General features: G+C 41.1%; 3 protein-coding genes across 10 annotated transcripts; 2 read left to right on the top strand and 1 right to left on the bottom strand.

The window, feature by feature from the left end:
- The first annotated feature begins 31,784 nt into the window (after nt 1-31,784).
- Nucleotides 31,785-34,834, top strand: ccdc28a (coiled-coil domain containing 28A). 3 transcript variants are annotated; one of them, XM_031292094.2, is made up of 6 exons: nt 31,785-31,874; nt 32,445-32,620; nt 32,758-32,939; nt 33,144-33,298; nt 33,683-33,705; nt 33,855-34,834. In XM_031292094.2, exons 2-6 carry the CDS (start codon nt 32,466-32,468, stop codon nt 33,907-33,909), a joined length of 570 nt encoding a protein of 189 aa, XP_031147954.1. In that variant the 5' UTR covers nt 31,785-31,874; nt 32,445-32,465; the 3' UTR covers nt 33,910-34,834. The 3 variants fall into 3 exon arrangements, with proteins under 3 accessions (XP_031147954.1, XP_031147952.1, XP_031147953.1); XM_031292092.2 differs by lacking the exon at nt 31,785-31,874 and adding an exon at nt 31,910-32,186 and having other exon boundaries at nt 32,437-32,620; XM_031292093.2 differs by lacking the exon at nt 31,785-31,874 and adding an exon at nt 31,911-32,186.
- Nucleotides 34,835-36,382: 1,548 nt separating this feature from the next.
- LOC116044682 (epithelial cell-transforming sequence 2 oncogene-like) lies at nt 36,383-46,484 on the top strand. Of its 2 annotated transcripts, none has more exons than XM_031292090.2 (21): nt 36,383-36,713; nt 37,659-37,771; nt 37,930-38,092; nt 38,186-38,441; nt 38,696-38,930; nt 39,063-39,198; nt 39,361-39,526; nt 40,368-40,496; nt 40,623-40,715; nt 41,728-41,934; nt 42,127-42,230; nt 42,388-42,549; nt 42,646-42,732; nt 43,226-43,335; nt 43,424-43,571; nt 43,776-43,849; nt 43,986-44,142; nt 44,254-44,319; nt 44,971-45,059; nt 45,495-45,667; nt 46,228-46,484. In XM_031292090.2, the coding sequence occupies exons 1-21, from the start codon at nt 36,564-36,566 to the stop codon at nt 46,359-46,361; spliced, it is 2,952 nt and encodes a 983-aa protein (XP_031147950.1). In that variant the 5' UTR covers nt 36,383-36,563; the 3' UTR covers nt 46,362-46,484. The 2 variants fall into 2 exon arrangements, with proteins under 2 accessions (XP_031147950.1, XP_035854619.1); XM_035998726.1 differs by having other exon boundaries at nt 42,127-42,242.
- A 995-nt stretch (nt 46,485-47,479) lies between these two features.
- On the bottom strand, nt 47,480-137,239 carry filip1l (filamin A interacting protein 1-like). 5 transcript variants are annotated; one of them, XM_031291827.2, is made up of 6 exons: nt 136,978-137,239; nt 99,597-99,924; nt 98,832-99,005; nt 98,537-98,715; nt 57,194-60,026; nt 47,480-48,529 (listed from the first exon to the last, which is right to left on the bottom strand). In XM_031291827.2, exons 2-6 carry the CDS (start codon nt 99,912-99,914, stop codon nt 48,305-48,307), a joined length of 3,729 nt encoding a protein of 1,242 aa, XP_031147687.1. In that variant the 5' UTR covers nt 99,915-99,924; nt 136,978-137,239; the 3' UTR covers nt 47,480-48,304. The 5 variants fall into 5 exon arrangements, with proteins under 5 accessions (XP_031147687.1, XP_031147689.1, XP_031147690.1 ...); XM_031291829.2 differs by lacking the exon at nt 136,978-137,239 and adding an exon at nt 105,752-105,771; XM_031291830.2 differs by having other exon boundaries at nt 47,483-48,529; nt 98,838-99,005; nt 136,978-137,237.
- Nucleotides 137,240-144,179: the final 6,940 nt, after the last annotated feature.

The following is a 144,179-nucleotide window of genomic DNA, read 5'->3' as shown; positions in this document are numbered from 1 at the left end:
GACATCAGCAAGGAGGTGGCGGAGTCATCTTTTGGTCCAGAATCACGGGGAGAGAGCTGGTAGGCCCCTTTAGGGTCCCTGAAGGTGTGAAAATGACCTCGGAAAAGTATGTAGAGTTTCTGACGACCACTTTCTTCCATGGTACAAAAAGAAGAACCGTGCCTTCTGTAGCAAAATCATGTGGCCCCCATCCTCCCCTGACCTCAACCCTAGTGAGAACCTTTGGAGCATCAAAGCTCTGGGAGGCTATACTGATGTCCTGCAAAGACATTCAAGCAGAAACTCTCCATAAACACACAAGTTCAATGGATGTAAGAACTGTGAAGGTGATATCAAAGAAGGGTCCTATGTTAAGATGTAACCTGCCCTGTTAAGATGGGTTTGATTGAAATAGAAAAAGACCATTTTCAGTTCTTTACAACCTATAAAATGCGTTGAAACTCTGTTGTGCATAATCATTTGGAACAGTGCATTTTCAGTTTTTTTATTTTTAAATATTTTTTTAAAAAAAATCCTATTTTCATTGGGTGGTTTGTTCAATGAAATTCGACTTATACCCTAACGGTTGGTGACTTGAAAATTATGACTGTCATTTGTATTGACTATTTAGGAAAATCAGTGAAAAATATCATTAGCATAATAATTTGGAACACAGTGTACAGTATCTCTGTTCAACTTTGTATTCACGGAATGCAGGATTCAATTCACATTAATACAGAGAAATCACAATATGAAAATAAAATAGTAAATAGAAAGACCCGGGCCGTTTAGTTTTTAGTATTTTTGTTTTACCTGAGTGCACTCTTTGTTTTAGTTCGTTCTTTTAGCAAGCTTGCATTAAGTTTCGTTGGCGCGCTTAAAGTTGGAGCTCAGGAAGAAAAGAAAAGCGAGGCCACCAGTAGGCCTACCTCTGTAGACTGAGAACAGTTCCTACCACGTCCTCTCTCCAGACCCGTTTCAGTCCGCACAGAAGCGATGAGCAGCAGAACCTCCGTAGTAACACCTCCACGTCGACCTCCGAAACCTCTCCCAACCACAGTCTCCGCTCCGGTCCGTGCGGGCGTGCAGACGAAGGATGCGGCCGTCGTCTCTCCGGCGATGGCGGCGTGTTAGCTAAGCTAGCTAGCTGCTTCAATCCGACGAAACCACACTTGGCCAGCAGCAAACACTCGTAGAGCAATAAGGAAAACAGTTCACAGTCCTATGTATTTAAAATACACATTAAAACGCTAGGCTATACGTTTTGTCTCTCACTATGTGCTCAACTCTGCTCTACTTTACACCCTCGTGTTTCTCCTTTTTGTTTCTCTTCCTCTCCTTCTTCTTCTTCGCGTGATTACACCGAGGTCAACAGGAAATCAAACTCTCAGGTCATCTCTAAAGTAAATAATTAAGTTCTTTTTCTCTTTTACTAAACAAGCATTGACACATCATGAAAATATTATTACCTGCAAATAACTGTACCAACAGAATGTTAATACTTATTGATTTCAATAAATGTAATGCACATTGACATAAACCAAAGAAAAGTTATGCATCTTATCAATAACCCACATATTTAAGAACAGAGAAAAATACAAAATAACTGATGTGAATCAGGTTATTACAATTATAATTATTATTATTATTATTATCCGCCAAGAAACACCACACATTTAGGAAAGACAAAGTAAGGGGACTTGATGTCGAGGATTATCTTTTGTTAAACTGCTGTTTTCAATGTCAGCTCAGTTTGTAGAAAAATATCACAATATTATACCCTTACAATGTGTTTCCACTGAAAGCCAAAAAACAATTTTATTGAATTATCGCCAAGCTGCAGATCAGACTACAAATAATGTTAGTAGTTTCAGCAGTTCAGTTGTCGTCAAGTTTTCAGGGACACATATTAGTGATTCTTTTTGGCATTACCAGCAGCTATTGTGCTATCTTAAACTCAGCCCAGGATGAGGACTGGGATGGTGTCGTTTAGCATTGATGCTAATCGCTACACACTACAGACTGCTGGTGTGACTGCTGCGACTAGCCTCGAGCCACTGAGTAGTGCTGCTGGCTGCAAGGCACCAACCTCCTCTGGAAAGGCCTGGGAGGCATCTTAAAGTGCAGTCATTAGGCAGGCACTTGTGTAGGTGTTCTTGCAAGAAATCTTGTCAGGCAGACACCTGCTGTCTAATTAGGCAGCCGGCACACACACTTGCTCAAGGGGAAGAGACGACAAGCACAGTCAGTGGATGTGTAATGTAGTGGGTAGGTCCACTGCTCAGTGTGTGTGTGTGTGTGTGTGTGTGTGTGTGTGTGTGTGTGTGTGTGTGTGTGTGTGTGTGTGCGCGCATGCGTGTGTGCTAATCATGACCTGAGGCTCAACCTGCTGTTGAGAACAGTAACTTGTGAGTCAATGCCTTTGTTCACCCCGTAACATCTGGCTCTGACCGAAGGCTGTGGCTGTGTGTGTGTGCGCGCGTGTTTGAAATGCATTCAAGCCGAATGGGCCATTGCTCAAAGAGAGAGTGTGTGTGTGTGTACTGAGGCAAGCACAGCAAGGACTAAGGCGTGAGGAGTTGAGCATCGTCGTGGAAACCTCTGAGGGAAAAAGGCCTAGAAGCCCCTTCTGTCAGCTGGGCTCTGCAGCGCTTCCCCTCGACTGCCTTTACACACACACACTCTTTCTCTCTCTCACACACACACACACACACACACACACACACACGGTCCCACTGGAGCACCAGATTAAGGTCTGAGTGAGTGTGAGCAGAACAATACCCCAGTGTGTGTTTGTGGAGCCGTGGTTAATTGTGTTCATTTGCTGCTCAAGTTGAGACAGCTAGGACACTGGAGGTATATGTGTGTGTGTGTGTGTGTGTGTGTGTGTGTGTGGCAGAGAGAGAATGGATGAGAACAAGAAAGAGTGATAGGGGGAGGATGGAACAAGGACACATGAGCAACTGCACAAGTGTATGTGTGTTTGCAATGGGACAAGAAGTGCAATGTGAGGCCATGCAGGTAATCCTCATTACGATGTGGAAGTGTTCACTTGCAAGGTTTGTGTGTTGATATGTGTGAGGTGAGTATTTAAGAGAGCTCTAATTTCTCTCCGTACATCTGCCTGGCCTTGCACGCATTACACACTAAGTTGCACTCGCTTAGGAAACACACACACACACACACACACACACACACACACACACACACACACACGTACAAACACATGCTCGCTGGCATTTCGCATGACTTCACAGCTCATGCTTGCATACCACTTAGAGAAATTAAACCCCTATTTGCCTTAATCTTTGAACAACACATACTCGTAATAACAAACAGAAAAGTAACTTTCTGTTGAAACTTATTAAGAGGCCTGTGTCTGTGAAGCCAGTCAGGCAAATTTACATTTTTTTACAACTCACTCACGATTTTTGAAACCTCTCACTCAAAGAGCAAAACTACACACCAAATCGTTTTTTTCAGGCTTTCACTCAGTTTTCAATTGCATAAAACACTTTTCAAAACACTACACACAATTCTCTACCTAGGACACAAAAATCTAACTGTGACTTGCCTTCCTTTTCCAAACACAACCAATCAAAATGCTACACGTATTCACCATGTCACACACCCACTCCTTCCACATGCAAACACTAACTGCCTAACTAATCACTAACCAATCACTGCTATAGTATAGTCCTATAAAAAGGTCAAATATCCGATTTCCTGTTTTGAACAATGGATGCCAACAATAGACAGAGAGCAAGGGGAGTAGGAGGGAGAGGCAGGGGACGACAACGAGGATAAGTTCTAAGAGTTAGGGTTGGAAGAAGAGGACGAGAAGGAAGAGGACGAGGGCAAAGAAGTGAAGGAAGTAGAGCCATCTCTGATGAGAACAGGGCTACACTTAGTGATCATGTTGACCAACTTGAGTCGCTTTACAGCAATAACCATATACACCAAACCTGGTTTTATGGTTTTGTTTTCTTGTATGCTACTGTATATACAACACTGTGCTACTGCTACAACAGTAATGTTTTGCCAATAAATATGTTCTGTTTCAACATTGCATTAGTGTTTACAGGGTACTTTTCAACCCCTCTCAGCAGATTACTTTCACTCTAGAACATTGTATGGACATGTAGATATACGCCTATGAAAGACAAAAGAGCTTTAGATTTGGAACAACAGTGTGTACATGGTATATGCAAAAATGTACTATTATTAAAAAAGTGTTTGATGCAAATGCTTGATTTTAGGATGTGTTCATGGCATTTTGAATGCAGTGTTTTATTTTGAAGGAGATGTGAGGCATTTGCATTTTGCGTGTGCAGTTTGGGGAGTGGTGTGTAGAGTTTTGAAAAAAGGAGACATTGTTTTGAAAATGTGTGTAAGCAGTTGTCAAAAACTGTAAAAATTGGTATGTACATGGATGATGGAAAGGAGATTTGTAATCATTTGATCAAATATAATTGTTATTTACTGTGTATGTTGTTTTGCAGAAAGTCAATTATTCTTCTATTGATGCTGGTTAAAGTTCTGTAGAGGAAGTTTTGATGTTGTGAAACGAGACTGTGGGAGAGAGAATCAGCACCACAGACAGATCCAGGGGAGGCATAGGCAGGGTGTTATATGGGAAGGCTATATTGACTTATTTAACACTTAAATAAGTTAAGGATACGTTTTTAAAGTTTTAAATAACTTATCAATGTTGTATATGAACAATGAAAGAAATGAATGTGAAAAGAAGTTACTCACAGTGATGAACTCTGATAATTATCCCCCGTCTCTGGAGTTCCCCTCAGCTCTACAAAAGCGTTTTTTCTCACTGCCCTCCTCAAACTTATTTCCTCAAAGGATTTATCTCCAAGTTACCATGCCAGTACACAATCCTAGAGAAAGTACAGTGATTACAGCTCATTGACTTATGATTGATAAATTATAATCCAGCTGGGCCATACGTTCACTGAACAAACAATAACCCTGTGCAATAATGGCCATTTCCCACCCCCAACCCATCCCCCATCCCCTATCCCCCATCCCCTGTCATGACCAACCACACTACCTCTGGACATTATTTCATTTGTGAACTTTCTGCTATCTTACACATATGTATGCGGGAGGGTGTGTGTTGTCTGGAAGGGACGGGAGGGTGTCAGTCAACTGTTTGTATCCCATAATACATGTGCTGTATATGTGGGTGGGTGGGTGAGTGTGTGTGGGAGAGAGAAAAGAGAGAGTGAAATGTATGTAGGGGATGGGGGGTGTTTGTTTGTTTGTTACATTTTTCTTTTTTTTCTTCTTTTTTTTAAAGCACTGATCTGGAGTGGCACCTTGACTTTTGTTGTGTTAATACACTGTATTTATGCAATGACAAATAAAGCTTGATTTGATTAAACTACACTCAATAGAAATGTTTGTCCAAAAAAAAAGATAATAGTGTCAACCTGTATTTTTCCAAATAATATATTGTCTTAATATTGTCTTAGCCGAACAGCAGGACTCAAACACAGAACGGTATGCCTGGATCATATGTCAATTTCATGATGTGATTGAGTTGCCATTCCAGTTTCCGACTTCTAAGACTTCCGACTTTGAAGTCCAAGTCATAATTACGACAGGGAAAGTGCAGATATTTTCAAAAGAAATGTATCCAACTTTGCACAAAATAATACAAAAGTTGTCGTTCAAGATATTAAAACGGTAATTTAATGGATATAGAGCTATATTTATCATGCACAGTGTTTTTAAATGGTCACACAACCTAATCATACAACTGTCTTGACGTCATACTCATCTGCCATCCCAGTATGACATGAACCTGACGTTATTCTCATCTAAAGGAATAGTTCTTCCTAATGTCATTGGTGGCTACCCATACATTATTAACATTTTGGGGCCTAAGTATTGTATTGTATTAAGCCCATAAAATACATTGTTCTCATTTTAGGGTTGAGTTTGAAAAAAACACTTGGCCTTTGGCATGGGTCAGCTTTAAATTTGCAGGCCTGATTTGAGGCATTGACCAAAAACACAGCTGTTTCACCTTTTTCATGAGGGCACGTAGAGTTTGTCTTTAAAAACAGAACAATAGAGGGCAATTGTTGGCACAGTAGTCCCAGTGAGACAAAATACGAAACAGAGGCAAATCAATGGCAAATAATGTCATCTTAGAAGGTCATACCTGGACCTTTCGGCTTTGTCGATACAAACACACACGTGCACACACACTATAATTACGACAACATAGTAAAATGCACGCAAGCCCTCTGACATCTTTATAACATTTCTAATGATAAAATAACACACACACACACACACACACACACACCCCGACACACAAAAGCTGCAATAATAAACTTACACACACTTGAACTTTGTGTCTCTGTGCCTCCCTCACATGTAAACTCTGCAGGCTACTAAGCGGCATTAAACCTCCCTGCCTGGCCGCGCTGTGGTTTCTCTGACACTAAGTGTCCCTCTTTCCTCCCAGCCCGGGGCGAGCGAAGGAGAAAATAAACAACTAAAGAGACAAACAGCGAGAGCCACTTAGAGCCACTTAAAGCCAAGGCTCCTTCCCACAGTGAAGCACTTCCCTAGGGCTACTGATGTCTGCCTGCCACGCTGGGAGACAGAGGGGTGGAGAGACAGAGAGAGAGAGCAGGAGTCAGAGAAAGAATCGAAAGAGAGAGGAACATGGAGAAAGGTAGTAAAAAAGTTTCAGTGCCAGATGATACACAAGGGAGAGAGAAAAGACGGGAATAGAGAACTCAAAGAGATAATCTGTCACTTTTGTTCTTCTCTGAACATTAGCACACAGAGCCTCCAGTAAGGCGAGGAGAGTCAGCCTGATGAGCAGTGGCAGTTACCTGTGGAGAGGAGACAGCGATCTGAATATAGCCTTACTGATGAGTTAAGACACATACCTTCCCATGCTGTGGGCAGATGGCACAAATGATGCACCTAACTTCATCTTGAAGAATTTGATTTTTAAAACATACATACAAGTAAATCCTTCAGCTTTTGTTTTTAAGATAAAATATCCAAGCCTTTCGTGTACCAGATAATGGGGTGGAGTTGCTGACTTTTCTTTTCACACTTTCCATTTATTTTTATTTTTTTTTTAAGATTATTTCTTGGCCATTTTTAGGCCTTTATTGAGAGGACAGCTGAAGAAATGAAAGGGGAGAGAGAGAGGGGGAATGACATGCAGCAAAGGCCGCAGGTCAGAGTAGAACCCAGGCCCGCTGCGTCGAAGAGTAAACCTCTATATATGGGCGCCCGCTCTACCAACTGAGCTATCCGGGCGCCCCACACTTTTCATTTTAAAAGTAAAATTGTATCTCTTCTGTCAATGTGGTGTCAAATTTCATTTATTAATGCCAACAAGCCTCTTTGGTTGTTTGTATCGAAAAGATACAAGCCAGAGCTTAACAATATATAAAAAAATAAATTTAAAAAAAGTTATGTTTACCTTGTGTATCCCTTAGGTTGAACAAAAGCACATTTTCTTCCCCATAAAACATTTGCAATGCCATTTTTTTAAGATTATTTTAAATAGTTTATTCTTTGTGAATCCAAGGATTTAAATCGTGTCTCATGCATGCTCACACGTGTACATGCAAAGCATTTTCATGGGTTCATATGAAATCGTATGAAAACTTATGCACAGCAATATGTATGATAGCCTACAAAATGACGGTGTCCGCCGGCCGGGTACAGGGCAGTGTAAGGCTATGGTCCTTTCAGCGGCTGTTTGTTTAGCCAACAGAAGGTGACTGTCCTGTGGCGACAACAGTTACGTTTAAGCACCAAAAGACGAAAGTTAAGATTAGACGGTCTTCTTAAGTAGTACTGCCGGGACACGAAAACCAGTTCCTGGGTGAAAGTCTTGTGTTTTCCCCTTAACTTCTTCCGGGACACAAACGCTGCTCCTCCACTTGAAAGCCCTGTGTTTAATGACCCACCTATCCACCACGACCTTCTCCCTACGCGGATCTTCGCAGTCTTATACAGCAGCAGTTAATGTGCTGCATATAGTAATAAATACATGCAATACTTACAAATTACAGTGCATTTCTTTTCGTAGCTATAGGTACAAATGGTTCATGGGAACAGCCTGGTGCATGTTCCTCTTCCTCTCTTCTTGTTTTATGCTTTTTCATTCCTCTACTTTCCTTGCACTCCACCTTGTTCTCTCCACTCGGCCTCCAGCCGCCCTCTCCCTCCCCTTCTTGTCCCCCTGACTGCGAACCCAAAGGTCACCTCTCCCCTGAGAGCCCTGTTTACCTGAACCGCTCCCCCTTCTTTTTGACATTCACCTACTTGGAGATGGAAGGAGAAAAAGGAAGAACAAATTGAGCTACTCTTGGCTCGACAAAACGTTAACAGGAACAGAAAACCAAATGTCAGTTTTCTGCAGAAAGATTTAATCTAAACCCATGACAAATGCACAATGGATCTTAAAAACATTTCCTACATGGCCACATGTGTTCGTCTTCTAGACATTTTACCAATGTTTAATTGTTATACAAGGAGAAATTCATCACTTTACATCCTGCCACATGTTTGGAGTTGGAGATGCCAAAAAGCCAAACACCAATGAGTAGCCAGTAAGTATGTCCTCTAACCAATATACTATATATGGCTAAAACTGATATATGACTAGAAATGTGAAACACGCCAAGGCAACAAAAACATCTTAATGACTTGAAAAAATAAGTTTGATGTTGTTGATTCTATATTTATACATAAAGAAGTCTATAAGACAATGTGTACACTAAGCTGTTTGTTCTGTTCACTTCCAAAGGGCTTCTGGGTTTAAAGAGAGATGCCATGAAAAAAATAAGTGGCCTCTTGAAAAAAGGAAGTACCAGATATACCTCCTACACTGTTATTTCGATTTTAGATGGTTTGGAAGTGTTTTTATCCTTTTCCTTTAAATATACAGCAGATTTGAACGTTCATACATAGTGTAAAAAAAAACATCTCTATGAAGTACTGCGACGTACATATTTTCAGACAATCCTTATCATATTCCTGTTCCTCTCTGATCACCTCAGAAGCTTTTGTAAGCATGCAGCGTGTGAGATATAAGCCTCTGTGCCTTCACTCTCACTTACACTGCTAACAATGTGTGTTTATGTTGCGTGTTATGCATGCTGATGGTGACCCAGACCCCCACAGGGCCTCCCACCCCTTAGGCCCCCCCCTCCCAGGGTGTGGGCAGCAGGATGGGGTCAAACAGACAAATCTACCCCCCTGCTCCATGGAGGCCTGCCCAGGGCCATTAGTATCCATTACCAGGAGGCATGGAAAACCACAGCCTGTGGCGCTTAATTTCCACACACACACACACACACACACACACACACACACACACACACACACTCCTGCATGAGCAGACTTGCAGAAAAGACAGAAATCCACATGTGAGTAGACGTAGTGAAATTCCCACTTTTACACACATGTGGCTTTATAAGAAATGCATGCAATTAACCACCCAAATATTCATAAATATTGCAAAACAAACACACACACATATGCTTAGGTATGACAAAGACACTTGACAGTGAATCAGGCCTCCAGCAGCTCACATCAGAGGTCCTTACTTCAAACAGACATTCTCAGAGGGGATGACCTTCTGGGAGTCTGTGGGGGTGTGTCTGCATGTGCGTTTGGACAATGTGGGTGATGAAGGTGTGAGTAAAGTACAGTACAGTCAGCTCCTTCTGACATGTCTCTCAGTCACACACAAACACACACAAACGATGTACACACACCTTTCTAGCAAACAGGTGTGGGCCAAATGGTTATGAATGGGCTGCTGGACGATTCAACGCAAGTTTTTACGGTCGGTAATGTCATTTTAATAGAAACATCAGGAGCAGCGGGCCGACCCATCTGTCTGAGAGAGACATGGAAGTGATAAAGATGGAACAAATGTGAAATAGGGACGAGAAGATTCAGAGAAACGGATCAAATGCCGGAAAAGGACAAAAGAAATATAGAAAGAAAGAGCCTGAGGAAAAAAGATTAAGTCATCACTGCATCCTTGGTTGCTCTTCGTTCAGTTCTTGGCTCTTGCAACTGTGTGTGTGTGTGTGTGTGTGTGTGTGTGTGTGTGTGTGTGTGTGTGTGTCTGTCTGGCATGTCAGCTGTGGCTGGCTAACAAGCTGGACCCTCAACAGCCTATTATCTAGAGCATGGCAACTGGCCCATACCTGCAAGGTGTGTATATGTATGTGTGTGTGTGATTCAGAGCGTGGCAGCTGTGTCATACCTGCGAGCGTCTTTGGGACACTCTCCTCGTCCATAATGGAGCAGAAGAGAAGGATTGTGGGACAGGTGAAGGACAAAAATGATATCTTCCGCCTCCTTGCTGCCTTCTTCTCTCTCTGTCTCGTTCCCACATGAGGAAGGGCGCCGTGGACATTTTCCTCGCCTCCTTGGAGGGCAGAGAGGAGACAGGGTGCCAGAGGCCATATGCACACACACACATTCAACACACACTCACACAGCTGCATACAGACATGTTTGCATGAATTAAATCAAATAAGTCAAGAAAAACAAAACGCTAGTCAATAATTGATGAATTAGATGTGTACAGTAATGATAATTAATAAAGTCCTCTTATTTCAGAGATGTTACAATCATTACTGTTGTCCTTGTACCAAAACACTCAAGTAGTTTTTATTCTCCAAAATGTGATGAAGTAAAAAAAAATTCTGATGTGCCCCTGTGGTTAAGGTATTGCTACATTTATGCAACTAAAACCCCTTGGTTAAAGTTACAATTTTCATTATATCAAACTCCACTTGGCAAAAGCCAATAAATGTATTTGCACATTAAAATTGCCTTTCTATATATTTTTACAGTTGCCGCAGCCGACCTGTCGCTCGCCAATGTGACGTAGATCTCGCTGGCGCGCCAGGATTTTGAGTGCGCGACCAGATGTCGTGCACCACTCTATTTTTTTCAGCAGCGCAAGACAAAGCGGAAACAGGAAGCATGGACAAGTTCAAGGGGAACCAGATGCCAGGACTCTTAGAGTGACTGCAAGTCTCTCTTGTAAACTTACTGGGTCAAGATGAGTTCTTTTATGGCGAATGAAAGGCTTGATCCGACGAAGTAAAGAAATTGCACAGACATTTAAGAGTGATTGAACCAGATACAGTACAGCATCTAAAAAGGTTGTGTGTGTGTGTGTGTGTGTGTGTGTGTGTGTGTGTGTGTGTGTGTGTGTTTGAAGAATGAGGGTGATGGTTTTCAGAATAAAAAAACACCCAGGTAGCACTTCTTGTTGTTGAGCTGTGTTGGTTTTATTTCCATCCTTTCCTTCTTTCTCTTTCCACTTCCCCTTTTCTCTCACCGTGACCAGAAGAAGTTCTTCTGCACTGGTGCCCCTCCATCCATCCTTCCAAGCAGAAAACCTGCACAGACACACACACACACACACACACACACACACGCACGCACGCACGCACACACGCACGCACACACACACACACACACACACACACACACACACACACACACACACACGCGCACACACACACACACACACACGCACACACACACACACATATGGACACTCCTCCCACCTGCCCACACACACCTCTTATGCACATACATACACACCTACGTCCCACCCCGACCACATGCACACACACTCACCACCGGCCACGCCAGCGGAGGCCTTAGGGCTCAGCCATCTGCTGCCCACTCAGTCCATCTCCCCCCCCTCTGTAGTACCCACCTTACCAACATATGCAGCCCTTGCCCTGGGTAAGGTGGCAGGGGCACTGGCCCCGGCCCCGGCCAAGAGATAGGGGTGAAGGAGCACATATGTAGCCCAGACGGTGTGCGTGTGTGAGAGAGAGAGAGAGAGAGAAGGTAGGGGGGGTGAGGGGGGGGCACACAGAGACAAATCAAGGATTAGATAGCTCTCTCCTTGAATCTCTACATCTATTTCTCGCTCTGTCTCATCCATATGGCCTGTTTCTTGCATGTTCACACCAGCTCAGTGGCCACCAAGGTTGCACCCTGTAAAGGGCTAGTGAGGCCTCGAGCAAGGCAACTGAGAACGGAGCAGAGAGAGGGAGACATGGAGGGGATGAGAGGGGGGATGTGATGGCGGTGGGGTTGGCATTGTCACTGTGACACCTGCTGTTTTTGCGTCCCTTTTATTTATCCTTCACTTCCTCTCTCTATCTCTTCCCTCTCTTTAATCTTGCCTCAGGGCATTCTCCGCCACAGAAGGCAGAAAAAAACGAGCGTGGCACTTTCATCCTCCTATCATCCTTTCCATCCATCTACCCGACCCTCTGCCTCTTCTGGATAAGATGTGTGTGTATGTGTGTGTGCGAAACAAGCGATATGACAGCAGGGGTGGACGTTTTGTTTTAGCGCTAACATTAATTACATTGACTATTCCAAAGCCTTCCATATTTCATGAGTGTTCTTTTGCATGCACAGGCGATGCACCACTCTACCATTCTCTTTAGTCTTCCTGTACCTCTTTACACGTTCCAGGAAACCCAGCGCTCATGTCAGTATCAGGTTGGGTTAGAAATCCAACAGGGAATTCGGCCAAAAATACCTTTTTTAGAAAGTTTACAAAATGCAGTTGTGGTAACTGCAGTAGTTTCTGGCAGTTTCTAAAGTTGTCCAACTAAGTTTGGGTTTGGTAAAGCGTCAAGATGTCTGAAAAAACAAATGCAACATTGTAAATGCAACTACAGTGCAAAAAAAGCTGGTAAAATTTGGTATCAATAGTATTAGAAAAAACTGACTTATTTTTAGAGAAACAATGTGTCTGATGGAATTTCCCAAATGTCCTCAACATGTTAGTTCTTTGGACAACAAAATCAATTAAAGCAGATTGTTGGCTGCAAAGGGAACAATTACAACCTTCTCATTATACCTTGGCCAAAAAACAAGATTGTTCAAAGACAAAATTCAAATGTGCTGATAATTCCCATAAATCACAGTGAATAACATCCATAATAATGATAACATATAAAGTGTCTGGGGGCTTACAACACAGTTTAGTTATTGTAAGATCCTATTGTATTTGAGTGTTACCTTTACTGTAGATAATACAGTTTTTTTTCGATTGCTAAACGACAGTGGGCACAACTGGAGTAACGTGCAAAACTCTAACTACAGTCTGCACAGCAGCCGTTCATGTGGACCAAACTCTCAAAACTCGTTTTTCATTGCTTGAACACAGTTTTCAAAACTCTACACACTTATCCCATGGCTTTAACCACAACGTGCATAACACTGTGGATCTACAGCACTTTGTTCAAATGCTAACACACTGCTGTCAAAACTGTTAACCACGCATTCAAAACAGAATGGATTTCAGTCTGGTGCCTATCAAACACTTCAGGTGTCTTCTTTTAGACTAGTTAGTGAACATATACGGTATTTATATAGAGGAAGCTCAGAAAGCCTTTTTTTGTATACAAACACCAAATAAGAAGGAAACAGTTATACATTGTACCGTTTGAGAGAAACAGGTAAAAGAGCAAAGATACCAACATGTCCAGGTAAGATGTCTGAGGTTATATACGCAGCTATGAAAAGAAAATGTGAAAAACACTATCTTTACCATAGTAAAACTGCATTCTTACTGTATTTCAGAAAGTAATGGAGGTGAAAGCAATGGGAACACCTCAGTCATTTGTATTTAGAGATAATGCAGACATCCAATGTGATGAAGAAAACTTCAACTTCAAAAACCAGCATGATGCTGGAGAGAGGCAGGATTAGTCAAAATACTATATTGAAGCGAACTGCTGATTTTCATTCCTTCTTGTTTACCTTACGTAAAAATTGGTATATTATAAAATTTATATCTTTTCTGTAATGAAACTATTGAGTAGTGTGAAGTCACAAACTGTAAAGATGAAAAATGTATGTATTGGTGTTTGACGCTAGTGTTTTTACTCTCAGTGTGTTCTGAGTGACAGTGTGTGTTATCTCAGTGAGGATTGTTCACAGTGTTTGGCTGCACTGAGCCTGTTTTGAGATGTGTGTTGCTTGGAATGAGTTCTGCAGGAGATGTGAACTGTTTAGTTCAGGTGACTGTTGGTAATGCAGACTATAGTTAGAGTTTTGCACATGTGGTTTCAGTTGTGACCAGTGTCGTTTAGCAATCAAAAAAAAGAATAAAAAATAATAGTAATAAGAGCTCGATCCAAACTCCTGCATGCATTTAAAAAAGAAAAAGATATGAATGCTAGTAAAAAGATTTTTATAGCTGACTTTACTCAAAAAGACTCTTAGCCTAACCATAAAAAGATGCAGACTTTGATTGAGTCTTCTCTGGCAGTAAAGATGCATAGACACAGTGGTGCTTTTAGCCAGATGCTAACATCAGTCATTGCAAACACAAAGCTGAAGTTGATAGGGATGTCATTAGTTTTGCAGGCATTTGGTTATGAACCAAAGTATTGGACAAATATAAATGTGGCTTTAGATTAAAAAGACAGGATATCAACAAAGTTATAACAATTCATCCTGAGGGGAACAGGAATATGTGTACCAAATGTCATGGCAATCCATCCAATACATGTCGAGACATTTAAAAAATGATTGAACTGTAGATACAATCTTTCTCCTCTACTTCTGTATGAAAAGCTCTATTGTCTCCTTTATCTTCTGCATTGTTTTACTGTAATCTGACGCAAGATTTAGGCTGTTACACACGTGTCTGTGTGTGTGTGTGTGTGTGTGTGTGTGTGTGTGTGTGTGTGTGTGTGTGTGTGTAAGAGGAAATGTGCGTTTGTGTGTGCGTGCTGCGTCTGATGGATCAGTGATTAAATAAATAATGGTAACCTTTCCTGTAACCTTTCCCCCCCCCCCCTCCCCAGCCCCCGTCTGACCTTACAAGACCCACGCACATTAAAGACTCCTCTTTTCTTTAATCTCTCCCTTCTTCCTCACTCCTCCCTCCTCTTTCTTCATCTCTTTTACATAACTCTAACTACATAACATAGCTCAGGCATAGGTCAAATGTATTTCTTCTCCCAAATTCAGAAACAAATCTCAACTCAGTGTCCACTTACTTGCTTTTTTTATTTCCTGTCAGACCAGGGCCACCATCTATTTTTGGTTTCCCTTGTCTGAGGAAATGTAATGACATTAAACCAGTTTTTATAGGTAAGAAGACATTATTGCCAATTTTTCAGATTGACAGAGAAGGAAAACAACATAGCCTACACACCATCTCACATCTAAAGACAGTCTGTCATAATGTCACTCTGTTTTTAGTCACAGACTATAGGATTTTGCAATGATGCACAATTTACAAGACTACAACTAGATTCGTTTTGACTTGAGGGAAAGTCTGCCGGTTTTCCGTTCTGCCGTACATGCAGATCAGTGGTGTAGTGGACGTGATACGCAGGTATACGCAGTATACCCACTAAGAAAGCTCCAAGATTTCCATATACCCACTTAAAAATGCACAATGACACGTAACAACGTACTTTCCATTATATTTTTGATATATTTTGAATTGTCATCAAAAAGTGTATCAGAATGCAGGAAATTAAGTCTGTGAAGCTCAAAATTTCCTTGGGGGAGGTCACCCAGACCCCCTACTTTGATATGTCCATTCTGGTCCATATATTTATATAATACAGTATACCCACTAAGGTCTATACCCCCTAAAGGTCTACATTTACATGCCTTAAAACTGGATGACTCGCTCAGAAGGGTTGTAAATCGGCAACTTCCCCTCTTTAGCAGTGCCATTGCAACCATAGACAACACTGGCTCTAGCCAACATAATGTTCATGTGATTTATGGCCTTTTCACACCTAAAAGTCTGAACCACGGTCCGGACCAAGGTTCATGTTTTTGTTACATTGTATACATTTGATCCGGATAGTTTTGGTTTCACACTGTAGTTATGCAAGCGCGCTGATGAACTATACGTGACAAACTACGTCATGTCATCACCACACACATGAGCCACGTCTCCCGATACTTGTAGTTGATTGGTTTGTAGACAGGCTTCCCTGGCCTCTCGTATCTCTGTCAGAGTTTTTTCAGTCTTTTTGTTTTGTTGCATTGTTGAGAAGCAAGACACAGGAACTTTACTTGGGTTTTGAGGAGCTGAAGCATTTATTCAGAGACAAACTGAAACCTACACTGTACCTTTAGACTACTAAACTGCCAATTTATTCGCTGCTACGATAGCCGACAGCTGTCTGCTCTGAGCGCATTCACCATCACTTTCTCTCATGTATACACTAGCACTGAGCTTCCCCAGTCTTATAACACGATGATAGTCTGCCAGAGCTTCCTGTATTTGGTCGGAAAGTCCGAACCATCCAAAAAATGCTTTCACGCTAGAAACGAACCGGACCATGGTTCAGTTTGATCCGGACCGAGACTACCTCTTTTGGTCGGACCAAATTTCGGCTGTTTGGTCCGGACCGTGGTCCAGGGGAGGTTTCACACCTGTAATTTTGGTTCGGATCAAACTAAAAAGTCCAAAAGTACGGACCAAAAGAGGTAGGTGTGCGATTACGGAAGGCTTGTGTTATGTGGATGCAACAACAGTAGTGTTGTCATTACTTAGAATTCCTCATGGTGGCAACAGAAACTACGCACTATAGCTTTAACTTCACTACGAAGACTTAAAACTTATGATAATATCAAACACGTTTGACGGGAAACAGACTGACTCGGACTGAGTTTTATGACCACCTTACACCAAACGATTGATGGGAGGGCACCCCTCCTCTAGAAAGACTCATGATTTAATTCCAATATTGGAAATTTGTCTGTGACAGTGGAATCGCTAGAAAAGTCGTTTGGTGTAAGATCGACATACTGTATTTGTGTCTGACCTACCAGCCTACCGAACCAATCAGCATCCGATGAGGAGCTACTGGCAGCTACGGGCGTGGTTTAGGTGTGAGTGACAGTTGTTTCGTTCAAAACAACAATTGTGGGCGCGATACACAGATGATTCATCCAATCACCTGCCAGGTATTTTTTTTTTTAAAGTGCCTGCCTTTTTCCAATCTGTTTCCAATGACGGCTTTTCATATGGTTCTGTGTCACAAATCATCTGGTGTGTCAGGTTACTAGCACTGGTAATTTTTCTCTTTACTAGTTTTCTCTCTCTCTCTGCTAATTTCTCCATTCATCACTGTGATTTTTCTCTCTCAAACTAACCTACTTCCTTCAGGTCTCTGTTTCTGCTTCCCCCGCTTCCCTTTCAGCAGTCCAACCCCTGAACCCCCATGAGCAAAAAAAGCTTCAACTGTTTCCTTCTTTTAGCATTAATCTGTGTGTGGTTGTCGGTGTGTGTGTGTGTGTGTGTGTGTGTGTGTGTGTGATCTTTAAGATCTGCAGGTTCAAACGACTACTCTCACCACGCCTTGCCACTGAACTCACCAAGAGGTCGCTGAGACACCCGAATGTGTTTGAGTGTGTTTATGTGTGTGTGGGTGTGAGCTGACTCCCTGCTCTCCTGCTCTAATACCCTGAGGACCTTTGGTTCCTTAACTATAGGAGGTCCTAAGCAACCCACCCACATACAAACACACACCACACACACATGCACGCACACACATCTTCAGAGGATATCAAAGATTAGACATCAATCATTCTCACCTCTTGAAGTCTTGAAGAACGAGCACCTCATGTGAAAGGTCAGTGTACGCCTGGAGAGCCACGACAAAATCAATATGCAATGACGAAGGCGATGATGAGGATGAATAGCAGAAAGAAAAAGATGGTGATGACAAAAACAAAGAGGGAGAGGATGTTGGTGGTAAATAAAAGGAGAAGAAGAAAAGAACAGGTGAAAGACAGAGCAACACTTATTGACAGTAACTTTCAATAAATACTTTTTTTAATAGGTATCAAGGAGAAATGACATCTACTGGCCAACAGAAAAGTATTATCATGACTCACCTTACCATTTCAGTCCCTCAATATGTGATGGCCTGTAACTGGCAAAAAAAACAGTTACAATAGTTACAATATAAATGAGCAAAGTACTAAACTATTGTATAACGTAGACCCAAATAAATGTTGATTAAGATGTAATATATGACACTACAAAATACCATCAACATTTGTTCTGTGGGTGGTTGACAAAGTAATTGCTAAATAATTGTTAAAAACCCCTGTCAGTCATTTTTGATGTGTAATTAAAGGTCCCATGACATGGTGCTCTTTGGATGCTTTTATATAGGCCTTAGTGGTCCCCTAATACTGTATCTGAAGTCTCTTTTATATAGGCCTTAGTGGTCCCCTAATACTGTATCTGAAGTCTCTTTTATATAGACCTTAGTGGTCCCCTAATACTGTATCTGAAGTCTCTTTCCCGAAATTCAGCCTTGGTGCAGAATTACAGCCACTAGAGCCAGTCCCACAATGAGCTTTCCTTAGGATGTGCCATTTCTGTGTCTGTAGCTATTGAGGAGGAGAAAGGGGGGGGGCAAGGTGGAGGGTGGGGGTGTGGCCTTGACCAACTGCCACTTTGCTGGTTTGAAAGCCATGATGCCTCTCTCTCTCATGGGTGGGCCAAATTCTCCGGGTGGGCAAAGCAGAGAAAGGGGAGGTAACCTTGCTCCTTATGAGCTCATAAGGAGCAAGACTCCAGATCGGCTCATCTGAGCTTTCATTTTCTCAAAGGCAGAGCAGGATACCCAGGGCTAGGTTTACACCCATCGCCATTTCTAGCCAATGGGGGACCATAGGCAGGCTGGGGGAACGCATATTAATGTTAAAAAACCTCAAAAAGTGAAAATTTCATGCCATTGGACCTTTAAAGCATCTTTTTAAATTGTTCCGATAGCTTAAGTTTTGTTTGTACGAAAAAAGAAAAAGAGTTTAGCCAATCTTTTAGCCTGACAAGCTAACGCCAGGAGAGCATGAAATAAATCAAAAAGTACCATAAAACGGGAGGATCCATATGTATATTTTTTAATTACTGTTATCTAGAGTGATCATTCGTTGAGTGATTGCCGTTTTAATCCGGGCTGTGCAAATACCGTGATTGTTTGACCCTGAGGGTGGCTTGTGTGCCATCAGTGTATGTCTTTAATCGCATAGCCATGATAAATAAATGTTTTAACGTTTGTATTCTGAGTTAGTTTAGCAGAGGATCCATTTCCCTTTCTTGTGTACAAAGCAAAACAAAAAAAGCTTTGTAGCTCTCACATTTGGCAGTTCCAGTTCAATACAGATGGGTCAGGTCTTAAAAATGCTCAGCTGAGGTTTGCATCTCAGCTTTAGGCCCGTACAAAACTTACACACACACACACACACACACACACACACACACACACACACATTACAAATCTTGCATATTATATTCTTCGCTGTTTCATGTTACTAGCTTTAACAATGGAATATTAACCGTTTATTTGAATAACAACACGTGTTCACAGCAGCATGGCTAACACAACAATGGAAGCTAAAGTTACCCACAATCCATCCGGGGTATCTCAATTACGGATCTACAACTACAGCCTCTGTTATTCTCAAGGCCTCAATAACTTTTATAATATTCAGATGCAAGAATAATAGAGCGGTTATCTTCTGCTGGTTTGAACTTCAGTGCAGTTCTGTTGTGCTGAACTTTGTTTGGCCTCAAGTGCTGAATAACTGATTGAGATAGGAGCGGGGAAGCTTATCTCGAAACGCTTGGTGTTTGGATACGTATGATGTCCGACCAGTTCTCATAATGCTGTCTAGGCTGCGTGCACAGATAAGCTTTGGGATCTGGAGAAGGTAGAGACATATGCAGGTAGCAAACAAGACACAATTGAAATTGGAGCAAGAGAAAGAGCCTGTTTCGGTTTGTTTGTTGAAGTGTGTGTTTGCGAGTGTGTCTGATGTTCTTCTACGCCGAGCCTACTTTAGTTCAACGTACTCCCTGAGCAGTGACCGGAGCAGTAAGCCCCCATCGAAGCACTTGGAAACTGGAACTAGGCGTGGAGAAAGAGAGGATGGATGGGAAAGAAAGAGAATGATGCGATGGGGGAGAAAAAGGATGGAGCGCAAAGAAAGGGAGGACAGGAGAAGACAGGAGGCAGAGACAGGCAGACAGAGCAGCAGCACATGGAACGGAACAAAACGGAAAGAACTGACAAACGAATGGAACCAAACGAAAGGAGGAGAAGTGTTGGATTGAGGGATGAGAGGGAAGGCGAGGCCACCTCTTCTTCTCCCTCTCCTCCTCTCGTCCCTCCTCTTCCCCCCGTGAGAATGCCGCCTGCTTGTGTGTATTTTCCTCCTCGTCAGATCTGCCATGCTTTCATTCGTACACAAAGACAGGACGTAGACATACCTGGCACAGGGGGATGTGAAGGAGCTGGCAGAGGTGTGTGAGTGTCTCCGTGTGTGTGTGTGTGTGTGTGTGTGTGTGTGTGTGTGTGTGTGAGAGAGAGAGATTACCCGATCAAGAGACACTGGCTCACCTGCCTGGCACACGCGGGTGCCTGTGAGAGGATGGCCTGTCTGTCTGAGATGTCCCACTTAACACTGATACACACTTAACCCTCTCAACACCAGCACTGTCTTCTTCCTTGCTCTTTGTTTCCTAGCGCCAGTGGTGGAAGAAGTATTTAGATCCTTTACTGAAGTAAAAGTACTATTACCACCGTGAAAATACTCCGTTACGAGTGAAAGTCCTTCATTGAAAATGTTACTTGAGTAAAAGTATGTAAGTATCATCAGGAAAATGTACTTAAAGTATTAAAAGTAAAAGTACTCAATGCAGAAAAATCCTCACATTTTAGAAACTGGTAACGATCCAAACAGTTCTGTCAATCATCTAAGTTAATCAGCTAATCATTTCAGCTGGACTTGTAGGACTATATAAGTTTAATTTTAATAAAACATTGTATTTTATAAACTACATGTGTTGTTTTGAGTGCAAAAATCTTGATTTGTAAAGTAACTAGTAACTAAAGCTGTCAGATTAATGTAGTTGAGTAAAAAGTATAATATTTATCTCTGAAATGTAGGGGAGTAGGAGCAGAAAGTGGCAAGAAAAGAAAAGACACAAGTAAAATACAAGTACCTCAAATTTGTACTTAAGTACAGTACTTGAGTAAATGTACTAGCTACATTCCACCATTGCCCAGTGCTCCCATTCATATACACACTGCATCTGTTAGGTATGTAACAATGCTTGTATTTCTGAGATGAGGTGTAACTTCTGGTTTGATGATCGGCTATAATAGCATAGTACTTTAGTACTCACTGGAGTTGTCTGCATTTTCAGAATGCCGATATTGAGTATCGATCCAATACCAGTGGCCTCTTTTCTTTCTTAATTTAAAAAAAAGTTCCCTTTCCCTGTGTTAAACTGATTGGAATCATTTTAATGTAAGGAAAATGAGGCCAGCGATTGTTGTGGCACTAAACACGTCATTTTATAATGACATTGACGAAGAACTGTAGAACTGAAAAACTGTGTTTAATGTGAATTCCTCACATTATGTAGCCTGGCTCCGCCCTCCTACGTACTTCCACTCAATTTTCATTTTCCTTCATTACTACGTCTGGGTTTGCGGCATATTCTTCGGTTTTCTCTGGCCAAATATTTGGCGGTCCGATCAGCAAACAGAGGGAGTGGCTGAGAACGATGACGTTGAGGTTGTGACGTACGCTAGTTTGAGTTGTAGTTCCATAATGGCGGTGGAGAAAGATGCGGTCCATTGTGGCAATGCTGCCCAATATCCAGAAGTTAAAGCCCGAGCAAGAACAATTTTTGCTGAGTTGTGTTGGTGGCCATGATGTTGTGGCCCTCCTCCCCACGGGGTTCGGGAACAGATTGATTTTCCAGCTCACCCTGTTAGTATTGAAGGAGTTGGCTGAGGCGAACGCTAGCGATGCTAAGCCGATAGTTGTTGACAGTGTCTCCCCTCTTGTTAGCCTGGTCCTACCAGACAGTACGTAGGAGGGCGGAGCCAGGCTTCCAGAGTGGCTCTGGGCAGATCCAATAGTTTTAAACTTCAACAGAGTACCCGCCTTCAAGGAAGTTAACACTTGTCAATGGAGACTGGCCAGACTCTCTGTACAAATGAAATGTACCAGAGTCTGGTAGGACCAGGCTACACATTATGGCCAACGCCTGATCTTCTTGAGTAACTTTGGGGACCCTTTAGTTTGTCCAATACTTTGGTTTATGATCAAATACCTGCAAAACTAATGACATTCCCATCAGCCTTAGCTATACTTGGTGTTTAGTCCTAATAATAATAATAATAATAATAATAATAACAACTTTTATTTATATAGCACCTTTCAAGAAACCCAAGGACACTTTACAGAATTACTGTGGCTAAGCTAAAGGAGGTTGTGAGCTGTGGTAAACAGGTGGTGTTTCAGGTGTTAACGTGTTTTTTTAAATGTCCAGGGATGTAGCATTTCGGATATCTGCAGGGAAGGTGTTCCAGAGGGATGGGGCTGCAACACTAAAGGCTCTGTCTCTGAAGGTACAGAGTCTTGTGTGGGGAATGGAGAGCATGGAGGGATTTGTAGGTGAGAAGGAGGATTTTATATGTGATGCAGGACTTAACCCTCCTGTTGTCTTCCCGTCGACCATTAACTTGTTGTCCTTCCGGGTCTAAATTGAAAATGATTTTTATTTTGTGCTTTTTCCAACATTTTAGTATGCTTTTTCTGTCACTTTTTTCAACACTTTTTTTATTCATGGTCAACAAACCTAATTTAAATGAAAGAAAAAAAGCAGAAATTACAAATTCAAGTCAGGATGTTGAATGGATAGTCACAGACTGGTATATGTTAAAGTTTAGTCAGGATACTGTTTTAAAATCCCTTACACATTTTTTTTGAAATGCTATAAAATTGAATAAAACACCCAAATTTCGATGGAAGTAATTATTAATTTTACCTGCGAAGAACGTTGCATGGCTTCTATACAACGCACATACTGTACTGTAGGCATCCAAGTTATGTTTGGGCAATTTGGATGAAAGAAACCCATATTTCTGATATAAAAAACTTTGAAAACGGGTCAAATTGGGCCTGAGGACAACACAAGGGTTAATTGGGAGCCGGTGAAGGTGGATGAGCGTTGGGGTGATGTGCTGCCACGTCTTGAGGACTCTGGCGGCAGAGTTTTGGACAAACTGGAACCTGTCTAGGGTTTTGCTGGGGACCGCAGACAGGACTCCATTGCAGTATAGTCCAAACGGGAGGTTATGAAAGCATGAATGAGGGTTTCTGCCACGGAGTCAGAGAGTGATGGGCGGAGTCTGGAGATGTTTTTGGGATGAAAAAAGGCTGATGTAAGTATGGAAAGAGAGGGTGGAGTCCAGGATTACACCAAGGTTACGGACCTCAGAGGATGGGCAGATGGCGCACCCATCAACATCCAGGATGAGATCTCCAACCTTCATAGTAGTCTGCTAACAGCCTAAACTAAAGATGGTGAGCATGGTAAACATTACACCTGCGAAACACCAGCGTGCTAACAGCATGACAGAGCCTTGAGCGTGGCTGAAGACTTCTCAGTCTTGTTTTTCAATGCTGAGAGCACCACACTGTAATGAGCTGAAGGCGGAAATCTTAGAGATGGATATTTACAAATATAGACTAATGAAACCCAAACTATCTTCCCTTTAAATGTTGGGTACATTAACTGATGCATGTTGAGTATAGTTGCTGTAGTATTTTTAATAAGAGTTCATTTGTGAGAAAAAGACAAACATCACTGTGGAGCGAGTGACTGCAGCACTGACAAGAACTGTACTTGTTCAATAAGAGTTTTGTATGAAAATACCAAAAGAGTTAATGAATCCTTTTCACTGGCTGAGATGTATTGTTTGTAATTTATGTGCAGATAATTTCCTTTCCTTTTTCATTGAGCTGTGGAGTTTAGCTTAGACAAAAAAGAAAAATTGGCTAAAAAGTCAAATTACTGCCCAACAGCTGCAGCACAATGAGTTTTGACGCGGGAGTGAAAATGTGTCCATGCTAAAGAAATTGGATGGGGTCTGCAATGCGACACAAACAAACAATAAACAAGGAAGCAAACACATTGACGCTCACATGAATACACATACAAACACACACACACACACATACACACATACACACTTAGCAATCCGCTATCCTGCAATTAGCTTGTTTTAAAGGAAACAAATAACAGTAATTTCAACAGAACAGCGTCCATAACAATTCACCCCTGGAGGGGATCAGCTATTTGAGCACACACACACACACACACACACACACACACACACACACACACACACACTGGAGAACAGGATACAGTCACACATAGGGATACACACACACACACACACACACACACACACACACACACACACACACACACACACACACACACACACACACACACACACACAAACACACACGGGTATGTGCAAGCAGTCCTATTCAAATACAACAGACAGACAGGCACACACAAGCATGCTAACACACACTTACAGAGCAGCAGAGAGGGTCAGCTCAGTGTCTGAGTTATTACGCTACTTTGTTCTGCCTCAGTGGGAAGGCTGCACCCCGCACACACACATACAAAGAATTATTATCACCTATCAACACTCAAGGTGCAAATATAAAAGGTTTGGTTTGATAATGGATTGAAAGAGATGAATAAAAGATTGGGTAAAAAAAAAAAAAAGGTGGATGGATGGATAAATGGAGAGAGAAAGCGCCTGGTCGCTGTTTCTTTGCTTGTGTGCAGAAGTTTGGCTGGGAGAACCCGCCTCTGTCTCTCCCTCTTTATATGTCCCCCACCTCTCCGTCCATCTATCCATCCCTTCCTCTCTGTCTGTGTGTACAACAATGGCTCGGAACATCTGCGGCTACCAGGTAATTATGGCCGAGCCAAAAACAGCGGGCAGTGGCTCGCAGACGAGCTCCAACACCCCGCAATTAGCCCTGCATCTCCATCTCCCCTCGCTCAGTCGCTCCCCCCACCCTGATGACCAGCGTATTATCTCTCTGAAGAGACAGATGAGAGTGGAGAGAGAGAAAAAGACTCAGATCTCAGAGGCACACCACCATAACTGTCCAATCTGAAGTTGTGCCTTGTTTTCAAGTCATCATTGTGGCTTACTTTAGCAATAATTTACTGCAAATTCAGTAAATTATTTTGTGGCAGCAGCAACAGCAGTCATATCTGGACAGTCATGGAGAAGGAACTCCTTATTCACTATCAATAAACTGTTACATTTTTATACTCAGTTCCATCTTTTTTACTAAATACTAGCACGTCTGTAACTGATGAAAGTGTAATTTGGGGCTTTGGGTCATTGGGACATTTTTGACAAGTCAGACACAAATGTCTGTCTCGTTTTATTTGATTGCATTATCTGAATTTGTTCTTGTGTCAGTCTCATATCTGATTTGACTCTCAGCATAAAAAAGCTGTAATGAATCAAGTTGTGATAGCAAGGAGGACCGGGAGTGAAGCCAGCCAGTCATATTGAAGCTCAATAGTTTAGAAATTCAAATCCCAGTTTATTCACAAACTTTTCCATGGGGGCAGCTTCCCTCGCCTTCTCACATTTACCGTCCACTGTGTCTTCATTACGTGTGTTTGATTGGTAGGTGCATGGAGTGTTTGTGCGCGTACACATTTACATGTGTCAGTGTGTGTCAGTGTTAGCTCTTCTCTGTTTGTGCAATTGTTTGCTTATGCATGTGCACCCCCGAGAGCGTATGTGTGTTTCTGACTGCGGGTGCATTTTATGATGTGTACTTTTTTTCTCTTCCTAGTCCAGGAGTCCCCGTCAGGACCCCTAGGCGTCCCTGTGCCTGCCTGCCAAAAACGTCTGCATCTCCTGGACCCCCTCGAGGCAGGGGATAGCCAAATGTCACTTGGACCCTCTACAGAGTGGTGAGTGGAGGACAGGAAGAGGCGAATGGGAGAGAGTGGGAGGGAAAGGAGGAAAGAGGAGATTTGTAGGAGTTAACTCCATGCATCCTCCGGTGTTGGAGCTTCCTTGCACTGGCAAAGGACATTTTGTCACTATCACAAACAAATTAAAGTGATTAAATGTGGTGTTATTAACTGTCACAAGCAAGTTTTAAATCTCTAAAATGAATTGAATCGAGTGGCTGCCTGGCAGGTAGGAAGTCTGCTGGTTTCAGAGACGTGCACAGGCATTTTGCGGGACAGGGGCTTAAGTGAAAAAAGGCACTTTTACATAAGTATTTTTTTAAACAAAACGTTAAATGTATTAAGGGAGCAGTCGGTATTTATGGAATGGACCACCGGAGGAAAATCCAATCCAAAGGGTCATCCAATTTTTTTTAGTCTAAGGGGGAGGGTCACCCAACTTTTGTATTCGTGAGAACAGCAACATTTCAAAGTGGCTTGTTTGGTGCATATTTATCCATGTAGCTCCCAGTCTCGGCCCCTATCGCTAGCAGATGGGTCCCTCCGCTTTAGTCAGCCAGACAATTTGAACTGTAGCTTTAGAGACCGTGGGATTTCCCAAACTGAATAAATCCCGCTCGCACATATAAACACAAAACTGCTTTGCTAGCCCCATCGTGTTGTAACTAAGACATCTGATGAAAAAAATATTTTATTCATTAGCATGATTGCCGTACTGTTTAGTTGAAAAACACCCAAAACACCGTACGAAAACATAACGGACCAGACGCAAGCTTTTATTTTGAAAAGTCAAAGCTTGCGGACTGCACCAAGCTGGGAGAGCATGAGACGGGAGGTCTCCAGGCTGCACCCATACCCGACTAAAATATCCTTTCAGGTCCCGGTGATATTATACACATATATATATATATATATATATATATATATATATATATAAACGACAGCCTTTTCAAGGCATTTGAGAGGGAAGGAGTGGTAGCATGCAAGCTCCCAAATTGACGCTCGTCTGAGAAATGGAGTTTTGGATAATGTTCAGCTTTGGCAACTTTACCTATATGCTAAAATATACAATGACTGAGGAAGCCTAGTGACAAGTCCATAGCAACCAGTGTTGAATTTGTGTGTGTGTGTGTGTGTGTGTGTGTGTGTGTGTGAGACGGCCGGCCAGCCGCAGGACACGCTTGTGGAGTTTAACTCTGAAAAGACAGTTAACCACAGGTTCCCGTTAATCTTATGATGGACATGTGTTGTGATATTTAAACAAACTAACCGTCAACGGCGAAATAAAAGCCTCTTATTTAGGAGAGCGGTCTGAGAGACCTCCAGCTTACAGCGAGGTGTCTGAGCATGACTGGCCAAGCAACGAGCTAGCAGCCAGGGCAGGCGCCTGCTGGCTGTCGCCTCACTTCATGGAGCTTCTCAACTCCGAAAACTTTTAAGCAAATTGTCAATTTGGCATCAATTTTTGCCTATATTCGAAATCTAAACAGTTAATTTCTCGCCTAAAACTAAAAGCGAAAATTGTTAAAATTGTCCCGTTGTTGGTCTGTCTGTACCGGAAACCCGACCCTCGTTGACCTAGGTTCATATGCTGAAAAGGGAAAAGAGAAAAGACCCTGCCCTAAAGTAGGAGCTGAAAGAGTTACAGGAACTGCGACCAGAGGAACTTAAAAATCCCCAAATTGGTCCAGTCGGAACACAAGAAAAAAAGGGTTCTAGGAATTTTATGTTCTAGGAACTGCAAAAATCATAATAATTGTTAATGCTAGTTAAACTTACCCGTCGTTTCGTTTGCCTGTTGCGCTCTGCTCTTCTATCTTCTTCCATCATATTAATTAGGATCATATTACGCTGGAGCCTTCGTCTTCTGTGTTTCTCTGTTAAGTACCCCATGCCGCCGTTCAAACTGTTTATTCTTTATTGTAGCGCTAAAGTCAAGTGACGACGCTATAAAGACCGTTGCCGTGCTTGCGTCACTCCCTTACCCCTCCTAACAGTTCCTATGGCCACTTGGCCAGTGCGAATGCAAATGGAAAAAACGGTTTTGGGGGAGAGTAGTTAGTAGATCTGTTTAGAAGTGGACTGTTCCTATAACTACGTTCCTGTAACTACTTGGTCGGAAAGCGGCTTGTGTGTGCACGTCCCTGGCTGGTTTACTCCTTTACTTGGTAATGTGAAGAGTACAACTGATAAAACTGCAGAGCAAAATGTTACTGTTTTGCTTAATCAACTGTAGCATAGATTGTGCCCGCTCTCATATGGCAATACAATGTTAAAAAAAATGACATCCATAATGCAAGTAAGATTTGTTTTACAGATTGTTTTGTGGTAACACTTAGAGCAGTGTTTCTCAAATGGGGGTACGTGTACCCCTAGGGGTACTTTGGAGGACTGCAGGGTGAGCTATTTAACAAAATGTTTAATAGTTACAAGGCTGTTGTCCAGAACATTGTTCCTCTTTATCTAGACTTTTTTATTCCTACCAAAAATGTGACATTTGTCACCTTCTTTGGACCTATTCTTGCCTTCCTTCCTTCTACTGTCCTTCTACTGTTTTTGATACTATTTTCAACCTATTTTTGCCTTACTTTAGCGCTGGTCAGGGGGTACTTGGATTAAAGAAACAATTCAAAAGGAGTACATTATTGAAAAAAGTTTGAGAACCACTGACTTAGAGGATGTTTACCCCATTCGTTCTAAATTGTTTGGTGTGTAAGTAATTATATGTTAAATGCAGTGCAACACTACATGCAGTGAAACAATTCTAAATCGAAATTGCATCTAAATCAGACATCTAAATTACTTTCAGTAATGTGTCTATAGAAGTCAGTGAGGCTGAGGCATTCAAAACCAATGTAGCTTTTTTTGTTTTACTCAGCCCCACCTCCCCTATCTCTGGCGGTCCCACTCTGTGCATGTGAATGTGTGTGTCCCTTGCTCCCTGTCCTTGCATGGGGGGCAAATTGAGGACAAGGACAAGACACATAGAGAATGTATTTATACAGTAGACTGAGAATGATTTACTGCGGCCATTCTTAATACCAAACACTCTCTTCAACTGTGCTTGTGTGTGCATTTGTTTCTGTGCGAGAGGTATATCGGGAAGATGAAGAAACATGAAGTGATAAAAACATGTCTTATTTTGGGTCACAGCTGCTGAGATGAAAACACACGCGTGCGCGCGCGCACGCACACACACACACACACACACACACACACACACACACACACACACACACACACACACACACACACGTAACCTTCTCCTTAACCCTGATTCCCAGTAGACCTGCACACACACACATTGTCTATTTTACAAGTCCCCTGAGTGTCCTGTCACATTGGGGGATATAGAGTATCGAACAGGGATGCACGTGGAACACGTACATGATAACAATAGAGCGGCCTTCAAGCTTTTATTCTCCCAATTAATACCAAATGAACATTTCTGCTCTGATTTATGGGTCAAGTCCACAGAGAGAAAGACTCAAAAAATGACAAACAGATGTGATTTTAGTATTAAAAAAATGATGATTCAATGCAGACACAAAAGAAAAAAACAGAAGCTCTTATTTATCTTAATAAAATCATGAGGACTCAGCACATGCTTTTTGATTCATTTATTTAAATCTGTTGGTCGTCTACAGCGACCAAAGGAAGTCTGTTAAAATGCTGGAATAATGCTGCGTTAGAAAGGCAGGTAACTTAGAATTAGCAGTAAGACGGGGTGTGTAATTAAACAAGTTGTCGTCCATTTTACAATCCAATACATAATTCAAGCAGCTGTGCACATGAGAAAAGAACGAACTGGCTGTAACTAGTAGCTGGCTCTCCAAACAGCACCTACACGGCAATTACGGATGAGAGATAGGTGTGTGTGTGTGTGTGTTTCTCTGTGTTTATGTGTGCACATCCACTAAGTTAATGGCTGTGTGGACGCGGCAGTCTAAATGTGTTCATCTGTAACATTTTATCCTGGTTCACCTCACTCAGCCACTGCCACGCTGCAAATACACACTGAAACACACACACATATGAGCTCACAAAGCAGGAATGGGTAGGAGGGAGAGACACAGCAACACAGAGAGGAGGGAGAGAGAAAATGATCTGCCAGCATGAGTCCATTTTTCAACTGCAGGTATAGTTTTCCAAAAACTCTGGAACTTTTTCAAGAATTCAGGGAACTTTTCCATTTCATTGGTCATCCTACCGTTTATTAAAAAAAAAAAAAAAAAAAAAAAGGTTATGGCCTACAAATATTTCAGCTGAGACGGAAGGACTGAACAATGCTGTTTGATAAAAAAAAAAAACTAGATGTGAGTGAATCTTATACACTGGTCTTTTTTTTTAAGATTATTTTTTGGGGGCTTTTTCCCTTTAGTTCAGAGTGACAGTGGATAAACAGGAAAGGGGAAGGAAAATTGGGGGAAAGGGGAATTGCTGCATGTCATCCCCCATCGACATGCAGCAAAGGGCCACAGGTCGGATCCGAACCTGCAAAGGCCTCAGCCTACATGGGGCGCATGCCTACTGGGTGAGCTAGAGGTCGTCCCCACACTGGTCATTTTTTAGTATTTTTAGTATTTAAGTATTGGCAACCAGCTGTAGACCAAGTGATGGATTGCTGACAAAAACATTTAAAAGTCTATCAAAACTCAACTCAATTAGGCCGTGCCAGGTTTAACTCAAGAAATGTGAATAGAAATATATTTTTTTAAAACTCAATAATAGTAAAAATTGTACTTCATTCACAAGATTCCCGTTTTTACCCCACCCAATTAAACTCATCCTCTAGGTTTTTGAGGTGTGCTCAACGAACTTTTGTTGTCCATGAACTTTTAGAGCCTCTGAAAACTCAAACTGATCTTATGTATGACTAAATAATCAGCAATCGAAATTGATAGAAAAGGTCCGGGTGCTTGGAATTTCAAAAAGGTGTAATGAAGGTAGGGAACACAAAAGATCAAAAGAATTAGAAAGGTCCAATTAAAATTTGAGTTTTAAAAAAACCCATTTCTATTATTTGTTGATACTTCATTTGGACTGCATGGGTGTAGTGTGATCATATTTAATTGACAGGGGCCTGAAATCACACACAAAAACCAAGCCCGCAACTGTCATCAGATTTTGTTTCAAATACAGATAAATCCTGATTGGTGCCCACTAAAAAACATGTGAAACAACCAAAACTGGTAAATCTAAACAAAAAGTGGGTTCAAGGAAGTTCCTATTTCCTTCATTTTTGTGGTGGAACTGGGTCCAACTGATAGCATGAACTGAAATATATGGAAAACCTACTACAACTTCACAGGAAACAGGAACTTGTGTTAATGAGACATTGGTAATAATGAGGCTGCACCCTTGTTACATCCAAACTTTTACTGTTGCATTATTTCCTGAGCTATGAATCCAAGAATCCTAGCCTCAATTGGTCTCCAGCATATGATAGCACCACTGGTATGTGGTCCCAGAAATTGGCCCTGAGTTTTAAAACTCATGTTTCTATCACTTGTCTCCCCCATGTGGTCATTTACTGCAACTACACCTCCGTCACAGTTAGTTCACTTTCTAAGGAAAAATCTTCTTGAGATGTGCTATTCCAAAGATCTTGGACAACATATCTACAAACAGAGGCAAAAAGAACATTACATTATAATTACATTAAATTCATAAATAACATAAATAAATAAAATGATATGGACACAAAAACAAAGTGTCTTGTAAAACTGTGAGAAATGGGATTACTTAGAATGCATTTCTCAGTAATCAAGTAGTTTTAATGATTTTTTTTTTTTTTTTATTACTAATGTGTTGTTTGAGAAAGTCATTTTGAAATGCTTCAAATACATAAGTAGATTTATAAATTCTCAACTTGTGTTAATATTTAGCCAGCAAAGTCGAGTTGTATACAAGATATTCAACAACACTGTAATGGAATACGGCCGACGTTGTACCCAGTTCCAATTCGTTGTTAAGGGACCTAGAGTTACACTAGTAAGCAGAGTAGGTAAGAGACTTTTATATCAAGTTACGGTATTATTTTAGTAGAAAATAAATACTCGTGTGCTATTCCGAAATATTGTAATTTCCTCACCGTGTTAAGTGAGATGACATATTGTATTTAGTCCATAATGTAGTGGTGAATTTGGCCATGATTGGGTCCGTTGCGTCCCACCAAAACAGGAAGTTTTCAGAGAGTTACAGGCTAGCTCACTAGCCTGCGGGGTACATACGCATTTTTTTATGTTTCAACAAGTGTTTAAATCGTGTGGACTATCAGCCGTGCCACAGACGACAAACGATAAGCCCAGCAGTAACTGTAAGTAAATGTGTCCATCGGCTTCTGTTTGCGGTATTTAACTTAAACGGGCACTCTAGTCAGCCTCAGTCTGAAGATTACCCGACCAGCTATCTGATAAGCTAACGTTAGCTTGGTCCCGAACCACATTACTATCTGAAGGGTTAGCTAGCTAGGTTTCTGCTTGGTTAGGTATAGGTTTCGGTATTGAATTAGCTACAGTGCGCTGCAGTTTCTGGTGTCAGTGTTTCGTGTTTTACCCTCTATCCAGCCAACCAGACAGCACCGTAACATGAAGTTATGGAGGAGCGAAAGCTAAAGAGAAAGAGTCCCAGGATCTCCACCAACACCGCGGCTCCGACCGGTGGCTCTGGCCGGAAAACCACCGCTTCCTCCGGGGGACGGCACGTCGGCTCAAGCCATAACGCGGGGAGCCAAAAGAGCAAAAATAGGAGGTAGCAACTGTGCAGCTACGATTATTTTACTAATAATAATTTGATAAAATCTTCCTCAGAAATAAAATAATGAAAGTAATGTTATGTTGCTAGTCAGACCTGATTATAACTCCTGATTGTTTCTGTCTTTTCCCCAGGGGAGTTAGAGACAAACCCAGGCAGCAACTGGGTTTAGGTGGTAGGTCTAATCAGAAGCAGGGCCAGGCAGCACCTACCATCCAGCACTCCTTTCTGACTGATGTATCAGATGTACAGGAGATGGAGAACGGCCTGCTCAGTCTCCTCAACGACTTCCACTCAGGGAAACTACAAGCATTTGGTAATTTGGACTTAAAAGAGACTCTTCTCCAGAACACAAATTGTCCCACATGAGTCTTGAAATGAAAACAACCCTGTGCAACTTCAGAGAGTCATACAGAGCCAGACAGTATACATGTCACGTTAACTGAACGTTTAACATCTGATATAAATGCCTAAGCATTTCTGGTGTTTAAACTGAATATGTCTCCCCTCTTTGTGTCAGGCAACGAGTGCTCCATTGACCAGATGGAGCATGTGAGAGAGATGCAGGAGAAGCTGGCTCGTTTGCACTTTGACCTTTACAGTGAGGTGGATGAAATGCCAGAGGACCAGAAGAAAGTGGCCTGCGACACCAACATGGACAAATTACTTCTTAATGTAAGACCGTAATGGCATAATTTGTAAAATGTTGACTGTGTGACTTTATTCCTTACTATGTTTACTTATATTTATGAGTAATATCATTCTTTAAAATACCCAGATGTTAAAATGTGGGTGATACATCACATTGAGCTCATTGTGCAGTTGCATGTACCTCTTTATTCTGGATAAAGCTGTTCATTGATGTGGTGTAACTACTCAACATCCCAGCAAGGATTTAGCTGCTTTTTCCCCTCCTAAGTGTTAAACTCTTTGAGTATAGTTAGCTGCTTGTTGTATGTGACACAGGATCAACTCTAGAAGGCCCTTTACTGTGAGCAAAGATTGCCAAACAAACTGCTGACATGCATAACAAGATCAAAATGTTCTTTTTCTCCACAGCTTGAGGAGCTGAGTTCTTCGATGTATCCTTTTGATATTTAAGTCACCATTCTTCATGCATCATATTAGTCCTTAACCTCTGCCTTTAGGTTTCCTATCCATTTAGCACTGATCTTTGATAAAAAAAACTTGCGATTTGTGGCTGTGTTTTTCCTTTACCCTGCTTCTCCAGTCAGAAACTGAATCTAGCCGACTCCCAAGAGATTCCGAGGACTGCCAGTATTTGATTTTCTCTTTTCTTCTCAACTCCATCTGACTCACCCCCATGTCACCTGGAGGGGCTGCAATGGTTATGTTGGAGTTGAAGCAAGCTTGAGGCACTATTGCTCTTAAGTTATTGTGGCAGAAATGGCAAGAAAGCTGTTCACCAGTGTTCCCGGTCTGTACAGCGGGCTGGATGTATTGTAAGATGTCACAACAGGGATGCACTAACAGCCTTTTTCCCCCCACAGCTAACAGTGAGTGCTAAATACGGTGGCTAATATTGAGTATAAAATAGTTCTAATCTTACCTTACTAAACAGCAAGACAACAATAAATAGCTTCCCGAGATATGATTGAGTTTCACCACCATCCTAATAAATCTGATACAGTCTATTCTCTTTGCTGTTCTAATCAGTTATAATAGATGGAGAAATGAGAACTTAAGCTACTGTCTGACCTACAGTGCAGTATACTTTACATATTGGCATTGCTGCATCCCTGTCATGGCCTGTTTAAAGTCAAGTTGTTGTCCGTTCACTAATTTCGAAACAATTTATATTTGCATTATTTTGCTAACCAAAGTTATATTGAGATAAAGCACCTTTTTTGTCGAACAGTTGATTAATTCACAAGTCCTTAAAAGGACATCTTCAGTGATTGTTTATTAGCTTTGTTTAAAGTGAACTGACTTCAATGTTCATACATATATATATATATATATATATATATATATATATATATACTCTTGCACTTTGTCTTATCTGTCGTCACAGGTGAATTGGTGTCTCTAATGTCATAAACTATAAGCTGAGACAGTGAAAAAATATCCTGATTAGAATGAATTATAGTTCAATTCATTAGATAACACTTAAAGTGCTCAAATTATGCTAATTTTCAGCTTCATAATTGTATTTAGAGGTTGTACCAGAAGAGGTTTATGTGGTTTAATTTTCAGCAAACACCATATTTTTGTTGTACTGCACATTGCTGCAGCTCCTCTTTTCACCCTATGTGTTGAGCTCTCTGTTTTAGCTACAGAGTGAGACATCTCACTTCTGTTCCATCTTTGTTGGGAGTCGCACATGCGGAGTAAGTACTGCTAGCTAGTCAGTTGCAGAGCATGAGGGCGTGCCATGGTAGCAGCTAGGCGAGCATTATAACGTGTGTTACAAAGTGACGTATGTTCGTCATAGAAGTACAATAGAGCTGTTTGGAGCAGTTTGTGAACAGTATTTTCTCTGGAAGATGGTAAGTCCCTTTGGGTGGACTTTGGGCTTTGTCACTTTGTAAACCTATAACGTGCACAAAAAGATATATAACGGAAAGGAAAGGGGAAAAGCCAAAAAGCATAATATGAACACTTTAAACGTACAGTAGATTTTGACCATAGAAACTGCGCTGGATGAGTAAGAAAATGAGCAGTGACCCCAATTTGTGATTTTGCATATGATTTCGTGCTACATGTGCGTGGCCTGATATCACCTCCAACACCTTTGTCAGTATTGAATACAGTATATTTGCACATATCCATGCGACATGCGAAACACACTGCACATTATCACTGGTGTGTTTGATGCTGGAAAATACTTAATAATCCAAATGTTGACATCACAACCATGCCTTAATGTTTCTAATTTAATCATTTTTTGCCTTATTGGTTCTAACCTTTGTAATTGACTTCCATAGAACATGTGATTCTATGTTTTAAGATATAATCATTTGATGCTGCTTTAATTTGATGTGATTTGATCCACTTTTTGTCGCTTCTTATTTTACCAGCGTTGTTGGGGGATGTGGGATTATTTTGAAGTGTTTTACTGTTTTTAAATGTTTGGTGATTTTATTTTTATTGACTTAATAAATGTGTTGTCTGAAACTCTTGGACACAAGTTTTTAAACCATTTTAAAGGGAAGAGTGCTGACAAATGACTAAATTTAGAGGGGAGAGAGGGAGGAAATAATGTGTGTGTGTGTGGGGGGGGGGAATGCATGTCCTCCGTTTCGTATTAACTTTGTACTTTTGTGTCATAAATTAACCCATAGCCAGAAACTTAATTTAGGAGCATCTTTTTTTGTGCATTTATTTGTGTATGGTGGGTGCATTTTCTTGAAGCTACTGCAGTTATTAACATTGTAATAGAGCTTGTGCTTTTCAGGTTTTGTGTCCATTCAATATTCACATGTTCCTGTGGTTTGAGCGTGAGGTATGAAAACTATTGGAATGAATGCATTAACTGCATCATAATATGAATAGTTTTGGCATATCATCACGGATTATTGATGGACATTTGGCAGCTCAAGTGTCTCATATATGATTATATATCTAATATGATTTCATGCTTGTATACATACTATTAGTCCATAAATGAATTCACATATCAAAGAAGTTGGCAAAAGGGTGGCCAACATAAATTGACTATGATTGACTTGGTGATGCTGAAAACCTGCTGCTTGCTTCATGGTCATCTTGTTACTTATTAATGTGCAGGAGGAGGGATGTGCTGTGTGAAGGAATGTGTACATCCTTTTGTTGATGCGTCTCTAAGGTTACTGGGAGCAGAGCAGCACAATGGCCGCCTGTTAGAGTTTATAAAGCGAAATCTGACAGTAAACGGGAGCTCACGCATTTAAACAGAAGTCGAGGCGTTTATTCTCAAAGTGTGTAATGCCGTGAGAACATGGAGACTAACGTGAAATCAAGCCCTCACTCGGTGAAGCAGTGGCAGCTCAGCGGCACCGACTACGACCCGCAGCAAGTCCGGAGCCTGCGGTCCGGAACCCGCTTCAGCACCTGGACTCCTCTGAACAACAAGACGAGCAACCTGCAGGTCAGACCAAAACTCGAGGCTCAGTAGTACTTTTAGCAACATTACATTTATTTGTATTAATAGCCACAAGATGGCAGGACTGGCCAAATTATTATCCAGCATATGCCTGTTTAGATTTAACACGTTTTCCGTGCAATTATGCTAACATGAAATAACAGTTTAGTTAATTGGCCAATTTACCTGATTTGTAAAAGATGCACAAACTGGCGCAAAGTCCTCTCTTTATGCTTCCAGTCGCACACAAGTTGACAAAAGATAAATGATGCTAAGATCCATTAATTATTTTATCATTTAGCCAGCATTGCATAATGGGAATTGTGTGCAGATGTGGTTTTTTGGCATCCAGGTTTAAGTCCGCTAGTGGACTGAAAAAAGTTCCACATACAGTGAGGGCTTTTGTTTTTCTGGAAAGTAAGAGTTTTTTAGTTTGAGCATCAATAAAAACGATTGGCAGCAGAAACTTGCACACACATAATGGGAGGACAGAGCTCTCAGTCCTCCCTAGGCCTTTAACATTTATTTCATATAAGGTAATCTAGCCTATATATCCGTATTTAAGTATTTTGCTTCTCCTATCTCTAAATCCTCAATAAATTCCACTGCATATAGTAAGAAAAGCATGGTGGTTTTCCTGAAAGGTTGAATGAGATTTCCACCAGACAGAGCAATGATAGCAGTACAGTATGTCCTGCATAAAGGATCATTTTTTTAAAGAATACATTTAATAATAATGGCCCAATTAGACCACTGTTTTCAGCCGTTATCACACCATCTATCTTACTTTTGTATTTTTTCATTCCTACAGTCTTCATCAATGTTTTGGAAGTCAGCTTTGTAGCTTTTGGCAGAGCAGCCAGACACTGATGCAATGAGTGTGCACCTTCCATACGTTCTTCACCGACTGCATCGAATTTGTTGCTGTCCTTTCCCCCCCCCATTTCCCAGTTATTTGAGGAGAGGATGAACCTTGTTCTCCACTGGTTTGACCTGTGGACTGACAGACAGAGGAAACACCTGTTGCACTCTCTGCTCACAAACTGCAACAAATCACAGCTTAAGTAAGGTCTTTCTCTAGCCTTTTGTGTATTTGTGTCAAAACAATAAAGTGTTGGTGTACTACTTTTGGGGGCGAAAGAAATTACTTTTTTTTTTCTCAGCTTGAAACCTAGGTTATACACTTTTGTTTTTTAATGAAAACCTCTGACGATGTGGGCAGGTATTGCAGGGATTTGCTAATCGAGACGCTTCCTGTGACTCAAGTGGACTTCACGGCAGTGCTGCCACGGTTTCTGTCCCTGTATGTGATGTCATTTTTGTCCCCTCGTGACCTCTGCTCTGCTGCCCAAGTCAGCTGGCACTGGAGGGTCCTTGCTGACCAGGTGAAAAGCCCAGAAGAGAGATATTTGATTTGACTGCCGTTTCCACATAATTCCATTAAGACTCATTTTCTTGCGTTGCCTCTTTCTGCCCAGGACTGTCTCTGGGCCGACCGGTGCATCACAAGAGGCTGGTTCCTTCCCTACACTCCAGGAGAGAAAGAATTTGGAGCGTGGAAGAACCACTATGTCTCCTGTGTCTCCACGCTGGACTGGCTCACTCCACGGGAGGCGGCCGAGCAGTACGGGACCCTCAACCAACAAAGCACAGGGATGACGGAGGAGGAGGAAGAGAGGTGGAAGGAGAAGAGGATCAGGCAGATGATCAGAGACAAACTACAGGAGGAGAAAAGTCAGTGGAAAAGAAAGAAGTCAAAATAGACGACAAGGTGTCAAAAGATAGGAACACTTTTTTAGGTGTCAAAGTTGCGAGTTAACCTTATGAAATATTATCTGGACGCTCATGTTTTTCCTCTTTACTGTATACAGTGTCAAATGAAGTTTGAGAAATATGCAAAACTCTGTCCTAAACTGCTAAGCAGAAATGGCTTTCAGTTATCTTAGAAAAGCTGTTGTACTTAGAGACCATATCTGTTATATTTGCAGGACAATCTATGAGAACCAGGAGACCCTGGGGCAGCTACACAAAGCCAGAAGGAGCCAGAGGTGGAAGTACCGAGACAGGGAGGCCCAGCTCTGGAAGAACATTCAGCTCTTGGCCCTCTCTCTCCTGGCCTCCAAGGACTGTTGGGTCTCCCAGCCTCTGGTCTAGCCTGGACAGGGGACAGCCCATGACTGCAGCTCAGAGCATGGAGAGAGTCCAAGCCTCCAGTCGTAGCAGGTGATTGTCTACACACTGACAGTGACATGCAGTATTCATTTACCCTCAATGATTTCGGTTTGAGATACAATACATTGAGTTACCTGTTTATTAAGGCTTTTTTTATGTACTAATGTACTTCTTCTCTTTCAGTGAAAGACTGAGCAAAGCCAGTGCAGCGCTGTCCTCCTTCACCAGCAGACCTGCACTGCCCCACACAGTTTCACCCATCCATCTGACCACTCCTGCCCTCTTACTGCTGATCTCCAACAGAATCCCTGCCTACGAGGTAAAAGACAAACAAAGAAAGAGTCAGTCCTAAATCACCATATATTTTGTATGAGAAGAGAGCAGCGGCGAAGAGTGTAAAAAGAAAAAGGCCCAGTTGGAAGATGAACATATAATATTTCTCCCTGTGTGCTCTTTTTCTTTCTCTCTATGCTACATCTAGCTTGTGCTGAGTGGTGTGAAAGCAGGAGTGGTTGTGGTTCTGTACGACCACAGAGGGACACTCTCAGCTCTGTTAACCCAGGTGGAGAGGGCTATTTCTGGGCAGAGAGCTCAGAGACTGGGCCTACTAGCTCCAGGAGGAACGGAGGAAATCCATCTGCTTCACAGTGAGAATTAATAATCCTGTGTATCTTAATGTGTGGAAACGCCGGCCATGATTAATTCCAGTCCAACTGGAGCGTACAGGGCTCTAAGTTTATCTCTCAGGATACTGTGAAGCACATCTGCTGAAACCATTTCATGGCTTATTTTATTATGATAGTACCTCTTTAAAGTCAGTCCCTTGGTTGAGTGTTGGCCACAAGACTAATCATCATGAATCTTGCATTGATTTATGTTACGTATGGACCCACCACACACCAAATCAGTGAGCCCTGGTTTTAATTGTTCTTAAAGCTATAGTGCGTAGTTTCTGTCGCCCCCATGAGGAATTATAAGCAATGACAACAAAACTGTTGGCGCGTCCACATGATACAAACCCACCCCTCCTCCACGCAGTTGCTAGTAGCCAAGGAGGATTTAAAAAAAAAAAACTGTTTCTGCGTGCGAAAGTTGCCGGACGACACAATCTTCTGAACATAGCCATACTGATAAATACAGAGAGAGTGGCTTGAATGTAACGGACATTCATTAATATCAAGTTATGCACTAAAGCTTTCAAAGACACCTTTCTATATAACAAATTTAAAACACTTCCTAATTTTTAGATACATGCTACGACTCCACAACATAATTCTGTGGCTCAGTGAATAATGTGCTTAGTCACAGTTATCCGTTTTGCCTGTGAAGTCGCCATTCAGGAGTGTATTTTACTACTTTATTTTTATCAAACCAAATGAGTTAAAGTTGAAAATGCATGTTGCTCAGTTTCAAACTGTTTAAAACCGTCTAAGGAACCTTGTTTTCTCTCGTCTACTAATCCACCTTGTTTTACCTTTGACTCTTCAGGTAGTAGCCTGTCAGAGAGGACTCTACTGACCTCTAAACATAGAGAATTCTGGGAAAAGCTGGGTGGCTGGGTGGCACCAACTGAGGAAGGAGGAGGGATTGACATCTTCACCCCATTGGCTGCATCTGGTAGGTAGACACAGATGTTAGGACACACACACACACACACACACACACACACACACACACACACACACTTTCTGCGTCTGTCTCAATAACTTCCACTCTGTCTCTTGCTTTCTCTCTCTTCCTCAGCATCAGGAGTGAGTCTCATCCAGACTCTCTCTACTCTGACTGGTCTGGAGGTTAGGGCGCCAATGGGTCTTGCCACCGGAAGTTTCCAGAACAGTGAGTCACCCATGCACAAGACTGACTCAAAAACTTCAACTGAAAACTTTTTGTCAGTCACTCCATGCTTAGGAATATGCTCTTTGTGACCTCAAAACTACCAATAACTTCTCCAAAAATGTCTAAGCCAGCAGGCGCCTGATGTGATTCTTGACCCAGTGGGATATTTTGACTTTCTTGAAATACTTTCAGTATTAGTTATAATCCTTAAAGTGCCCATATTATGGTCATTTTCAGGTTCATAATTGTATTTAGAGGTTATATCAGAATAGGTTTACATGGTTTAATTATCAAAAAACACCATATTTTTGTTGTACTGCACATTGCTGCAGCTCCTCTTTTCACCCTGTGTGTTGAGCTTATTTGTTTATTTGAAACGCACGTATTTGTCACTGTGGTTAGCGCTGGCTGCAATGGTGCAAAAACGTGTCTAGAAAACAAGAAAACAGTAATGTTCTGCATTTTTGACAAAGTAGATACTCAAGAAGTGTTTGATTGTACTGTAGTATTAAACCACTAAAATCTTCAAGTGACTATATGTAACTTTCAGTTTGTGATGATTCTAGGGGCCGCTTTGGACAAAAGCGGTACTGTTTTTACCACACCTGCTGTAGTAAAGGTCTTTTCTTTACAGTGCTGTGTTACCCACTGTATTGTAGGAGGTCATTTAGTTGCGATGAATGTTTTGCCCAGACAGAAAATCCAGCCGTAATTGTCTCCATCTGTTGAATACCCGACCGAGATGAGTCTCTCTCCCTTTTAGCTTTTAGTTGTTCTTCGTTTAATTTCCTTCTTTTCTGCGATGGTCCTGCCCCAGTATCAGCCATAACTACAACAGATAACTTAAAATAAAGTTACATAAAGTTACTTTAAGGAATACAGCTTGTCGAAAATGTTTTCAGCTTTTTCTGTATTATTCAGTAGACCACAGTACCTACCACCAAGTGTAAATTACTGTTAAGCATCATGTTGAAGCCACAAAAAAATATGTTTTTTTTTAACCCTCTCCCAGTTCTGAGTGAGTGGTCTGATGGCAGTATGGGCACCGGACTCTTGAACCAGCAACCAGCAGCCCCGGCACTGCAGTTTGTGTGTGAGAGTGTACTACAGGGCTGGTGTAGACAGGCTCAGTGGATGGACGAGGCTCTGGAGGAGCTGAGGGGCTGCCTGGGGACACAGCTACAGCGACTCAGCCTCCAGGCCAGGGGCCGAGCTTTGGGTGGGTTTCACAAAAGTATATTTAAATGCATGCACGCGCACACACACACGCACACACACGCACACACACACACACACACACACACACACACACACACACACACACACAGCTGGGGCAAAGGCAGTTTTAAACAAATGCCTGCAATGCTTTGTCCTGTAAACATTTTTTAGGAATCTATTCATATATTTATAGGTCACTTTCTGTGCGAGAAAATCTGCCTTGAGGAGCTTTGTGTGTCCGAAGATCTGAATGCGGCTCTGACTGAGGGACTTACTGCTCTCACAAGACAGGGAGAGGTGGAGAGAACTGTAAAGGTTTTTTTTTTGTAATACACAAATACTACAGAACAACGGCAAAAAAAACTGAGATGATACAAAGTTACTCATGTTCTTTCAATCATTAACTGTGGATAAGTCAGTGTGTGTTTCTTTATTTCTGCTCTTCCGTCTTCAGACCAGACCTCTGGAGTTTCTTGCCATTTTCCTGACAAAATGGACGAAGGAGGGAGAAGAGTGTAGTGGAGGGGAAAAGTGGATAAACGAAGGAGCAGATGATTTCTCCTCAACACCACATAGCTCACAGAAATGCGTCGGCCTGATACCTGAGCTACCACAGGTGTGTGTGTGTACTGTGCTTTGAACTTGTGCATTCAGAGAAGGCTGGAGGAGCACACTTCGTCTTTACAACTCCTTTCCTTCTCTCTGTCTTTAGACAGCGTTGGATTGGAGAGGTGCAGCTGCCAGAGAGCTCCACCACAGCGAGTGTCTTTATCTGGGGAGACTGGGCGCTGTGCTGAAGGTAGCCAATTGGTAGACTATAACATTAAAATCAAAAAGACAGCCAAACTTTCGTTCATTCAGGATATGTAGTTGCTGAGAGGCCATTGTTTAAGGTGCAGTCCCCACTCTACATGAAGTCTAATCAGACTTAGAAATGTTTCCTGAAACTGAACAAATATTAGGTAATGTTGTACAATCAAGTCCAGAAAACAGCCACTGACAATTGATAGGAACTGGGCCCTTTCAGCAAACTATGGGAAGCTTATATAATACATTTTTTTTAAACTAGGTGTTGGTTGATTGGTCTGCAGCTGCATGGCCTATTTTGTCCCTGCTTTTTTTATTATTATAATCTGATTTGGGGAGGATAATTTAGATGTTTTCAGAGCAACCACCAACGTAGCAAGTGTTGTGTTTGTTTATTTAGATGCAGAAAAGGTTCAGAGATCTTTCAAAAATGAAATAACAAGGTATTTAACTGATGCACTGATGTATCTTCCTTTGTGCTGAAGGTGTACCAAGAGCCTCTTACAGCAGCTCTTAACTCCAACAGAGCTATCCTCAGCTACGCTGACATCCAAATTGTCCTCAGCCCTGTCACACAAATACTGGAGCTCAACAGGTATATACACACACACACATTTGTATGAAATTGTCTTGTTTGCGTTCATATGTGTGGAAATGACATGATAGATGTGCATGTGTTGCAGGGTGTTTCAGATAGATTTAGAAGCCAGGCTGCAGCAGTGGGGTGCAGAGCAGTGTGTTGGAGATGTGTTTGTAAAACTGTGCTCAAAACTCCGAGTCTACACCAACTACCTCAACAACTACACCACTGCCCTCCGTACCATCGACAAGGTACAGTCAAACAACGTGCACCTTACGCTAACTGGCTGGACTGTACAACCGTCTGAGAAAGCAGTTGGCTCTGTGTGATCACAGAATTTGGTCAGCTATATTGTGATTAAAGCTATACATCATTTAGATTTATTCAACAACCCGGTTTAATGATAAACAGTTTATGTGTACGATATGTAAGCACAAGGATGTTATGTGTGTCAGTGCAGAGAGACGAAGCCTCCATTTAGGGCTTTCCTGAAGAGAGCAGACAGAACTCTTGCAACTCACATGCTGAGGTAACGGCACACATATACACACTCATATTTTGTATTTGTTTCCGGGGCAATGTTTATCCATACCTGACCAAAAGACTGTAATGTATTCATTTAAGCAAAGTGCTTTAAAGACATGTTTGTGTGCGTGTTTGTGAAGCCTGCAGGAGCTGCTGCTGTGTCCAGTGTGGAGAATACAGGAGTATGTGACTCTGCTTCAAGCTCTGTCTTTCCACACACACACCGGTCACCCGGACCACACACACCTGTCCTCTGCCCTCAACACACTGCTGAGATTCAGAGAATTCATACAGAAGGTACAACACCCAGAGCGAGGAGTCAGTACCTCATGCTACTTTTTTATTTTTTTTAAATGTGTTTCTGTGCTCATAGCCATGAACACACACAGGTGTTTTCTTCCGTTTCAGTTAAAGCGAAACTCAGAGAGAGACAGGCTGATAGAGGAAACGCAGCAGATGATCCAAGGCTGTCCGGTAAAAACACAGCTCCCTTCTTTTTTATTTTTTTTATTTATTTTTTTCACCTTTATTTTTACAGGCAAGTCATTAAGAACAGGTTCTTATTTACAATGGCGGCCTGACAAGTGGCATAGCCACTTAGGGAAAGGGAAGAAGGGCTACATAATAAATACATTAGAAATACATACGGTTTAGAAATTACATAAAATACAATTTGAAATAATACACAGAAAACAATAAACACTTATATTGAGATGTGCACAGGTACATGGGGAGAAACCGTTCAAATATTTAGCTGGAAAAATTATTATGTAGAGAAGCAACTGCATATGTCCGTGAACAAGGATGATATTATGGTTTTGAAGGATGAAATGGAAATTAGTTTGTCCAGTTTGAGAATCTTTTGCAGAGCGTTCCAGTCACGAGCGGCAGCAGATTGAAAAGATGCGAGAAATGAAAGTGAACCAGTGAATCTTACGGCGAATGTGAAGGGAGGGCCAGTTGACAGATGAATATAGGGTGCAGTGGTGTGTATTGAAGGGGCATTTGTAGCAAACCTGATAGCGGAATGGTAAAGAGTGTCGAGTTTTTTTTAAACACTCTCAAAACAAACTATAAAACGTACATGATGAAGTATTTTAATATGAATATGGCGTGTGTGTGTAGAACCTCCATGAAGGGAACAGGCAGCTGATAATAACTCAGGATGCTGCTTTGCTCAGGAGCCCTGATGGACAGATTCCAGACTCGCTCAGGTAACAACGCAAATTATTCCTGTGTGGTGATTTCTATCCGTTTATATCCAGAAAGGTTCTTTTTTTTTTTTTTTTTACTTAGTAGATGTATAACAGATCTTCAACCTTTGATTATTTTCGTGTTTCTGGATATTTACCAACCTTAGTACTTACTGTTAGATGCCAAACTGATGTGTTTCACACTAGAGTTTTCACTTTGAACATAGTATTGAAATCATTTTGTCAGAAAGATATATTTACTTCGAAAACAATGGACAAATGTATGCTCAATTTTGGATTTCAATATTGTTCAACCTTTGCGTTACTTTTGAATCAATAAATTGGGAAACCTTGCACAATTAAGTACTGTATGTTTTAAATGACATCTTTACAGATTGTAAATCTAATCAAGTCATTATTTCCATTCTGTTGATTTGTGTGTGTGTGCCCGATTAGGACCTATGAGCAGGTGTCTGACGTGGGTCTGTTCCTGTTTAACGACGCTTTGGTGCTGACGCGGCGAAATGTACATCACACGCCGTTCACGTTGGCTCACCAGAGCACACACACTTTCCTGGCCTCTGTGGCTCTCGCCAGCCTCGCTGTCAGAGAGATCACACATACACACTGTGAGCTTTTTACCATATAAAGAGTACAATACATGTTGCCACAGCTTTGATAATGTTCAGTAATCTTCAACATATGATCATTTAACCCTTGTGTTTTCCTCGGGTCAAATTTGACCCATTTTCAATGTTTTTTATATCAGAAATATGGGTTTTTTCAACCAAATTGCCCAAAAATAATAGTTTAAATGGTTTCAAAACAGTATCCTGACTAAACTTTGACATTGATCCACTCGACATCCTTTGATCTTAACAATTAGTCTAAATAATTCATAATTTCAGCTTTTGTTTTTAACTAAAAAAATAAGTATAATGTCATAAATTAGGTTCATTGACCATGAATTAAAAGAAATGTTGAAAAAAGTGAGAAAAACTTTTAAAAAGTGTCAAAAGCATAGACAAAAGTAACAAAAACGTCAAAAAAACAACAAAAAAGTTAATTTTCGATTTTGACCCAGAAGGACAACAACTTCATGGTCGACGGGAAGACAACACAAGGGTTAAGTCTTTGGACTTTTTGATAACGTCTGAAAATGAAAGAATGTTAATGTCTTTGTCTTTAGATGTGTGCCATGCCTTTGTCCTGGAGGGTCCTTGTCGTTCCTGGGTTTGTGCCACTGAAAGAGGCGAGGACAAAGAGCACTTCCTGTCTGTGCTGCGTTCAGCCATAAACTCTGCTCTGACAGGACATCATTGACGGCACCTTGACGACACAGCGGCAAGACAAGAGGAGGTTTGGACACCACTGTTGGCCTTTGAAAAAGTTTCTTAAAAATCCAGGAAATCTTAAAATGCAATTATTTTTCCAAGCCACGATAAGATGTAGTGCTGCGCCGGGTGCAAGATAGGAGGTGAATTCTTGGCGTATTGCTATCTTGAGGCAGATGGAAGTGATCGCCATTGACCAACAAAAACCTGGTCTAAAGTCAATAGCGCAGCATTTCATTGTTATTTTAACAGCGCATTAGTAAAATGTTCCTAGGCTCATGCACACACTATGCTTGTTACACACACACAGGGAAGCGCAGCAGCACATAAACATGCAAAAGATTACAAATAAAAATATTGCGGTGCAAATCCGCCATCATAATAGCAATGCGCCAATGTCCAAACGCACCTGGCTTTTAAAGGAAATGGGAGATGACACTTTGATTGGTTTATTGCATGTTACACCCAAAACACACCTATGAATTAATGAAGACACTAAGTACAACCCTTTTGAACCATGCGCCCGGCACACGGACCCTTTTTTCCGCCTTCAAAATAGCAAAAGGGGATTTGGACACGCCCTAAACGCACCTGCGCCAGGCACTTCACACCGTGCGCTTAGATTGTTAAAATAGGGCCCTGAGTGTTTCACTTCCACCTTAAAACCTCAGTTAGAGGCAATATTATAGTCACAATAATTACTTAGAAGAAGAAGACATACATTTTAATCCCACCAGGGGAAATAAAATTTTACGCTCTGTTGTGGTTTGTGTTGTGTCTTGTCTTGTCAAGTAAATGTGTGTTAAATATTCTGTCAACATCATATCATAGTTGTTTCATGTTTTTCATTGCATCACTTGTATTTCCATAATTATTGACATACATATAACATAAGTTTTCAGTGTTAATAAAACTAAATGTTACAATGCTATTTTTTCAACTTCTTTTTTTTTTTTTTTTTTTTAATTATCTTTAATTTCGAAATTGTATTAGTGTGTTTATTTTTTTAATCAAAAATATGCATTAAGACATCACCATGATTTTTTTTATAATCAGATCGGACACATTTGTCTTGTTTTTCAGGTATAAAAATTCTTTATTGATAGCCAAAAATAACACAGATGTCACATATTAAAGCTTATAACTATCACGGTGCTACATTACAACACATAACTTATACACTTATGTACATTATTGCCACTTATTTCAAAAATATCCATGTGTTCCATCCCGAGAATTAGATAAATGGCCGTGTCATTATCTGAACATCTCGACAGGTAAAGTACTTAAAGATCAGTACATATGCTGACAATACAAAGAAACCTTTTCTTTCAATGACATAACACACAACATACATAATGTTCTAGTATTACACTTCAGTTGAATTTATTTTGAGCACAGTGAAATCAAATTCACAACAAATCTGTGACATTGGAACTACTGTCTTAAATGTTGTGTAGGTTTATTTACAGCTAATACATTGAACATATTGACAGATAATCTGTTGTATTTTGCAGTCTTCGGAGCACCACGGATGAGGATAAGGTAATAGTGGAACAGTTCAAAGATTACAAAAAGATTGACTGCACATTTTTAATATTTAACTCTAGTTGTTATTGTTTTTATACTGATATTATTGTTTTTCTTTGTTATTTCCTTGTAAAGTGCCTTTGAGTACCTTTTAAAGCTATATATAAAATAAATCTATTATTATTATTATTATTATTATTATTATTAAGCGGTACTTTGACAGTTTAAATTTTACTATTACAATTTTATTTTTTATTTTGCAATCACCAGGTAGTCTTTATGCAAAACACAGTGATTTTAAATTTTTAGATATTCTATTCAACATGTGAAGTAACTATGAGGATGATTTTGGTTGCGGTGAAATGTAAGCCGACCTTCAGCCCCTAAAAACATTTTAGAAAATTAGAGTCTGCGGTTTACTAGATTTGGGTTGTTGTTGTTGATGTGTGATGCTGCAGCAGTGTGTGTGGGCTGCTCTTTCCCGGTGGCTAGATGAGCGTGTGGTGGCTGACTCTTGCTCTGCAGTCCCAGGGCTGCCGCCGTGCTGTTTGCCACTTTCTGGGAGCCGTAGCCCTTAGGTTTGGGGATTCTTGTAGGTCCTGGTCGTCGGAATGCTTCGAGAGGTATCTGTGGAAAAACAGACAAACAATGAAGTAAAGTCTGACAAATACGGTGACCAGACGTCCCGAAAAAAATCGGGACAGTCCTGAAATCCAAGCAGTTGTCCCGAATCTTCAACATATGATCATTTAACCCTTGTGTTTTCCTCGGGTCAAATTTGACCCATTTTCAATGTTTTTTATATCAGAAATATGGGTTTTTTCAACCAAATTGCCCAAAAATAATAGTTTAAATGGTTTCAAAACAGTATCCTGACTAAACTTTGACATTGATCCACTCGACATCCTTTGATCTTAACAATTAGTCTAAATAATTCATAATTTCAGCTTTTGTTTTTAACTAAAAAAATAAGTATAATGTCATAAATTAGGTTCAAAACTTTTAAAAAGTGTCAAAAGCATAGACAAAAGTAACAAAAACGTCAAAAAAACAACAAAAAAGTTAATTTTCGATTTTGACCCAGAAGGACAACAACTTCATGGTCGACGGGAAGACAACACAAGGGTTAAGTTTTTGGACTTTTTGATCACGCATTGCTATTTTTCATTCATTCATTCATTCATTGTTTAAATGGAGGCTCAGGCTGGTGTCCCGGGACCCGATGAACACGTAGCAAAAACGTCTCTGCAGATACCGGGAGGACTGGGTAGGGAAATACCCCTGGATTACAGCAGTTTTACGTGATGCAAACAAAGCGTTTTGCAATGTATGTAGGAAGGAGTTTGGTATTTCACACAGGGGGGGAGTCAGACGTCAGGCTGCATGCTAGCAGCAAACTACAAATAACTAACAGCACAACTGTACAGACCAACACTTTGGTCTCATCCTTCTTTAAGCGGGAGGATGATTCCATGTATAATACAATAGCTGCTGCTGAGCTGACCTCTGTGTTCCACTGTGTGACCCACCAACAGTCATACAGATCGCTTAACTGTGCGCCGAAACTGTACTCTGACTCAGCTATAGCTAAACACATCTGCTGCGGTCGCACAAAAGCAGAAGCACTTGTCACAAACATACTGGCACCCCTCGCGTCTGACTTCTCCCAGAGCCTTGAGTCAAAAGATGTGTATTTTTCATGACAAAGAGTGGTAATACTGCAGTTTTAGAGACTTGCGCTGTGACTTACAGCAAAGAGAGGAAGACTTGGGGAGAAAATGGGGTGCATAGTCTACAGAAGAGGCTTGTATGCACACAAGATAAGGACCATGAAATTTGGCTTTGCTCCACAAGCTGAATTGTTTCTAGCAAAGATCTGATGCAATACTGATGATGACCACTAGATGATGTCATATCTTTCATTTTATGGACACGGACAGTAAATGATCACAGTGCCAAACTTTTGCCGCATGACTGCTCCACTTGCACTTGGCTTTATGTTTTGGAAGAAGAAGAAAAAACTTTTGTTTTCAGTTTTTGATGGTGATAAGAATGATCTTATAGTAACAAGATATTGATGCTATGATACTGTAATTGATATTGTTGTATTGTATTGTTCAGTTGGTCCAATTGTAATTACATTTTTTACTAATGTTCCCAGTGAAAAGGAGGAGGTTTTCTTAATTTGCTTGTGTTTTGTCTATTTGCATTGTGATTCATAAAGTTGCAGTTTGTTTGCCCCTGTCGGCCACCGTACTACTAGCCTGGGAAAACCCTGACGAACTTCCGGCAATTTTGAGATTTGCTCTGCAAGTCAGTCTGGCCAAGAGTCCATTCAAGCTCATTTCCATTTTTTCCAAATCGAGGCACCAATCACAACCGTTGAGGCGGGCTTTACACGATGACGATAGCGCAGCGATGGCAAGCAGCTTTTTGTTTACATTCAACATGACGGCCACCGAAGGTCAGCAACCCGTTGATGCCGCTGTCACTGCTATGTCACCCGGAGCGTTGGTCTGATTGGTTGAAAGACTATCCAATTGCGCCCAGAGGCATTTGAGTGGCGTCTGTTGGTGACGCCCCTTTGGAAATGGGCTGTGAATGAATCTTGCCCAGAACTCAGTCTTGCCCAGTTGCTCAGTTACAACTGAAAAGGGTCTGGTGTCAACCAGGCTACCGTACTTTCAACAATGTTGCATATTATTACATGTGTAATATGATAAACATTACTTGTTCCTGTTTATCTTTTGTACGTCATTCACTGTCTTATAAGTGTGCTTTTTCCAAAGAAAAATCCAAATAAGGTGAAACGTGTAAAGCTGCAACAACAAATACTCGATTAATCAATTAAAATCAAAATAAAATAGTTATTTTTATAGAGAGCATTTTTCTCTATTTTCTGACATTTTATAGACAGACAACGATTAATCGAGAAGATAGGCAGAAGATGAATCGATAATAGAAAAGAACACGTTAGTTGCCGCCCTATAAATGTTCATTTGAATCATGTACCTCCTGTACTGTATGTAAAACTCCTAATGGAAGAGACTGATGTATTGCATTGCTGTCCCTAATATAGTCCCAGTGTATCCATTTATTATTAACAGTGTGGGTTTGTTGCTTAGAAACCAGTGCTTTTGCATCACAATCTGCAAACAAGAACAGGAAATGTCTTGGGAAACATCACATTTCTTAGATTCTTAAACAACTTACTGCTCCGCTTACTGTGTAATCACATTTCAATCAGCGTGTTTACATGCACAGCCAGAATACTGAAGTAGTATCAATCTTGGATTGGTCCTTATACAGTAGAAACAATATCCTGTTTACTGTGATAAGTTGTTTCCACAAGTATGAGTAAGCTCAGAAACAGCCAGCATACTGAGCCATGTACACTCCTGATTCATTTCTAGTTTTGTGTACTCCTCTGCAAATCCATGAGCAGGACATAGTGATTTCTATAAACAGACATGAACTGTTATGAGCCAAAGTACTTGTCATCTAATGCAGTAGTCATGTTTCTAGGATGTTGGCCACATTTTCCTTTCAATTTTGTGTTTTTTTTATATTATATATGTCTCTATATTTCCAAATTATCTCTGTAAATTATACATTTGAAAAAAATCCAGAGACTAAATTACTCTATGGCGATACTCGGCAGGCAATTATTCTCCTCAAAGTTATTGAGGGATCTAATTGGCACATAATATCATTTTCAATCACATTGTCACAGCTTGGTTCTTCCTTCTACTCAGCACCTACTTTTGCAAAAGGCAACTGCATTTTTCAGAATGTGCTGACAAGATGCCCTTGTACAGTACCTCAAATTATCGATTTAAATTATGATTATTGTAGTATTTAAATTATGTGTATGCCTTATGCCTGTTTGAAGCACAAAAGCATTTTGCAACAGAGACAAAGAGCTACCCCTTTGACAAAATGTGTCATCGATCTGGTCCACACTTGAGCAGCTGAGTGAAACTGCAACGTTTCAGCGTTTCCACGAGTTTCATCACTTTATTCCCAAGCAACACACCAAACGTCTCGCTTGAGAAAAGAACTTGGATATGTTCATGTGCGGATTGAGGTTTCGAGAATTAACAAAAACCTGCAGTGAACTATAACCTTAAATATTCATACGGGGTATAAATTTCAGAATAAGTAGGGCCTATGCTCCAACAAAGGTAATGGGCCAGAAAATCTGTACAGGCTCCATGTCATGGGAGTGTTGTTGATTTTACATGGAAAGAGGTCTTAAAGTGCGGCTTTGTTCTCTCGTATATCAGCGGTGCAGCATGAGTTCAGCTAAGTACTTCCTCTGCAATACCGGCCCGGCTGTTTCCATGGCAACCAAACATGAGGTTTGTTTTGGTGCTTGTGTTGCAGTGGGGGAGAGGCTACTTTCACAGTGTCTGTCTACACTCTCACACGCAGTATATGAAGTCCTTTGTTTAGAGAAAGGCCCTATAACGCTGTTTAATTTCCTTCCCTGGTTTTATTGTGCCTGTCGGTCAAGGTGAGCAAATTCCTCTGGTTATTGTTATTGTGGGCTAAAAGGTGGAAATCCGCTCTCGCCTACAGTGTGATACACAACTTGTCTTTCTGGCATGCAGTGTGCTAATAAGACTTTCTTGGCTGTGCTTTATTCACATCAGTAGCTGGTTGTTTAACCCCTGTGTTGTCCTCGGGTCAAATTTGACCCATTATCAAAAAGTTTCTATATCAGAAATTTGGGTTTTCTTACAACCAAATTGTGAAAAAGAAATAACGTGGATGGTCCCATACAACGCTCTTCACAAGTAAAATAAATGATCAGTTCACTACTTTCATTGAATTTGCGTGTTTTATTCAATTAAATAGCTTTTTGAAGAAAACAATAGATAAAAGAACGTTGAAAAAAGTGACAAAAATGTCAGAAAAAGCTTCAAAAACGTCGGGAAAAGTGACAAAAACGTTGGGAAAAGCTTACAAAACATTGGGGAAAGCGACTAAAGTGTCGAAAAAAAGACGACGAAAAAGTTGAAAAAAAGTATGAGTGAGCTCAGAAACAGCCAGCATACTGAGCCATGTACACTCCTGATTCATTTCTAGTTTTGTGTACTCCTCTGCAAATCCATGAGCAGGATTTCTATAAACAGACATGAACTGTTATGAGCCAAAGTACTTGTCATCTAATGCAGTAGTCATGTTTCTAGGATGTTGGCCACAACATTTTCCTTTCAATTTTGTGTTTTTTTATATTATATATGTCTCTATATTTCTAAATTATCTCTGTAAATTATACATTTGAAAAAAATCCAGAGGCTAAATTACTCTATGGCGATACTTGGCAGGCAGTTATTCTCCTCAAAGTTATCGAGGGATCTAATTGGCACATAATATCATTTTCAATCACATTGTCACAGCTTGGTTCTTCCTTCTACTCAGCACCTACTTTTGCAAAAGGCAACTGCATTTTCCAGAATGTGCTGACAAGATGCCCTTGTACAGCACCTCAAATTATCGATTTAAATTATGATTATTGTAGTATTTCAATTATGTGTATGCCTGAAAAAAAGATGATGAAAAAGTTGAAAAAAAGTTTTCATTTTAAATTTTGACCCAGAAAAACAAAAAGTTGCATGGTCAACCGGAAGACAACACAAGAGTTAAAAACTGCCTCACAATGTTTGGTGGTTTTGATGTTTTATTTCACCCCCCCTCCCCCCCACCCTCAACAAATGCTGCTTTTAATCAGCAGTACCAGTGTGAATTTAATGTGATTGCAACCGCACTCTCAGCCAACAGAAGCATCACTGTAGGCTTTTCAATGAAATACCCTTTGGCTTCCAGTGTGTCACTAGATACTCATTTTATCAGTCTGGCAGGAATACCATGAGCAGATCTGTCTTTCTTGGCTGAACCAGATGAGTGCAGTTTATGAATTGAGTAAGTCTTAAGTGAGTCAGGGAGTAATTGAGGTCATAGACAGTAATCCCAGCTGCTGGATGCTTTCTCAAGTGGTCTAATGAATAGCATCTTGTTTAGCCCCTGCATCATTTCATTGTGCCCAGACTGATTTGGATCTGGTTTCTCCAGCTGCGCTCCTTCACACTCATTCAATTTAATGCTTGATTTGTTCATCTCCTCCTTGTCACACTGGTTTGTGTGTGTGCGTCTATTTGGGTTAGGTTCGGCACTTTCCTGCAACAGTTGTCTTGCTCCGTCTACATGACACTGAGGACTTGGTACATAGGATTTTGGAGAATGTATCAGCTCTCAGCTCTCTTCACCACAAATATACCCATCTGCTTGTTGCACAGCACTATATTCACTATATTGGCTAGATATTGAGCTCAATTAGCATTCTGGATGTTTATGAAGCAAAGACCCACATCATCCCCAGATATATACAGTGTATATTAACTTGCTCTGCATCCATTCTTTGAAAACCAGCTAATCCATCTGAAGATAAAGTTTCAAATGTATGGTAGCTTTTGTATCAGTCTTTGTAAAAACAAAAGGGCATGCATGTGAAGCACCACTGCAGTACATATTCTGTTAACAATAACAATGTTAATGGGCACATTGCATATTCATATTTTTACTTTACTAATATTATGACTTTGATTCAGATATACCAAAACCTATTGCAAGAAAAGCTCGGTGGCTATTCAATTTGGGAATTCTTCTCCTTTTAAGATGTCTTGTTCTTACATTAGCTTTGTATTCAGACATGACATTAATGAATGTGCTGCAATATATACAATCCTCCCACATCCTCCCCACTGTATACTCTCCCACGTCCCTTCCGTTGCTGTCTTTCAGTCTCCGTCTCCTCATCATCATCTTCTGACCTTCAGTACCGATTTTATTTAAACAAATCACACATATGTGGTGACGTTTCCACTGCGGGTACATAAAACCACATGTAGAAGAATGCATATACATGGAGGAACATTCATAAGTTGTACTGATGAATCATTGCAAAGGACATGATTTGTGGTAGAAAGCAAAATAAAACACGTTTTGGGTTACTACTGAGACTTTCTGCTAAAAGACCACTGAAGTTAAACTGTCAACAAATACATTAGTGTTTCTAAGACCAAGACATTGTCTTAGGTTTTCTGAAGGGGCTTAGGGCGTTTTAACACCTGAAAGTCCGAAGCAAGGTCTGGACCAAGGTTCGTGTTTTTGTTACATTGTATACATTTGATCCGGTAAGTTTTGGTTTCACGCTGCAGTTATGCAAGCGCACTAAAGATCTAAACGTGACAAAACTACGTCCTGCCGTCATCACATACGTGAGCTGCGTCGTTTGTAGACGGGCTACCGTCCTCTCGTCTCCTCTCTCTGTGTCTGAGTTTTTTCAGCTGACTGCTGCTCTCCCCTACTGCCGTGGCTCTTTTTGTTTTGTTGTGATGTTGAGAAGGAAGACACGGGAACTTTCTTTCTTGAGCATTTATTCAGAGACAACCGGAAACCTACACTGTACATTTACTACCACTTAACAAATAAACTGCTGATGTATTCTCTGCTCTGATAGCTGACAGCTGTCTGCTCTGAGCACATTCACCATCACACACTCTCTCATGTAGCCTACACACTAAGCACCGAGCTATTCCTTAAATGAGCTTCCCTGGTCTTGTAACACAAGGAGAGCCTGCCAGAGCTTCTTGTATTTGGTCCGAAAGTCCGAACCATCCAAAAAATGCTTTCACACTATAAACGAACCGGACCATTTGGTCCGGACCGAGACCACCTCTTTTTATCGGACCAAAATTTGGTCTTTTGATCCGGACCGTGGTCCGGGGGAGGTTTCACACCTCTAATTTTGGTTTGGATCAAACTGAAAAGTCTGAAAATCCGGACCAAATGAGGTAGGTGTGAAAATGCCCTTAAAGTGTGTTTTCTGGGGTGGAAGATTCAATGGCAGTGCTCTCAAAAAGCTGCAACGAAGAACAGTTTTTCTCGTTTTACAGCACTAAAATAAGTTTTTTCTTTGTCATATACTATGTCGATCGCAGATGGATCATTGCCCCAGCGCCCAGTAGGGATTAAGTTCTTGAGTAAGATACTCAAGAAAACATGGTGGACGATGGCCAAGGTAAACCGAAAGTATAGCCTTAATAACCACTGTCTTGATCTGCTGCTAATTTAGTTTGTCATTGAAGACCATAGAGAGATCAATTTTTCAGAATTTGTGTTATCACCTTTAAGAAAAATGTACATGTGAGTTTAAAAATCTTGTGATCTCAGCTGAATTGTAACCATGTTTCAGTAAGTCCAGTGGAGAAAAGCAACTGTAATTCTACGAAATCTTTCACTTTTTTTTCAGATTCACCTCCAACAGCAGCTTTAGGGAGAACCACTGTGAAGTTATAGAAGTTTCAAGGAGAGAAATTTCTGTTGTATCATTTAAGAGAACACCTACCTGGGTTTCTCCGCGCTGGATGTAAGAATAAACTATGACCTCAGCCTATGATTTTGACTCAAGCAAGTGGACACACGTGAGAATCCCACGGTCAAGTATAAGCACAAAGGTTTTTCAGACAACTCTTCCACTTGGATATTATTTAATCAGGTCTAACAAAGTCTTGACAGTGTTAACGTTAAAATCTGAAAAATTCTTTTCACTACACACTGTGTAACATAAACACATTGGATTGAAATCTCAAGTGTTAAAAAGTTACTGTGCATGCACAAAAAAAAAATCAAACAACTGAGTTCAATCTGATTGCATTTTTCCTTCGATTATATTTTAATTTTACACATTCAAAACATGCTGGATTTTAGTGAATAAATGAAATTGGCAAGCATGGATGACAAACTATAAAACATAACACTTCTTTTTGCACACTTTAATTCTCAGAAAACCAAACAACTTAATCATAATGCAGTATGTGTAATATGAAGTATAAAAACTGGTATGATACATCAGTGTGAATAGTCTGACTACATGGCAAATTGGCCACTGAGTACAATACAGTAAGTGCACATAAGTTAAAACCTGGTGTAATGTCAAATTAAATCGACATTTCTAGCGCTTTCAAATGGTATTGTTTTCTCATGCAGGCAAACCATTGTTTGAACTTAATCACACAGAACCAAGCAAACCAACCAAAATTAAAAGGAAACATTCAAACCCTGGTTTAAGACCATAAATCAAGTAAAACAGACATGTAAATGTATCAGGGTATAGAGTTGGGGTATAAGGGTCTATTGTTATAGTGGATATCATGGGCAGGATTCAGTAACAAAGGATGGGATGGAGGGTTTGGGGTTATCAGGTCAGTCATAGACATTACTTACTGTAATTTGTGATGGCCTTTGGATTGGGGTGGAGGTGGGCTTAATCATGATGCTACTTGTGATTTTGCTGTTGCCTTTGGCAGTAGGAGTGCTGCAATTTGCAAGCACCTGAGTCCTTTGCTCCTGGAGTCCAGGTGTGTGGCATGGACTCAGTGTTTGCGACGGAGTGCTGATGCTCTGAATAAAGGGGCTCCCTAAGTGAATGTGGATTTTGTTGTCCTCCGTGGTGATGACGTTCGGCCCAGAGCTGTTAGACCTCTGGACCTGCCAGCTGCTTTGTCTCTCCGGGGTCACGCGGAAGATGGCATGCCCTCCAACAACCTCCACAGGCTCTGTGGAGAGTGAGCGCTCAGGGGTGCCTGTTGTGACCGACACAATTTGTATAGGTGACATGGCTCTGTCTGGTGTGACAGAGCCACAAGAGTCTGGAGTAATTGCTCGTGAGTATGTAGCCATAGTGAAAGGTGATAGGGCCCTATCTGGTGAACACGGTTCGTCAGAGATTGGGGAACCTTTCGATTTTGTTGTTGGGGAATTGGATTTAGCAGTAGGGGATATGGAAGCATTCTGGATGATGGTAATTCTCTGTTTGGGTGGACCTCCACTTGTGGGTATGACGGCAGTGCTAGTGAATGACTGGGTGTTTTCTGTGGTTGGACTGGTGATCTCTAGTGTTGCTGTGTTATGTCCGTGGTCAGGAGTCACTTTAATGTGCAGAGGCTGCCCAGGACTGTGGGTCAACACAACATCTCCGGGCTGAACGTGGTTGCCATTCTGCCGTGGTTGCACTTTACCATTCACCTGACAGGGGGTGTCTTTGTTTTTAAGGAATGGTACCCGAGCTCTTCTCAAGTTGTTTAGATTATTCACGTTATTGATAAGTGAGGGGCTACATTTGGTGAGCTGAAGCTCATTGCTGTAGTTTGCATTTTCTTCAGCTTCGCTCTCGTCGTACAGCTTCCCATTCACCACAGCACGTTCCAGTGGCGCCATTGTCTTACAGTTGGGAGACATGAAGTCAAGTGGCTCTGTCTGAACTTCCTTGGTGGAAACATGAAGGTCTGAAAAGCGCCTTCCATTCATGCCAGGGCGAAGACTTTTGCTAAAGCGTCTGTATCTCTCAAGCTCTCTTGTGAGTGTCTCCATTTCTCTGGCCAGTTCTTTGTTTCTGACCTCCTGCTGGGTCAGTTTTCTTTGGAGTGTCGAGTGGTCAGTTTTCATGCGACAAATTGACTCCTCTGTTCCCATGTATTCATGGATCTTCTCTTTCAGAGCTGCTACCTCTCTGGTCAAATGACTAGACTTTGCCTCCTCCTCCTTCAAGCGTTTATAAAGAACATGCTCTTGATTGCACTCTTTCTTTTCAGCCAGTTGGTACTTTGAAAGTTCTTTTCTGGATATTTCCAGCTCCTCCATCAAGGCTTTACCTTTCTCTCGTTCATTGTTGAATCTTTTCTCCAGTGATTCAAACTCCTCTGTTTTTAAGAGGTCACCTTCTACCACTTTCATGTCCTTTAATTTGCGTCTGAGGCGTTCAACCTCCTGCGTCAAATCCTTGACTTTGTTGTCTTCTTGTTGGAAGCGGTTAGCAATGGGTGTTTTCATGTGCTCCTCTTTAGCTTTGCTTCTCACATATTCTCTTTCTATGTTCTCAAGCGATTGCAACCTTTTCTTCATCATATTGATCTTAGACTCCAAATCATTGCTCTTTTCCTCTTCAGCGCTCAACTTGGCCTTCAAGTCATCCCTTTCCTTTGTAGCACCGCACATTTTCTCCTCCAGCTCAGCCTTTGACCTCAGTGCTTTCTTGCTCTCCTCAATTAGCTTCTCTGTGACTGATGTAACTTTGTCCTGTTCAGCCTGAAGTTTGCCAGTGCTGTTCTGGACCTTGTTCTCCATTTGCTTTAGCTTTTCGGCCATTGCCTTTCTGTCATCTACCAGCATGACTGTCAGAGTCTTTAACTTGGTTAGATCTTCCTTCAGTGTCAGCTCTGTCTTTCCCAGTTGGCTTTCAGCAGTCTCCAGTTCTTTGACCCTGACTTTCAAGACTTCCAGCTCACTGGTCAGAACCTTTGACACTGTCCTCTCCTTCTCCAGGTTACTTTTAAGTGAGTTGCATTCTTGTTTGCTCTTGGTGAATGCGTCCTCCAATTTCTCTAAGTCCATAATTCTGTGGTTCAGTTTATCGACTTCAGCCTTCAAGCTCCGGCTTTGATTGGCCTCTTTCTCCAGTTTCTTGTTGAGGTCCCTGCAGTGGTCCTCCATTCTGATCAACTCTTCATCCTTTCCCTCCATTTCAAGTACCCTTTTCCGTAACTCTTCAAGCTCAGACATGAGGCTAGAGTTTCCACACTCACCACGGCTAATTTTGTCCCTCAGCTCCAGCAGTTCCTCCTCAGCTCTGCGTAGGGTCTTGTTGGTCTCCTCCAGCTCATCAAGCTGCCTACTGAGAGTTGACAGCTTCTGGCGCAGCTGCCTGTTTTGGGCATCCTCACTGGTCAATTTGGCAGTCATGGCCTCTTGTTCCTGATGGTATCGACCGGCTTGGTCACGCAGCTCAGCCTCCAAGCGAAAGACCTTTTGCTCCTCACCTTGCAGACGGGCATTGGCTGAGCTCAGCTCCTCCTGGGCTTGTGAAGCACTGGCACTCAGTTCTTGGACCTTTGCTGTTTGTTGATTCAGCTGCTCAGTGAGACGCTGTTGTTCATCCACAACCATCAACGCAAATGACTTGAGTTTTGTCAGCTCCTCCTTCAGACTTGTGATCTTTTTGCTGTTCTCGTCCTCCTTTCTTTCTTGGTAGGCTTTTTCCTGATCAATTAACACCTTCAACCTGTAAAACACAAAAACAAGGCAAACATGATCTTTGAGCAATTCAGAACTTGTATATAGACAGTTTATTATTGCAAAATTGTTACTTTTCCTGCATTTTCTATTAGTTGCACTCAATTTATTTACTTTTTTCAATTCATTTTTTGATTAACTTCCCAGTGAAATTTGGAGCAACACAAATTTAAAGCATTGATAATCTAAAATGTCAGTCTTTTTCATTTGCTTATGTTATACATGAAAGGTGCAAAAGAAACTCTACACCCCCACTGGAATTACCCATTGGGCCCACTTCTCCAAGCACTGACACATCATAAACACTGTTATTTTCCCTGCATTTCTGAGGAGGACTAACATTTTTATGTCATGGAAACTTTAACAGATCATAAAAAGCATTACTTTTAACTTGCTCAGGTTGGTTGGCTGAAATACCTGTGGTTACATTTTTTGATCCCTTGTTGCCAGCTAATTCTCCTGTGGGTTGGAAACCTGAGTCACTGCTGTAAATATTTGGCCTAGAGTTTAACAATCAGTTTCAATAGTAACATATGGCCAATTAAGTCCTCTGGGAAATTATGGGAAAAGACAGACACAGCAATATCATTGAAGTTGACCCCTGAAAATGATCTCACCAGATAAGATAAGCAATACTGTAAAAAGGGTATTTGTGACCAGGCTTAAATTGCCGTTGTTTAATGGTAATCTACATGCAGTTCTTTTGGTCCATTTTTGACCAAACATAAACTTTGTATTCAAGTGTAGAGTATGCTCAAAAAAATACTTGACACAGAGGAGAAATGGTTGCAAAAGAGCAATTGAATGGATAAAGGGCAAGTCCTTGCACGTGGAGGCAGAGACACAATTTAAAACAAAAGTCAGTAAAACAAAATGTAAGTTGATTCCTTTGAGACAGGATGTTATCCTGAAACGAGGAGCACTTGTCGAAAGTCTACAGTTTGTTTAAAATCAATTACTGTGAAAATTCACCTCTCCAGACTATAAATATCAAAGGCAAAGGTAAAGTAAAATAAAAATGTATTAGAAAGGAGAGAATATGTGTTATTTATAGTTCCACAACTAGGCTACTTCTATTTCACTTCTATCTGAAATGATGTCAAGGTGCATTGCACGTGTGCCATTGGATGCATTTGCAGTGGGGTCAGTACATGTGGCACATGCATACATCACCAAGCCAGAGTGCCTACAGCCCCAGGGGAAGGTATGTTATGACTGCTGTGTGTGCAGCTGCCAGGCATTTCCACACATATGGCCCACTGGCATGGAACGATCCTTAAATTAAGGGGTTCCTCTACTACCAACCCTTCTCCCCCTTACCAAAACCACCACCACTAACCCCCCATTTATTTCTTATACATTTAAAGGAATTCCCCCTGCTTTCAAGGGCAATTACAGTCCCACAGAGTTTATACAGAAATCCCCCCACACACACAAACGCACACACTAATTCCACATGTACACTCGGATTGTGGGCCATGATGTAAGTGTGGAAGGGTGGGTCACTTCTCAGCAGCAGTGGAGTGTATGTCATTTCTTTCTCCAGTAGCTGCTAAAGGGTGGGAGTGGGTAGGGGGGCACAAGTAACTGCATCCATGTGTTGCAATTAGGTCCAGACCAAATACTCAATAAAATATTATAAGTAAATTCATAAGATTCATTATTAGTGTGGTTTGGGTAGATTAGGAGATGTTGGGTTTTATCGTGGCCACGTTTCAAGAAGCAAATAAAATATTATTCTTAATTATGAATTATGCTATAAACTTTATTATATGTTAACTGTATCCTGTTGACAAACAAGGATGTGCCATTCAACCAGGTTAGGGTTAGGGTATTATTCTAAAATGCATTCTGCATAATAAAAACCTTTTTGTACTTTAAGTATACTTTGATACTTATATGCACGACTTTTACAGTACAGAGTATTTCTACACTGCTGTGTGTTACATTTAACTAAAGTAAAATATCTGACATTTTGTGTTACAGGGCTGCCACATTAGGAAGTATGGTTTTTAACAGAACCTGTAAAGCAAACCCTAATCCCCTATAAAGTTTTTGTAGACTTCTTTTTATTTTAAGGTCTGAGTATTCCAGGTGCTCGGGTTATTTTTCTGTCTAGTTTTGTTGAATTTAAGTTTGCCCTTGTGATATACTGGCTGCCAGAAGTGTTGATCAAATATTTTAATCATCTTGACTTTCAAGGACTCTGGATAAGAGTGTCATGCAAGGACCTTTATATTGAAACATGCATGTGTTGAAAAATTACACTTTCTCTGAATGGATTGTGTACGTAGAAACAGTAAGTTGCTAAGCGAAACAAGCAGACATCTTTCTTGCGAACTGGCTTGTTTCCTATAATCACTGTTTATTCAATCTCTTATCTCAGTCCCCGCTGTTTTCCTAGTGATATCGTCAGCCAAAATAGAAAGAGGAATGTACTTTGTTCCCTAGTAGGACTGAAAACTATGCCTATCACTCTGTGTTAAAATCCTTCTAAGTCCTGAATTGGATATTAATCATATGTACTGCATGCTAGGGCATTTTGTGCCAATAAAGACAAATCCTTTGAGAGGAAACTTACATGGCTCATATGCCCAAAACACACCCTCGCCTCACACCAGTGAAATCACTTCTATCCCTTTATGGGACTATTACGCTATTCCCGATGTACTTTGTGGTACATAAGGAAATGTTGGTCCAGATAAGTTGTTCCTGAACTTTTTCTCATCAGGGACACACACATAAATGAGTGTATTTGGCCAACACAGCCACCTCTAAGACCATTTTTGTTGCTAGATATAATTTAGTGCAGACTTGCAAGTCTGCAGAGTTGGTGGGACAATAGATGGAGTGACCTTTGGTGAAAACATATTATCCTGCAACTGACCCTTAACTAATGCTGGAGACCAACAAAGCATATTTTAACAAGTAGTAGTAGCTCAATTGACCAGCTTTCGCCATCTAATGTAAGTCAGTAAAAGCAGTTGCCATATGTGTTCAGGGAACACATAAACATTACAGCTGATCTACATAGCATTTGTCCACATTTCCCTCCCCATCATGTTTTATCTCAGCGTCGTTTGAGAGCAGAGATCGGTACAGCTTGAAAGAACATTATTTCGGAGGAATAAATTGTAAAGTGCTAGCCAAAGCGTTTTGACATATCAGTTTCATGGCTATCAACATTACAATGCAACTTACCACCCACTCTGCAGCCTGTACAACCTTTGCAACAGGCACCAAATTTAGATTGGTTTCCTCTAAAAATGGATGCATGACCACCACTGCCGGTCATTAATGTGTCATGGAAAAATGGGTTGCACAGAGTCATTTGGTGGGTTAGGGTGCCAAAGTGGGATTTACTTAACTCTAGAGGGTTGTTTCTGGCTTTGTGGCAAATATATTTTTGCCTTTCCCTGAATTGTAAGCTAACATAAATACCATCAAAAAAGAAAGAAAAGGAAACATGCAGAGCAGTCAGGGAGTCACAACTAGCCACACCGTTACAGCTTTACAGAGGGCTTTCCTCTCTTTACGTGGCTCCCGAAGCTGGAAACTGTGGCTCACACGCTGCTTAAAGCTGTGCTACACGTTCCATATGTCATTTCCTAACCACAAGTGATTAGGTCATGTATGTACGGACCAATTTATCCTGCACATATACACATGGCCACCTCCACTTTAACATGTGGATGGTGGGCCAAATGCCCTCATGTGTGACAAGAGTTTGAAGGGGAGGACGCTGATTGATGCAGTGCATAGACTGTATGTAAAGTCCACACAGGCTAAGTGATATGCCCCCAGAGTGCAATCAACATGTGTAAAATATGTAAGTCTGATATTTATTAACTTCCTTGTAGTGGTGATAAGGTTAATGGAGTGCTGTGTTACCAAACGAGACCTAGATGTGATGTTTGTGAATGTATATTACGGAACTGTCGCTACCTGAAATCCCCCAATCACTATTTCAACACCACAGATATTTCTTAACTCAAAACATAGCTGCTGTTTAATGCAAAGAAGTAGAAGTCATTAGTTTCTCATTTTGACATAAAGATTTTCACAACCACTGTCAATCAGGGAAGACAAGACATAAATTAATCTGACAATAAAAAGCCATCAAAAGTACTTGATATCTTAAAATACTTAATGCTTAATACATTGGTTCTGTCCTAAAAAATAATGGGCTGACAGTATATATTTATAATGTAGTATAATCACAGAATATGTGTAATGTAGCGTCTGCCATACTGTATTTCTTACACTGTCTTTTTGTTCTACTATACTCATGGGATGCCACATGATCCTTGTACTATTTATCTTTGGTATTTTGTGCATGCGAAACTAAGTTGTCAGTATTTCTACGATTATATGTCACCTTGACAAATTCCTGCCCAGTAAATTTGCAGGGACATAAATGTGACATGCTCAACACCACTTTCAGACACAACTGAGATTCATTACTGACAAAATAGTTCTTATCTTTGGTCAAGGTTGCGATGGCAGACGACTCGTTATCTCCTTAGCATGTTAGAACATTCTTCAGTTTCTGAATTAATTATGTCATATTACTCTGATATGATACAGTCCCTTGCTTTGAGACATTAAAAAAATGGTTCCCACTATAGTTTATATACAATTTAACACATTTAAAAAATGATTTAAATCTTAAACTTCTTTGGATTTTTGTCTCGGAAAACAAAATGATTCTACTGAGTTTTATAAACTTCTTTGACCAGTTTTTTTTTTTTTTCTTTTTAAATATATGATCCTCAAACGTTTAAGAAATAATTCACAATAACTAAGCATAAAATGAGTAACTCTAAAGCCAAAAAAGTACTATCAAAAAACACACACTTTGAAACGTAGTATTACAAAGTACACAAGAACACCAGCACTAAAGTATGATACCTTTAACATCTTTACGTCTCCAAGCCAATCAAGAAATCACCAACTCTTTTTTTAAAGTTTTTTTTCTTCAAATTGAGAGTTTTGAAGTAATGTTAAGTGTGCCTACCTGTGCCAAAGGCTTTCCCGGTTTCACTGCCATAAGCTCATTATCTTGCCGTACAACACCCGACCCTCAACTCTTCCTCTCTGTGTGTGTCTGACTCTCTTAGTAGCTGTAATGTGGGCATTCCTGCAGTCAGACCAAACAATAAGGGATGTGCTCCCTGCCTATGGACCATTACATCATCAGCATGTCCTAATATGGAGCTTTGCATTGCAGAGGCTCGCAAGAAGGGGGTGTGCTTGCTCTCATGTGTAAACTGTGTGGTGTGTGAGTGTTTAAGCGAGTCTCCAAAAGTCACTGTTTAACTAAAGGATGTGGCAGACAAGAGGGAACGGTTTTTCTTGACGTATGTAACGTGTGAGATATCTGCCTGGTCTGTCACTGCTCCGGAGGCAGGGTAGTAGGTGAAGAGAGACAAGGAGTTTGAGTTACAGCATTTCCTTCTGGCTCTTGTCAACATAAGTCATTTATTCAGCCTTGGAGGGAGGAAAAAAGAATCGGCTTGCAAAGTTTATAAGAAAAATCTCGGATAGGGATTTGTAACCGAGACCAATGCTGAAGAACAAGACAAGACATGTAACACGTATCTTTGACATGTGAAATGGTTACTCGCAGCCCACACCTGAGAGTAGCATCACCCTCTGAGTCTCACTAAGGAACACTGCTAACATGCTGGGGATGTTAAGGTGCGTCCTTGTGCATATTTTCGTGGTTGGTCCTAAAAGTCAAAAGACAACGACAAAAGACGTATTCACACCTGGACTGTCTCTGAAATACAGTGAGCAAGTCAGAAACTGTGGTATTATTTTTAATATTGATCTCAATTTTGAAAATCACGTCACCAATAGCACTTAAAAAATAAATCAAAACTTGGAGCATTCATTTCTCAAACTGACTCTGAGAAACTGGTGCATGCATTCATCTCAAGCAGGTTAGACTACTGTAACGCTTTATTTGCAGGATTATCCAAACAATCAGTTTGGGTCACCCAACTTTTGTATTCGTGAAAAGAGCAAAATTTCAAAGTGGCTTGTTTGGTGCATATTTATCCATCCATTTATTAGCTCTCAGTCTCGGCCCCCTAGCAGATGGTTCTGACCGCATAAGCGGAGTTTGCTGGGGGGGGGGGCAGGAGGAGCACTGCCCCCCTGGTGGCTCAAACGGGTAATTGCATTGTTTAAAAAAATAGTGGAATAATTATGTCTGGCATGACCAGATATTTTATAAATATCTTAAATAACACAAAACAACTAAATGGTGGTAGGTAATACATCAGATTTCAGATGAGAATGCAGAGGTTAACTCCTGTACGTCATGGCTGTAAAAATCAAATGGTATCTGTACTTCTTTGCTAAGTGCAAACTTGCACACAAGGAGAGGGTCAATCCTATTTTTCAAATCATTTTGGAGGGTCATAGGAAAATTATTACTGAAGAGGGGAGGGTCAAGTCTTTTTAGGTTAGAGGCCACAAAACTCCTCCGGTGGCCCCTTAAATAAATAACGAACAGTCCCTTAATGGTTTAGCTCCACAGTACATCTCTGGTTTGCTCACTGATCACAACCTCATCAGGCCTCTCAGGTCGTCAGGCAGAGGTCTTCTACCCAGCATCAGATCCAGGTCTAGTGAGGGGGCCTGTAGTTACTGTGGTCCTGCCCTCTGGAACAAGCTGCTGATGACCTGAGGTCCATCACAACTGTGTCCACAATTAAAAGCAAACTCAAAACCTTTTTATTTCCTCAGGTATTTCTTTAATTACAGTGTGTGTGTGTGTGTGTGTGTGTGTGTGTGTGTGTGAGTGAATTTGTATGGTTGCACTTGTATGTCTTGTATGTTTTTGTTGAATGTCTTGTTGTGTATTACTATTTCTATTCATGCTTTGTTTTAATGTGCATTCTGTTTGTAATAGTAAAGCACTTTGGGTTTACGTGTAATGAAAGGTGCTATACAAATAAAATTGGCATTGACATATTCATCTTTTCTCTCAACATGGTCCCTTACACAGGCTCCATTCATACCATTCTTTACAGTGAGATTTACTGCATTATGTTAGTATACATCATAAAAGTACAGTATGCATAAAAGTATTATTATATTAGTATTATACTTAAGTATCTAAAAGTAAAAAAGTACTCATTATGCAAAAAGGTCCCTTTATGAGCTATTTTAGTATTTTTTTTAATCCAGAAAATCATTTGACATTTTGCTTTCTTGCTAATAGTGAGATGAGGAGATCGATACCACTCTTGTGTCTGTATGGTAAATTTGAATCTACACCTAGGAGAAAGCTAGTTTAGCAAAAACACTGGAAACAAAAGGAAACAGCTAACCTGGCTTTGTGCTAAGGGAAATAAAAAATCCACCTACCAGAAGCTAACCTACCTAAAGCCCACACTTCATATCTCTATATCCATGCAAATACCGAAGTGTGCAACTTTCAACAAATTGCACTTAAGTACAGTACTTGGGTGCATTTACTTTGTTACTTTGCACTACTGGTATAGAGTTCGTCTTGCAGCCAACATTGTGAGAATATCCGAGGCGAGGGTTGGGTAGTTAAACACCTGTGGGTGTAAAAGTGGCTCCACAAACAAAATAATGGATTTTCATGCAGCAGTGTAATCATAGCTTAAACCAGCACACATTGCTCTTTTTCAGTGGCACATTGTTCGGATCACAATGCCTCAGTCTTAATTTTCATTATCAAATTCTCAGGCTATAGCTGGTGACTAAATCCATCTTTTAAAAGTATTAACCTTGCGCGTCATCTATTGTGATGGGAGCACATTTTATAGTGAGGTTATTGCTTAGCTGTCAGTGTTTTTATTGTTCTGAGAAAAAATGTGCCCTATTTATTGAAACAATGGGACCTGTGGCACTGCATGGTGCAGAAACATATGGTCAACTCAAGTCATTATTTTCTGAAAAATGTAGTGCAAGCGCCGCAGGACCTTGTCGCCTGACAATAAGACAGCAAATTACTCACATAAACATATCAGCCAGTAAAAACACAAAGTGTGTTCTGTCACTATGTTGCGTTCAGGCAGTATGTTGCATTTCTAACTGATCCCAGTCGTGCAAGCAAATAACAAGGGCAAGACTCTTCCTGTCTCATGACAACTAAATGAAATGTTGTCATGGCTTCACAATGACTGAGGTCACTGTTTCTAAAAGTTACGAGTTTGCCAACTAAGCTGATGGACTCAATGGATTTGCTGGATTAATTTAAAGTTGCACTAGGCAGGATCATTATGTAAAAATACAAACGCGGCACACATCTTTGACCCGCATAAGTAGTCAATCAAAGCACGTCATCCAACCTGGCTTCATGACTCAACTGAACATTTGCCAAAAGCTACGCAACACAATTACAAGTCCCTTGTTGTCCCCTCTGTGCTATCATTAATTTCCAGCTTTAAAGGATGTTATCAAACATCAGACATACAATAATGATGGGAAACCAGGCTCAGCTAATTGCACAAGCATCTACTAACCATCTTTACAAACTTCTGGACAAAGTCCAGAAATGTAAAAACAGAAAGCCTTCTTCTCTGGCCAACAGTGTACTCCAAGCAAAACTAAATTAGGTATTGTCCAAATGTTGAGGAATACAACAATGCCAGCGTACACACTGTGACTTGAAGTTGTTTAGTGGCAGATGGAGCAGCTTTCGTGAGTCGCAGCAGGAGCCAGACATGACTCGCAAATTCCTAAAAAGAGGTAAACTGAAAACATGTGGCCAGACGACTTATATAAAAACTCGCAATTAATCACAGCCTTTTTGACCAATTAGAAGGTTGAATGATAATGAATGAGGCTGTGTTAAAAAGCTTGGATGGCCAGCTTGTGCACACAGCGCCAATAGAAGCCAAAGATAGCGTTTCTTTTGGTTTAGGAACTCGCCATGTTGCCTGTGCAAACACACCAAATTTGATTTGGTTTGGAGAATACTGCAAGTCTTAAACTTGTCATTCAATACACTGAACACTGTGATGGGATAGACCTTTCTTTAAGCGCCTTATGGTAATTGTCGCATGTGTTGCTGACAGCTAAAGGCCAGGGGATCAACGGCTGGAGAAGTTGGGAGCACAACCAGAACAACATGGTTGAGCTCCCTGCTGAGACAGAAGTCTTGCCTCTTTCTCGCTTCTTAAAGAAACCAGTTCCTGTGTCCACTTGAAAGTATGACAACTCAAATGCTGAGAGAGACTTTCCCCTGAAACACTCTGAAGTCTTTAAAGTAGCATTATAATCCTTTGCCACAAGGCCATGGGAATTGGGGAACTGTAGTGCACTCTTGGGTCAAGCAGGATTGATTTCAGGCAATTTAAAACACAATATTTCCGTGTCACAGAGTCCAACCACTGCCGGCTGAGCTCCATCTCTAAACTATGATGTATTTTAGTTTTGTGTTCTCTCCCATTTCCTTGTAGAAAACAGTTTGTCCTTGGAACAAACAATTCGGTCATCCAAAATTAGATTCTATTTCTGTATCTGGACATATTCGGGGCCTGAGTACTGTATACTCTAAACAGATGTCGGGGATCAAATAGAACAGCAGGCCACACAAACATGTTTGCTGTGACAAGCCTCTGCCAAATGACAAATAGTAGGGAGATAAAGATGCATTGTGTAACCTCTATGGGATGACGACCATGCTGACAATACACAAAAGAATGTAGAAGTTTGGCATTTGGTTTGCATGAGCTGCATGTGCGGTTCGGCAAGGCAGTCGTTAAATCCATGGGCATGGTCTTCCGGCATTTCCCCATGCCGCCATGTTCTTCTGAGCAGAAACTTCCTGGAAATTCCAAGAGTGTACAAATTACAAAACATGAATAAAAGAAAGGATGTATTTGCAAGATGAAGCAGCAAACAATTTGTGATTGGAGAAACTAGTCTGTGACCTGCTCTCTAAGGCTGAGTTCTGACCAACATTATTACTATGTCAAAAATGCAGCCTCAGGGCGTCTTTGTGGCTGAGTGGTTAAGATGCCTACCATACTGTATAATTGCAAAGTTTCCAGTTTGATTCTGACTCAAGACCCTCTCTCTGTATCTACACTGTTACTGTCCAATAAAGACAAAGTGCCAACAAACTATATACACTTAAAGTGACTATGTAACTTTTAAATGTTTCTGTAATTTTTTATCTGATGATCATGAATGACCTGTAAAAGCAAACGAGCCTAACAGTGAAAAGAACGCTGTTTTTATTTAGTTTTTATTAATGCCTCTGCCCAGGTCCGATTTTTCCCACAAAGTCATAAAATGATTTACCGCAGGTAGACTGTACTACAGAGCACATGTTCTGATGGGTCACAGATTTTGGTGTAACACCGGAAAAGCCTGTGTTATTGAATCCAGCCAGGTATAGGGTAGCAGGAGATTTCTTTATATAGGCCTAATTGTATTTTAATTTTACTTTAGAAGTTGGATGGGCAAAACCGAGTCAACTTCAATCAGGCTTCAACAGATGGAGACAATTATGGGATTGTAAATTATCCCAAAACGTCCCAGAATTGGCCCATCAGGTATGTAATAAGTCTATTTAATTCACAAAATAACTTTACAATGCGTGATGTGGTTGTACACCAGTAGCCTATATTAAATTACATCCCCCTTCCATTGGTGTTTGGTGTTTTAAGCCCCCAACGTCGTCTTCCAAGCAGCACTGCATGGAAGGCACTAGGGTTAGGCAAGGGTTAGGGTTAAGGTTATGGTTAGGTGCCTTGAAGTTGCCGGTCGCAGCGCTGCCTTGAAGTCAACGGTGGGGGTTTAAAACACCATCGAGCCCTTCCATTTAGTGCGGACGTTTTATTCCTTTCAGTTCATGTTTGTGTTGGCCTATTTTCTTGTCCTCATATACCTGTGTAACGCGTCCTTGGTTTTAATGAAATGCGCTATATAAATCTAAGTTATTACTACATTGGTTGCTACAACAGTCTCTTAATGCTTTGGCTCCTGACACAGTGACAGTGATAACCTTACCCGGTTTAGCTCACGATACATCCAAAGTAGGCTAAGTTACCGTATGCAACACTTGAAATGCAACGATGCATCTGTAAGGTATTCTCTTATTGTAAATGAATGATTTTCTCTCCGAGCAAAATCTTCATCGCAACTATATGACATCCCGGTAACGCTAACTCAGTAATCTACAGTAGGCAATAAAGCACCATAAAGAAAAGATCTTTACAACATCAGGTGTGGTAAAAACACTACCACTTTTGTCCACAGCAGCCACTAGAATCAACACAAAACTGAAAGTTACATTATTATGTAACTTTCAGTTTTGTGTTGCCTCTTTAAAGAAAAATGCAAAAACAAAAATGTTGAACCTAGAGCAATTTCTACCACAACATAATAAAACATCATCCCAAAAATGCACTAAAATGACCAATTTATTATGTGCAGGCACACATACTTGCTGTTTTACCTCGCATTCGGAGGCTAAAATGAAACCCCTACAGTATGTGGTGTTAATTTGAAGTGTCATGGATCTATTCGTGCATTTCCAATCACCTGTTCTTTGTGCTTGTTTTCACTTAGTGCTTAAACAAAATATTGCATTTTTGCAATATTTTGTTTAAGCACTAAGTGAAAATTTTATGCTTGTATTGGCTGAGGTGGAAAAGTTGAAACTTGTATCCATTTGATTTTTTTTTCGTCAATTTTCTGGAAATTTAGTTAAGATTAGCGCTACATTTCAATGGAAACTTGACTTATTACTCAAGCTGTTATATGTCTTCGCCTGTACAATAGGCCTGTACCTGCAGCAACATGTTGACACAAATGCAAGGGACTATATTGGGTCTGATGCCCACTTACACCTCAAAGACTTGGCTTCTACTTTGGTTATATGAGTACATGATATGAGATATCCTGATTTCTGATACGGAAACAGTCTCCGACCAAACGTGATGAAAAGTAAATATGTCATATATGGCATTAAAGTATTGCATGCAGAAAGACACCTGTGTGAGAGTTTGTAAGTGCGTGTGTGTATGTGTATGTGTGTGTGTTTGTGCGCAATGGCTGGTACCTGATATCTAGCATGAATCTGATAAACCATTAATGACCAAACCAGATGGAAGCAAGAGATATCCTACCTCTGTGAGAGCTACAGGAGCAAATGCATGTCTGTGTGACACACATTTCCTATTTTTATTTTTTGCCCTGTAGCAATATGTGTGAGATGAGAAGCAACAGAACCAGACAAAGTCTGAGACAAAGCCACACACTCACCCTCTCCACTGAGTGGGATTTTGTGTTTGGTGTGATTTCTGTCAGACAAACCACCTCTCTTCAGCCGTCACAGCGAGGCCTGGTCTTGCCCCGTACACTCAGCGCTGTCTGACACACACACACACATGCAGCCCAGGGCCTGATTACCTGACATACATACATGACATCATCGGCTTGTAATCAAATCCATATGTCTCCTTCCCCTTCTCTTGGCCTATCTCTGTCTCTCGCTGGAATTCTTTCTCTCTCTCTCTTTTTATCCACCCATGACTTTGTCTCCACATTCCTATTTCTGCTTGTTTTTCTTTTATCCCTTCTCCTCTCTTGTCTCGCTCTCTCTCTCTCTCTCTCTCTCTCTCTCTCTCTCTCTCTCTCTCTCCTCCACAGTCCTGCTCTGTCTTTGTCCACCACCTCTTGTTTTTTTCTTGTTTCTGATCTCAGCCTGGGCCTCAGCATGGGCTTCACTGTTAAAATGGAACGTGATTTTGATTGCCAGTCTAAAAACCCTCATGCAGACGTTTGCTGGCCTTTTAGGGCCAAAATCTGTTTTCACGACCATTTGCTAGCTGAAGACCTTTTTTGTTCAGTGTTGTGATGACATGTTGTACAGTCCAAAAAGTTGTTATTGCTTGTCAGAGGTTGACATGTTTCCTCTGTGTTTGTGTTCTCCCTCTTTAACCTGCATTCTTTCTTTTTTTTCTTGTATTGTCTCTAGGATTTTGTCTAGTTTTCATGCATGAGTCTGTGAACAAGCACGTATGTTTGTGTCTGTTTTTCTAATGAAAAGTGAGGGTGGGGGATGGCCTTAACCTCTCACCCCCTCTTTCTGCCAGCTGTAACCCTGGGGAGGTTTGTAGCACTAAAGGCATGTCTGCTACCCTCTACCAGTAAAAAAGATTTTTCGACTCCAGATACTTGTCACTCACAAAAGTTTCTATATTTTCCTTCAGCAAAGCTGCTGCTGATATTTAACTTGACATTCAGACTTTTTTGGGCAGCAACTATTATTTTTTGACTTAAAGAAAATCCAAACATGAGTTCTTTTCTGTTGAGTCTGAATGTCTGTACCTGTCTTCATTACTCACTGTCACTGTTATATAACTAGGATTTTGCAGTCTCATGCAACCTCAAGAGACCCACAGAGTATTTCACTTTCTAGACTTACCTCCAGTCTTTGTTATTTGGGTTATGTTCTTGTGTGTTTATATGATGACAGAAATCTATGAAATTGACTATAAAACGTCTGTGAAAATAATTCTAGTCTCTTTAAAGAATGCCAGTACACCCTTTTTCATTTGCCATTTCAGTTTACATAAGTTGAATAATTGAGACAAACTGTTCTGTTGTGATGGAGGCACAGCACAAACAACACGTCATACCACCATGGAGTGATATAAGATTATATGCAGGGATCAATCTTGCAGCTTCAGATTGGAGGGCTGGACCAGGTAGACAGGCTGTAATTTACAAACTAACAACAGCTATTGCCTAACAAAGGATCACACGTGTAGTGAGAAAGTAAGAGAGGTTGTGAGTGTGTGTGTGTGTGTGTGTGTGTGTGTGTGTGTGTGTGTGTGTGTAGTCGACAGGGCAGGCGTGTGTCTGCTGCCTTCAATTGGTACAGCTGATAATCATTACCCCTCCAGCACTTTGGACTTTGATGGAAATCGCAAACACTTTAGGAGGAAGTTCTGATGGCAAAATCTTAAGCATCAACTGGCTGTACATAAAGCATCATCGATTGACAGATTGTATTTGTATGTACATCTAATTTACATTATAAAATTTGTTTTGAAGGAAATGTAACGCAGACCAATTTTCTTTTAGCATAATGAGGAAATGTTAATTTGCGTATCTAGCATATCTTCAGCACTATATAAATGTAATTTCTAGCAGACAGGGTCGGCAGAAAGAAATGAGACACCTCTTTCACTCCATCAGTCTCAGCGACTGACATTTCCTCAGAATTTTTCCCATTTCCTTCACAAAATATTGAACAAAAGACATTTATTTCAGACAGAATCTGAGTATCGCTGTGAGAGTGACTTCATTTCTTAGACATTTGATATGATTTAGACTTAAGCTATGCTATGGTATTGGACACCCCCCGTTATGTTCCTAATGTGTTCATTTTCAAATTGGTTGAACTGGATATTATTTAACACTGGAGGGTTACTATTTACTGCAACATAATAACACAAATATGTGGATATATTTTTATTTTATTGAATCACAATTTGCATGTTTGCAAATTAGCTGAGCTCTAATCTTTCCATATACCCCCTGAAGACTACTTAAGTACCCCCTGGTGTTCAAATACCCCTGGTTGGGAATCACTACCCTACAGCATCTATTAAAGTAATTTCAGCTTTAGAGCCAGACTCCTGCTATTGAACCTCCACAAGTACATGTTGGTAATTCCATTAGGCTTCACACCCAACTCTAACAATGGCAATCTTGTAACCTGGCAGCAAATTCACAGGAAGAGGGGACGTGATATACACACATACACACACTAATCTGTCCAGCTGTCAGGTGAGCAGGGTGGATCTGCCTCCAGAGACTCTTTGATGGTTTCCTGATGGATTAGCATTGATCTCAAAGACTCTGTGGAGGCGTACAAGAGCTCTCTAATCCGATATAAAGGAGCTTTCTCAAGTTGTCAAGTCGTGAAGCCTGAAATGTTCCCTGCCATTTTTCACACCTGTGTGACTATAGCACTACCTATTAACTATATTATTTTGAGCTATAAATGCTAAACTAATCTATATCATGAACATACACAGCCTTACCTCTGTCCTAATCAGCCTCTCAGCCTGCACAAAAACAAAGGTTGGATCTACTCAGTTAAAGACTTCAAAGCCTTCAGTGGTGAGGCTGTGATTAAAGGGGGGGTGGGGGCTTAAATATCTAAATGCTGGTTTAGGCTGGAAAAAATTACAGTGTGACCACCATCCAATGGAGTAAAGTCTACTGGAAATGCATGTAGTATTTTTATTTAAATTCAGTGTACTTGAAGTAAACTACAGCTTATTTCTCTGAGCTAAAATAGTATTTTCTTTAACTACTCTTTCCAACAAATGTTTATAATGGTTGAGGGCGAACAAACTTCTGTTGAATTTCTGCCATCAGTGCTGCTGTGTATCCGACTCCTACTTAGTTATCTGCCCCATTTATTCATCCTCTGACTTATCTACAAACACTGTCCAGCATCTTTAAACACAGGAAATGGGGCTCCTAATCTAGTCATTCTTTCACAACTGCATTAATGGAAAAAAACAAATCCAAAAGCCCAGTCCTCCGCGAAATACACTCCACTGATAGGGTCGTCACCAGATTGCTATTCCAACACTGGCCTGATTAAGGGGACAGCTCCCAAGGCCGTCATACACAATAGGGTCAGTTTGAGTCAGAGAAGAGTGTAGATGAGCTGCAAAGCAACAAATTGGACAAAGAAACATTTTTACGTAACAGACATGAGAACACACTTTTGGCATTCAGGTAGTAAGCCTCATCATGCTATATGAGGGAGCTTTCTGTGTAAAAAAAAAACTGTGTATAAAACTGTGCCTATGTAGGGTGTTTAGCTGGCCCAGAGGAGTTCTTATTCTTTGAGTTGGCACATAACAGGGATTCTAAATACTTTTGTATCTTACATCAGCAGTCGATTTAGTTTTGTTATTGTGTCCCATTTTCTGGTGCCAACACCTTCTGAGGAAAGCATTCCCCATCTTTATTGTTTTGTAGCCTGTTGCACCAGTTCAACATAAGTTTGATCCGATATTGAGGTGTAAGCAACCTTTATAGTTCACCTGGGAGCAGTGGTGTAGTCTACGTGATACGCAGGTATATGCAGTATACCCACTAAGAAATCTCCAGGATTTCCATATACCCACTTAAAAATGTGCAATGATATGAAACAACATATTTTTGTGACAGAACTTTCACTTCAGATATTTGTATTCACAAATACGGGGTTGAGTAATGTGACAGCAAACTAAACTAACACTGCATAACATATCTTTTATCGACCCGCTCCTCACTGAGAGCAGTGCGTAGTGTGTGCCTAGCGACCGGGCCCAAATGCTCCGCCTACACTAATGCCAGTATCCTCCCTTCACCACACATTTAAGACAAATATAAGTAGCCTATTTTATTTTGTCCTCGTTGCTTTAGGGTCAACTTTTGTGATCCAGGCTAAGGTCCCTGATGTGAAACCCCCCTTACTGCTTTATATTCCATTATATTTTAGATATATTTTGAATGAGGACACCCAGACCCCACACTTTGATATGTGCCCCCCCCCAAAGGCCCATTCTGAGCCAGGAAAAAATAAAAAGTGGTACAGTATACCCACTACTACACCACTGCCTGGGAGGTAGTTTGGAATAGTTTAGACATTAACTGTTGTGGTACTAAATTAGCCATCTCAAAGAATGGCTGGCAAGTCTTCCTCTAGTAGGCTGCTAAATTAGGGCTGGGTATCAGTACTATATACAACCCAGTACCAAGTAGTATCGAAACTTTTCCAGTCAAACAATACCTGCATTCGATCCTTTTTGTACCTAGATTTTTTTTAAATTACTATCTGTGTGGTTTAATGCGACGTGTCATTGTCCAACTACCGCAGCAGCTACAACCCATACAATCTGTGGTGTGGTAAAGTCTAGCACAGTGTATTTGCCGATGTATTTGTATGGTTCAGCATGCCGAGTTGCCAGAAAAGAAGAGAAGAAGTAGAAAAGAAAAAAACGGTATCAAATGAAGTACTCGATTGGTATTGGTATCACTTTAAAGGGGTGATAGAATGCAAACCCGAGTTTACCTTGTCATAGATGAATAACGACAGTTCGGTGGGTAAAATGGGCATATAGAGAACCTCAAAGTCCCATTGACACCTCTTTCCTATGCAAATTTGACAATTTGTAACTGCCGCTGAAAACGGGCAAATCCCAATAAAGCTAATAGTTGATGTCAACTCGGTGGCTGTACCATATTTGGCTCTTGTCTGTACCTTTGTCACGCCCCAAAATTTACATACAGACCACTGGTCTGAGACCAGCTGGTGTAGGTCGCGTAGATCTCAGACACTAGTTTAGATGCACGCTGCTCTGTGTACTTCCACGGGAATTACAGAGAAGAAAGAAAGTTGTTGTTCAGTGTTGTTCGTGAAGCCACTCGTGGAGCTCTGTCAGGTCAGCTTTGGTGGTCTAGTTACCCCAGAAACGGTGACTGTGCGCTGGGTACAGAGCACCGCGAGCCGCCGGTCCCAGTGAGTGCTGTTGGCCATGTTGCGTCTTTGCTCCTCAGCGTCGCTCGTTGTAAACCAACCAATCAGCGCGCAGCTCATCTAAATATTCATGAGCATACCATAAAAGGGAGAAAACCTCTTGTTTCATTCTAGGGCTATTTCACAGCGTTGCATTAGGGTGCATAGAACAGCACCCGGGCCATTTTCAGCCCAACCAACTTTACATACCCTATTCAGAGATCTTTAGGAACAGTGTGAAATACCCTATATAATCATTCTATCACCCCTTTAAGGGTACTGGTATTGTCAGCCCTAATGCTAACCAAGGCAACAGTAACCAGCACTGACATGCTGCCTCTAAGCCTGTCATTCCCAAACTGTGGTCCGTGAGGGTACTGCAGGTGGTCCGTGGAAAAGCAATATAAAATATTAAAATAATAGTTTTTTTAACTTTCATTTTACCAGGAAATTCCCATAAAAATTAAGAATATCTATATTGATATTAAATTTAAGTTAAATTGTCAAGTTATTGTGTGATTACTAAAATAGGTTAGTGGCGCTCGGCCGTGACATTCAAGTCCAAACTCTGAAGATTAATAATCTCCTAAAATCGCCAAAGGTTTTGAAATGTTGACTATATCCAAGTGTTGTTATTACTGTATAGATTTAATTCTCCATTGCTATGGAAATAAGCCTGTTGTTCAAATGAACCTGATTATGCCCTTGGGCGCTTGAGTAAATAAATAAATTAAATATGTGGCAGCCGTTGTGTGCAGTAAACTTTCTTTTAACAAGCCTGTTGTACTGATGCGATGACCAGTTATAGCTTTAGTGCTAGTAGGCCTAGTAAGAGGTGCGGATTAATTCAGGTAGGACTGTGTGTAGACATATTTTATTATGTGTATTATGAGGTGGTCCGTGAAAATTCTTGATCACAAATAGTGGTCCACACACACAAAAAGTTTGAAAACCCCTGCTCTAGGCTACTCGAAGGAGCTGACTGATGCTTATAACTCAACGTTGATTTTTTTTTTTACTTATGAACAACTAAAAGAATGTAGTAGTCAGATCAAAAATGCTATTGTATTAGAAATTAGTTATTCTTAATTTATCTAAAATGAGAGGTTGTAGGATTTTTGATGTACTAAAGTGCATTTTCCGTCTGTCCGTCTGTCCTTTCTGTCTGTGCCACTTGTGTGTGTCTCTGTATGATGACACACCCCTGAGAAAAACTCACCAGATGTCCTCATTGGTCATCGGAACTGTCTCATAGCGCTTTGGCTCTGTTCTCTTTCAGAGAAGAGCAAGACCTCAGATGACATCGTTTTTCAGAAATAATGGCTCACATGTGAGGGGATTAGAGCGATTAGGAAATGACAGGTGATCTATTACATTTACCGGAGAAATGCTATCAGATTACAGCAAATAAAATGTTCTCGCAACACTATTGGCAGGACTTCATTCCTGAAAGACTTACCAAACAACCCATTTGACTGATACATAAATAATTCATACTGTATGAGTGTAACGCCAGCTCTGGTTGAGCAACATGTTTTAAGTTTGGAGTCATGGACTTCTTCAATACGACAAATACAAAACTATTGTGCACAAATGTCTGGGCATTCATGCAGCTTAATTAAAAACAACACTAATAATGTTTAATATAAACTTCCTTTACAATATTTATTTTAAGGAAGTCCTTCTCTTTCTCATCTTCTTTCTCCCTCTTTTTCCTTTTCCTCCCTTCCCGTCGTACCTTCCTGCTCTTCTCTCAACCTTTCCATCACAACCAGCCAGCTGCTGGCTCACCCCGGATCCTCCCACTCCTTGCTTACCTCTGTGTTCAGGAGGAATGTAAATGATAGTGATTGGGGATGTGGGGTGTGACGCTGGAATTTACTTAAGCGAGACAGACCTGTGATGGACTGTGGGTGTGTGTAATCGTCTGTCTTTGGGTGCGTTAGGGTGACATCACTCCCCTCCTAGAGTGCTCAGAGGAGATGAGACCCCGGCTGGGCGGCGGTTTGGGATCCCGGACACACGGGGTTTCTATTGTCTGCTCACTTCCTGTCAAAGCGTACAGCTTTTATTATCCCAATTACTTGGCAACTGGCCTGAAATTGTCTCTGACTCTGAATTAAAGTGAGAAGAAGCAGACTAAGGCTCATACCACTTAGCCGCCACATCATTGCTTCACTTTCTCATGGATGTTGCATGTCATCCTAACATCTGTATTTGTTGTCTGGACATTGCCATCCCTATGAGAGACATGTTTTTCTTGGCAGTTTGTCATCCTTTTGTCTCCCGTTGGTTGTCCAGTCACTCCAAAATGATTGCCATGGAGAGGTGTCACATTTAATTGAATTTAGATGTTGACGGATGCAAATAATGTGCGATGAGGCAACTAAATAGCTGTTTTCTGTGTATAGATTTTATTTTTATTTTTTTTTATGAGCAAAGGAATATGGAAAGCACACACATTTACAATTCCACCTCCACATATGTTCACTGAAGCCGGTAAACGGATATCTTTTCTTAATGTTCTTCAGGTCACCTTTTACCCTGCAGCCTGACTCAAACAGGTCAGATCTGCTCACTTTTGTAGCTGCTTTAACCATGACTTTATGCCATGCCCGTCCATAAAATCTGAAACCTCTAAGGGAAGTAAAGGAAGGAGCATGTTAGGGATACTGTGGTAAAGTGCACCACTGGTGTTTTTGCGACTCTTGGCTGCATTAGGTTCCTCGTGGCAGAAAACACTTATAATGTTGATGAAGTGCACCGGTGGGAAGCCTCAGTGCATGTCGAGGGGCTGCCTGAAAGGCTCGGATCAGCAGTGTTATTAATGAAAGGCCTGAATGTTGGATTTTAGCCCGTCTCTATTCTGGGTGATGTCACCGCCTGGATAGACACGACTAGTCTCACCTCAGTGACTGAACACAACAGATGGCTCACATCTGGACGGATTCCAGAAAGGCATTTTAGCACTGAGGGTTAGGAGGTTTAGCTTTGTCCACTGACTTCCAGTGTTGATGAGGATTGATGAGGATTTTCTTTTTGTATGCAATTAGCTCTGGCAGGGTGCCGAGCCTTGAGAGATTTTACAAGATATTAAAAAAAAAATGTGAAAAAAACTGTTGGCGTAGTTGCACAGATCTTTACATACCCTTCTGCCCTCTTGTTTTTTACATAGTTATCCGATCAAATGCTTTGCAAATGCTAAAGTTGAATTATAGAGATTCTAGTGTGGAACAAGTTTGATGTGCAGCGTCTTTTCATTACAAGCTACCTTTTAAACTTATGTTATTTATGTTTATCAACAGCTATTTATACAAGGAAGGATTATAATTGCATTTTGCTCGTAAAGTTGTCCAACATGTGGTCTCCCAAAGGCACCAAAGCCCTTGAGTTAGGGGAGCCTGATGGAAAAAAAGACTCTGTTTTGGGGAATATATTTGTGTTTTGGCTCAATTAAATGCCAAATCAGTTTTTCATTTGATCCTTAAAACTGCATTAAATCTAGCCTGCTTAATCTAGCAAGAGAAAGGCTTCCATTTAAAATGTAATATTAAAATTTGGATGCCGTGCAGTCCTTCTGACACAATGCCAAGGCTTAACAGAGCAAACGAATAGCTGCTAAATCACATTTTTTATGATATTTTGTCGAGCATAAAACTGGCTGTAATATACGGCTTCTCGAAATGTGAGCTCATAATTTTCTTTGTTTGAAAAAAAAAATCAGTGTGCCTTAGGAATGAGCTCATGCTATACTTACATTAAATTAGAGAGATCCAGGCATAGCATTTATTCTCTCTTGTGTTTGCTCTTTGTCCAAACCGCAGATACTGTACCTCCTCCTTGGCATGCTCAAACTTTACAAGAAGAACCCTTCTTAAATTGTTGGATGCTTTTAAACACATTATAGGTGATGCAAGAAGATATTCTCTGCTTTAGCACTGGGCCGCTGTAATACTTGTGGGCTGATAATAAAACTAAATACTAGTGTCTTTCTGAAAGGAATGAGATAAGGAACCTGGCTGTATTCATCCAGGCGACTAGACCAAAGACACCAGAACAAATAAAGCATAAAACATTTAATGTCACTCTTGGCTCTTTGCAGAAGCCTCGAAAGGCTTTAGTATCCGACCTTACTTGTCTCCTTGCTGACATGAATACTTCCCCTTTCTTCCACTTCACTAAACCATGAGAGGCTTCTGAAACTGGATAGACCCTTTTAAACCATTTTTCCACCCTTTAGTCATACTACCCACCCACCCTTCCCCACCTCTGTCACTGCCAGGAGGATTTTCTCGGTTTCAAGCCCAAAAACATTTGTCCTGAGATATCAGCCCCTGGACTTTGACAAAAGTGTGATTTCATAAGTCTAATCTTTTTATGGTGTCGTGCGCAAGCAATCTTAAATCCTGCTGCAACCCCATCAAAATATTATCTACCAGATGTCTTTATCCTTTAGTGTTACAAGGGTATCAAACTAAGTGCAAGCCGTTCATGGCTCACTGAGGCGGCAGCTTCTCTCCAGGTCAAAACAACATCGGGATAGGAGATTTCGGAGCAAAACTAAGTTGACTGCATAATTTGACCCTGGAAAAAATATAGTGTAATTGAGGTTTTGGGCTTGGATCAAAAAGACCGCTGGTCTAGGACCAGTGCAGTTCAGAGTTTTGGGAGGAGGAAGCGGGATGTTGTTTGTTTTGCTGTTGTGACACTGCAGCTCAAAAAGTGTATTCTACATTTTGTGGTCATGAATACAACACATAATAATTAGATTGGCACTGGTCTCGTCTCCTGCCATAAAAAAAGTCTTTTGAAAAAAGAAAAGAATTTGGTTTTCTGGTCATGCATATTATTCAGAGTTAAATTACATTTCTGCAGTGTTTTTGCAGAGGCTTGGTGGGCTTGTAAACGAGTCAACTGTTCAACATTGCTTCCACATTCTTTTATGAAAATATTTCTCACGACATACATAATGATTAAGTTTTAATCATTTCCTTAAAATATTTATAAAAACATTCATTACTATTGAGGGAAAAGGTGTGTCTGAAAGGATAATGTTTACCCTCGTATGTCAGCCCTGAAACAGACCAGTGCCAGCTATTCTGCAGTCTCATAACCTTACAGGAAAACCTTCTCATCAATCATCTCCAGCGCCATGCATACAATCTGGGCGGAGGGAATTTAAAACCCAACTGTGGCTCTTGTTTCCTGGTTGGTCTGAGAGTCTTGTCAAAGCCCAGGATGCACTGCGGCAGGGTGGTCCCTCTGACGGCTCTCTATTGTTCCCTGCCAAACAGCCAAACCCCAAAGTTTTCAATTTTGGTTTCCATATCGCATCTTGACACCCGACCACCTTGAGTCCTCTCATAAAGCCTTGAGATTTTTTTCAAACTCATTTCTTGCTTTCTCTTTCTCAATATTTCTCTTGCTTTCATATGTTACAAAGAGATTTTGACATTTTTAAAGGTCCCATATTGTATTTTCCAGGTTCATACATGCATTTCGGCTTTCTAATAGACCATGTTTACATGCTTAAATGTTCAAACCCCCCCCACATTGTATTCACCCTCTGTCTGAAACGCTCCGTTTTAGCGCCTGCCTTTAATACCCCCTCCCGAAAAATCCCGGTCTTCTCCGATTGGTCAGCGTCCCTGCTCCATCACTGCTGCCGGGGAATGACGGTAACGGCACTGTAATGGCACTTTCTACCTATATATAGTATATTTGTGAGATCACAATCTTACAGAAGTCCTGACGGCTCGTTTAAAGGCACCATTTCTGAATGCAGGCTTTGTGCATTTCTCTGTGGATTGAGCGTTTCGATACCTTCACAGTATTTATGTAGCACCTCAACCTGCTTTATAGTAAAAGAGGCATGGAAATCTCACTTTTTACAATATGGGACCTTTAAATTCCTTTGAAAGGTTGTACGAATACTCCCTTAGCGACAAATAACTAAACTACTAAACTAAAACTGTTTTCACTAGTAACCAAAAACAGTTTCTTTGTTTTTCAGACAAACTTCGTCAGGGAAAAGTAAATTAAACCCTGCTCCCTATAAAAATCCCTAATTAACAGTTACCACCTCCAAATCAGGTGCACCCTAACACCCTGAGAAAGTTACAAGAGCTATTTTCAATTTTTACACAAATCCCATAAAACCCCTGCAGTGCAGACACAATGACTCAAGAACATGGATTTGTTTAATGGATGACAAATTATGTATCTAACAATGTATCTATCTTATACAGTTAAGAAAATAATTTCTATATCCATCCCCTGTGTGTTCATACCCAACATTGTCTGCTTGAAACAGACTTTTCAGTGATGGTTTGAGTTTGTGTTGTATTGTTTGTTAAAGGAACACGCTGACTTAATGGGACTTTAGCTTATTCACCGTATCCCCCAGAGTTAGATAAGTCCATACATACCCTTCTCATCTCCGTGCGTGCTGTAACGCTGTCTGACAGCTCCACCGGTAGCTTAGCCTAGCACAGAACATGCAGGTGAATGGTTCCAGTAATCCTACTGCTCCGAATTGTGACGAAAGTGACAAAATAACGCCAACATGTTCCTATTTACATGTTGTGATTTGTAGAGTCACAGCGTGTACAAAAAACAACGGGGGGAGGGGACTGAGTACCCAGGGCCCTCATGTGAGGAGGGCCCAAAAAGATGCTAGAATGAATAGCTGTGGATGCGGGGAGGGACCCATAGAAAATGCCTTTCTACAGGGCCCAGAATTTTGTGCTACGCCCCTGTGGGAAAGTGAAAGCAACAATAGTGGCATAAATCACTTACGCTGATACCGCTTGACAGGACGCTATTATTTGCTGCTTTGCTTACACAGCAAGGTGTCCTTCATCAACATGAGTGACGTGGGGGTGGGGGATGTGTAAAACGTCCATAAATGACAGGGAGGACTTAAGCGTGATTTATACTTCTGTGTAAAAAACTAGCTTGATGCGCACCTCTCGAAAAATGTCGCGGCGACACACGTCGTGTCTTGACAGCGTTGCATTTCCCCCGACTCATTTCCTGGTTCTTCTTCTCCATAAACAACATGAAATCAAGGTGAGGGTGAACTTTTCCTGCTACAGATTTCCCACCGTGGTCAGAAAGCACAGGGGAGACACTTTGTTTCTCCCACCATGACTCTAGAGTCGCTACTCGCTCCGAAGCTAATCACCGTCACTCTCTCACTTCTCCCTCGCTCTACCACACACTCCCCACACACACACATGCCAGCTCGACGCACACACCAACGCACAATGAGTGACCATGAATGTGGTCGTTTTTTGTGCCAGATACAGTCCCATAGTTAAGGTTTTTTTTGCCTGTAAGTCCCGGTTAAACTCGCTCTTGAAAAAGGATATCAGGTCATTAGTTGTGCTGACATGAACGTCCTGAGTAGACTCATTTGCCAAGGTGTTGCCGTAATTTCTTTTACTTAAACACTTTATTTTAGAATATATATATATAATATATATTTAGAATTCATGTGCAGTGAATATCATTTAATAAAAAGTTTATGACACACTAAAATGTTGCCAGCAGAGAAAGAGTCTTTAAGTGTTTATATAATGTATTTAAAGATTGCACTGGTTTATAAACATGTTAGTGATTGACAATATAATTTATTTATTAAAGTATTTCAATTTCTATGAATGCTTCTTTGCTCTCCTCAACCACTGATGAATTCCAGGCAATGTGGCTGAAAGCCCTGGTAGAGATAAATGATTGAATGATTTGAACATGTACTGTAAAATAAATGTTTTTTTATAACATTTATATCACATTTAAGAATTTTGTGTAATCATGCTGCATATCATTACATATGATTACAGCTATGTAATACTTTTACCAATCATCCATTAACTGTTTATACAGTTATAGGTTGACAAGTTATAACCAGTAACAAATGCATTAATAAATACTTATAAATGTCCTGCTTACAACTATATAATGTGTGAAAAACAAAGTGCTTTTAAAATACTAAATGCCTGTGTTAAAGTGCTCATAGTATGCTCATTTTCAGGTTCATAATTGTATTTAGAGGTTGTACCACAATAGGTTTATGTGGTTTAATTTTCAGAAAACACCATATATTTGTTGTACTGTACATTGCTGCAGCTCCTCTTTTCACCCTGTGTGTTGAGCTCTCTGTTTTCGCTACAGAGTGAGGCATCTCACTTCTGTAGCATCTTTGTTGGGAGTCGCACATGCACAGTAAGTACTGCTAGCTTGTCAGTTGTTGCAGCAGAGTATGAGGGAGCGCCATGCTAGCATGCTAGGTGAGCATTATAACGTGTGTTACAAAGTGACGCATGTTTGTCACGGAAGTAAAGGCTGGACTACAATAGAACAGTTTGGAGCAGTTTGTGAACAGTGTTTTCTATTGGAGATGGTAAGTCCCTTTGGGCTGGACATAAAGGAATAAAGGAAAGGGGGAAAGCCAAAAAGCATAATATAAGCACTTTAATGTCTTACATTTCTATCATGTTAATGGCCTGCTACAGCAATCGTGTCTTTGTTCAAAAGAAAAGGGCAAAAATGTCACCACATTAATTCACTCTCCCTGTTTATACAATTCATCGTGGCCACATCCAGATAGCCCATTCTACCACAATGGGACATTTGAGTTGGCAGATCCAGGCAGGCTCTTTCCTCCCTCCATATTTCACTCTCTATCTTGACACCGAGTTGGCCGGGAGCACAGGCACAGACTCATTGTTCAGACACTGCAGCTGCCAGCTACAAGGACGTAATGTGCAAGTTTGCTGCCGCTTCCTTCCAGCCTGACAGGACAGGAGGGTAAAATGGCTTCCCTTTGCCATGTTTTGCCAAGCTGTAACTCAAGAAGGCGTCTGCTAGAACAAATGTGAGAAGAAGGTAAATCAGAGAGATTAGCCCTCGGTAGCCGGTAAATGTATCCTCTACAATGTCAACTTTACATGTCATTCATTGGATTTTCTCTGTTGCCTGTTGCAATTTGAGTCTCGCGCCATCATTTGCTGTCTCCAGCTCTGGCAGAGGCCACCAACGGTTCACAGCAAGCTTAGAAATGTCATTTTAGCCCTACATTAGCTGCATTTTTCCTCCTTGACCCCCGGCCCTCCGCCCTCGGTGCTATTTCCTTTCACAAATAGAAGATTAGCTCATACATCACTCTGCAGATTCCCAGTCACCAGAATCATTTGTCAAGCTCTGTCCAGTTGACCGTTCATTGTTTCTTCTTTTTTTTCCCCAACCCTGACAGATGTTGGAAGTTACAAATAAGCTGTCAAAATGCTCTAAGAACACTGTGGCTCAATTTTACTGAAAAACATATTACCTGTGTATTTAAACTCACGGCCAGGTGCCGTCTTGCCTTCACAAATCCACTGCTCTTTATGTTCATGCCACTAATTGTCCATGTTTTGTCTCTGTTTGATTGAAATAAGACCTTAACAGACCATATGTAAACCCTGAGGGTTTTACCCCTTTAAAGGAGAAATGCACTCTAACATAAATACTGGGTAGAAAAAGAACTTTTTCCACAAGTGAATGCAGAAAATGAGCCTTCATGTGGTAAGACACTTTCTGCACTCCTCTCACTTGAAAATTTAATAGATTTCTTCACATTATTCCACACTTACTTTACAAATTCAGTAAAAAGACCTGAACCAGAAAATGTGTTTTGTCTCCTTTTCTCACACAACAGCATGTAAGTGCTATTTTAAGGTTTTCTCCTGTTATAAGTTGGAAAAAGGTTGGAAAAAGTAGAAGCAGCGAGTCTTGCGTCCTTGTGGTTGGTGAGGTCTAATCGCTGCATTCTGTCAGGGAGATGTAATCACATTACGCCATGCAATGACGACTCTCTGGGCCTAATCACCACCTAGTTTGCAAATGTAGGGGAGTAATACTTTGACAGTCTCTCACACACACTTTAAGGTAAGGGTGTAGACATAAAAATACCCTTTCATGTGAGTGGTATCTGTTTTATGTTACTGCCTTTAACATCTTTTGATGCACCAGCACATCTGCAGTGCAGAGTTTGTTCTGCATCTGTGAGTGTTGGTGCACCTTGTCTCTATATGTTTTAAAACATTACCTTCATATTTTGTCTATGAGATAACTCCCCAGTAATACAAACACAAACAATGACAGATTGTTTATCAGGAAACATGGCCTATAGTTGCTGTGTTCACAAGGCCGTGAACCAGAACCAAACAGAATTTCTATTTTTGCTCAAACGCACACCAAATCCACATGTTTGTGATTTTCTTTTTCCAAAACAGACAGCAGATCCAAAATACAAAGCTATGAACTCACTTCTTTCACCTGTGAACAAAGGACACCCACATTTTCTTTCAAAATCATTAAACGTTTATTTCTCTGATCATGCAAATGTTGCATGCTGCTTAAATGGAAAGCTTTCTGACACTACATTTTCTTAAATACTGTTATTTTGGTGCAAAAAAAAACATGAAAGCATTGTCAATTTTCTACACTTCAGTTACAACAAAATAAGAACATGTGGGGTCTGTTTTACTTGAAAACATTTCATGAAAGCCCTCCAGACCAAAACCTTTCAAATGCAAGTTTTGTTATTCATTCTTAACATTGATCTTAGACTGAGGAAAACATAGTTTCTTCAATAAATCACCCTGCAAATCAGTTTATAGATACAGTTGTGCAGTTCAACAGCTTTTAAGGTTAAAGTGACTATATGTAACTTCATTTTTTTCATTCAATGGTCTTAAATGACCTGTCACAGCAAACAAGACTAACAGTGAAAATAATGCTATTTTTATATTTATAGTATAGTTTTTAGTAAGGACTCTGCCCGGGTCCGATTTTCGAGTCACAGAATGAGTTGCGGCAGGTAGACGGCGCTACAGTAACACATTCTGATGGGTCACAGATTTTTTTGTAACACCGGAATGGCTGCGTTCCGACTGCGTCCCAGCTCCGGCGGTCCGCAGCCCTCCGGAGCAGATATACAGAGCTTCTACACCATGCTCACAGCGGATCATATTTCCCTGCACTACACCTTGAAAACACAGCACAGAGTTGTTTCCCCTCTACTCCTCTGGATGGAAACAAACTGTTGTTGGTTTTGTGGTTCTATTCTACCTGAATTCGTGAGATCTCGTGGGTCCTCGTGACTACAGCTGTCAGTCATGGCCGCAGCCGTACCGCAACAAATCCGGACCTGGTGGGTATTGACGGACGGCAGAGCACGGAGCCGTTCCGCAGCCGTTCCGCAGCTGTTCCGCAGCCGTTCCGCAACCGGTGGAAATGAGGAGTAACTTTACAATGCGCGATGTGGTTGTACGTCAGTAGCTGACATTAAATTACATCCCACTTCCATTTAACGTGGATGTTTTATTGCTTTTAGTCTGTGTTAGTGTTGGCCTACTATCTTCTTTTCCCTTGTCCCCCTGTAACGTTACTTGTGTAAAGCGTCCTTGGGTTTCATGAAATGAGCTATATTAATCTAAGTTATTACGTTGGTTGCTACAACAAACTCTTAATGCTGTGGCTCCTGACACAGTGACAGTGATACCCGGTTTAGCTCACAATACATCCAAAGCAGGCTAAGTTACCGTATGCAACACTTGAAATGCAATGATGCATCTTTAACGTATTCTCTTATTGTACATGAATGATTTTCTGTCTGAGCAACATATTCATTGCGACTATATGACCTCCCGTTAAAGCTAACTCGGTTATACAGTGGGAAATACAAACACTACCGCTTTTGTCCAAAGTGGCCACCTAGAATCATCACAAACTGAAAGTTACATTAAGTCAAAGAAAAAAAGGATAAGTGAGCCTGAGGTGCAGGAGACTGTGGAGCAATAGTTATCTGGCCAAAGCAGAAAAGGGAGTGTTGGCTGACCAGCCCCATTAGGTCAGTAGCCACTGGAGTGTTTTTCCTACAATGTGGGAGTGATAGTGATCAGCGTCTAGATACACAAACAAAGGTGGTGCAGAGCAGTAAAGAATATTCTGCAGAATATGGACTCATCTGTCCTTTTACATTCCCATCCTATCAATATTCAGAGATCATAACAGCCCCCCAAAAACTGAATCTAAATTTTTTAATTTGACTTCATAATTTGATTTATCTGACAGTAAAAATAGTGTACTATGTAGTAAATAGGAAGTGATTTCGGACACAGGTATTCTCTCACTTGGTTCAATAAAGTTCCAACTGTGAAGCTAATCAGTGCTCAGAATGAATACAGGAGGACCAATCAGGTTCAGCTTCTCGCCTCAATGCTCTGTGACTGCAGTTAAAGGAGCTGACAAGATATGAAATAGTTTGGCAATTCCAGACCTATCTCCACAGCGCTGTGGAGTAAGGTCTGGCTACACCACAGATACCTTCTGGGATAGCAGGGGAAAAAAAACGCTCTTGGTTGTTTGGATTTCTTTAAACCAATCACAATCGTCTTGGGCGGCGCTAAGCTCTGCAAAATAATCTCGGGAAGGAACTTGTTTTGGTGGAAAAGAAAATGCCACATACAATATTAAATTGAGTTAACTGTTCACACAATACAGTAACGTGAGCTTTTTAAACTAGCTGGAAACATGGTTAAACGTATAAAGCAATCCCGCCAAAACGTCCCAGTTAGAGAGTAAATGCCGTAAACATATTCTTTGTAAATCTTAACAATCATACCCTAAAACAACCAAGCAGGGCTGTCTTATTGATCCAAAATTTGCCATTTTCAGCATGTAGCTTGCTAGCTTAAAGTCTGTTGTTGTTTACCAAGGCGAACACAGTTTGAGCACAGCGACACACAGAGAGCGGAAGGTTAGGAAATTATCCTGGAAATGTACTTTCATTAATCCAGACTAGGTATGAAATAATGCTCACGCTGAGATTTGGGAATTAATAAATTATAAATGAATTAATGACAAAATGCCAACTAGGCTGCAAGTAATCTTTTAACTAGTTTGAACTGAAAACCTGATTTTCTTAAAATTAGCTATGTGCTAGTCAATTCCACAGCTCGTGCTACTGTTTGTTTGCAAGAATTGTTGTTATCATTAGTAAGTTAAGTACAGTTATCGTGACTACTGTAGAGATTACAACAATTTAGGTCAATTTTTTGTGGAGAGAGTACACAGTAGCATTAAATGGATGGAGTAAAGTCAAAGCACAGAACTGTACCTAAGTATAGAACTTGAGTAAATGTACTTGTTACTTTTTTCACTGCTGGCTATTGCTTTATGGACACTTAAACTGTAATGTTCTGAGAACTTTTTTCTAATGATTGTCATAAAGGCCAGAATATCACATCTTTGACTTCAACAGCTATTAATTGTTGCACTGTGAAGTCTTTTCCTTCTGTCTTACCCTTCTCTTTCTGGATCTAATTCATCCATGAATTCAGTGTTTAGTTGCGTATTTGTAGACTAAACTGGAAGACATTCTCATAAAGCTTTACCAAGCAAAGTGCTAAGAGCTCTCAAGCGTCTTGAGGAAATTAAGTCCAGCGATGTACTGACGCATTTGGCAGAATGTGTTTTGAAAGAGTGTAAAGAGGTGGCTGCATGTCATATGTGTGCTTAGAGGGTGTCGCTGAATGTGTCGTATATGTGTGATTCCTGACCTCAACATGGGGGCATGCTGGTGGGGCTTCAAAGCGTACAAATTTTTGGAGTAACGTCATATACAGTAGTCAGAGCGAGGAACAGCTTTCCTTCCCATAAAAGGAAGTGTTTGACACAGAGAATCTAAAAACACGTGTGTACTTTCCCATACCAGCATTTAAAAAACAAGACATATTTTCCAGAAGGTTTAGAATTTGAAACTGACCAGACAATTTCTCCTAATGCATATATCATCCTCTAATTTATCTTATCAAAAGTTTGAAGCTGGCGTTGAACAGGAATGTATACTATTCACCAGGCTGAAACCATTTTGGGAAGAATACAGGTGTGCTTCTCCTCAGTCAGGAAAGACGTAACAGCCTCAGCAATCGCATGTCAGCTACACTTGATGAATGGGGCAGATTTCTGTCTCCTCCTAGGAGTTTTAGGAGTACTGATAATATCCTAACAACGCATAGGTGAAGACAGATCCTGCTCATGCATGCAGAGGAATATGTGTATATACTGCGAAACAGCTGCTTGACAACTTCCAAAAACACTGTATAACTTTCTGCAAAGTTCACAACCTGCCTCCAAGGTGAACCTGTAGAGACAGGAACAGTGATAATTAATAACCAAAAATCAATGTTCTGTTTCAAAGAACAGGGCAGGTCAGGGTAATAAGCTTCTCAGCGATGGTGAGGACATCACTGAAGAATTTCGATCTGATCCACATGAGTGATGTCACCACCGCTGCAGTTATGTCAACCAGATGGCATGTAGATGTATTGTGTGCCCTGCACATCATTAAGAGGAGGAAGGTCATGTAGTGTCACGTTAGCAGCTACTGTGCTTTATATCTACAATAAAAAATCAGTAATAGTGATTAGAACTTATTGTGCCAGTAAATTACGTCAACATACGTTTGTTTCATGTGATCTGCAGGCTGTTTTCTCATCACACGACGTTTCTATGGCAAGTTCACAACTATCGAACTTCCCCATTCAGGCCTTGATGCATTGTGCAAGCATCATGACTAATAAAATGCAGAAGATTTCAAGATTTCTTTTTGTGGGAAAGTACACACATCTTATTAGTGTGAATCATGAAATGTTGCTGAAATAGAGTGACATCAAACACCCACAGACATCTGATTTTAATGATGCACATATGTTTTAGCGGTCATGCAGCCCGGGATCATAATGGCAATAATAGAGCCCAGTTGTAGACCATACAGTGACAACATAACAAACTCCGTGGTGACTACCACTTATGTACATGTATGTGTTTGGTCAAAGTTAGTTTTTTGTTGAGACTGTAAGACTTAAGAAGTTGTTATTACTATAGCCCGACCAATACAGGATATTTTATGTCGATATTTGATTTTTTTTTAAAGTCTGGTAACAATATCACGACCAATATTATATATTGTAAATTACCAATATTTTGTACATGAACATTACAAAAAAAACACTACAAAACACACAAAACACACTACTGAGCACGACATTTTACAGTTGGCATTGCTCAAACAGCATATCTTTGGCTCGTTATTATGGAACCCACGCAACTTTGAGGCAAGACCCGCCTTTCAATAGCATTGACACACTATTATTGGCCAGGCGTCCATGCTTACGCAAGGTAACGTAACCTGATTTGTTCAGGTCCTATCCCCTGACACATTGGCTATCCTAACCTTAACCACTCGAGGTCAATGCCTAACCCCAACCAATCGAGCTGCTTTGTTGGGCGGGACTTGCCTAGAAGTTACGTGGGATCCATAATAACCCATCTTTGGCATTCCTGTACTGCAATTTATTCATTATAATTATTAATTATTTTGCCACCAACAGATACTGACAAATCTGCGATAAGCTAATATTGGTCAATGTATCGGCCTGGCTGATTGGTCAGCTCTTCTGTGCTTCTGTGCCTGTAGCGGCCATTACAAATTATGGTTTTGATGTGGACATGATTGACAAAAAAGTGTTTTTTAAGGCATTAATGGGTAAGAGCAATTTTACAAAAATAAAAATTACAGAAGTCAGGTAAGAAACATTTGTAGTTGTACATGTTGTAGTTTGTATTGTTGTCTTGTAAATGTCCCTTTAAGTGAGCCCTTATAATAGGCTATGGTCTTAGTTTGGACAATAATAACACCAAAGACCTCTTACTATGCACATAGGAATCGAATAGAAGTATTGTATTATAATATACTTGAATAAAAGTATGTTTAAGTTGATGGTTATACATATCTTATTCCAGGCACTTTTCACCTTTAGTACTGCAGTTTTTTGGTTTATGATTTTGTGGAAATGTTTATTATGTGTAGCTGCTAAATCAAACTCAGAAACAACTGCATTAAACTATTAAAAAACGAGACAGCAGCAAAGTGAGACTTCCCATCCCAAAAAAAAATGGATTCAGTAACACTTGACTTTTTGCCTTTCTTCTCCCTTTTGTATAAAATGATCCCAGACCAGCTGGCTTGGTAAACATGAGGGTGCTCTGCGCATTTTACTGCCGTTACATCACAGGACTTCTGCATATCCAAGTTCATGTTTCATGCCTCTTGCTGTCATCTGGAGACGTCAGCATGTGAAGTTGCCTAGTGAAGCTTTAAATGATAATGATAGCAGGAGGCTCATATTGCCATGCAGTCTCTCTGGGTTCACTGCTTCACATCACAACATTAGCTGAACTCCTCACACTAACATCAGTCAGTATGTCCCGAATGTGAGCAGGGGATTTAAGTTTTGTTATGCCATGCATGAAATCAGAGGATGCAGATGGTCATAAAATTCATTTCTCTGGAAAAGAACAAAGGCGAGCAAAATGCCGGCCGTGGCGTAGCTGTATGCAGCGCGTGTGTATATCTGTGCGCTGAAGTCATGTTTAAAGTCACATCTGTTGATGGTTAGGATGCCGCTCTCGCTCTCACACCCCTGCTGCTCTTGCATTACCCGGTGTGCGATGAGGTCATCACTCATGGACAGCAATTTGATCGCCAATTAATCAGAGGGGAGCCAGGTTCATCCCCAACCCCCTGCCCGGATTTACATGCTTTTTAGGGCTTCCAGGAAGAAGGTCTGTCCACAGTCAGAGGCATCCTGCTATGATAAAAGGTCAGCAGGAGATGAGAACTTTATAAATGTACAGCACAAGTGTGTGTGCTTTTAAAGAGGGAAAGGGGTTTTCTCCATTCCCAAATCCTACAGGACATTAGCCCAGGATGTAATCGAAACTTCTCAGGATGTGGTAAAAGGAAATGATTACATCCAGCTAAAATGCATCACACAACAACGCATTAACGAAAGTGAAATTAAAGCCTGATGCGACATGGTGCCTCTCATACTGTACATGCCGAGCTGTGGCAGCCTGTCTGAAAACATAGAGAACTGTTTCAGCTTTCCTCAAAACAAGTGATAAGTGGCTTAGTAGTAGTTTTTCTAGCCCTCTGTAATAATGTTTTGAAAGGAGTGCCGAGCAGAACAGAAGTCACTGACCAAACTCTGGGTTTTGTGCTTAGGCGAAGGACAAGATGTCGTATACTCAAGCCCCTCAGGGATTATCTGTTTCTTACTGCTTGAGTTAGTCTTGATGACATGTCAGAAATATATCTTCTTTTTCACTGGAAGTTTGTAACAGCACAAAGTACATCCCCATTGACTTTATCACAACAAATAGAAATGATGGCTAATTCTGCAAAATATTACACCCAAATTATGATAAATATCCAGAAAACTGTACAACTATACTGTTCCGTTTCTGATATGAATGCTGCTTAAGCCCTCATTTACTGTTTGAACCCTCACATGGACTCTCACTCATGTGCATACACTTACAGCAATACTGTAGTATAACGTATAGTTATCCGTGTGGCGGCACTGAAAAATATAATGTCTCATGTGAGGATTGTCTGGACAAACAATTTAGGTAGAGAATGAGGAAGAGGACACCTCCAAACATACTTTTACTTAAAAACTTTACACATGACACGCACGCTGGTACTCAGCTACATAGACAAGGCTGGATCCAACCGCTGAGGACAGATGACAATAGCAGATGCTGAACACCTCCCACACAAATGTGTACTTGCTTCTGTACATTTACTCTCGCTGAAGTCCAAGCCTGAAAATAAACACCCTCATCAACTATTTCCATGGTAATCTGGCATCTTGTTGAACATGCAGTGTGATTGATGCTTTTCACAGCCATTAGGTACGTTTTTCTTTTCTTTTCTTTTTTGTTCTCCTTTTACTTGTATAAATCTTTTCGCCTTTTCTCACGCGGTAATTAGCTCGACCCTGGATAGAGGCCTATTTTTCATGGCAGCCTGTCCTTCCTGACAAGCCTGGTGACAAAGCGCAGACCGTCATCACCGCTCGCCGGTCCAACTCAAACATTCTGGTGCAGCTAAAGTGCAATGATGTGATTGTCCCAAATAGGTCACGGGCCGACGTCCAGCTGTGTTTCCTTTGTGAAGTTAATTGCTGAGGATGCGTGTGTGTGTGTGTGTGTGTGGTTTTATGGACGTGTCTGATGGTGTCGGTGGTGAGTTTTTGGGTGAGTGCACATTTCCTCTGTGTGTGTATGATATGTGATATTGCTGAGGAAGCAGTAAACAGAGCACTGCCCAGTGACTGCTCTCTATTTGACATTTACAGAAGAAATCAGTCAGACATGTTTCCACCTCCAGCCATCTTAGCTAGCAATGTTAAACAGCGCGTCCAAATAATTCACCCCAGACTTATCTCACATTACACTATTTTATGGGGCGCAGTTTCACCATTGGAGGCGTTAAGACAACATGCCTGTACAGTCATCTAAAATAGCTGTAATGTCTCATAATCCAGTTTAAGCTTGGATAATTAACACAAGCACAGTACAATGCCTCTTAACATTACACAGATGAAATTACAGCTAAGAGACAAAACATGCTTCAGCATGTCTATAAATCATGCGCTGTTGTATTTCATAGCACTTGATAGCATAAGTGTTACCAGGATTTCTGTTATCGTGCAAACAGTCTACAGCCATGCTAGCGGCTGTGTGAGGCTGTACTAAGGCACTGCAGTGCTTCAAACTGCCATGAATTTCATGGCAATCCATCTAATAGCTGTTGCAAAACTGTATACGACAAAAGTAGTGGACTGACCGCCTAACACTGACCAAGAACCATGCTACTAGTGTGGCTAAACATCTGTTTGTGGTCTTAGGTCAGTGTACAGGACAGAGGAACAGAACATAGTGCAATTCAAATATATTTTTTATGATCTTGGAGAGTTTAGAGAATTACCACATCATAGCATATTATGAAACCGCAGCATAAACAATCTGATCTTCAAGTGTCCCTCGTTCAGAGCTGCTTTCACTGGCATTGACATGCAGACTTAGCTGGTGGAAAGTTATCCAGGGATATGGTTTTTCACTCTGGTTCACAAATATCTGCAGTGCTACCATAAAGCAGAGCTGTAAATGTAAAGCTTATTTGTGTATCTAAGCTCGAACCTAAATTATCTGTCGACAAATTCTTGCCTCCCTCTCTAGTTCGCTGGATCATCTCCAGTAAAAACTCTTGGTTCGCTCCAGCTTTGTACAGAGTTGTTCAATAAAAGGTGATAATAAAAGTAAAGGACCTACTACAGGTCATGGGAAAAACAATAATGGAATCATTGAGGGTTGTTTTCCCCCTGTAAACCTGAAGAACACTTTGATTAAATGCTAACCTTACACAGGAGTATTAAAACATGTTGGCACCACTGAATGGCTGAAGTTGGATGTAGGATTCGAACAACTCTTGCACTTGCTGACAAACTGCTTTTGAGCAAGGCACTCAACTCTCAAACTTTTTTATTTGCCACTATTATCTTCTATTCCAAGATCATGATCTCTTCTCTGCCTCTCTTCATAGTCGTCAGATTCATCTACCAACCCTTATAGAACTGGCTCAGGTTTGCCTTGCATCAGCTCTTATTATAATAATAAGTTATAGTTTTAGACTGCCGGGGGACTTCCTTTGACAACACTGAGCTCCTCTCTCCTCTCTCTTTCCATCTGTGTGCATCCATGTCCCAGAAATGCTTGTTACTAACTTAGTTCTGGGGAGCTTAGTCCCCGGAGTCCTTATGTTTTATTGCCCAGCAGTTTTCCTTGGATTAGGGTGGCACCTAAATCATGGTTGCAGCTGTCGCCGTGGACCTGCTCCACGCCCTGCTACACCCTACTACGTCCTGCTACGCTCTGCAGTGCCCTGCTACGTCCTGCTATGCCCTGCAGTGCTCTGCTACGCCCTGCTACACCCTATAATGCCCTGCAGTGCCCTGCTACGTCCTGCTATGCCCTGCAGTGCCCTGCTACGCCATAAACTACTACAACTACTATTTCTAGTCATAGTTCCACTATCTTTATTGTGACTATTATTGCCACTGTTCATCACACCACCATCCGGTACCGTCAGACACCGCTTAGGTTTCTCCCTGAAAGGAAGTTTTCCTCACCAACTGAGATTTTTTTTCCTCGCCACTAAATGCTTGTTCTTGGGGGAATTACTGGAACTGTTGGGTCTTTGTAAATTATAGAGTGTGGTCCAGGCCTACTCTATCTGTAAAATGTATTGAGATAACTCTTGTTATGATTTGATACTATAAATAAAATTGAATTGAATTGAATTGAATGACAAAAGATTTAGTCTTACCTTCACTCTGTTTACTGAAATAACTCAAGAGGCCCGTCAACTCTGAAGAGCATGCTGACATTGACTAGTAAAGACACTCGTAAAGTGGGGACAATAGAGGTGACAGATATTGCTAAAATAGGAACGCTGCGTCAGTTGTAATTTTGGCTTCAGTTGGATACTGAACTTAGGGGCTGAATTCATGAGTGGTGTGTGGTGTTGTCACTTGAATGTCACTTGACACAGTTGAGTGTTTTTTCTGTTCTGCCTGTTGGATCTTAATGGAACATGCAGTGCATTGTCAAGGTCTGGGTATGGGATTGTTTTGTTACCTTTTTTTGTAGTATGTCTATCCCCACCCCAATACAATCATGTAACACTGGCTTACTAGTTAGCAGTCAGGCATCGAATCCACTGGTTTATCGAGTAATATTGCATATTTTTAATTTACTTTTGAGTCATCATTTCCCATTAAAATAAAACACAAGTGATGTTTAGTTCAGTTCAGGAGGAAGACTCAGCATTTAAGTCAGTGAAACCTTCCCCTGACACAAAATCTTCTGTTATTGCTTTCAGATCATATGTCACCAAATCTCTCCAAGGACGGCAACTTTTTAAAATGTAGACACTGCAGGCATGAAGCAACGATTCTGATTATATTATTTGTTGGAAGACTGGCAGCTCTCGTGTTAAGTCACACACTGACCTTTCGCGCTCCTGCTCCAGCAGGTTGGTGAACTCGTCGCTCTTTTTCATGAACTCTCCATGGTTCCTCTTCTCGTCCTCCAACTTGTACAGGGCCTGTTTGTGTGACTGCTCCACCATCAACAGCTGCTCCAGCATCCGCCGGTGCGTCTCCCTCTGCTTCTCCACTAACTTGTCCAGCTGTGGAGGCAGCACATAGAAAACACCTGTCACGTCTGGACTGCTCTTTGTCAGTCAGACACTGAGGGTATTCTTTTCAGAATCTCAATCTCAATCAGATTGAGAGTTGGTGTTACCTCTACCATGGGCTTCTCATAGATGTCCTCCTCAAAGACATCAGCCTTGCCCTGGATGGCGTCCCTCTGCAGGGACTGCAGGACTGTCTGTGGTGTGACAACGCCATATTTGGCCTCTAGCAGGGCCATGTCGATTTTCTCTGCCTTCAGGACTGTGATCACCTCATCTCTTGCCTATAGTGGGGGAAGAAGGTAGATTTGGTTAGATTCAACTTTGTGAAGCAGGAATAACATGCAGCAGACTTTCCAATATGCAGCAGCATGACAGCAAGAGACAAGTCTACACTAAACCAAATATCAGTAAATAACCTAAAATATTGAGTCAGTGTTGACCTTGTCCCTCTCATCTTTCTCTAAGTCAGGCTTTACTTATGATTTGGAAACATTGCTTAAATGTTTGCACTAGAGACCTTTTCTAAATTATTGTTTTTTTGTAGGTTGGCACATTATCTACAAAAACCAAAGTCTTTCTTTGTATCTATCTACCTTTAACCAGCAATAAGTCAGACTTTGCCTTGTTCCTATCACACAACAACAGTGCCAGGGGATTGCTGGATCCAGTGCTGGGATGACAGGAAGTAGCCTCAGCTGTTGGCTGTCCATTAACACAGGCTTTTAGTCCATCTTGAGTGCCCACTGCCAACTGAGCCACTGTGTCTGACTATATGTCCGACTGGGGCCAGTGCCATATTTGCAGGCCTGCGTGCCTGCTGTTGTACTGGCAAAATGTTCCCAGGGCTCAGTCATCTCTTCAGTTTGGATTACCTGCAGCTCTCCCTCCAGCAAGCTCAGTAGAAAGACGAGGTCATCCCGGGAAAGGTCCCTGCTCTTCTCCCTCCGACCTCCCTTTGCAGCGCCGCTGGTGCTGCTACTCCCGCTTCCACTTCCACTCCCACCAGTACAGGTGCTGTTCTTGGTCGTCTTGTGATTCCGCTGAATGGTACCGGTGTCGTCTGGCGGCTCTCGGTGTCGGCTGCGGCGCTCAGCCCTTCCCGAGGGCTCCTCTCGCTCTGCAGATTGCTTGCGTGTGTCTGCCTGCTTGGCCTTGGTTACGTCCTCCAAACTATTGCTGCGGGACCGCATGTTTCTCTACCTGTTAAATGAATGGCAGAACGGAAGGATGAGGGTGTTTTTTAATATCCTGCATGCAGATATGAACACACATTTCCTGCACCATGTGTCTTGTTAGTGTTTAAGTGTCTTGCATCAGTTGGACACCTTGTCAATATTAAGTCTTGTGTGTCTATTTCATTATGTATCTTCGCATTAAGTCAAGAGACAGAATACATAAAACAGAATACATAATATGCCAAATTTGAATCCATGACCTTGACTTTGAAGGGCTTAAAAGAACAAAACACTCTTTGATGCTCTTACACTGTCATGTGTAATTAATCTGCGATGTTTGTTGCATTCCAGGAGTTACTTTGTGACTGATGAAATGTTTTATTTTACATTTTCTGACCAGAGGATTAAGGCATTAGTGGGCATGGATGCCACTTTCACTCAACCTGCCTCCACTGCTTCACTCATTGATGTCCTAGATATCCTAGTCTCACATTGCCAGACCTTCCTCCACAGCGCTGCGGAGGAGGGTCTGGCTAGTCCACACAGCATTCCGGGATGGGAGAAAAACGTGCTCTGGTTTATTGGCAAAATAGCCTCTGGAAGGAACTTGTTTTGGTGGAACATGTGTACGTTCAAAGGTTGTTTTGGTCGTGCAACAGAAAACCCAGATTGGGCAGATAGTCTAGCTAGCTGTCTGGATTTACCCTGCAGAGATCTGAGGAGCAGTTACCCATAGCCACTAAATAATCGACCGGATTTTAAAATTACAACACAAAGAAAGCGGAAGTTAACGGACATCTGGCCAAAAAGAGTGAAATCCACACCGGAGCAATCCCGGAAGTGGAATGTCGTGGATATAGACTATATACTGTATAACCCAAACTGCTCTTAAACAAACCCTGCACATCGAAATACGATAAATACTCCACCAAAACAACACAGTGAGCACAAAATGTAAGGTACATGACCACAACCGAAAGGACTCCACCTTGGAGGCTGTGCATGTCTAAACATAACTTTTGTTTCTTACATGTTGGGCTGTGCAGTGAGATCTCGGCCTGCTGTGCTGATGTAACCTGTTCTTTCAGCTGAATGTCATCATAGCCTTCCATGGTATTATTAGTCACTCAGCGGAATAGAGTCATCATCACCACGTCATACCACCAGCCACAAAACATGATTATGGCGCAAATTCTCTGACAGCGCCAGAGCCTTTTTGGGCTTTAAGTCCTGTCGCAACGCATTACCCAAAGCTGCCAACCACCATTCATGGCTGATGAGTTTTCCCATAACGTGAAATTCTTTACTCGAAAGACGTGGCCAAAATCAGTCCTGCCAGAGGATTTAAGCACTGGAGCGTTGTGCTCTTCTTGTGTACGTACTTTGTCTTTTCTACAGATGATGATAGCTGGGCCTGGGGGGTGATCGGAAAAAGGGCTAACATCAGAGTAGATGACTTATAAATAAAAAGCATCATGGCTACCTACCAAGGTCTGTTTGGAGTGTATATAATGTGTCTTTGTGACATCTGGTTTATGAATGGGCCATTCAGTGACTCTCTGACTATAATAAATCAAACTTTGATAAATAGATGAATGCTGTAAGCTGCAGCCTCACAGGCAGAACTGTACGATCCTTTGCCAAGAAATTCATGATTTTTTCAGCATTATGCTCAGCTAAAGTAAATATATCCAAAAGACAAAGCAGGACTGAGATGAAAACATGCCGAGACTCATTTGTATGAGTGTTTTTGATGTGAGAGAGAATAATCTGCTCAAAGGCATTACATCATTATCCATTCAGTTCGGCTCACATCAAAATGTTTCCAACTAACTGAGCTCAAATAACTGAAACTGAAACAGCTGATTAACAGATTAACCTAAACAGATTTTGTAATGTGTAAAATATCTTTAGCAACATCGTTCTTAAGAGTGGTTTATAGAGGTGTGACGAGATCTCGTCCCATAAGATCTCATGAGACGAGATTTCTTGTTGAGGTAAAAATTGTCTTGCGATATCTGTACACAAGTGCAGAGAATGTTAGAGCGTGCTCGTAGGGCGCGAGCCATCTTTACAAGAGCTTTATTTCTCTCTGTCTACTGTACAATGACAAATTTGAGTATGCCTACAACCCTACTGGTCTCAACTACTGCCAGAAAATGCTTGGTTACGTTGTAACCTTGGTTCTCTGTGTGAAGAGACTAGCTTTCCACCGTACATATCATATGGAATAAGTAACGGTGTAACTGTTAGTTATACAGGAGAGAAGCCAGTCAATTGAGTTTTTGGCAAAACCTTTCAATGCTCGTTTTCCATTTTGTGTCTTTCAAATTGAATAAAGGACTATTTTTCCAGTCTTATTTCTTCATTGAAGTTTTCTTTAAAATAGTGTTAATCTCGTCTCGATCTCGTGAACCCAATCTTGTGTCTCGTCTCGTTAGCTGGGTGGCTCGTCACACCCCTAGTGGTTTACTTTTACTTTTAATACTTAGTGTACATGTTGTTGTATACGGTTAATACTGTGTTTAATACACTATTTTTACTTTTGGAGAATTCTGGATGCAGGACTCGTAATGGAGTATTTAATATTGTGATATTGTTGTTTTACATAAGTAAAAGATATGGATACTTCTTCCACCACTTATATCCACTAGCTAAACCTACTGTAAATAACAAAAATGTTAGTTAGTTAGTTAGTTAATTAAGTCAACTATTAGTTAATCTATCACCGCAGCTAATCTAGAGTTTTCTAATACACTTTGTGATATAACAACAGTTCACATTGGCAATCGCCTAAACTTGGCTGTCCAATAAAACAAACAAAAAAAGAGTACTTTAAATGAATTCTTGCCACCAAGACAAAACAAAAATCTCACCACTCCACGCCAATTTGCCTAATTGGACCTTGAACAATGTATTTGAGACTCTTGTCTCAAACAGCCTCTGTGTGAGGCCCTCTGACAATTTATGAGTAAGAAAGATGGCTGGGTGATTGCATTGTGCACACTCTCGGCAAGGCGCCACATGATTCAGAGCTGAGGTAATTCCCTGCAGTCCAAGACAGACTCCACATCGGCTTACTCAGAGATCTGGGCTACAGGCGATAGACAGAACAGTGTGTTTCAGAAGTGTGTGTGTGTTTGTGTTTGTACAGGTTTAGGACATAGTTCAGGACATGTACAATATGTAAAGGATACAGAACAGTTTGTGTGTTTGTAACCTTACCCCGAACGTCATCAGCATGTAAGCTTTTTTTAATGAGTACGTAGATACATAATTAACTCAGCTATCAGTCACTCCTGCACAACTGCAGCCTGTTGCCATTATGCAACAAACACACAGATGTCAACACTGCATAAACATGTATATAAAACAGTGAGATACAGATTTAAACAGAGATTGTGCAACAAATTCAAAGGTCACAGACATGTAACTCGACCCACTGGGATTCCTACATGTGCAAATATCACGTATCTGCAAAATCTCCAAGATGGATCAGAAATATATCACATAGTTCTTAAAAAGGTTCATTGGGGGGACGGGAAAATAGCTTTGTATTGGATCTGGCAATCTCCAAATCGGTCCCTTACTGTCGATGTGGGAGTCGAATTAATTAGTTTTAAAATCTGTGTTATATCTTTGTTGAGCAATTGTCCTGCTTTTTCTGAACTGAGTTATTGGAACCTTGGAGCAAAGCGGTCAAAATTGGAAACACTCGAATAGTGAGCACAAGTCCAGAAAAGCTGGCCAAAACTGTGCTGATTTTTGTTCAATTTGTTGAACTGTAGTTACACTGCTCTAAACACCTTTCTTTCATTATCTAAATATCTTTTGAAGATTTGAATGAGATCAACTCAAAGCCTAAATTATACTTAATGCGCTAAAAAAATTATATCCAAAAGTATCTTTTTAAATTGAATAAAAACAAGACAAACTGTTTAGCCTTAAATGGATTGAGCTACAGTAGATATGATAAAACCAAAGCTTCAAAACGCATTACTGGCTCTCAGTTTTACAGCATCATAGTCCACATTTAAATAAACACAAGGTGTAAATAGACTTTGGAAAGCAGCAGTGCCAAATAAATGCACAGCACACACAAAAAAAAGCTGTTTGGAAATTTCCTTTGGGCCTTCATTTGCTTGAGGATGCAGAAACACTGGCTCTTAAAACACTTGTTTACGCTATGTGCGCACATATTTTCTCCATGACCGTGTTGTGTTGTTTGTGTCGTCAGTTTGGAGAAGGTGTGAAGACAAAACTGCCAAAAAACACAGAGTTAATTAGCCACCATCTGTTGCGTGAGACCTCGGACAACCCCGACAGATCCTTACAGAGCATTTGTAGCAGATGAAATCAGAAATATTCATTCATTTCTCTGAATATCTGTGACAAAATGAGTGAATGAATATTTAAGGAGAAAACATCTTTGGAAAGATCAACACAGTTCAATAGTCATCATGAGGCCACACTATTACTTAACTGTCAACCAACAGTTATCATGTTTGTACCTGTGCTACTAACGCAATAATAATACATCATGATCTCCATCTGTTGAAGTACTCATTGACAACAACAGCTTGAATGAATGGGTGTGTGACATGTGTAAAACTGCCCAGAGATGACTTTACCATGCTTTGTCCTTATACTAATCCCATCCAGCCAGTGTCAGGCGTTTTTGTCAGAGCAGCTTGAATAAACTCCAATCATTTTTCATTTTGTGAGCAGGGAATCAGTGCCAGAAGGTGATGCTATGATTAACAGGTGCTCAGTTCTTATACAAGGGACTTGGCTGCTTAGCTCGGTTTTGGCAATAAAGGCAACACATTGAAAAGAATAATTCAAGCACAGGCACGATAATACACACAGGGAGGATTAATAAATGTATTTTTTTTGGTTTAACGGTCTTTATGACTTTTCATTTCAGGTATGCATACATTCATAAGTGGATGTATAACATGTGTGCACACAGTAGCTTTTCTAGAGGAGCAGGGTTGTAGCAAGTGGACACATGCACGCACAGGGGCAAGGCAACACTTGTTTTCTATCAAGACTGCCATGCTAGCCGCTCTTTAAGGCTGTACTTTGGCACAGCAGTGGCTAATAGCGAGGCAGTTAGTTTTGTAGGTATATGGTCATAAACTCAAGTATTGGACAAATAGAAATGTTGTCCCGATTATGGCGCTTGTTGAAAGAGGTTCACCAACGTTGTTGGGAGTCATCCTCCTGGTACCACGGATGTCTGTACAAAATGTCATGCCAATCCATCCAATAGTTGTTGAGACATTTCAGTCTGGACCAAAGTGGTGGACCGCTGCCATCCCTAGAGCCACACTGAAAATTAGCAATTTTAATAAAAAAAAAACAGCTTATTCATTCATAAGTTCTCTTTCTTTTATTTCCTCCTTCCCTGAGGCCCTTCCTTGTGCTCTGATTAAGTAGTGAGGACAATGTCTGAAGCCAAAAGCAAAGCTGTTACTGGAAACAGTTGGCAGTTTGGGCTTGTCTAGCCGAGACCACCAAGGTTTCTCTGACTATAGCTACCAGGTCAAAAGGCTCATTCATTCAAAGAGTTTTTTATGCAATGAACTCACCAAGCCAGACAGCCAGACACTAACTCATAAATCCTCATAAAGGCTGTCTATAATGGCCATCAAGTAATTTTATCACACATCTGAACACTTCAGAAAGCGATTAAGCTTATTATGTTGGAGCTTTCTATTTGGGATATTTTTCTATGACTGTTGGGGCTCACAATCTAAACCAGCACCACACCCCTGCCACACACACACACACACACATACATACATAAAAAGCCTTTCCCAGATGTTACGCAAACATTGTCATTATACCTTTGAGTACACTCTCAGCACTTGGTATCTCTGAAAGCTAAAACAAGATGGCTTTATGGAGATGACTTCACTTTTCATTTGAGCTGGAAGTAAAGCAGAGGGAGGGCCGTTAAAGTCAAGAGGGTGAAAGGTGAGGAAGCAGGTGTGCTACAAAAAATATGCCTCTTTACCCTTTTCTCCAACGCACACACACACAAACACAACACACACACACACACACACACACACACACACACACACACACACACACACACATACTATGCATGGAAACACATGCAAACAGAAGCATGTGTGGAGAGTAACACACAGACACTCACAGAACATATGCATTGCATGCCATGTACACACCCAGCACTGCACAGGCACACACCAATTACAGAGTGAATTCCTGCAGCCTGACATCATGCTGCTGTCAATATGATTGAGGGGGAGAGAAAAGCAGATCAAAAGAGAGCAGAGAAAGGGAAGACGGGAGGGAAAGATCGAGGAGCTGCAGTATATCCTTTGGAGGGTCTGTATGCAGTTTAATGTACACAAAGTGTACACTAAATCACCACTTACAGTCATTTCAAGAGGGGACTTTGGTGGTTGAATTCACATATGAGGATTACATGCTTTCAGGTGGCTTTAGCAGATTATGTAAAACCTTCTCAAAATCCCAGTCGGAAAGATTCAGACATGAACAGTGATGCTTTTCCAACAACTGTTGACCAGCATTAGGAGGAAATATTACTTTTATTAGCTAATATACGCTTGTTCCTTTGCATCTGTGCATATATATCCAAAAGATGCTTACAGGTAGCATCCTAGCACACCTATCTCCACAGCGCTGCAGAGTAAGGTCTGGCCCCTCCACACATTCACTCTGGGTTGTTTGCATATCTTTAAACCAATCACAATCGTCTTGGGAGGCACTAAGCTCCGGTCGCAAAGACATGTGAACATGGAACATTTGCACCCCCCAAAAGAAAACGGCACATACAATATTAAATTAAGCTAACTGTACACACAATGCAGTAACGTGAGCTATTTAAAATAGCTGGATGCATGGGTAAATTTGCTCCCCCCACCAATCGGTCCCAAAACGTCCCAGTTAGAGAGTAAATGCCGTAAACATATTCTTTGTAAATCTTTACAATCATTCCCTGAAAGAACCAAGCAGGCCTGTGTTGTTACACAATCCAAATTGTCTTCAAAACTTGCAATTTTCAGCGTGTAGCTTGCTAGCTCGAAGTTTGTTGTTGTTTCCCGAAGAGAACAGAGTTAGACAGCGGCAACACACACACATATTATCCTGGATAAAAGTACTTACTTTATTAGGCTTCTCTGCCCACTATCATTGCATCTGCTGCCTTAAGGTTAAATTGACTGTTTGTTCTGCTGATTTTGCTCATTCTGCTGCCTTTTGCTGTTGCTACTTGGTTTTCTTATGTTGCTTGCCTCTTGTCTTTGCTGCTTTTACAGTGGGTTCAGCTGCTTCTTCTACTTCTGCTGTGTGTTTTGCTGAATTTTGTGGTCTTACTTAAGCTGCTCACACACCAACCAGACGGCCAACCGTTGGCAGAAAAGGCAGTCTCCCCGAGTTGGTCAAAAAAATCCCTCAGAACACACCGAAGAGACGAGACGCAATATGTCTCCATAACAGCAGGCGGCGCTAATCTGTATTGTTGCCCAAAAAATGAAAACCGGCAGCTGATTGGACGAACGCGTCACGTGGGTCTGGTTTCTTCAGAATTCAAAGCCAGACTGTCATGGCGGCTTGTTCGGAATACAAACTCATATTTTACTAAAATAGTTCACTGAAACGTGTTTCTGTAAACATTTTAAGCGAGAAATAGGCCATGCAGTTGCTGAATCTGTCTTCATTTCAGATCAACAAAGGTCAGTTTAAAAGATTTTTGTCAGATTTTGAGAGACTTAGTCACGCTCATTCCGCTCGCCATTTCCGGTTGAGTCCCGACTGCCCTGTCTCCGACTGAGCATGTCAGGTCGGCCAAAATGAAGGCTGACAGCCCCTCCAACGGACGACGTCACGGAACACACCGAACAGACTCGAGTCACCGACCTCGCCAGACTGTCTAACGGCCGATTATTGGCCTGGTGTGTAGCTGCCTTTAAAGTGACTGAAACTGTTTAGGGTAATCGAACTAGCTTAGTGTGAAGTGTGGAGTTGGGGAGTGGTGCTTAACGACTGTCCAGGTTCTTTGTTGTTGAGCTAGGGTGGGGTCTCCACACCTGTAGCCAACACAATCACCTCCTTGTATTTAATATTGGCCTTTGTGTGAAGCAGCAGCTTTAGCGGCAGTCTCATCGGACGAAGACTCGGAGGTCAAAGACTATGCAGGAGTCTTCGTGGGAGAGTAAGTGGGAAGTTAAATGGGCTTGATATCTTCTTGATATCTGATATCTTACTTGCACTGCTCGGTGTCTTTATCTGGAAATGTGCTGCTTCTCCATTCCTGTCCGTATATCCGGAGATACAACAAACCTCGCATAAGTTCGCAACATTTCCGCAACCCAACCTCTCTTACCTATCCCACCCGCTCCACACACACTCAACACCTTGTTGCAGGTGGCCTATGGAACTGCAAGTCTGCCACTTGCAAGACTGAGTTCATCTCTGGCTTTGCCAGCCAGCAATCCCTTGACTTCCTTGCTCTCACTGAGACCCGGATTACACCGACCAACACATCCACCCTTGCTGCTCTCTCTTCCGCCTACTCTTTCACCCACACACCCAGATCCACTGGTAGAGGTGGGGGTACAGGCCTACTCATTAACTCCAAGTGCAGATTTTCTCTCTACCCACTGCCACAGTTCACTTCACTGTCTTTTGAACTTCATGCTGTTACCATAACGCATCCGGTACAACTAATAATTAACTAATAACTGCCCACCAGGTCCTCTGGGAGAGTTTTTGAAGAAGCTGGATGTTCTTCTTTCAAACATTCCTGAAACTGGTCTTCCTCTGGTACTTCTGGGCGACCTCAACATCCAGACAGAGAAGTCAACTGACTTCTTACATCTTCTCTCTTCTTTTGCCCTCTCACTCTCGCCTTCCTCACCCACTCAAAAAGCTGGCAACCACCTAGATCTCATATTCACCAGAAAATGCTCTACATCCAACCTCACTGTTACTCCACTCCATACCTCAGACCATTTCTTCATCTCTTACTCTCTCCCACTCTCCCAAGCTCACAACCATATCTCAAGAGACACTATACCTGTCCGCTGTAACATTCACATAACACTCTTTCCTTCTTTTCTGGCGTCATCTACTTTATCAACCCTCCCTACATCTGACTCTTTCTTACTCATGCCTCTCAACGCCGCCACAGACACTCTCTTCTCTACTCTATCCTCCTCTTTTGACTCTCTCTGTCCTCTTACCTCACGGCAGGCTCGTTCGTCCTTCCCAGCTCCGTGGTTGTCTGACTCAGTGCGTGCTGAAAGATCAACTATACAGGCAGCAGAAAGGAAATCTAAACACCCAGATGATCTGCTTACCTATCAGTCTCTTCTTTCCTCCTTTGCTGCCTCTATTTCTGCAACAAAAAGCTCTTTCTATCAAACCAAAATTGAATCCTCTTTCTCCAACCCCAAAAAACTTTTCTCCATCTTCTGTAACCTCCTAGATTCCCCCAGTCCACCTCCTCCCTCCTACCAACCCACTTTGTCAAATACTTTGTAAAAAAGATAGATGACAAACGCTCTTCATTCTCCACCACACTTCCTGAAATCATCTTTCCATCCATCACATCCAGTACTCTTTCCACTTTCATCCCTCTATCTCCAAATCAAATTCTTACTTTGATTACCTCCGCCCGCCTTCTCCAGTCTGTTGATCCTGACCTTCTTCCTTTCCTCACCCATCTCATCAACATCTCCTTGTCAACTGGCTGTTTCCCCGACGCCCATCAAAGAGGCAAGAGTGACCCCATTACTCAAAAAACCAACACTGGACTTAACTGAGGTAAATAACTACAGACCCGTCTCCCTTTTTCCATTTCTATCCAAAACTCTTGAGTGTGCCATTTATAATATCATCTCCCAGGATCTCAAGTGGGAGCTGAACATCAGCTCCCTCATCAAGAAAGCACAACAGAGGATGTACTTCCTGTGGTAGCTGAAATTCAACCTGCCAAAGACAGTGATGGTGCATTTCTACACAGCCATCATCGACTCCATCCTCACATCCTCCATCACCATCTGGTACGCTGTTATCACTGCCAAGGACAAGGGCAGACTGCAGCGTGTCATTCGGTCTGCAGAGAAGGTGATTGGCTGCAATCTGCCACCGCTCCAGGACCTGTACACCACCAGGACTCTGAAGCGTGCTGGAAAGATTGTGGCTGATCCCTCCCACCCCGGCCACGAACTCTTTGAGTCACTCCCCTCTTGCAGGAGGCTGAGGTCCATCAGGACCAAAACCTCACGACACAAGGACAGTTTTTTCCCACTAGCCTAATCAACAAGGCCCGGAACCCACCCTGACACTCTCCATACTCCACCTCTGGCTCTACATGCCACTGTACTTACTCTACTGTACTGCTCTTTTTATTTTTAATACATACTGTGTATATATATTTATACTTATATTGTTTATATTCTAATACTTGATTTTCTTAACCTTCTTTAGAGAATGTGTGACATGCACCTACTACATCAAAACAAATTCCTTGTAAAATATGTGTAAACAATGTACTTGGCAATAAAGCTTTTTCTGATTCTGATTCTACAACTCTCTACTTATCTCCACCAGAACAACCTTCTTGATCCCCACCAGTCTGGCTTCAAGGCTGGCCACTCAACAGAAACTGCCCTCCTTGCGATCACTGAGCAGCTTCACATCACTAGAGCATCCTCTCTCTCTTCTGTCGTCATCCTTCTGGACCTTTCTGCTGCCTTTGACACAGTGAACCACCAGATCCTCATTTCGACACTCCAGGATCTGGGTGTCTCAGGCTCTGCGCTCTCTTTGCTCACATCTTACCTGGCAGACCGAACCTACTGGGTAACTTGGAGAGGATCTATCTCAGAACCTTACCCACTCAAAAGTGAGGTTCCTCAAGGATCAGTCCTGGGTCCCCTCCTCTTTTCTCTGTACACCAACTCTCTCTGGTCTGTCATGATGACACCCAACTAATTCTCTCCTTTCTGAAACGCAAGTAGCAGCACGTATCTCGGCCTATCTGACTGACATTTCTTCTTGGATGTCCACACACCATCTGAAACGCAACCTTGACAAGACTGAGGTCCATTTCCTTTCAGGGAAGGGCTCTCCTACCCAGGACCTGACTATAACAATTGACAACTCTGTGGTAGTCCCCATCCACACTGCTAGAAACCTGGGTGTGACACTTGGTGACCAACTCTCCTTCACTGCCAACATTGCTGCAACTACCCGATCGTGTAGATACATGCTGCATAACATCAGACGGATATGTCCCCTTCTAATGCAGAAGGCGGCTTAGGTTCTAGTTCAGGCTCTAGTCATCTCACATCTAGACTACTGCAACTCCGTCCTGGCAGGCCTGCCTGCGTGTGCCATCTGGCCCCTGCAGCTCATTCAGAACGCAGCAGCGCCACTTGTCTTCAACCTCCCCAAGTTCTCTCACACTACACCACTCCTCCGCTCTCTTCACTGGTTACCAATTGCTCTATACCCCAACCCGCCCACTCCGCTCTGCATCAACCAACCTGCTTGGTGCCCCCTCACAGCGAGGGACAACTAATCATTCAACGAAATCCCAACTGTTTGCTGTCCTGCCTCCTAAATGGTGGAATGAGCTCCCTATTGGCATCAGCACGGCAGAAAGCCTACGCATCTTCTGACGAAGGCTAAAAGCATATCTCTTCCGACTGCACCTTGGATAAAAAAAATAAAATTATATATATATATTCTTAAAGCTGCATCATATGGCTCTTTGTAGTTTTGCTTATTTAAAGCTAATGTACTTGCACTTACTACTTGTTGTCTGGAGGTTGCACCTTCAAGGTTGAAAGCACTTAAATGAAAGTTGCTTTGGATAAAAGTGTCAGCTAAATTACATGTAATGTAATGGAATGGAATTGTCGTCGATCCAGAGTAAGCACAGTCTTAGGCTTGAATAAACCAATTCTGGTGAGAGAATTGCTGGATTTTACATGTTGTGCTTAAGGAATAGTTTGACATTTTGGGAAATAGGTTTTTTGCTTTATTGGCGAAAGATTGATACCACTCTTGTGTCTGTGTGGTAAGCCACCGCCAGCAATCAGTTAGCTTAGTACAAAGATTAAGAAATAGGGAAACTGCTACGCTAGCCTGACTCAGAGGTCCAGAAGTAACAAAATCGACGACATGTCACACAAACTGGTCCTCTTTGAACATATTTCAAGCTTTAGACAGGCTGATAGAAGTTTGTTTTGTTTGCACAGAGCCAGGCTCGCTGTTTCCCTCTGTTTCCAGTGTTTGTGATAAGCTAACAACTAACCAGCTGCTGGCTGTAGGTTCATATTTTATGTATGAACATTAGAGTGGCATCAATCTTCTCATCTAACTCTCTGCAAGAAAGCAAATAAACATATTTTCCAAAATGTTGCACATGAAGCTGGTGCAACTGATTTTTAACTGAGATACCAGAAATGTTATGCTGCTGAGGCCTTTTTATATTGTGTGAATTATATTACAGCTACAGGAGCAGTCTCTGTCTCTGTCAAAAACCCACACAATCTGTTTGTGGCCCATGAAAAATTGATCATCTGGAGGAGAAGCTGGTTTTCAAAGAGAGGAAGGTAAGGCGAATTAGATTTAAAACGCTTGTTTTCATCCCAGCATCGCTGACTCAAAGCAACACTGTAAAGTCATGCATCAATACTAGAGGCAACTGACTACAGTAGGAGACTTCAGCAAAGTCTGATCCATGTAAAATCAAATCAAATGTCGCTCATTTTTCACACCATTAAAAGTGTGTGTGATGAACATGAGGGGTTCCAATGAAGGTTGCATGCATAGCTAATGTCTGTTATATATACAGTATATGTACTGTTCTTTGCAGTAAATGTACCACACATGCTTGCATTCTGCAGTAGTTATTCAGTTATTCATCCGTTATTCTTATTATTCCACATTTTGATCCATGCACATCATTATTCACAATCATGTTTATGTCTTTGCATGTATGTGAGGCCACACACAGAAAGAGCGAAAGAATGAGAGAGATAAAAAAAAAAAAAAAAGTAAAATTCAGTGTCAGTGATGATTAAACTACAAACTTCCAGAGCCACAGGAGGTCAGAAAGCCCTGAAATCCAAAATCACTACTTTTCCTTTTGGCTCAGTGGAAGGTTCAAATTTATTTGGCAGGGCAGAGTGAAAACATCTTGAAATAAGCTTGATAAGAATATAAAAGAGTTCATTTAATACTTTTCTTGCTTTTATGGTGCAGGAGTTGGCTGTTTTGCTTTGAGCTGTTACAGCTACAAACTGTAGTTACGGAAGAGTTAAGACAGTAAGCTTTCAGAGCCCATTAATAGGCTACAACCGATAAGCCAGCCAATAAATAGAACGGCACCTCGATGTCTCAATGACGTATTGTGTGTGAATGGTTTTAGTAATGCCATTAAGTGGTAATAGGCTAAATATGTTTTAGGCAAATACTTTGGAAGAAGATGTAGGGCTTCTTGAGACTATTATCATTATATATATATATATATATATATATATATATATATATATATATTATCACTTAAAGTTGTGTTAAACAGTGTTAAAATCATCAGTAATGCTAACAGCACCCAAAACATGACTGTCAGAAAGTAGCATGATGTGCCGGAGGGGTTTCCATCATCTAGACGGAGGGAAAAGAAACAAGTTAAATGTTTACAAACAGTGCAGGGGTTGCCGCAGCAACAGGTAGCGATCAGCCTTCAGGCCTCGAGGTTGGACGAGGAGCCATAAAACCGTCGGAGATATTTCCTGCGAGCATTAGCGCTGCTGGACTGTAAAGCAATGAGAGAAGTGGTTTGCAAATTCCTGCGCACTTAAGTCGTCCACAGCTCAGGCCGCATGTCTCTTAGGGCCGCAACTCCAACGGTCAGGCACACAAACAGAGATGTTTCAGCTCAGCCACGCTGTTATTCAAAGCTGTAGGATGTATGACAGCTGCTGCAGAGCTTATACTGTAGCTGTTAATGCAAGGCATCAAGGCCTCCTCTTTGCTACATGATGCAATCCCAGGAAATCTTTGGATTGGCCAGAAACTTTGACAGTGTCAGCTTAGCACACTTCCCCTGCAAGCATGTCTCAGAGACAGGGATCATATTCTTAACAGTGTAGCTCCACTGTGTATTCGTAAACCTCTTCCAGCTGGAATAAAGCAGTGGTAATATATTTCAGTGGTACACACAAAATAACCATGTAATCCATGCAAGCAGTTGTACAATATCTTAGGACAACTTGCATGGATAGGTGAACCATCTGTTTTTCACCAGGGGGCGCTATGTTGCCATTACAGTAAAGCTTGAACCTTCAAAACTCTTAAAGGAGAATTCTGGTCGATTTCAACACGTAGCTCTGTTGTTTGTAAATTTGGAGTGCTGTCAGTAGTGAGAAAAACGAAAACAATCGGTGCTGCCTACACCGTGTTATCCTCCTGCTAGCGTTAGCACCCAGGAGGCTGAAACCGGGCAAGTTTTAAACGTGCTTTTAGCCTCTTAACATGTTCGAAATGTCATTACAAGTGCCTACCCATGTGAAGTGATTCCTTCCGAGTGAACACAGTGAATCTGACTGCAGTAGATGTGAAAGAAATGCATAAAAGTTGTGTTAATTCAGCTCTGTTTAGTTCCGGTGTTGAGACAGCAAGATCAGTGCTTAGGGACCGTCTACAAACTACAACACCGAAAAGAGATGCAAAAATATTTTCAAAAATAGCCATATGCTTATTTTTTTAAAAGTAAGTGCTGTAGTACAACTAGCAGGAGACAAGTTATAATTGAGGTAAATTTGGAGACACTACCTTATTTAATCATTAAATTAATAAATATGTTTGTATCTCTTTTCGGTGTTGTACTTACATGTTGAAATCGACCGGAATTCTCCTTTAAGTCAGTCAAGGGTCCTATGTGCAACAGAAATACAGCCCTTACATGAGAAGTGGGAGTGAACCCTGCACATTGAATCTCAAATATCCAAACGAAGTAACAATAAGCAAAGCACATTTTTGAGTGGAGCGGGACTTTAATATTTTGCTTTTTGATTCTCCATATTGGAACTATACTACTGTTACCTTTGTTACTTTTTGTAAATGTCTATCTGTGCTAGAAGAGGGATCACTCCTCTGTTGTCTCTTGAGCTTTCTCCTGTTTGGGTCCATTGTTAAGGTTTCTTTTTTTTGTGGGTGGAGTTTTTTCTTAACTGAAATAACGGAGGGTGTCGTATCCACAGCTATTGAAGCAAAAACGTAAATAGTTGCAAAGAATTTGCTGCTTTTACAGTATTTGTCTCAAATGATAGTATGCTAAATCTCTTTGGGTTTTCTGAATGTTGGTCAAACAAAGCAAGAAATTTGAAGACTACTTTCTGACATTTTACAAACCAATCAAGGATAAACAGAAAGTTTGCAGACTAATTGATAATAGTTGCAGCCCTAATGCCTTACAGTATATGTACTGATTGCAAAGAACTCTTAGAGAAATTATTTTGTACTAACTTCTTTGACCTAGCTTAAACCTTTTTTCAGACTGACAGTTAAAGAAAAACTATTTAATGTAGATACAAAACAACAATCTCAGATGAACCTCAGGACAAAAGAAAGTGGCCAAAACAAACCAAGGAATCTTCTTATGATCTCTTAGCTCATCCAGGTACCATGCCATGAAGCTGTTGACTGTAAGGACAGCGGAGGTGATTAATCCTCTGGCAATAAAGGAGGAAAGACGCAGCATGGATGGGGACTCATGCTTCCTCTGCCAGGTTTACATTTGAAGGAGTTTTCAGTCTGGGAGGAGAGCCAAGTCTGATGTTAAACCATGAAACGTGTCCAAGCATACATGCACTTAGTCTTACTTGCTGTACTGAATGTGTAAATGCACATGCTGTGTGGTTGTTTGTGTGCTTTTGAGCAACAGTTGTGCCACGTGAATGTCTTTCTCATGATCTCATGGCTGGCTCTAAATGCTGCGTTTTACAGTGTGTGTGTGTGTGTGTGTGTGTGTGTGTGTGTGTGTGTGTGTGCGCGCGTGCGTGTGTGTGTGTGTGTGCATGCGTGTGGGTTTGCGTGTGTGCGTGCGTGTGTGCGTGCATGCATGGGTCACATCTGTAATTGTGCAAATCTTCACTGTATATTAGGGATTTACCTCGTGCCAAGGTCTTCACATTTAACAAGGTCAAGCTGGTGAAAACAAAAACAGACAGCAGTACAGAAGTTCAACAACCTCTCAACCAGAACTGAGACCAAATGACTTTTTAATGGGGCCAGTAATTCTGTTGGATTCAAACATCAGCGCAACAGAACATGACGCACATGAAGTTAGCCTCATTCTCTTGTTGTTGCTCTTTGGCTCTATGTATAGCCCTGTTGGACTCCCATGTCAGCCTCAATGCATGTTCTAAACACGCCCGATATATTTAATATCCTATATCGACTTTCATGCCCTGGCAGGTTCTCCATGCTCAGTGTCATCAGACTGTAACCTTGTCTGTTTTGGAGCAGGTGATTATGAGAAAGTGAAGCTTTGAGGACTGATGGGGTTTGAGTTGGCCAGGAGCTGCTGGGCAGTAGTAATATCATACATATAAAACTATACAGTAAGTGAAAGGTCATCCAGTTCAGTGGCAGGCAGGCTGGTGGCATGACTGCAACATTGGGGAGGATCATTCAAACCTGCACTAATTAGTCCCTCCGGGATTTTTGCGATGTCACGATCGCAACAATTCACGCAAATTCAACCAATCACCGCAACTTGACCGCAAATTTGACCAATAACCGGAGTTTCCCGCAACTTCAACCAATCCCAGCAGTCCCCCGTGCCAGACTTTGCGTCAGTATGTGACGCTGAGAGCCACTGACCAAGCGGGAGTGAGAATGGGTTGACACATGTGCGTCGCCAAATTCATTTCCTTGTTTCTGCTATGAAGACTGTGTGTGACTCGAACATCTCACATTTACCGACAGAACGTACAGCGAAAGACCGTGCAAAAATATTTCAGACCATCCTGCCAACCTGTATATATTTTAACATCAATGTACGCTGTAACGTTTTTTTCACTCTAAAGTCGCTGAAAGCTGCTGCTGTTTCAATTCTGTCGGCTCTCTCAGTTCCCCCCGCGACTGACGCGCGCACACACACACAAACACACACGGTGGATGCAGGAAAAAACGGAGATGAGACGACACGATGACCTAAATTGAGGACAGCTACACTCATTATTGTAAGTCCAATAAGTACTTTATCAAATCGTATGAATGTGTGTCCCAGCCCAGGATAGGAAATTAACTAACAATGTAAAGATCAACAAGCCACTGACGCATATGTTCAAATTTGATTCTTTCAATAAATTATTATTTATTTGTCTTAAATCCACCAGCCATTTTCATATTATACCAACATTTGCAGCATCCTGAGCCTTTTTGGTAAGGTTACTAGGAAAACTCAGCCCAGAGCAGTTTTATTGTCCCCGAAATATTTGTAAAGAAGTATACCAAAAAAAAAAAATCGCAACTTTTTTTTGAAATTTTCACTGTCTCTCGCAACTTCATTGCAACAAAAAACAGAAGACATCGCAACTTTTATCACAATTTTTTACAAAAGCTCCCGCCTAATCAGGCATTTTCTCAAAAAAGGCTGCGAAATCCTAGAGGGACTGACTAATCAATATTAACTATGGAAAAAAATGACTATGATGGAAAAGGGACGCTCAGAGTGACAAATATAGTTATGACCTCTCGTCAAACAAGCACTGTCCACTACCTGCTCATCACAACACCACAGACAAACATAGTAAGCAACTTCCTGGTGAGCACAGTGGAGCATTTAGCTAGCCCCATCTGTTACCTTACTACTCTATATGTGTTACGACCTTGTCTTTTGAGTAGCTGTTTGTTGATATATCAGTTTATTGTCTTTTGAGTAGTGAGCTAATAGGGAAATACTGAAATGTGACATGAGGAGGGCGTATGAGTGCAAGGTTTGATAAGCCAGATGCGCATGTGTGTCAGAGAGATTCATGCTACTAAGATAATGATGGAGAGTCACAGTCACAGTTACATGCACACCAATATTCCATTATTATTCCGAATATTACAATATTGTGAATTTGATACAGGTCATGTAAACAGCATATTCCAGTTGGATTTTCCGAAAAAGGCCTTTTTCCGAATATAGTATTTTCCGATTAAGGCATGTGGGATATTCCGGTACTATTTGTAAGTCTTTTGTAAATACACCTTTTTAAAACCACCTGAACGAACACAACGAGGAAACGCTGTGGCTGGCCTTGCCCAGAGAGAGATGACGCTGGAGCAGCTCATGAGGAAGCTGTTCGCTATCGACTGCCGGGGGTTACAGCCGTTTTCCGACAATGACACTATGCAGCTTTGGGTAGGTCAAACTTGACAAGGAGACACAGAGTTTAGTGTCACCGGCTGAGTTAACCTTTAGCAGTGGTGTTTTGTTGTTTAACGAGCCCGGTTAGCTTAGCAATATGTTACTCTATGATTTGGTGACATAGCGCTATAGGTAAACCTTCATTTTTACCTGAAATGTAGCTACATGTTGCCTTTTAAGAAGTAATTTACTATTAAAATTGCATCTGATTCTTCTTTTATTTTCACCACAAATGTATTCCCTGGAGTAATATCTGTAATTACACTACATATTTTGCTATGCGTTTACTGTCTGTTGTTCTAGAAATATATTTATTTACTTAAACCTGTGACTTGGCAGATAGGTGACAAAAGGAACAGAAAATAAATTGCACCTCCTACACTGGTTACAGGAAAAGCTCTGCAATTATTACCTAAAAAGATCAAATAAAGCAACACATGAAGCAAACTTGCATCCACGTCAAACGCTGCCGGAGCTGCTAAATGTGTTCCCTTTGAAATTAAATTGTAGGAGCTTGCCATTGCCCAGGCGTTCAGACTTATGTTTTCCCTCATTAGGCAACATTTTAAAAACATCCAGATCTTTGACCTCTAGCTCACCCGGTAAGAGTGTGCGCCCCCTGTTGGCTGAATCCTTTGCAGCGGCCTAGGTTCGAATCCAAAAAAGAATCTAAAAAAAAAACCATCCAGATCTCTTTCCCCTCTTTTAAAATCCGATCCTGCTTCACCCCCCCCCAAAGTGCCCTGTGTTCCAAGCATGACCGAGCAGCTCCAGGCAGATCCGATGGTAGGAAGGTGTGAATAGCTGGAATGATCTGTCACCACAAGGGCCACCAGGGTGAAGACGAATCACCTAAAAGCCTCGACATATGAACACCGTGATCCTTTCCGCTTTAGCCCAAACATATACACACAGATAAACTCCAACACAGGCAGATCAAAATAATGTTGAGTAGCAGCAATTTGAGGCACAAAAATGTCATTTTTTTCAACAAACCCAGACCCACATTGTTTCTTCCTAAAATGGAGTTTTTCTTCACTATGGTCACTGATTCCACTGTTTGTGCTGCTGTACAACTTTAGTCACTCTTATGGGAGTGTTTTTCTTCAGTGTATGACAGTGTTTTTTAACATCCTGCGTCCATATAAAACTCAGGTTATGGTAAGAACTGTTAGAGGTTACATGTCTCTTTGAGATTTATCTGATTTACTGAGACTGTTCAGCCAGCAGAGGGCAGCACTTTTTTAGTTTTGGAAGTGGCCTTTTGGAGCTTTTTGTACCAGTACATACAGTCAAAAGTTTGGACACACTTTGTCATTCACTTGAATGGGAAAGCGTGTCCAAACTTTTGACTGGTACTGTACAGTTTTAAGTTATTATTGACTACTCATGTGCATATACAACTTTGCTGGTTTTAATGCAGCTGCACCAGTTATGATGCAAACCTGGTTAAAGGGAGCGCAATACAGTGGCCTGAAAGAGCAAATCACAACCATATATCACTAAACCAATTTAACTGGGATGCAGATTAGCAAAACAAAAACATTTCACACAAGAAAGTGCCAAAGTAGGACCTAATTTGCAAGTCACAAAATTAAAAACATGATGGGTAACACTTGTTTTGTAATTTGTATTTTCTAGTGCTGTCAGTTAAACGCGTTATTTTTTTTTTAGTCCATTTTAACGGCAAACTTTGTAGTTTTTTTCACAACGTTAGAAAAACTACAACACCACACCGGATCTAGACCAGAAACAAAACAACAGGCACGCCGCACACCATGCGCACACACACTTGTTTGGGCTTGTGAGCCGGCCAAAGAGTGCCATGGCTTAGTTTACTCTGTTTGTTAAAGTGCCCATATTATGAAAAAAACACTTTTTCTGGGATTTGGGGTGTTATGTTGTGTCTCTGGTGCTTCTACACACATACAAACTTTGAAAAAAATCCATCCATGCTGTTGTGAGATACGGTTTCTGAATGTGTCCTGCCTTCAGTCTCTGGGTGAGCTGTTCAAAATTGGCACGGCTTGTGACGTCACAAGCCGAAACGAGCAGGCTAACTGCAACCATTAGCTCGTAGCGTTAGCACGCTAATGCTAGCATGCTACCTCGTTCTCAATAGCAAAGCACTGCTACAACACACACAAGTTCACCATAATCTACAAAATAACTACTTACATGTGCGCCCTCATTTAGAAGTCTCCCAGCTAATCCTGCCATGTAACTGACCGAAGTTGTAGAAACAGCCTTTCTTTTACTGTCTATGGAGCTAGCTAGCTGACATGATCTACATCTGAGCTACTGCGCATGTGCAAGTGCAATCAAAGATAGTACAGAAGAAGAAGAAGAAAAGAGGTCTCACTCTGTAGCTAAAACAGAGACCTGAGGCCTGTACTACGAAGCGAGATTTGGCGTTAACGAGCTAACTTCAGGTTCAACCCAGGGTTTTCTGTACTACGAAGGTGGATTAGTTGTTATCGGGTTCAATCGCCGTATATATCAAATGGAAAGTATGTTGTTACGTGTCATTGGGCATTTTTAAGTGGGTATATGGAAATCCTGGAGCTTACTATCACATAGACTACACCACTGGATATTGATAAGCTAAACGTTGTGATTTACGCATAACAGCGTCGGCGTTTTTGCCAGCTTTCCTTCCTGCGTTTTGCCTGTAAAACCATGTCTGTGTTCTTCATATTTATGTAGAATTATAGTTTGCTCTTATGTAAAATATGCGGCTCTAGATGTTTGCGATTGGTCGTGGTGCGCAAACACCGCCTCTTTTATGTGAGCGCGTGCGCCGCTGGATTGGGAAACCCTGGATTGACTGAACTAGTTGATAACCAGCGTCGTGATACAGGTTATGCGGGACCGCGGTTGTTAGGGTTAGTGAAGCCGGATAACTGAAAGAAATCCTGGACATGTTGATCTTGATTCGTAGTACAGGCGACAGTTCAGGTGAAAAGAGGAGCTGCAGCAGTGAGAGAGAGCGGTGCAGTACAACAAAAATATGGTGTTTTTTGAAAATTAAACCATATAAACCTATTCTGGTACAACCTTAAAATACAACTATGAACCTGAAAATAAGCATAATATGGCTGCTTTAACGCATTGCAGACATTTTTTATCATCAAAAGCCTAAAATGCTGTCAGATAAATTAGCTGCTAGATTACAAATGAGAGAGAGCAATGGATTTTGACAGAGTAGCATACTAAGATTTTACAAGGGAACAGCCAGGGTTCGAATTATGATTTAATCTTTGTGGGGGTCTCTTTAAAAAAAAAAAAAAAAAAAAAAAGTAGTCTATGAGCAGCAAATTTTGAGCATTAAACATTTCATTTCCTGCATTCAGGTGAATTTTTATGCACCTATTTACCTTTTTCTGAATCAATGTATGCTGGAAATATCTTTATGTAAAGGGAAACATAGATTACAATCCAAATATAAAAACATAATGGAATATATTACAAAAGGCTGTCAGGCATTCTGTATTGCTATTTATTCTCCTGTAGATCGACTGTCCTAATTATATCTGAGTCAGCACACATGTAGCCTCTAGAGGCATCATTTACTCCTCCCTCCTCTTTTGCGTCTTTTTGGGGAAGTAACCTCCTTAAATGTGCACATGACAATTATTCACCTCAATGATACATGAATTCATTTTAATGAATGAATAAAACCCTGGACTGTAATATTTCAGATGTTTGAGCAAGATTTCTGCTCATGTTCAAAACTTTGTGCACATTCAAAATATAACTCATCTGTGCTCTCTGAGATTTGGAGGAGTTGTGATATTTTGAGAAAAATAAAGTTATAATAGGCTATTACAAGAATAAAGTCACAATATCTACCTGCATCATAGTCTGTTGTGCATTACGTGATTGCTCTGCTGATACGGTAGATCTCAGACCTTCTGACAGACTCGAGCCCTGTTTGGGTATCTGGTCTCTGAATGAGAGAAAGTTTAGGGAAGTGGCTGTACGCTGCTCTATATCGGGGGTGAGAAACCGAAACTACTGCAGAAATTCACGGAGCACAAACGGGACACATCTGCCGCAGCATGCCCACAGCAGAGCACGTCCTTTATAAACCTGAAGCTGCACAGACCACGGAAGGCACGCTGCAGCAGCTCCGTGGTCTGTGCCGCTGCTCGTATCTGTTTTTACAGCGAGAGTGGACACTAAGCGACGCACAGGTCTGCTTCAGAGCTCCGTGTGTTTGGGAAAAGTGCTTTATTTGTGAGTTAAATAATGATGATTTTTATAGACCCCAACAGTATGATTTTACTGCTGTAGTATATGACCATTCTATAACTTTCTATAAACTTTGTCCTAAAGGTTTGTTATAAGGGAGTCCTATGAACTTTACTCTACATTCACTGAGAACATCTGGAAATTGTTAACATGAGCAGAGGTCCCCCAAGACAGAAGAGACCCTTTTTGGAGTTGTGCCAGATAACAGGCATTGATTGGTCAGTTATCCAATCCAATGGTATACTTACAAATCACGTCCTATGCTAATTCAATGCCTTGAGATATAAGTTTTGTCCACACAAAGAAAAGGCAGAGCGGCAAATTTTGAGGTTTGGGTTGGTCGTTCTCCAAGCTCTCTGCAGGAGTTTGTAAAATTGATGCTGAATCTTTACTTGTAATAAACCTTTTTATAATCAAGAACAGTGTCGGCGGATTCCTCTTCATACAGCATCACAGCATTACTATTTAAGACACCACACTGCTTTCATGGGAGCTCATCCTCTCTCTATGGGAGCTCAGCTCCCACTGGCTCCCCCGTAATTCGAACCCTGGGAACAGCTACTGTCACCTGGTGCAGTGTTTGGTTGAGATAAAAACATGCATGTCCCTCTCATGTCATGGACCCCACGGTTTTAAAGTTACGTAGACTCAGGATTTTATAAATTTAAAGAGGCAGCTGGTCAGCGGGCTGTCACTTTGTCTGCAATTGCCTCTAAGCTTTATGATCCCAGAAGTCATGTGCAGTAAATGTGCTTATCTGTCTCACCACCCAGTATAGAAATAATTATATATGAGTATGTCTGTTCAGCTAACCTCTGGCCCTTCACTAAATGACTGTCAAGAAAAGGTACAAGTAACTCAGACAAGCACTGACTTTAACAGTGACTACTGTACTGACAGTACTGTGTTCACCTTCAGAGAGACAACAAACCCCTCAACGAAAAAGGTAGGCATCAGCATGCACTCATTCATTAACCGGTGCATTCCCAGTCTGTCCATTCATCTGTGTAGTGACAGAGGCTTGACAGTGGAGGATTACAGGGTCAAAGCATCCATCAGATGGTCCACATGCTGCCACACACATACTGCCTCTTGTTGGAAGATTCAGTCGGAAATGTCGGTCAAGTTATCATTGATTCATGTATTGACTCAAAGTGTGTAATTCTTTAGATTATCATGCCGTTACTGTCACCTCTGCTCTGTATCCATATTGTATTGAATGTAAACGTTTAAGTTCTACAGAATCCCAGAATCCATGTTACAATGATAACACACTTCTCAAATGGAAAAGTGTATAACAATGCACGCAGAACATGCATCATAAAATAGCAGGTAACATTCATAATTATCACGTCAGCCAGCATACGATGGCGATCTCGGTCAGTCCACCACTTTGGTCCAGACTGAAACATCTCAACAACTTTTGGATGGATTACCATGCCTTTTTTATTAAAACATTTTTTACAGCTATTCAGGATTTCCAGAGGATGAAGCCAACTTACTTTGGTTAACCTCTGACTTTTCCTCTAGTGCCACCAGCAGGCTGACATTTGTGGTTTTGACCAGTTTATTTCCCTACCCTTTGTTTATGTGCGTGAGTTGAGTTCAAATAATCACCATCAGTGGCTGCACATACTCTGACTCTAGGGACATAAAATATCAAGTCACAAATGAAGCAGAGATATTTTGATATTCCTTATTATCTCCCCAACTAATGAGTGTTGTGTCCCCTTCCATTTTGCCTGTAATCCAATATGTCCAGTGGCCGACAAACCCCAGGCTAAAATTAGAGGCCATCCAATCCCCTGCACAGTATAGAAGCGAGGCGAAGGCAAGAGCTGGGACATTGCCTGGTTGGTGTTGGACCACATCCTGCTAAGGACCTGTACTGTAGTCTGCTGCATTTGTCCTTCAGTGGCCAAGGTTTCATGTATCAAGTGATAAAGCTACTTTCCACCTATCAGCCTAAATCACAAAGTACAGTAGGCTGGTATTGAGATACTGCAGATTTGTCCTATATTCCAAAATGAAGCGTTTAAAGAGAATTCAGCACTGTCACTTTAACAGCAGTAAGTGAGCACAGTGTTCAGAGAAAACCTGAGTAAGCGTGGATGGCTGAGTCTCCTCCGCACCTTTAGCCATAAAGACATTTACGTCTAAGGAAGATTAAGTGGATCTGTGGCTAAAAGTCAGTGCTGCAGCTGTATGTTCCAGTGGTTACAGGAAGATCAGCTGCTTGTTGACACTGTTCGCTTCACTCTTAAGACAAATAATCTTATAGTTTGTTTTACTCTGAGATGTTACTGAAGCTGTTTTTTTTTAAAGCAGTAAGATGTAAGATGCATTACATTGTGAGAGAATATGGACACAGCTATAGATTCCCTAAAATGGCTATATTTTGGTCAACATACCAAATCACTGACCCGTACATGTTTCTTTCAATTGAGAAACATTGCCAAACCTTAGAGCTGTTCTTCCGCAATCGGAGCTTGAGATGTTCATTTGTGGTTTTATATTATCCCGGCTTGATTACTGCAACTCCCTTTTCACCTGCCTCAGCAAGTCATCCCAGGACCGTCAATTGGTCCAGAATAGGGGTGGGAATCACCAGAGGCCTCACGATACATCATCACGATACTTATGTCACGATACGATATTATTGCAATTTTAAACATATTGCATAATTCTGCGATATATTGCAATGTATTACCTTTTTCCAACTTCAAAATTTTCCCAATTTCAAATTATGTCTCCAAAAGGAAAACTTTGTTTTATCTAAAAACATAAATGTATCTGTTTGTTTGTCTCAATTCAATTTTATTGCTGCAAAATGGAATTGTCAAGCAGACAAACTGACCAACACAAATATAATAATAGATCAATACTTGGTGTCTGTGTATCGATACAGTATTGCCACAAAAAATATCATGATACTATGCTGTATCGATTTTTTTCTCCCACCACTAGTCCACAATGCTGCTGCAAGGCTGTTGACCAGATCCAGCAGGACGTCGCACATCAGTCCCATGTTATCCTCGTTACAGTGGCTTCCTATCAAGTTCAGGATCCATTTTAAAGTTCTTGTTCTGACATATAGAGCCTTGTGTGGTCAGGCACCTGTTTATATCGCTGACCTGCTCCATCCTTAAGGCTCTGACACACCAACCCGACAGCTGACCGTCAGCAGAAAAGGCAGTCGGACTGATCAGTAGGCTCCCCGAGGTCAAAAAAGTGCCTCAGAACACACCGAAGCGACGCCGATCGTTACCGTACGTTCTGCCCGTGTGCAAGACATAATATGTCTCCATAACAGCAGGTAGCGCTAATCTGTATTGTCGCCCAAAAAATGAAAACCGGAAATGATGGAACATCTCCTAGTAAACAACAGAGCACGCTGTTGTCAGTCATTGTTTCATCAGAGATGTGTTGATAGTAGTCAAGAATGATCGTTGTTGTCATTACTCGCTGAACGGAACAGATTCAACAAGTCAAATCGGCCAAAATGGATGCTGACAGCTCCTCCGACTGACGATGGCACGGAACACACAGAACAGACTCGAGTCACCGACCTCGCCAGACTGTCCGACGGACGATAATCGGGTTGGTGTGTCAGACTCTTTACATTACTAACAGGTCACTCAGGTCTTCTGACCAAGGATTACTGGTGGTCCCACGCACTCGTTTAAAAACTAAAGGTGACCGTTCCTTTGAAGTGGTGGCTCTGACTCTGTGCAACGCCCTTCCTATGGTCTTACGTTCTGCAGTCTTTGTTGATGCTTTTAAAAAGCAGCTGAAGACTCACTTGTTTAAACTCACTTTTGTCTCATGTTTGTAACTTTAGGTCTTTAAGTCTTTTAATCTTTTATTTCCATTGGTATTTTATTTATTTTTTGCTTGCTCATTATTTCCATTGGTATTTTATTTATTTTTTGCTTGCTCATTTTACTCTTTGGGTCTTAGTTTAATAATTTTATCATGTGAAGCACTTTGTGACTTTGTCTGCAAAAGGTGCTATGTCAAATAAACTTTTATAACTTATTATTATTTGTTACTTTCAGTTTGTGTTGATTCTAGCGGCCGCTTTGGACAAAAGTGGTAGTGTTTTTACCTTTTACGGTGCTTTATTGCCCACTGTTTACCGAGTTAGCGTTACCAGGAGGTCATACAGTTGCGATGAATGTTTTGCTCTGGCAGAAAATCATTCATTTACAATAAGAGAATACATTACAGATGCATTGTTGCATACGGTAACTTAGCCTGGATATATCGTGAGCTAAACCGTGTAACGTTTTCACTGTAACTGTGTCACGAGCCAAAGCATTATGAGTTTGTTGTAACAAACCAACATAAAAATAACTTAGATTAATATAGCGTGTTTCATAAAACCCACGGACGCTTTACACAAGTACAGGGGACAAGGGAAGGCCAACACAAACACGGACTAAAAAGAAAAAAAAAAATGGGCGCTAAATGTTAGGGGAATGTAATTTAATATAGGCTACTGACATACAACCATATTGTGCATGGTAAAGTTAGTTTATGAATGAAATAGGCATATTACATACCTGAGGGCCAATTCAGGGTCGGTTGAATCATTTACAATCCCGTAATTGTCTCCATCTGTTGAAAACCTGACTGAGATTAACTCGCCCGTTGTCTGTCTCTCTCCCTTTTAGCTTTTAGTTGTTCTTCGTTTAATTTCCTTTTTTTCTGTGATGGCCCTGTCCCAGTATACATCAGATAACTTCTGAAATAAAATTAAAATACGATTAGGCCTATATAAAGACAACTCCTTTTACCTTTTACCCCATAGGCTTTTCCGGTGTTACAAAGAAATCTGTGACCCATCAGAATGTGTTACTGTAGAGCCATTCTACCTGATGTAAATCATTCTGTGTCATTGTGGGAAAAATCGGACCCTGGCAAAGGCATTAACAAAAACCATATAAAAATAGCGTTATTTTCACTGTTAGTTTTGTGTGCTGTTACAGGCCATTTATGATGATTAGATGAAAAATTACACAGTTAGAGAAACATTAAAAAGTTACATATAGTCACTTTAATATTAAATGTCTTTATCCAGGGAGCCGATGCGATGTCTGTATTAAACACATCAAAAAATACTTAAATTTGTTTTAATTAAATGTAGGCTTAGATATGCTTCTTTCCATCTTGTTGTCCCTGCAGGCATGCCCCCACCCCAGTTGCCCAGCAACCTCCTTAATAAGATATGCGATGAGTCACACTTTGGGCTATTTACAAGCCAAATGTCTAAGCTGTAGTTAGAGCATCGACTTTATAGTTGCGTGCTATTGAGGGCCATTGTCTCCAGGATAATGCACATCAGCAGTTCAATTAGGTGGACTGTATCGAATTTACAAACAAACAGGTTGCTTATAATGAACAATTATTGGAGTTTGTGCATCTAAAATGTCCTAAAGCATCGTGTTGGCACGCTATTATGGGGGCTCAAGATCTCATTATCTAGCAGCAAATGAATGTCTCGAGGGGATGTATGGTGATTTCCTTATTATCTGTGATGGTCAGTGATTTAAATCCCATTCGGAGCTTAAACGTCTGTGATTTCTCAATAATTGCAGCTCCAATTTTCTGCTTCTTCGGGTCAGCGCACAGTGCTATAACTGAAGAAGAAGAAAAGGATTTTTTGATGTAACTTTTTAATGTTTCTAAAGCTTTTTTTATACAATGGTCTTAAATGACCAGCAAACGAGACTAACAGTGAAAAGAACGCTATTTTTATATACTACAGCGCTATAGTAACACATTCTGATGGGTCACAGATTTCTTTGTAACACTGAAAAAGCCTGTGTTAGCGTATGCCAGCGGAGCCAGGTAAAAAGAAGCAGGAGATTTCTTAATATAGGCCTAATTGTATTTTAATGTTATTTTAGAAGTTATCTGCTGTAGTTATGACTAGTACTGGGGCAGGACCATCAAAAGAAAGAAGGAAATTAAACCAAGAACAAATAAAAGTTAAAAGGGAACGGGAAAGACGAGGCGATAACGTGAGTCACATTCAGTCGGGTTTTCAACAGATGGAGACAATTACGGAATTGTAAATGATTCAAAACCCACCCCGAATTCAGGTATGTAATATGTTTATTTCATTCATAAAATAACTTTACAATGCGCAATGTGGTTAAATCATTAAATTCCATTTAACATTAAATTACGTCCGCCTTCCATTTAGCGCGGAGGTTTTCCTTTTGGTCTGTGTTAGTGTTGGCCTACTATTTTCTTTTCCCTTGTCCCCCTGTAATGTTACTTGTGTAAAGCGTCCGTGGGTTTCATGAAATGCGCAATATTAATCTAAGTTTTCACGTTGGTTGCTACAATAAACTCTTAATGCTGTGACTTGTGACACAGTGACGGTGATACCCGGTTTAGCTCACGAGACATCCCAACCCAGTCTCACGGCAGTTTGTGAAATGGTCACATTATTTAAACTATTGATTTGTGTACACGGACACGTTCATGTCGTTTTTTTTGTGGTGGTCAGCACATTATTTAAACTAATGTATTTCAATGGGAAGCATCTTTTGTGATCACAGCACGACTACGGTAGCGAGTAGTATGAAATGCCGAAAATCCGCGCAGGGAGGTTGGTTGCGGTGGTGGATGGGTCAATTAACACAGGACTTTCACCCCGGAGACTGGGGATCATGTCCCGTATGTGGCATTTCATTACCCCGTTGTTCTTTTCATAAACCCAACCGTCCCGTTGTTGTCGCACGTCCCCCAGAGACAGCGGCCGTCTCCCGCGTGTGACGTTTCCATTCCCCGTTGTTCTTTTCCTAAACCCAACCTACGTATAGATGTTTCCCATTACGTGCTGACCACCACGAAAAAAACGACATAAACATGTCCTTGTACACGAATCAATAGATAAAAAAACATGATCATTTCACGAACTGCCGTGAAACCGCGTTGGACATCCAAGCTAAGTTACTGTATGTAACACTTGAAATGATGCACGTTACTTATTCTCCTATTGTAAATGAATGATTTTCTGGTTGAGCAAAATATTCATCGTGACTATATGACCTCCCAAAAACGCTAACGCAGTACTATACAGTGGGCAATACAGCACCGTAATGAAAAGACCTTTACGACAGCAGGTGTGGTAAAAACACTACCGCTTTTGTCCACAGCGGCCTCTAGAATCAACACCAAACTGAAAGTTACAATAGCCACTTTAAGATCAGTCTTAGAGACATGTCATGTTGTAACATGTAACAGGTGATTGTGGTTTGGCTCCTAATTAGTATAAAGCATAACCCACTGACCAAACTGACCAAAACAGGGAGGAATAGGAAGTCAAACCCCTAAATAAGACCAATGACAAAACTACTATTGGCCTGGTGCATCGCATTATACCACAAGAGACAGAATTTGTCCCAAGGTAACCCCCCAACGTGAAAATAGAGAATAACAATGCAATTATCTGGCTCTTTCTCTAGCTTTGTTAATATTCAGATGCTGGTCTGCTTCCAAGCAGCAAAAGTAAGCTGAGTCATGTTTTCTTGTTCAAAAAATCTGTGTACTTCAATTGTACATTCTGTGCTGAGATTTTGTCCTTCAAGTCAGCTCCTTCAGAATGAATATACTGTATTTTGGATCTTGTTTTTTGCACACAGTAGCGTTAGTTCTTGTATCTAGATTATGTTGAACAGCATGTACGTGTGCAACATCTTGTGCGCAAATGTCTCTCTTTAGGTAGAAAGATGTAAACAGCTTTCAAGAGGATGCAAGATTGTTTTGAGTTAAAAACACACCACTATCAGGATGAGCTGCCCAAAGCCACAGTTCATCCTTCACAACTTGGACACCAAATCTCTGAAGCACTATTTTGGCTTTGGCCCCCTGAACTGCTTATGAGTCATCTTGGCAGATGGGTTTAATGCACCCTCCTTTACCCTCACCGACACAATATATGCTGCTGGGCCTCCTTCTAGCAGCACTCCTGCCAAACACAGTCCCACTCTGTACAAATCACTCCCATTTAAGACGTTTCCCAAATCTGTCCAGTGTTGTCCGGGCTGAAGATAAATCAACTGCCACGGGGTGCACCACTGTAACACTCCTGTCCTTCCCTCCTCTGTTCCTTTTGCTCTCAACATGTCTCTTAAATAAAAGGGAGCAGGGAAAATGTTAGTGGGTCAGCAGAAAATAGCCTGATAATTGACCCTGCCATTTAACAAATGCAAAAGGCACGCAATATCACAGCGCCATGCCAAGCCCTCTCATCTCAGCTGGGTCCATTTCTATAGCAACAGTAAACACAGAGAGGGGCAACAATGGGAGCTTAGCTCAAAGAGGAGCTCATATTTAGAGTCAGGCTGTCACTTGCGTCGCTTTATCCAATCATGTTACATATGCCAAGAATTTCACAACCAAAGATAGTGGGATTACAATGCAGAAATAGCAGCGAGATGTGAGCTGGTTCACATTGAGGTTGCCATGATACAGACTAGGCCTACTGTAAGGAGTTGGTTAACATCATGTATGGCTACAAAGCAAGCTCAGCTAAGCTGCACCCATGGAGAACAAGCTACTCTTTGCTAGGATGCAATTTTAGCAAATTTGTAGTGTTAAATCCGTAGTTACTAACATAATTTAGTGTGCTCAGAAGGTGACTACAACATGCTACCTGTTGATACTTTAATTAAAGGAACAGTTTCACATTTTAAAACATTTGCTGTCTTGCAGTTAGGTGGGAAGACTGATACAACACTTACATCTGTCTGGTACTGTAAATATAAGGCTATAGCCAGCAGCCGGTTAGCTTAGCTTAGCTTAGCATAAAGACTGGAAACAAGGGGAAACAGCTAACCTAGCTCTCTCCAAGAATTAGACTGGCACATGACCCCCCAGTAAACAACAACGTGTTAATTAGTGAGCTTTAGAGGTGTTTGTAGGTGGATTTTGTTACCATTGACAGAGCCAGGCTGTTTTCCCTTGTTGTGCTAAGCTAAGCTAAGTGTAATCTGCTGCTTAAAACTGCAACATTTGGTTTCTATTCCAGTTCTGCAAAGACTAGCAAATTGTGACCTCTGACCCCAGACTAGCACACCAGGCCTTACTGTTCTAATATGGAGGGAAACAGAATAAATAGGTAATACACATCTTTTCCTCAAAAGAGTAGACTCTACACATGGTAATCTGTCTGATGTGCAGAGCAGCCAACAGCAGCTGAGGACTGTATTGTGCACATGGCCCTGAAAATTTCTGCTGCATCATGGAAAGCATTGGCCATGTCAAACAGCTGACTTCAGTGGGCCCTTGTTGTATATTTAACAGAGAACATTGGCACTAAATAAAGTAAAGGTAGTGACACACTGGCAAATCTGAGCAATGTGCATGACGAACATCTGTGGGTGGTTGCCACAAAAATGGCCAAGCCACTTCGATGTAGAACATTGTTTGTTCAAGAACAAAATAGGAAATAGGGACTCTTCATTGTTGCTGATTCTACCATCTCCTTTTTATTTGTGACGCAGAACCGGCTCACGAGAGGAGGCACAAAGTCTTTATTTGTTCTTCTCTCGCTGGCTCTCCTTCCTGTTTTGTTTTTCTTGTCACAACATGATGCATGGGGAGTGAAAATAGTAAATGCAGACAGAATGTGACCATCATCTGCTGTATGAATGTGTTTAACGTTTGATTTCAGAAGAACAACTTCTCTAAAGATTTGACTCAGACCTGACCAAAAATTCTCCTTTTGGATTTCACCATGTTGCATTTTCCACGCATAAAATGTGAGCCTCCAGCTTTCATCCCATGCAGATAGTTTTTAATGCAGCTCAGACAGCCACCCATTCCTAATACTGATGCAGCACAAGCGTAACTCACTTTTACACAGATATGAGCGGTGACTGTATCTGCTGCAGCAAACGGCTTAAAGATATGTACGTGAATTATTTATGCACCTTGTGTCAAGCTGTGTCTGTAGTAATGCACCTGGGGAATGAGGTGTCAGCAATAAAATGCAACATAAAGATACTGGAATGGCTATCCACAGGGTGTTTTACCAAATTATATATAACCGTAGAACATCCTGACGACGCTTTGAGCTGACACAGAATGTTTGGCTCTTTAAAAATGAAATAACTGCTCGCAAATATTCAGGAAATAATAACCTGTTCTACATTTAAAACAAAGTGACTAAATGACTGAAACGCATTCTTACTAATACAGACCTTTCCCTTTTTATAGTTGTATGTCCCCCAGCCTCAGTCCAGTCTTCACTTGCTCTCATGGGAACAGGTTCTGCGAAAGCACTTTCCAGGTGATCTTTAAAAGTCCATCCCAATGGACAAACTGATCTCAGCTGACTTATTTTCACTTCACTTGACAGCAGAAGGCTGCGAGTCAAGCTGACATAGACATAGCAAGAGACTAATGTGGGACAACATTGCGCGTTTCTCTTCGGTATATATAGTGCTCTTTTTCAAGAGCTGTAAGCAGTTGGTATTTTGTAAGAGAAACAGGATCATCAGGATGAAACAAGTCACTGGTCCCACAGCCAAACGCCATGTGTCCCTCAATTAACACTCTTCTTCGGTCGACCCCACTTCAACACTCAACATTTATTTGTAGTTTTATAAGGAAATTGATTCAACAATTTTTTTTAGACCTCAGGTATACACTGAATGTAAACATATCTTTTGTTTGTTTACAAGAACACTCCACTGGGCCCCTTTAATTTCTCCATACATTATTTATATGCATTATGACACAACGCAGACTCTTTGAGCCAGTCAACAGCAACACATCACTGCATTAAATTCTAAATTGCAACAATAGATGTCTAGATATGAAGACAGTACTAGGAATGAAGCTTTGATATACAGCTTAAACCTAGTTGGCCTGACAACAGCAACTAATACAATTATATATTAGCATTAAATAAATATACAGTTAATATGGTTTATGGTATAAGTATTTGTCAACAAATGATGTAAGTTAACTGTATATCTTTTTAAAAACGTATCAGAGTATGTGTTATAAATGTACGAATGATAAGTAATTTTAAGTCGTAACGCAGGCAAAACTCAGTCTTTGCTACGTGTCCTTAAATTATTTTCCCATCTATTGTACACAGTATTTACATATATATATATATATATATATATATATATATATATATATAATTTTTTTTTTTGATGATAGGTGAATGGAAATGAGCCAGTCCATTCTGTAAATGCATAAATAAAATACGATACAATTGATTACTCTAGTCACAGCTCACCTCAACAACTGATCTCATCGACTAAAGGACAGACAGCTCTGGAATTCTGATTACCCTGAGCCAAGTCTCATGACACCCTGATCCAAAAATGTAATGTGACACTTTATTTATTCTTTTGGAGAAGCAGTATTTTCTCTTGGCACACCATTAGCAGAGAGCTTTAGTATCCTGCTCAAGGAGCCACCGCAGAATGACATGTTACGACCCATGAACTTCATGCCAACCGCCTCCTCATATCAAGCCACTGTTATCTGTTTTGTGGAACATGTGTCTGGGTGCTATGTCAAGATATGATGTGAATATGAGAACAATAAACTGTGGGAAAGCTCTTCGAACAATAGACTGTAGAAATAATGGACAAAGCTTTCGGGCCTGAAAAGGGAAGCCAATGCGGAAGTGCCTTAAACCTGCATTCTATCTATTTTCCAGCAGGGGGCGATTCCACTGGTTGCAAAAAGAAGTCCGTTTCTATAGAAGTTAATGCAAAAATGACCCTACTTCTCACTTGATTTACCTCAATATAAACTTTATTACCTCAATAAACCCTTTCATAATGAGTTTATGGCCACACTCACTACTTTCACGTCTTTGTCTGCATGATGTTCATTTTTTTTAAATGATGGTCCCATTTATTTTTAAATTGACGATAAAGCAAAGGATGCTTTAAGGCCTGGCTACATGCCGACCTGTCAATCAGGACAGAGGTTTAGCATTGCTAACCATGGCACTTTAGCAACTTTCCCCTTAAAATGCAGTTTTTTGTTGTAATGATTTCACTGTGATTTACTCACTAGAACAACTTGAAACGTGGTTAAACTCCAGGAGGATGAAAAAGCATGTTTGATCTGTTTTCTTAAGGGCTAATCAAGGAGAAATTTGCTTTGATTCATTCAGACACACACTCGACGTAGTGTGGCACACACCACCAAGCTCTCCGCATTGATGAATCAAACACCTCCAATAAAGCCTCAGAGCCAGGCCTTCTAATCCCTCCTACAGCTGGTGAAGCTCAAGGTGCCTTAATGTGTGTCTCTGCCCCATTACACCCAAACTGTCAATCACCCTGGAAGAAAAGAAGTTTGCAGCAAGTTGTTCTGCTGCAGAAAAGTCAAAATATTATCAAGATTTTTGCTGTAATGCAGCATACAAATACAGCCAAAGGTAAATGTGACACGTGATAGTGATATCACAATTGTCATATTTGAATGATGTTCAAAGTGCAAAAAGAGGTCAAACATTATGAATGAAAGGGCATTCCCAACATGTTTAACAAGCATTGGTATGACCATAGACGTGTAGAAGAATTCTTACACAATCTGTTTACCCTAAACTTGCTGATCAATCTGTTGGTCAGCCACCATCTTGTTGGCTTACGACAGATTACCAGCACCAGAAGGCCGTGGCTCTCCGTCTCCTATGGTACCTCCTTAAACAGATTAACCTGTCACTTCTAGTCACATGCCAAACACAAGCCTTTTAAAGCTGCATCTGAAGCGTGCTGGGTTGTCCTTCTGTCAGCCCAAATATTTACTCACAGGAGGGAGGTTTGTGGGAGTCTTGGAGTAATGCTTCAACACCTGTTGATTCATTTTATGTTCATTGTAGTCAATTAAATGTCAGGACACAAGGGGGGAATTGGTTATGTTACATCTTTAAATTGCTTATACAGCCCAAAACCAAAAGATGTTGATTGCAATACAGAGAAAAGCAGCTATCATTCCTTAATGTAACAATAAATGCAGCTGTAGGCTTAATTTATTCATAACCTGTGAGTAACTGCAAACCTTAATGCATGCTCGGTGAGAGCCATGCTAATCCTTTTTACTTGGTAGCATCTCTCTTTTACTATGCTGACCACCACATACCAACGCATCATCAAACTACCGATGTCAGTGCAGGACGTCCCGTCTGAGCATGTGATAATAACTTTGGCATTTGTGGGAAATAATAACGTCTGGGTCCGAGTTTCACAATTAAACTCAAGTGAAAATGCTTTATTGGCCTGCCATTTTACTGTTGTCTCTCCCTCTCTCCCACTCCACTGAGTACGTTTCCAAACTGAGGCACGACTGCAGGCCTGGTAACTTGACCTCCTCCCTCAGCCGTCCTCCCTGCCAGTAGGAACTGTATGACACTGCTGCGGATTTTCATGGACACGCTGCCCTTTTGGAAATTCCCTGGCCGCAACCAATACTACCCGTCGTGCAACACCAGCGTCCTCTCAAGACAGTATCACTGCACAGGAGCGGATGAATTATCACCGCAGCTTTGATGTGGTGGGCAGATTGACCACGGGGTGTGTTACCGCCGCCAGGGCCATATCATGTTTGCCCTCGTCAGCAAATTCTATTGAAACGCATGGGTGATTTATTGTAAGTCTGCAAAACACAAGTATGACTTTGAGCTCAAATGCATCTTTTTAAGCAACAATACACAGCGCTGTGTGCGAATAAACTTTGTAGTTTAGATCTGTTGTCTCCTGGCCAAATAAATTCAACCCAATTAGAGAAAATTAAATCCAGTTAGATTAAAATATGATCAACAGACATTCCCTTTGACCCCCAGAGCCTCTGTAGTCTCTCTCTTCTGGCGTCTAATCTCTGTTTCTGTCTAATTAGCAAAACCTTGCAGAAAAGCTGCCACAACGCAGATTACATCCCGCTCACTGATTGTTCTGCAAATCCACTCAAATTAGACATTTCAGTGCGTCTGTACTTTTTAAGATATTGTTTGCAGCGAACTGCACTATGGGCTGTATCTTTCCAGAAAACCAGAACATCATATAATCCAGAAAAGTTTTTAATGTAATGCTTTTGTAATTAATAGAATATTTGAATCGTGTATAATGCCAGACTAATCAACAGTTTATACGAAATATTCTAAATATATTGCACATATCACTTTACATTTTTAAGTATTCTTTTTTTTTTCAGGTGATACTCCAAAATGCTGACTAACCCTTAATACACAGAGATTCAACCTTTTTCGCATTTGCCTTCAACATGAAAGGGATGAAATGAAAGGGATGAATAATGGCTTTTAGGGTTTGAGCATGTACACACACACACATCCCCTGACACACACAGCCTGTCAAAGCCCAGCTCCAGTCTTACCTCTTGCAGCGAAGCTTCAGCCCTTTGTGCTGTTGTGCCTCTGCAGTGCCACAGAAAACGTTATCCTCAGTGTTTGCTCTGCTCTCCTTCCCGATGGTTTTCTCTCCTCCGAAGCGTCCTCAGCTGGCCTCTCGTACAATCCAGGTGGTCTGATGAGGTGGGAGAAAAGAAGAGGAGGAAGAAGAGCGTGTCCTGACAGCTTGAGGGAGCTGCTGTGTGTGTGGCTGGGGACTGTAAAGACAGACTGTGTGTGTGTGCGTGTGTAAGTGTGTGTGTGTGTGTGTGTGTGTGTGTGTGTGTGTGTGTGTGTGTGTGTGTGTGTGTGTGTGTGTGAGTGAGAAAGAGAGCAGAGAGCAGAGAGGGAGAGACGCAACCTGCCATGCAGATATCAGCCCTGTTGCAGTTAAATTTAAACCACCCCTCCCTTCTGACACCTTGAGCCACGGCTGCCCTCCTTCTCCAACACACACACCAAGACACACTCGGATGCAAGCACACACAGAGCTCTGACAATACCATATGGCCCTTGATAGAAGACTTAGCCCTCGGGAGTCTGTGGATGTGACTGTCCCCCAAGGAAAGAAAGAACGAGGGGGTTGGCAGGGGCAATATTTAGACAGGAATTAAAAAAAAAAAAAAAGAATTCAGTTGTTGGTAGGAAAATGAAAGAACAAATGGCACCTAAACTGTGATGTTATGCATTGGTTTTACCCTGCAGTCAGACTGCTCGCACTGTTTAGATAAAATATGATAAGTCACATAATATATTGTTTCTGAAAAACTAATGTATCATGTACTGTATAAAGGATGCATCCTGGCCATGTTCCTAGTCATTGAACACTTTGTGATATTAAAAAAGTACTAGATTCGACAGTTTAAAGTGGACATATTATGTGTTTTCCGTATTTTCTATCATATCTACAATGTTATAATGTCAAATATTATATATCATGATATATGTCAAATAATGAGGTAAACTTATCTTAGAGAAATCCCTGTGAACGTTCAGATTTCCAACTGTTCTGAACGCTCCGGTTTCAGTAGAAAGTGCTGCTTCATTTCACTACAATCTAACGTTAGCCAACAGCTAAATATTAAGTAGCTGCATGCTAACGCCAGATAGCTGTTATCTTGGTGGCCAATGTTGGTCATTTCCCCCCAATTTCGGGTCACATTACTGCTGGGACATGTCCGGCTGTGTAGTATTTGGTTTAGAAGCCTTTATTGGTGATTTTTCACGGTACAAAGTCCTGCTATAAATTCTGTTGCAGTAGCTCCAGCTGAGCGGAGATTCCAGGAGACTCAGAGTTGCAGAAACACCCTGGCCAATCAGAGCAGACTGGGCTTTTATGGAGGGGGGCTTAAAGAGACAGGCGCTCCAACAGAGCGTCTCATACAGAGGGTGAATACAGGAGCAGCAGCCATGGGCAGTATGAGAAAAATAAAGTGTTTTTTGAAAATTAAAGCATTTAAACACATTCTAGTAGAATCACAAAATATAAGTATGAACCTGAAAATGCTATATAATAGTTCCCCTTTAAAACAAAAAGGAACCAGAGACATTGTCTGTTTTTTTCCATGCATTCTTCATTGTCAAACCCTGGTGCTTACATTACCCACAATGCAACTCGAACACCAACAGTTTGGTTGGACATTTGGGTGTGTTATGCTAGTAGCAGTGGCAGTGAAGCCTTGAGGTGCTAGCCTTAAGCAGAGATGAAGAGTGGCTCACTTCTTTTTAAATCTACACAATCAGATGTTTTTAATGTTAAAGGCTGTAGTCTTCAGTCCCAGCCGATGCTGACTCAAGTGACATCACTTTAGGCAATTTATCAGATTTTGCGCAGCTCCCTCTGGAGCCACAAAAGGCTTTATATTTACAACTCACATATGCAGTAGTAGTACTCCCCAAGACAGGTAAGCAGTATTTGATGTGTAAAATCGGTGGAGTCATTTTTTCACCTTGGAATGGGGTGGGGTTGCACCAAAAATAGGTACCCCTTATGTTAGTGCAGACCGCTGCACTGGTTTAAAAACTGGGTTACTTTGTGATGCAGTCTGAGGGTAATAGACGGTTGAGTCACAGGCAGTGTCTTTATTTCAGCAGAAGTCAGAGCCATAATAGAATTATGGGCTTTCTATTCAATGTTTTTTCTGGACAAGAAAAATATCAGACCAAGGTAACCAAATAAGGATTGACCTATGGATATGTGAAAATGTGTGTGTGTGTGTGTGTGTGTGTGTGTGTGTGTGTGTGTGTGTGCATGTGCGTGACCTGAATTGCGTCAAGACTCAACCGGAGTCCTCCAGCTGTCAGTGGTTCCTCTCCTTGACACACTGCCGTAAATCTCTGGGTCAACTATCTTTTCTTTCACCTTTATTTGTGTGTGTGTGTGTGTGTGTGTGTGTGTGTGTATGTGCGTGCGTGGGTGTATGTGTGTGTGTGTGTGTGTGTGTGTGTGTGTGTGTGTGTGTGTGTGTGTGTGTGTGTGTGTGTGTGTGTATGTGTATGTGCGTGCGTGGGTGTGTGTGACAGAGAGAATTGTTGGCGTGAGTACGTTTTTCCCAGCACAAGAGATTAAACTGTCATGACAAAGAAAAGCATCAAATCCTCCCGTGTAAGAAGTTGGAACCAGCAAACCTTTGGGATTTTTGCCAAGAAAATGACAGAATTTATCATTTCAATTATATAATAGACTAATTGTTCTCCTAGCTCTCCTATAAGATTGCTGCAGTTGGCAGCAGCGAAACAAGCTACAATGTAAGGTGGGGGGGTGGGGAGGGGGTGCGGTCACGGAAAGCTTGTATCATGTGGACGTGCGACAGTTTTGTTGTCATTACTTAGAATTCCTCATGGGGGGCGGCAGAAACTACACACTATAGCTTTTTCATGTAGCATTTTAAAAGCTACATGAAGTAATGTAAGTACGTACTCCCTATGCGATTAGACTACATGCATGTGTGGTGAAATTTCATATATAATGGAGTGTTCGTTATTTATTTAAGGGGCCACCGGAGGAGTTTTGGGACTTTTAGGCTAAGAAGACTTAACCCCCCTTGCCAGTAATAATTTTTCTATGACCCTCCAAAATAATTTCAAAAAGAGGTATGACCCTCCCCTTATGTGCTAGTTTGCAACTTGCAAAGACATACAGATGCTATTTGATTTTTTTACAGCCATGACATACATGTCGTAACCTCTGCTTTCTCATCTTACACATCACACTCCTCTGTTATGGTGTGGTGGCCATTTCAGTAGATTTACTCACTAACACTGTTGTGGAAACACAATAAGCATGGAAACTAAATGCACACTTCCTGTATTACTGCAATACTTCAAATACTAAGTTACTCCTCTAGTAAACTAGTATTCACATGAAATAAAACAATAAAACATTGAGACCATTCAGCAAAGGACGCTGGGAAATAACAAATTCAACACTGGTTGCTATGGACTTGTCACTAGGCTTCCTCATTGCTCATTGGTTATTTTAGCACATAGGTAAATAGCTGCCGAAGCTGAACATTATATTCCAAAACATATATGTTTATTTTTAAAGCAAATTTTAAATTACATAATAAGTAACAATTTAACAGTTCGCCCTTATGAAATCCAATCGCAGCACGGCTGTCTTGGAACGCAATAAACAGACGGTGGCGGAATGCCCCGACACTTAAATTCAACTAAAATGTAACAGTGACCAATCAGTGTTCGACCTCCAGTCTGTTGAGATACCTCTCCAAAGCAGAAACGAAGTGCAGTCACACCATAAAACGTTAAGACACGTTGAGAAAAAAGATCTGTATTTTGCCGTATAACAATGACACGAAAAAAAAGTAATCCACAGCGATCAGTAGATCCACAAAAACGTTCACGGTGTATCCAGCAAGGCCGATACGAGCGTCACATTCACTAACCAGCCCCAAACAGGTGAACGAGGCCTCTCCACTTCGCCGTTTAAACAAAGTAGAATAAACGTATAAAAATCCAAATCTACACAAAACCCGCAATCAATTAGTAAGCTGACTTCACATTTCTATACATGGCATTTAGGAAACCTTTATTGCAAGGTTGGCACGGCAAGATGTCCAGACTCGTGCAACAGTATTTTTTTTTTTTTTTTTGCGTCCTGCTGCTCCCATCGTCAGCCAGGTAATATTTTCTTTACTAAAGCAGTATATGAAATATGATGTATTACCTACCAACATTTAATTGTTTTGTGTTATTTAAGATATTTATAAAATATCTGGTCATGCCAGATGTAATTATTCCACTCATTTTTTTAAACAATGCAATTACCCGTTTCAGCCACCAGGGAGTAGTGCTCCCCCCCCCCCAGCAAACTCATGGGTCAGACCCATCTTGTAGTGAAGGAGGGCCAAGACTAAGAGCTACATAAAAAAATATGCATCAAACAAGCCACTTTCAAATTTTGCTGTTTTCATAAATACAAAAGTTGGGTGACCCCCACCCCCTCCCCCTCCTCCCCCTAGACTAAAAAATGTTGGGTGACCCTCCCCTCAACAAAGAATAAAAACACATGACCCTCCCCTATTTTCCTCCGGTGGTCCATTCCATAAATACCGAACGGTCCCTAATGTAGTCAAACATACAAGTAAAAGCACATAAACAAACCTGAGTAGAGGCTTTATATGTAGTAAAATCTGTGCGGGAACATTTGTTGGTGAGAAGGGAAATTAAATAAGTAGCTTTATCACACATTATTATCAAGTCCAGACATTTCACAATGTAAGTCCCAGGCTGGACTAAGGCATGCAGTAACTTTACACTTGTCACTAATCACAAACATCACAAAATTAACCTCATTGACAGCTCTAAGAGTGGCACGACAGAAAGTGCAGGCCCAGGGGTTTCCAACTAGCCATCTCTCATCACTTGCAGATGGTTGTGAGTGGGTGCGTGTGTTTATGATTTGGAAAACGTGTATGTGCACATTTGTGGGTGTCCTGTTACTTTACTCTCATTCTATTCATTCACTACCATATTAAGTCATGCAGTTTGTTTACTTTGAGGTTTTTTTATTTAAAGAAAATTGGAAATTGATTGTAAGAGACCAGAGAGGTAGGTAGGAATACAAAGTAGATAAGTGCCATGAATATACACAATAAACTAAAATAAATCAAAGTTAGAAAGTACATTACCCTGGATCAATATCTATGAATTTAGTAAAAAGTGTGTTCCAAAATGGATCCAAAGAAAAATAATATAGTTGAGATGTAAAGTTCATTTTTGACCTTGGAAACGATCACGAGCAGTTGTTCTGGAGCTTTTGGTCATATTGCAAAATGTTCCTTAGCAGGCGAAGACAACCAGGCAACTCAATCTGCTAAGGAGATGTGTGCTGAGGACACGGCACCCCTCCTCTTCTCTGCTTCTCTTCATAGTCATCTGATTCATCTACCAAACTATATAGGGCTGGCTCAGGTTTGCCTTGGACCAGCTCATAGTTATGCTGCTATAGGTCTAGATAGCCGGGGGACTTCCTTTGACACACTGATCTCCTTTCTCATTCCATCTGCGTGCATTCATGTCCCAGAAATGCTTGTTACTAACTTAGCTCCGGGGAGCTTATTCCCCGGAGTCCTTATGTTTTCTCGCCTCACAGTTTTCCTTGGATTGGGGTGGCACCTAAATCATGGTTGCAGCTATAGCCGTGGTCTTGCTCGACGCCCCGCTGTGCCCTACTTCGCCTCGCAACACTCTGCTACGCCCTGCTATGCCCTATGCCCTGCTACGCCCTGCATCGCCCCACTACACCCGGAACTATTATTTCTAGTCACTGTCTTTTTTGTTACTGTAACTGCCACTGTTCATCATTCCAACTGCTATAATGATTATGAATCATATTCTCTATGTCTTTATATCTGTATCAGTGTCTGTGTCCAAACCGGCAGCTACAGATGCCGCCCACAAAGAGCCTGGGTCTGTGCGAGGTTTCTGCCTAAAAGGAAGTTTTTCTTTCTGTTGCACCAAATGCTTGCGGAAATTTTTTAGGTCTTTATAAATTATAGAGTGTGGTCTAGCCCTTCTCTATCTGTAAAATGTCTTGAGGTAACTCTTGTTATGATTTGATACTATAAATGAAATTGAATTGAAAATTGAATTAATACAGTACATGCATTTTGTTGCCGTTATTTCTCTGTATTTGGCCTCCATCCATCTTCGTCCGCTTATCCGGGGTCCCGAGCCACATTAACCAGCTCCGACTGGGGGATCCCAAAGCGTTCCCAGGCCAGGGTAGAGATATTATCCCACCACCATAGTCCTGGGTCTTCCCCGAGGCCTCCTCCCAGCTGGACGTGCCTGGAACACCTCCCTAGGGAGGCGCCCATCGGGCATCCTTACCAGATGCCCAATTTCTTTTCTTTTTTTTTGCTAAAATATTTGGCCTTTGTTTCCTATTTTTGACGTGGAAAATCACAGCAAGAGTCCACCAAAATTGGTTTTGTGAATCATACTTCTCATCATTCTTATCACACAGTAAGGAGTTTTGAAAGTCAGCGAGGTACATCGTTATCTAAACAAGTGTTTACCTACCTGGGGTCAGTCAATTTACTACATGATTTTACCTCTCCAGGGTTTAAAATGTAAATTAAAGAAAAAGATCAGGTAGACATATATACAACCAGTAATGGATCACAACAAGACAAATGTTTTATTAGCAATGGGTCATAAGCCCCAAGTGGTTGGGAACCACTGCTTCAACACACATTTCAGTTTGCCTAGTACGTATTTGTTGTCAGTTTGATGTTTTACAGGCCGAAATCTTGCAAAAAAAAGCACTTAAAAAAAGCTTATGTAATTTGGTTTTGTGCAACAAATCATCCGCATTATTATAAAGACAATGATTTGTATATGCATATAATATAAACTAAGACACAAACACGTCCAATACTCTCCATACTGAACTGCAGTAAATTGCATCATTTCTTTTGTGTTAGGGGTAAAGCTCTCCATCTCTCTCCTAGTAATACTAACCCATATTTCCTATGGTCTCTCAGTAAGTCAGAACACCTGTCTCGGGCCAATCTTCTCTCTGCCTCACATCCACAGCCACCTGGGTGCTGTTTTATCAGTCCCTTTACGACCTGTCTGCCTGTTCAGTACGCTACATGTCTGAGCAACCGTAAAGGGCCTTTTTGGGACACTTCTCTCAGCACCGGAGAGCTTTTACAGGACG

This window comes from Sander lucioperca, chromosome 24 (assembly GCF_008315115.2).
Source record: "Sander lucioperca isolate FBNREF2018 chromosome 24, SLUC_FBN_1.2, whole genome shotgun sequence".
Taxonomy (NCBI): Eukaryota; Metazoa; Chordata; class Actinopteri; order Perciformes; family Percidae; genus Sander; species Sander lucioperca.
This window is presented reverse-complemented; position numbering and strand designations above follow the sequence as displayed.

What these genes read in the sequence shown, in the direction of transcription:
- ccdc28a (XM_031292094.2), top strand. Translation starts at nt 32,466, where the DNA reads ATGGAGGAGCGAAAGCTAAAGAGAAAGAGTCCCAGGATCTCCACCAAC. An exon ending in CAAAAGAGCAAAAATAGGAG is followed by an intron (nt 32,621 to 32,757) that starts GTAGCAACTGTG and finishes TCTTTTCCCCAG; the next exon opens with GGGAGTTAGAGACAAACCCA. An exon ending in TGGACAAATTACTTCTTAAT is followed by an intron (nt 33,299 to 33,682) that starts GTAAGACCGTAA and finishes TTTTCTCCACAG; the next exon opens with CTTGAGGAGCTGAGTTCTTC.
- LOC116044682 (XM_035998726.1), top strand. Translation starts at nt 36,564, where the DNA reads ATGGAGACTAACGTGAAATCAAGCCCTCACTCGGTGAAGCAGTGGCAG. An exon ending in GACTGGGCGCTGTGCTGAAG is followed by an intron (nt 42,733 to 43,225) that starts GTAGCCAATTGG and finishes TTTGTGCTGAAG; the next exon opens with GTGTACCAAGAGCCTCTTAC. An exon ending in CCCTCCGTACCATCGACAAG is followed by an intron (nt 43,572 to 43,775) that starts GTACAGTCAAAC and finishes TATGTGTGTCAG; the next exon opens with TGCAGAGAGACGAAGCCTCC.
- filip1l (XM_031291827.2), bottom strand. Translation starts at nt 99,914, where the DNA reads ATGCGGTCCCGCAGCAATAGTTTGGAGGACGTAACCAAGGCCAAGCAG. An exon ending in ATGAGAAGCCCATGGTAGAG is followed by an intron (nt 98,716 to 98,831) that starts GTAACACCAACT and finishes CTGCCTCCACAG; the next exon opens with CTGGACAAGTTAGTGGAGAA. An exon ending in CTGGAGCAGGAGCGCGAAAG is followed by an intron (nt 60,027 to 98,536) that starts GTCAGTGTGTGA and finishes TGTGTTTTACAG; the next exon opens with GTTGAAGGTGTTAATTGATC.